Source organism: Mya arenaria, chromosome 13 (assembly GCF_026914265.1).
Source record: "Mya arenaria isolate MELC-2E11 chromosome 13, ASM2691426v1".
In the NCBI taxonomy this organism is placed as follows: domain Eukaryota; kingdom Metazoa; phylum Mollusca; class Bivalvia; order Myida; family Myidae; genus Mya; species Mya arenaria.
The window spans coordinates 56,693,208-56,804,206 of NC_069134.1; the positions used below are offsets into that span (position 1 = coordinate 56,693,208).

General features: G+C 33.8%; 6 protein-coding genes and 1 long non-coding RNA gene across 26 annotated transcripts; 2 read left to right on the forward strand and 5 right to left on the reverse strand.

Moving 5' to 3' along the window:
* Positions 1–221: 221 nt before the first annotated feature.
* LOC128213164 (uncharacterized) lies at positions 222–1,132 on the reverse strand. Its single transcript, XM_052918715.1, has one exon. It carries the CDS (start codon positions 1,118–1,120, stop codon positions 716–718), a length of 405 nt encoding a protein of 134 aa, XP_052774675.1. The 5' UTR covers positions 1,121–1,132; the 3' UTR covers positions 222–715.
* A 313-nt stretch (positions 1,133–1,445) lies between these two features.
* LOC128213165 (proteasome assembly chaperone 3-like) lies at positions 1,446–5,952 on the reverse strand. The gene is made up of 4 exons (XM_052918716.1): positions 5,856–5,952; positions 4,694–4,795; positions 3,555–3,641; positions 1,446–1,583 (listed from the first exon to the last, which is right to left on the reverse strand). Exons 1-4 carry the CDS (start codon positions 5,928–5,930, stop codon positions 1,446–1,448), a joined length of 402 nt encoding a protein of 133 aa, XP_052774676.1. The 5' UTR covers positions 5,931–5,952.
* Positions 5,953–6,743: 791 nt separating this feature from the next.
* LOC128214729 (major facilitator superfamily domain-containing protein 1-like) lies at positions 6,744–24,292 on the reverse strand. Its single transcript, XM_052921353.1, has 13 exons — positions 24,153–24,292; positions 23,392–23,495; positions 22,518–22,645; positions 21,922–21,977; positions 21,030–21,173; positions 18,919–19,077; positions 17,283–17,398; positions 16,317–16,417; positions 15,316–15,424; positions 14,767–14,904; positions 14,049–14,200; positions 12,360–12,474; positions 6,744–10,915 (listed from the first exon to the last, which is right to left on the reverse strand). The coding sequence occupies exons 1-13, from the start codon at positions 24,172–24,174 to the stop codon at positions 10,760–10,762; spliced, it is 1,500 nt and encodes a 499-aa protein (XP_052777313.1). The 5' UTR covers positions 24,175–24,292; the 3' UTR covers positions 6,744–10,759.
* A 407-nt stretch (positions 24,293–24,699) lies between these two features.
* On the reverse strand, positions 24,700–26,117 carry LOC128215409 (GTPase IMAP family member 9-like). The gene is made up of 2 exons (XM_052922094.1): positions 26,093–26,117; positions 24,700–25,653 (listed from the first exon to the last, which is right to left on the reverse strand). Exons 1-2 carry the CDS (start codon positions 26,115–26,117, stop codon positions 24,905–24,907), a joined length of 774 nt encoding a protein of 257 aa, XP_052778054.1. The 3' UTR covers positions 24,700–24,904.
* A 3,613-nt stretch (positions 26,118–29,730) lies between these two features.
* LOC128214681 (protein phosphatase 1 regulatory subunit 42-like) lies at positions 29,731–63,823 on the forward strand. Of its 20 annotated transcripts, none has more exons than XM_052921289.1 (11): positions 29,731–29,964; positions 31,000–31,135; positions 31,501–31,670; positions 32,083–32,221; positions 34,002–34,236; positions 36,676–36,810; positions 37,293–37,370; positions 42,876–42,955; positions 50,027–50,138; positions 56,047–56,070; positions 58,815–58,884. In XM_052921289.1, the coding sequence occupies exons 2-9, from the start codon at positions 31,001–31,003 to the stop codon at positions 50,129–50,131; spliced, it is 1,077 nt and encodes a 358-aa protein (XP_052777249.1). In that variant the 5' UTR covers positions 29,731–29,964; position 31,000; the 3' UTR covers positions 50,132–50,138; positions 56,047–56,070; positions 58,815–58,884. The 20 variants fall into 20 exon arrangements, with proteins under 20 accessions (XP_052777249.1, XP_052777235.1, XP_052777240.1 ...); XM_052921275.1 differs by lacking the exon at positions 42,876–42,955 and adding an exon at positions 45,372–45,386 and having other exon boundaries at positions 29,732–29,964; positions 58,815–63,823; XM_052921280.1 differs by lacking the exons at positions 42,876–42,955; positions 56,047–56,070 and adding exons at positions 45,372–45,386; positions 53,607–53,688 and having other exon boundaries at positions 29,732–29,964; positions 37,290–37,370; positions 58,815–58,883.
* Positions 63,824–66,445: 2,622 nt separating this feature from the next.
* Positions 66,446–68,792, reverse strand: LOC128214946 (uncharacterized). The gene is made up of 3 exons (XR_008258005.1): positions 68,710–68,792; positions 67,801–67,848; positions 66,446–66,538 (listed from the first exon to the last, which is right to left on the reverse strand). It is a non-coding gene; the product is annotated as an uncharacterized LOC128214946 (long non-coding RNA).
* Positions 68,793–71,782: 2,990 nt separating this feature from the next.
* On the forward strand, positions 71,783–101,948 carry LOC128214043 (prolactin regulatory element-binding protein-like). Its single transcript, XM_052920276.1, has 9 exons — positions 71,783–71,914; positions 75,907–76,099; positions 81,491–81,729; positions 82,468–82,551; positions 84,208–84,323; positions 84,507–84,683; positions 86,431–86,503; positions 87,092–87,251; positions 87,745–101,948. Exons 1-9 carry the CDS (start codon positions 71,783–71,785, stop codon positions 87,828–87,830), a joined length of 1,260 nt encoding a protein of 419 aa, XP_052776236.1. The 3' UTR covers positions 87,831–101,948.
* The last annotated feature ends 9,051 nt before the right edge of the window (positions 101,949–110,999 follow it).

Here is a 110,999-nt window from a genome sequence, read left to right on the forward strand (position 1 = left end):
AAATATAGAAGGCGGGGCTCTGTAAGCAGCAGAGACTGCATTTAAGTTTCATTTAAAACGGTGAAGAAATAGTAAAGTTATCTTTGTTATCCATGTGCCAATTTATTTTAAAATCCCTCCTGTGTATGACCAAGTTACAGATGGACAGACTGACGGTGTGATTTAAATAGGCCCTTCTTCTAGAGCATAAACATCAGTATATAGTTGATAAATTTGTGGACTACTGTAAACTCCTTCATAAAGTTGTATTTTATTATGTAAGTGAAGTCACAATATAATCATTGCATTAAAAATCTAGCTATTTCACAATTTTTACAATCCACAGAGCTCTCGCCCAATTCAGAACAAGGTGAACAAAACATGCTTGTTTGTACATATTCACCACACATATATTGTGAGTGTTACAGTTTTTAAGTTTACATGTCTTAATTGAACAAAATGTTTGAAAAATTACATAAAAACAAGATCCCACTGAAGACAAAACCGTGGAGACCTTTTACAACTTTAGCTGATGTCAAGACTGGTAAGACAGAAGTTGAGGAAGTTTTTCAGAAAACAGAGCACAGTAATTATGATTTATTTCATTATCTGGAATATTGGAAGGCTTCATGTACTGTAGTTTTCAAATGTGTGTACAAACTCTCAGATGATTGTTTCATGCAGTACAAACTTTTGATTCATTGTTTGTTATGGATTTGAAAGGCAAAAATGTTGATCAAGTCTTCCTGTTAAGAAAGTCCCTCTGAAGCATGATAGCTTTCCTATACATGGTCATATCTATACCATCGACACAGCGAACAACTCTTGCCTTCAGCACCACAGAGCTACCTCCATTTAATGTTACACCAGAGCTGCCATCCTGTTCCCCAGTAACAAGCTCTCCAATAAACTGGAATAGGGAACCATACCTGGCCCCGAATGGTTCAATGAGGGATGTATCAACCACAAGATCTTGTTTTGAAAGAGGGTCCGTTACTCTTGCAGAGCACGAATCTACGTCATGGTCCGACAGACGGCCTATAACACACACAGAGTGACCCTCTAGGTCAGTGTTCATAGATTCTTCCAGAATCTCTTCTATAAACGTTGGAGCACCACTTTTCACTCCTATTTCATCCATATTGACTTATATACCTTTTGTGCTTTACCACACTTGAAAACAAACATATACAAAACAGTATGCAATTCAAGGTATTGAACAGCACAATTGCATTTCCTTCCTAAGAAATACACAGTAATTCACTTATATATTTTCAGCTGTATCTTTAAATCAATGTTTCAAATATCTTGGCAATAACAAACAATCATGGAGAATGTTGTTGGTGTGACAGTCAATGTTGCCAAATGTTAGTCTCATCAGTGTTGGATGAATCTTTGCAATCTTCGGTCTTTGGGCCGTTAACCTTGTTGACACAGTCAACAGTCTGGGAAATCAGGATCCAATTCTACATCAATGTTGGAAGGATCTTGGCAATAGCCTTCACTGTTTTAGGGCTGTTATCCTTCAGAGCGATAGACAACAGTATGGGCTTGGACAGCGGTATCTGGGTAATTAGATTCCTGGCAACAACATGTGTCATTGGCTGAAAAAAATAAATACAATAATACACTGTCTAACATGATACACACTATGAATACACAATAAATATGGACCATTTATCAATCTTTATTCATATACAGATCACAGACTCAAAAAAGTATGCTGCCAGTGCGGAATTAAACCCAGGCTCTCTTACTCGCAATTCAGATGAGCTAGCTGGCCGGATAACTCACATACTCACAGAACCATGACATACAATGATACAATTAATATTGTTACTAGTACATCGTTCTGTTTTGTATAATGTAACATGTTGAATTTTAAAAAGTTAATGTTTTGAAAAATAAATGCTATGACTTTGTTTTATGTAGATGCGAGTCAAATTAAGTTCTGTTAGTTTTCAGGGGTCGACACTAACCATTTTTCCAAGGGATCCCGAAGGGACACCAACATTTAAAATCAGGTGTCCCTTCCTGAAATTAGGAGTCCCTTCCATTTTTAATTTTTTTTCATTACTTAACCAGTTTTTAATATTAAATTTAACATGCAAATACAGTGTATTTTAAACACCATATTATACATGTGTTCAATGACAAGTTAGTAGCGCAATGTCAGACATATAATCCTCTGGCAATGGCAAGACTGGCAAGAGGAAGATTTGGGTCTCCTAGTCAGTAGATTGGGTTCAAAAGCGGTAGAATGTCTAAGTCCCTTTTGTTTTCAGTCAACAACAAAGATGGATACAATGTAAACAAAAACTTGATGGTTGGTACTATTTTTAGATTTTCGGAAAATGCGCAAAAAATATGTCATGGTTCAGGGTCTTGTCATAAATATGTCAGTGCTTTTGATTAAGAAACAGTTGGAATAATACATTTGGCTTGTGAAAACTCAAGTTTATATTTAGTAGAGCTGCTGATCAATCAATCAGACTGCCCAACAGGTGAAGTGCATACCGGAAGAGCAGACGACCGAAAAATTGTGTATGCTAATTTTTCACGCCAAAATGTCGTAAAATTTTATACATTGATTGCATTAATAAAACTTTTATGAATTTTATTTCTATGTTGTATTGATCAAAGCATAAAACAAAGAACGTAGAATAGTAGGATTCTGGTATTTGTGCCGTAAATGTTATTGTAACAACTTGAAGGTCGCATCATTAATGCATCAACGTCAGTAGTGTTGGCATCATTTTTGGGCATTTCTGACACATAAGCAAACTAATTTAACATAATAATTGTACCAATAATAAAAGTCTGTCACCTCTGACCTTTTTGATAATGTAAACAACAAAATAGAAGTGTTAACCTGCGTGTGCACTGTGAAATGACCTTTGTATTTATAGATTCATGACGTAACTTATAGTAGTAAAAAATTCAGCCATACTTCCGTTTTGTGTTCAACGTATTATTAATAATATCATTTTTACATGCACTTTTAAGAAATTTAGGGGGACCAAAATTAAGGTAATAAATAAATGAAACACAATTTATTTATTGATATTAAGCTTTTATCGGTCAAAATTTAAGTGTCCCGACGGAATACCAGACTTCGAAGTTCAGGTGTCCCTCCCGAAAAATTGGTGTCCTCGGGATCCCGGGACCCCGTTAGTGTCGAACACTGAGTTCTACATAAATTTATTTTTCAACTGATACCATACTATGGATAATAATTTGTCTTCAAATCAATTTAAGCTAACGCTATTCCTATTCTGACACAAAATCTATGCAATTTTTATAATTATGCAATTTTTATAATAACTTAAATCAAAGTATAGCCTGATCATCCTAATAAGTACATCATAATGGCAGATGAACAAAATTTGCACCCAACCAGTTTCTGCATAGGTGGTAAAACCAATTAAATGATATTTAACTTTTCTTGCTATTTTCGAAGATTTTGTACATTTAATGTGGGCATAACAAAATTAAATATAAGTCCCGCTTATAAATGTATAATATAAATATAAAAAATATGTAATGCACAAAAACAATCAATTCCATGTATCAACCTGGTCATTTCCCATGAGAACATCAATGTTAGGCATGGACGCTGTAGCACCGGTGGCATCTGTCACTCGGGCATTAGTGACCGATACCTGCAATTGAAAACAAAGGGTCATAACTCTGTAAAAAATAGCCTGAGCGGCATGCACTACAAGGCTTAATATATTTTTTCCTGCTAAGAATGTCCCTGATACAAGAAGAGAAAAATGCAAACATTTTATTACACTATAGCTGTGCAAAGGATATTAAATCACTCCTATGAAGTTTCATTTTGATCTGGTTCGAGGTTTTGGAGATGAAACATGCACATGTTATATCTACAAACAGATGGACTGAACAAATGAATCTTGTATATATCCCCCATTACAACTTTCAAGTTTTTGCTGTATGAGTTACAGAACCACATTAACAATATTGGTTCACTACAACGTCACACTCATTCGATGCAGGAAATAGTATTTCAATTCTCTGTTTGGGGCTTTCTAACAAATTTGGGGCTGAAATGGGAATTTAATTCCAATGCTAAAACATATTTTCCTAAAAGAAAAAAGAAATTCAAGTTTTACTTTTTGGAAAAAAATAGCGGCCAAAAATATCATCTCAGCGAGAAATAAGACATCCATCCCCTAAAGATTTTATGTTTTCTTTATGGATAAAAGCTTATTAAAAACATACTTTTAATTAATTTAGTAATCATTTTATAATTCAATTGATAATAATTAATAATATGATTTCTTCGATTCCCTGATGATTCATCTTCAAAATATAATCGATTAAACTGCATCCAAGTTCATGTGCATTCGATAAAAAATTATACTGGCCCATCATGACGTCATATTTCCAGTTTCAGTTTGACTGTTTTTACATTCGATTCCACAATAATTTTGTTTTCAAAAAATAAAATGGATGTTTCAATCTGGAGAATATTACTCGCCCGGGATGACGAGTAGTGATTGAATATTTACTTGCCCGACCTCAATATTCACTCGCAAATGCAAGTGAATGTATTTATCAATGCCTGTCAATAATTCTAGGAAGAAGCCTTGAGGTACAATTACTACTCTGATAAGATTAAAATAACATTTGGCATAATATTCGACTAACAGTAAACTAGTAACACTTAATTTAAAGAGACAATACTCACAAGTGTTCCAACTTTGTTGTACTGTGTGACTACAAGGAAAGTCCTGTCCCCGAACTGTGAACACAGCAGCTCTGTTTTATGATTGTTTATCTCTACAGCACACTGAAAAATAAACACCGGTACATGTATTTACTGTTCAATTTTCAAAATAGTAAATGAACATGATGCACATGAACATGTACTTTACATCATTTTAAAGGTAACAAACTCAAGAAACAAAATATACTACACTTGTTTTTTTTTCATGTTCTTCATGATTCCTTTTCTCAGAAAACTTTTAAATCTACAGAATTTTCCTTGTTTTTGAACTTGATAATAATTTTGTCAACAAACTAATTTAAAAAATATAAAAAAAATAAAATTATTTAACAAATCTCAACCATTTAACACTGGGCGAAAGAATATATAGTAGTAGTAGTATGCATCGCTGTTGAATAGTAACAACAAAATTGTTTAAAATATACCTGACAGTGATCTAAACTGGATTTAATTTGTCAATAGAGTCGTTATTTTCACATAAATATATTCTGGGTAACGAATACCGTTGTACATGTACACAACCTGTCAGATTTGTCCCTGATTTACAGATTTCAGAATACTTGATAAACAATAGACACATGTATATATTTTATGATATCTAAACTTCTTTTTTTGACATAATGACATGAATAATTATGTGTTTAATAGCAGGCAATATTATTTTCGTAGAAATTTGAATTTATTTTGATTATTTCAAAATTGTGGCCGCCAGGATTCTCTGCGCAAGGGCAGTTCACTACTTTTTGCTGGGATGGTGGACGTCACGAGTCTGCCATAGTAAAACAAAATCGTTAAAAGACTCGTTGACGGCCAATTAGGTGGACTATGCCTATGGGGTGCAGGTGCATTTGGCAGGGATTTTAATAGTTTAGCAGACAACAGCAAACTTTCTTTTAATATGGCCATGCTTAGACATATTTCTAAAATAGTGTCGACCTATGAAGTTAAATACTGTTCGTTCGATGCCCAAGGAGCAGACGATTGCCTGTGGTTTGAGCAAAACTCGTCTGCAAGTGGCAGTGGAAGCCGAAGGGAAAGGTGTAAAATCACGAAACATTTAGGACAGCAATGTAATATTCGGTGAAAAGACAATCATTCATTTTAAATCCAAAAAGATACACACCTGTTTGGTCCGCACGGGAAATGAATCTGGCGAAGAAACTATGTGTTGATTTTCGTTACTCATGGGCGCCGCCATTGAGAAGGTGCGCTCGATTGGACAAGCCGGTTACACACCACTATAAATTGTTCATGGCTAAACCGATCCAAGGTGTTCTGGCTAGTGGGTAGAGCGTGTGTAGTGGGCTTCGTGGATGTGATTCGTTACAAATGACACGGCTTTTTACCATAACTGGTTTAACAAGTGATTTGTACCAAATGTTCATTGTTTACAAAGGAACCATTTAGGCAATCTTTCAGTCAATGCCCTGGGCTGATATTCAATACAAGTCTTTATAAGTGGATCTAAGAACGATGTAGCTAATTGGTTTCCTTGTTATCAATAACTGATCAATATGATGAATGAAATCAATGACTCATGACCATATGATTAACTTAAGTTGAAAATTGGATACCAATTCAGTTGTAGTGGCGGATCAATGGTCGAGTGGTAACACACTTGTCTGTCAATCCAGGGGACGCAAGTTAGATTCCCCACAGCATCACTTAAGAAACACTAATGGTCTTCCAGGAATGAAGGGGATCCCCTTGTGACAGTGTTATACACTGGTGCATGTTAAAGTCTGTCTGTTCACTGTGCTGCAAAAACCTAATATGACTAACAATCATATTGGAGTACTTGCCAAATTGGCCTTGCCCAGATGCGAGTATAAAGGAATTACACATCCACCCCTGCCCCGTTCTTTCACTAGTACCAGAAGTTAGTGCATAATAAACACATTCACTGCCCATGTAAAGCAAACACATGTCCATACTACAGGATTGTATTCTCATCATTTTCTATCTTTCATAAACATTACCACTAAAAGTAAATGCAATAAAAACTAAATCAAATATTTCATTGGTTTATATAATAGGAATCCCTTTGTAACATAATGACAATACAATCAAAGCATTTCATAGCTTTTATATAAAGACACAAGCATTCTTTTAATCAGCATTGAACTATATATTCAAAAATATCACAGAGCAGTATGCCTTTACACCAGTCACAAATTTGCAATTCCTACATGGAAATATATAAACAGTATAATTATAACCTTCCCAGCACACACATTAACAGAGCCTTTAAATTAGACCTGGGCATACATCTGTATTCAAGGAACTGAATTTGCACTGTATTTTATGGTGTTGAAATTGTTTGAATTCATCAACACTTTCAGGAGTTTAATATCGTCCAGATGCTGGTGTTTATTGTGTGCAAATGCAAAGTCGAAAAGATGACATAACATGAAATATATTGGATTGTAACCAAAGTCAAACCAGACTTGTATTTTATGGGGTTGAAAAAATGTACGAAATATTATTAAAATCTATCAACCCTTTAAAGAGTTATTGTCCTGGACTCCAACGCTGTATTTTTGGCAAGTTCTAAATTAAAATGGATCAAAATTAGTGGTTTGTACCCAAAGTCGATCTTGACCTGCATCTTCAGCTGTTAAACATGTGTAGCACAAATCATTTACTTCCATCAAACCTTTCATGAGTGATTAAAAAGGGGCCATAACTTCATAAAAAATAGACATTTGTAACCATAGTCGAACATTACCTGTATTTCATGGTGTTACACATGTGTACCTAACTACCAATTCATTCAAATCTGTATTCATTTAAATTCATCAACCCTTTCATGAGTTATTGACCTTTGTTTGGTGGGGGTATAATTACAATGACATCTATCAATCACATATATATATAACTGCGCACAATTAATTAATCTCATTTGCTCAACATGCATAGTAAGATTATCAAAGTACAGCAAATAGCATGAGTATATTCACAGGTGCATACACAAATATTCTTAAAACAAAAATATATGACAAAATATATGGCAATATACAATCCACTAAATGTGCAAAAAAATGAAAATTACAACCAGGATTGTTACAACTTCCTTGATTTTAATGTAAATGGTTTGATGAAATACCCAGTTGATACTTAACTGTGTGAAGTCATATCCAGTTGTTAACTGTTGTATATTTATCATTGTGCTGCGATATCCAGTGATAATTCCTTAATCTAATTCTATGGTGTGATATCAAGTTGATAATTCTTATATCTATTTGCATGGTGTGATGTCCAGTTGAAATTTCACATATACTGAACTGTATAATGTGATATCCAATTGATATATCATGTATATTTACCTAGGCAATATGATATCCAGTTGATGAATTGATAATAACTGTATATTTATAAGTGTAATATACAGATATAATTCCTGATTATTCAACCGTGTTATGAAATGTCCAGGTCGAAATTCCTACCAATGGTGTTTTGTGATATGCACACAAAATATCTTGTACTTGTATATATAACTGTGTGATCTTGTTTAAAATCTAATGATAATTCCTGTTGGAATAATGCTTGTATATAACATAACTGAAGATTACCTGAAGTTCTTGTCAGAAAGGTTATGGTCCACTTTAAAACAAGTCATTCGTTCTGCCCTTGGCAATATATATCTAACCTAAGTGAGAAATGATATGATATTTAAACATGTTTGTATACAACACTAGATAATCCCCCCTTGATAATAAAATTGTCATCAAATAAAGTTAAATTGAATTACTTTATTTATACACAAACAAAAGCAATTGGAATGTATAAATAATTGCATAAGCAATAAATGAATGTGGGTTTCAAAAAAATCACACGCTGTAACCTAAATATATTTTTCATACATTCAAAAATATCACACACATAACCTAAATACATATCACACACATTAAAAAATATCACACACATTTTCATAAATATATCACACACATTCAAAAATATAACACACATTTATTTAAATATATCACACACATTCAAAAATATCAACCACATTAACCTACATACGTATTTTATCTATCTAAAATAAAAATACTTTTTGAATTAAAACTCGGAACAGCATGTTATTTAATAAAAACTTTTTAAGTGAAAATAAAATGTTATCAAGTCACAGAAGTTTTTACTTCCATCTTTTTATGATATCATATGCACTATTTTGAGACAACAAAAAAAATCAGCAAAATAATATAATATTTACAGTATTGCACCGACATAAAATATATACAAGCTTTCAGCTACATGTATACACCATCCATCTCAGCATATTTATACCCTACATGATATCCTAGGCAAATCAGCTTAAAAATCTCATACTCATAAATAATAAATGAGATGAAATACAGCCGTTTGATTGGTCACATGAGACACATGTCATGCGGTACAGAAATGGCCGAGAGGTTACGGATGAAATCTCAGTTCCAAATGACCCAATGAGATTATGGGTTTAAAATCATTTAAGGCAGAAAATCAAATATTTTGTCAAGTTTAATAAAAGCTCTTCACAAAGGAGATTCATTATTTCTTTTATCGACTATTTTGTTCGTCGGAAAATGTGTTTCTTGAGCCAATTTGCCCACAGCATCATATGTGGTATGAATACGCTGGGGTGCTGAGAATGTACACCTTCAAACAGATGACAAAATTTAGTATTCAAGAAACAAGAAGCTATTATAACTTAATATGTATTTTGATTGGTTCACTGCGGCAAAGCAGTGGCTATTAAGGAAATATTCGCACAACCTAACCAAAAGCAATCAGTATAAAGTCGAAACCCATTATGTCAAAGTTGTCAGAATATTGGGTAATACTTCGAGATAACGAACCTTCAACACAACCGAAATACTAAAAATGACAACAAACCGTCATAAAAATTTTGCATCTTCAGCTTGACCTGTATTATTATGACATAAAAAATGAAGGAAATGTGTGAAATTCAACAGCAGGGACTAAAGAATGACTTTGATATAGCGAACATTTTTACCAGATAAAATAACAAAAAAGTGGATGTTTTTATATAGAAATAGAATGATTAAATTTTCAACCACAAAAGAGTCGACAATACCAGAAAATAGATATAAAAGAGTTTTACATAACAGCTTTCGACTGTATGCTCTATTATTTTTTATTGCAACAGTTAAAGACTAGAAGAACTAAAAGCATTTTTATACAACAACAACCATATAAATAAGCTCTTTTTTTATAGTAAAATGAAAAAAGAAAGAAAATTAATTCAATAAAGATTAAATATAATGATCATGAATATAACATTATTTTCTATTTTGGCAAATTATTATTTATTATTTACACAAACCTTTTTATATCACTTGGCACAAACTTGGTTTTGGCAAGTCAATCAATGTTAATTATTTACATTAAGAAGTCATCAGAATAATGCAAAAGTATTTTACTGTACAAGGGGTTCTAAAAGCTGATAATTGTTGATACTAGACAATAGCCGGGGCGTTGTCCGAGTATCATACTCAGAGGTTAATGCCAAAAATTATGGTTAAAGGGCTAAGACCCCTTTTGAAATAGTTTCCAAAGTCATGTTTATTAATTTCTAAGTACATCCTGTTTTTGATGCAAATATTCAATAAAAAAATCAATCAATACAACGGTACAATAGTCTGAAATTAAAAGTTTTCAATCCTGATTTCAGCATTACTCCTGAGTATTTACTAATGTCTTAGGTCTGAGTTTCAGAGCCTGGCTCAGAAAACAGAATTTCTTTAATGGTTAAAAAAATTCATAATATGACTAATGTTAACAAAAGATGTATGCCTGATTGTTGATTTTTTTTTATTTGAAACACATACCAGTAGATATATTTTTAATACCTTTTCATGTAGCAGTATTTATCAACAAAATTAAATTTTTGCTTTTCTGAGTCTGAGTCTTAAACTCAGACGAAGGACGTAAGTGAATATGGACCGTCCACTACAGCACCCTAGTTTACTATACAACATTTATTCAAATAAAACATTTTGATATCTGTCCAATAATGCCAGTTAATCAATTAATAGCATTCCTTTTCCTTATCAACGGTTCCCTCTCATCATCGCTGGAGTCTGAAGAGTTATTGCTGGCATCATTACTGGACGCGATTACAGAATTTATTGTGCCAATAGCTGCAGCCTTCTCCCGACGACTAAGGTTCAAAATTCCACCCTAAAAAAAAGAAAAATATGTCTCTCTTCCGTGTGTTTCTATAAATTTATAACTGTAATATAATGTTAGGGGCCGTTCAAAACATACGAGGAATTGTACACAAAATATTTAAAGAGACACTGTTATTGAAAATCAATCCATACACATGTTTAACAAACATAAATCTTGGACTCTTGGTTAAATGTTTTTATATATATATTAATGATAACAAAATTGTTACCATGTATTTGATAGCTGAAAACGCAAAAAAATATTAAATGAGTGGTGAATGCTAAGAGATTTACTGTGATCTACCGGTACTATCGTTTCAAATTAAACTCGGTGTTCTTCATAAGAACCATTGTTTTCGACATGCATTCATCCTTTTTTAGTAAATTAAAACAATTGAATTAATTGTGTTAAATCTTATTTGGGAGTAAGAGTGCATCTTGAGGTTTTAATTATATTGACCATATATGTTACACAAATCAATAAAATATTTTCTCTTAATGTGCTTAATTTTATTTCGCTGCGGTGATTTTTCTTAATAAAGTTTTTTATCTGATGACTTGGAGCATGATGGCTCACCTAATGACATCAAATGATTCTGTTTTCATATGTGCAACAACATTGCCATTGCAAGATTTCATCAAAAGTACAGTTCCTGTTAATATTTTAAAGCATGTTTGCATATCAAGCACATCACCAGAGATATCACAGTTTTAGAATTTGCACTTAGGGGTGTTATTTTGCTTTGTCGTCAGCTTCAAATTTTAACATTAAATGAATATATAATTGGTATTTCTGCACCTGTATGTAATTTTACATAGACTATATATAAAGAAGGACACATTTATTACATATACAATGTATGGTAATATTCTTAAAGATGCCTTTTAGAGTGTAATGTCCAAAAAGAAAAGCCGGGAACTCTCAAAGTTTGGCTCAGAACCCATGGGATATGCTGAAGCAGATTAGAAATATTATATGATATTTGTATTAAATAGTAATAGGAGTGTAATTGTTGAAACTTCTTCAATCTTCTTGTCTAACTTAAAATAAGCTTTTTATTAACCAGAAGAATGTCAATATTTTTAAACATCACTTTATTTTCATACTTCAACTTCTTATGGCCCTCTTCAACAATGTACTGTATTTATGAATTTACCACAGGTCAGATCTACCACAAGCTGTATGAAATGCTTTATGCAAAGACTAAAAATCGCAGGCAACATGATGATGCGTATATATTCTTATAATGATAAATCTTGTAAAATATTGTATGATTGGTTGCAAAGCTCGTATTGACAATTTTAGGCTTGTGTTGAGGAAATAATGTATGTACCGATTTTATAACCATCTGGTGTCTAGCCCCTTTAAATGCTTGATACATTTCTAAAGCCAATTTAAGTGTAAGAATTTTGATGTTTTTAATCCATAAGCCTAATTGAATTTAGGTATGTACCTTTCTCCTGTCGTTGATGTTAAGAAAGAGTGATGTGACGACACAGGCCAGCGTGTTCCCCAGCAGGAAGATCATCACAAACTTCCAGCGATGTAAAGTCTCCGTCTGTTTTACTCTGGTTTAAAAATACAACAACAATATATCAGGATTCATAAGCAATATATTACTTATCCTAATATTACATATCGGCACTACTAAGTGATTGCATTCAGTGTATTGACCAATAAAATACACAGTTCTTTTAAAATACTCAAACTTCGCAAATAACATTGAATTTAATCTTAATGCTGCACTTTCACAGATTGAACCTTTTGACAACTTTTTTATCTTGTCTTGAAATGAGCCATTTTATGCAAAAATGTATGTAAACCAGTCATACAAGACTACTGACAAAAATCTGATATGATCTTTTGTCAGCAGTCTTATATCACTGGTTTGCAGATAGTTACGCAAAAAAATTCTAATTCAAAGACAAAAAATAAAACAAGAGGGCCCTGAAGGCCCTGTATCGCTCACCTGACTGAATTCAAGTGTGTAATAAGTGTTTACAGGGTGAGGGCAATTGTGACAGGGGGAGGGAATAAGTGTTATTCAGGGCGATGGAAAGTGCAACAAGAGGGGACTTAATTAAACAATTTAGGACTAGTTTTCAATGCTACATGTTAAATATTATAGTTGAGGGTATTACAGTTTTAGAGAATTTGAAATGTCCGTCTGGTGGTCTGCTACCTTAGAAAGGATGCATACTTGTCTTTGTTTGTATAAACATTCTGACCAACTTTCATGAAGATACAGTTATAAATGTGACCTCTAGATTGTTAACAAGCTTTTCCTTAAATTTGACCTGATGACCTAGATTTGACCGCACATGACCAAGATTCGAACTTGGCCTAGAGCTAATTAATATATACATTCTGACTAAGTTTCATGAACATACAAAGTTTCATGAACATACAGTCATAAATGTGACCTCTAGAGTACTAACAAGCTTTTTCTATGATTTGACCTGGTTACCTAGTTTTTGACCACACATGACCCAGATTTAAACTTGATTTAAAGATTATTAATATAAACATTCTGACCAACTTTCATGAAGATACAGTCATAAATGTGACCTAGAATGTTAACAAGCTTTTCCTTCAATTTGACCTGGTGACCCTAGTTTTTGACTGCACATGACCCAGATTCGAACTTGACCTACAGATTATAAATATTAACATTCTGACCAAGTTTCCTGCAGATACATTCATAAATGTGACCTCTATAGAGTTAACAAGCTTTTCCTTTAATTTGACCTGGTGACCTAGTTTAACCCCAGATAACCCAATATCGAACTCGTCCAAGATTTTATTGAGGGCAACATTCTAACCAAGTTTCATTCAGATTGTGCCCAAATTGTAACTTCTCGAGTGTTTACAGTCGTATTGTTGACGACGGACGACGACCGACGACTACGACAGACACAGGGCGATCACAATAGCTCAGGTGAGCTAAAAAGTTGTCATAACGGTAAATCTGTGAGAGTGCAGCTTTAAATGGACTTGGAATAAATTGTTTCATTTCATTTTTTTCCCAATGTACTAAACATAGTTCACTTGGGTCAGAGTTTTCATCCCCAATATTTTCACTATCACACTGCATATTATCTGGGCCAGCATGTTATCTATAGTAAAATTCATCATAACATACGGATCATCAGAGTCCTTCTCCTTGCCAAGGATCTGGCCGACGACGAGGTTTGAGATACCTATTCCGATCATCTGGATGGAAGTGGTCAGTCCCATTGCTGTACCGATTGTGGCCTGGCTAACTACCAGGGGGATCGACGGCCACATACTAGCCTACAAAAAGGCAGGTAATATGATCAGCTCATGTTTTATTTCATTGAAAAGAAAGATAGAAAAAGCAAATATGGCACTCAAATTCTTAGAACATGTGATTTTTGTCCTAAATTTCAAACAAGGATTTATTGAACTTAAATTTTACCAGAGAGAGGTGACCTTGACATTTGATGAGAACCACCAACGGTTTTTGTGTCACAAAGCAGAATTTATAATATCGCAAAATGAATATCATAAATTCATACAACTTCAGAATTGTTTTTGTTAAAGTTTCATCTCCTATCACCTGTACTTATGAACATATAATTAAACTAACATCCCCCCTCTCAAAATTGTTATGCATCACATCACATGTTAATTTATTGCTCCCTCCTCTTACAAACTAGTTTAAACATATTTTATACAACATATATATATCAAACATCAGAATCCTAAATTAAGTGTTATACTATAATAATACTATTATATACATGAAATATTGAAATAAATAAAAACAAAGCTGAGCTTATAATTGTTTCTCTCTTACAAACAAAGCAAGATATATTCAAAACAAGGTCATGACTTACTGCAGCAAAGCTGTAGGTGATACCCAGCCAAAGCGTAGCTACCAGTGGATACACATTCGTGAACGCCAGCAGCCCAAACACAGGAATAGTGACCACCGCACAACCCAACGCTAAGTAGCCACGCTTACCAACTACATCCTAAGAACAGAGCATACAAACATAATGTTTCAAGATTTTTGCTTTGATAATAATCCAGCGATAAGCAATTTGAATAAATTCAAAATGATATTTACATCACCTTTAAATAACAGACTTAAATGTGTAAAATGTAAATAATAATGATAATACCAGTAATAAATAATTGTAATTCAGGTGTAATTCAGGTAACATTCTTAACCGTACCCAACTACCCATGCTAATAGAGTGTTTCTGTTATTTGTAAATGGTGAAAGAAATATGCCTTTCATAAAGTTTCCTTACGTAAAAACACAGTCATTAAATTAATCATTAATGTCATTTATAGTTTACTATGATTTTCAGCCAATCCCAATATTCAAAACAACTTCCTAAATTCACTACTTTATACTGCCAGGTATGGACAAAACTCACAATAAGTCCTCCAAGGAAGGGGGAGAGAACCATGGAAACATCGTACACAGCACCAGATATATACGCCGACGTCGTGTCCTTTATATGGTACTTTGTGTGGATAAACTTGCTGAAATGGAATCATTTAAACTTAGGGCTATCCCAGTATAACATATAACCCACAGGGGGAAGGCAATTATTTTCTTAGTATATGGGTGGATGTCTTTTTTCACAAATTTGGACCCCAAAATGGTTTAATTGCTTCTGTAGGGGGCAGGTATTATTCAAAAGTACCTTCCCCCTGGGGGTTATTTGTTTAAATGGAATAGCCCTTAATAGTGATGAACCCCTCTAGAGTCAGTCACAGCCAGTACTGGTGTCCGTGAAAACATTCTCCTGGCCTTAAACCCCGACTTCTTAGTAAAGAGGCTTCCCCATTTAACACTTCACCTTTTGATAAATAATACACTGGCTAATTTGTGGCCGAAATTTGGTCTGATTTCCAATGTAAAAAGGCACTTTTTCCCAAAAATAACTATTATCAATTTCTAAAAAATAAATAAATTCAGGAATAAATTTCGCACACTGCAAGTTATGCAAGTAAAAGAAATCTCTGTAAAGAAGAAATTTTAAGTTATTTGCTTTCATTTTTATAGCATCATTGTTAATTTATAGGAACAAAAGAATTCCAAAATGACTTTAGTATTGCTAGTAAACTGTGTTGTAGCTATGATCGAAGTTTGTTTCAAATGGTTTCAAATTCCAACAGCAAATATTGATTGATTATGCATTATATTAAGGTGTAACTGATACTAGTAGCTAAAAAATGTGAAGATACAAGCCACCTAAGATCTGTAAAGAGCATATTGTTTGAACACTGAATTCTGCTCTAAAATTTATCTGCTTACAATATACTGGTATCTATAACTCCAAAGAGAGTTCACGATGGCACAAAAAATATTTACTTCCCTCTTTTATTTAACCTGTCCATTTACGAATAAATGCATGTAATAATAACATACCTGGAGTCCGCTACGAATGGGAAGACGCCATTGTAGAAGAACATGATTGTCAAAGCCAGCAGCCAGTAGGACAGCGAGAAGTAGCGAATGTCCGTCACTCTCTATAATAACAACAGTAAACAAAACAATCTGGATGTGTCATTAGTTTGTCACTCTCTATAATTACTACAGTACACAAACCAACTGGATGTGTCATTTTTTTGTCAACACAGCGATGTTATGAAAACCATGTGGCAATTATGAATCCAAACATGCATGTGTATTTCATGCTATAGATGAAAGGTCACCAAGAAATATATTGACTGTTTGGACAGTAGTCTAGACAGAATCTTTCTGCTATTTCCCAGGCTACCATTCTTTGAAATATGCCAAAGTCTGGCAGCCACTAAAGAAAAACTAGACACCAAATTGCAACATGACACGCCCATTAGAAGAGCCTTTGACAGAGACATAATGCTCTTCCATGCAATAACATGATGTTGAACAATATGTGGAAACTGTGAGACTACCCCTCAGCATGGTAAACCTCCATGGCAAGTTTTTTGAAAATTTGATGTATATGAATGTGTTGACATTCATGTACCGTCAATAAAAACTGTTTTAATCACTTGAAAAATTTCTTAGGAAAGTGCCATTTTTTCCTTAAGTGGTTTTATTAAGTGAGTTTTTTCGGCAGTTTGTTTCTGCATGCTGGCTCATTTAAAGACATTTTGAAACAAGAATTAGATAATCGGTACCCAGCTAGTGTCGATTTAATGGTTAAGTAAAGCAAAAAAAAATAAGGGGAACTTTTCTACCAAGTTTGAACATCATCTGGACAATACCTATTAAGGAATGGACAGGAATAAATGGTACAGATGTAAGGACAGATGGATTGACAAAGCCAAAACAATATCCCACTCCCAAATCCTTCGGTTTGGCAGGGTATAATAATAACTATAAACAAGACATTAATAACTATCTCACCAGCTTCTTTGATTCAATCTTGAGACTGTCCGCATCTCCGAGCTGTTTCACGCCCCAGATGTCAAGGAAACTGACAATGCAGGCCGATGTAAAACCCAGACCACACAACATTGCACCTGCAAATCCCAATTTTGAATATATTTCAGTTCCAAGAGTCTACATAGGTATTAAAAATTACACACTTACCCAATATGGAAAGTGTTATAAAACATCTTATCAGGGTTGTGAAACCCCCATTTAAAATGAATCATTAATAATTATTATTATAGTTACTTTCTTTTTTACTCAAGATCAATAATTTCAAATTCTTAATATAAAATGAAGTCAAATATAGTTTGCGACTTAGTAATTTGTTAAATATAAAATAAACAAGCAAATTCGTTGAATGATATCCCCCGCCTGATTAGGCAAAGTTCATGGATTGGAAATGAAAAGTGGAATATTACAATATATTCACATGTATTGTAATATGGCTGCAGAGAAATGGACCGTTTTGAACGGTGGATATAAGTTTGAGTTTGTTTGGAATTATTTCAAATAAAAGTTTTGTATTTAGATTTTTGTAAGATTTGACCTAGTGACCTTATTTTTTATCACATGTGACCTAGTTTTCTAAAAAAAAAAAATCACATGTGACCCAGTTTTAAATATGTCAAAGAGTTCATCAAGGAAAACATTCTGATCACGTTTCATGAATATTATAACATACATAATGCCTCTTATGTGTTCAAAAGATTTTTCTAAGATTTGAGCTAGTGACCTAGTTTTTGACCCCATGTGACCCACTTTTACAAGCGGTCCATCTTTCATCAAGGGGTACATCCTGACCAAGTTTAAACATAATCTGACCAATCATTACCATGATATGGTTCCTGACAAGATTTTTCTTAGATTTGACCTAGTGACCTAATTTTTGATCATATGTGACTCAGTTTTATATATGTCCAAGAGTTCATCAAGGAAAACATTTTGATAAAGTTTCATGAATGTTTGACCATGTATAATGCCTCTAGTTTGTTCCAAAGATTTTTCTAAGATTTGACCTAGTGACCTAGTTTTGACCCCATTAAATCCACTTTTACAAGTGGTCAAGATTTGATCAAGGGGAACATTCTGACCAAGTTTGAACATTTTCTGATTATTGCCTACAAAGATATGGTTCCCGACGGATGGAGGGACGGACGGACAGACAACGCCAAAACAATATCCCCCTTCCGAAACCTTCGATTCAGCGGGGGATATTAAATACATTGCTTAAAGTGAAGAAAATATTTTTATTAAATGTAAACAAGTTAAATTATCATTGATTTTAGATTAAAACACTAGCAATTAATATCAAGTCTGGGTTAAAAAAATACTTTGAAAATATGGAGGATTTTCAAGCCATTTTCCTTTACCTTCACCAATTCAGTAATCCAGTAGAATTATTTTACTTAATACTTTGTTTCACTGATTTTGTCAAGATATATAATGTGTCAAGCAGTTCATAAAAATATGTGATCAAATACCAAAAAATGTTTTAATGGTGTCTTTATTTTCTATTTTAATAGGCAATATAAGAGACTGATCGACAAAATATATTACACTAAGGCCTTATAAGAATTTTGTTAGGCCGATTGGTATTAACAACACCCACCTCCCCATAGCGTCCAGTTGAGTCCGTAAGTCGCCTCAAAGTTCTGAGTGAGGAAGAAGTTGAGCACACTGCCGAGACGAGAGAACGCCAGCGTGATACCGAAAGCCAGGGCAAGCTCCTTGTTCCTGAACCAGTACGCTGTCAGTCTGTTCTGTACAACTGGAACACATCATGATATGGTCAAAGGTGAGAGTACTCAAGTAATACATGTATCAAATGGCGTATGAAAAAAAAAGCAGGCTCCAATTTTAATTTTATCCTCAATTGCTGAGGGAGATATTTATATTTTGAATGTCAATTCAATTGTGATAAGTGTTTATGTTCAGCAAAATCATGCCTTGACAAGTATATATATGTTTCAAAACTAGTAATGTTAACAGTGTTCGACACTAACGGGGTCCCGGGATCCCGAGGACACCAATTATTCAGGAGGGACACCTGAACTTCTAAGTCCGGTATTCCGTTACGTCATGAATCTATAAATAAACAGGTCATTTCACAAGGCGCATGCAGGTTAACGCTTCCGTTTAGTTGTTTACATTTTAAACAAGGTCAGAGCTGACAGAGATTAATTATCGGTAAAATACTTATGTGGAATTGTTTTGCTTATGTGTCAGAACCGCCCAAAAAGATGCCAACTCTGGTGATACCTTTTATATAATATGATACGACCTTTGAGTATTTACAGTAACATTTACGACACAAAAGAATAGCAGTCCACATTCAGCATTCTGTGTTTAAATTGGCATTCAACTTATCAATATTCTTTGTTAATTTTAAAGACATATATTTTATGCTTTGATAAAAAAATAATGAAATAAAATTTGCAGGGTTTTATTCATTAATTCAATCAATTTATAAAATTTTATGACTTTTTGGCGCGAAAATTAACATGTATACACAATTTTTGGTCGTCTGCTCTTCCAGTATGCACTACGACTGATGGGCAGTCTGATTGATTTATCAACAGCTCTACTAATATATTGATTGGAGTTTTCACAAGCCAGATGTAATATTCCTACAGTTTCTTAATGAAAAGCACCGACATTTGACAAGACCCTGAACCATGATGTATTTTATGCGTATTTTCCAAAAATCTAAAAATAGTAATAACATCAAGTTTTTGTTTACATTGTATCCATCTCTGTTTTTGACTGAAAACAAAAGGGACTTAGACATTCTCCCGCTTTTGAACTCAATCTACCAACTTAGAGACCAAAATATACCTCACTGCCATTCAGTGCTACTAACCTGTCATTACATGCTGCTGAAAACATGTATAATATGGTGGTGTATACTTGCATTACAAATTGAAAAGTAAAAGGATGTTGAATTTAATATTAAAACAGGCTCAACAATGAAAAAAATGTAAAATGTGGAAGGGACTCCTAATTTCAGGAAGGGACACCTGATTTCAAATGTTGGTGTCCCTTCGGGATCCCTTGGAAAAATGGTTACTGTCGACCCCTGATGTTAAACCAAGGTAATGCACTTTCCAAAAGTGAAAGAAATAAAAGTACGGAGAGATAAAAGAAAAAGCCTCATTATTTTGAAAAGCACCCATATGTTTAAAAACTAATAATGCATGTTAAACCAAGGTAATGATGGAACAATAAATTAATATTTTACCTTGCACTATTACAAACATCAATATTTAAGAATATCTCAAAGTTATTGTCTTCAAAGGGTTTGAAAAGTACAGAAACTTTTATTTTTCAAACTGATCTTTTTATTTTGCATATTTAATACAGAGCATACAAGTGAATGTAGATTGTTATGCTCAAAAAGATTTGTTTCTGATATCATGCCCAAAACAAAATTGTGGGATAGGGTATGTTTAAATTATTGTCAAAAGAGCAGTGTTCGTTGACATATTGAACAAAGAACTAATGCACCATCTGGTGCTGAAAAATTCTAGTGGTGAAGAAAGTAAAATATTTTCGAATAATATGTATCAGATGTCACATTGCTTTTGCAAGTGGTTCATTTTGGTAATATTTAAGTCCATGCTAAAGAAATAGGGCTAGTCAGGTAACCAGAAATAAACCTGTTTTTTTTAGGCCTAACAAGGTCAACAAATCAACGTTACACCAATCAATCAGACAACTCACTTGTTAGGGAGCCATTTCCAGAGCCAAACAACAGTCGACCCAGCAACATGACAGGCAACATTGCTGATGTGCCCTTCAACATCGCCCCAGCCGCAAATGTGGACGAGCCCAACACACATAGGAAGGAGAACAGAAAAAGCCCAACTGTAAAACAAGATGTATGTACACACATTATCCGATCTACACCTTGTGCGGTGCAAAAACTTTAATTGGTTGCAATTCGTGCTTTAAGGTGTTTTAAGGTGACATGCAGTGATAATGGCAATGGCCTTTATATTTGATACTTTTATCCTAAAACAGGCACATATTACTGGATCTTAAAACAGTTCTTGTATGGACACAGTTTTCACAACTCTGTTGACCATTATCTTGACCTTAGACCAAAAAAGGGGGTAAGGTTTTGGCTACCATCTATCTTCAGGAGACTCAGAATAGTTTTAAGGTTGTTTTTCAGGACCAGTGTGAATATGCCGGTCATCAGGGTCTAAATGGGTATCAACATGGGTCAGCAGGATTTATTTTATCCTGCTGCAAAATCACGTTTGTCAAAAGAACAGTGATCCAGCCTTTAAGCAGTACCTGCATTAACACCTTTCATTTCAAAATTAATGGGCAGGGGCCTAAGATGACATGAGCAGATGCACATTTATCAGAACATGTAATGATACAGTCTTTGCAGCGTGTGTGTGTTGACTTGTATCATAGACAGGGTGAACTTCACTGCACAGTCTGCTCATATGTCTGCAAAAACAATGTGCAGTTCTATCTTTGAATATAATCGGGGGGGGGGGGGGGGGGGGGGGGGGGGGTTCTAAGCAGTAATAGTTGTAAGAAGGGTCCTGCACCCTGTCCTTTCATGGCATTACCTCTCTGGTAAGCAGGTGGAACTTACTTCTGTTCCCTAGTTTGTCTATAAGGAACCCAGCGCCAATCACAACAACAGCATTTCTGAAAAAAACGGAGGTAAATTAAACTCTATTTGCATAGTTCTCAAAACTGTAACTGAAGAAATTATTAATATGATCACAGTATTATGTTCCACTGGAGAACATTGGTAGAAGCTTTGTTCTTCCTCACAGTTAAACTTTTATCTGATAAGAGTGTGTGTGTATTGAAACTCAAATTAGCTTTCTGGACAGAAGTTGCTTCATTTGTGTGGTGACATTTGTCAATAAAAAACAGCTACCAGTTTTGTAACTGACAAATTCAGAGAGTTTTCTCTGTTTTAGATAAATCACAAACTCTATTTGTACAAAATGGTGCTCATATCAAGTCATCAAAACATTGAAGCACTGTGCATAGTTTAAACTTAATGAGCTCACTACAATAATAACTAATAGTTAATATATAGCTGTTATTAAGAGAAGGATATTTAAATTCAGTCATAGATTGTGTAAAGCATTTCCTAAAAATGTATTTAAGTGACTACAGAAAATTGCAACAAACAGCACTTTATCTTGAAAATAGCTGTAAGGGAAGGGTATTTACGTCCAGGCATATATGGCATAGAGCAGGTTGTAGTTGTCCGGAGACATCTCAAGACAGTCGTCACACGTCACATTGCAGTGGGGAGTGATGTTCATGGTCTTATTCCCATCTGTGCAGTTCTGGTGAACCTGGAAGCAATAATACAGACATGAGTAACATGGTAATATTTAAGCTAAAAAAGAATATAACATCTTAGATCAATTAAGCAATTTTTACTCCAATCAATATTTGTGAAATATTTGTTTTGGATGCAAAACACTAATGGAATAGGCTATCTTCAGTACAGGCCAGTTCACACACTTACATGTATACTCTCATTTTTTATTTATTGAATGTTCACAATTTTCTTCCCTATTCTCTCCAATCTACATGTACCAGTCAATTACTATTTCTTAAACATTTTATTACTGCCATAAGCTAAAATATTTACCATGAGAATGAAATGAAGCGTAATTCACAATTTCAATTTGATAAATTAGAAGATGTTAATTAACTGTAAATACTATTCATTGCAACATTCAGAAAAGAAGAGAGGTAAATATATTAGCTTTCAGCTATCTCCTGAATCCTTACGATGATATCTGTATAATATTTGTTGCTTAAGACATTTTCATAAAATAAATAGCATTTAAACTAACTCTCAAAACTGTTAATGGGTGAAATCCAAATCATTGAATGATCAAAACTAGTTCCCATGGGTGAAAATCAATTTCTATAATAATGACCTTAGAAATCACTAATTTCATAAAGATATAGTTTTGAGAAAAAATATAAAATACATTATATATGCATATGCAAGAAACAGTCTGTTGAATGATATATTTATGCCTCAAAACTTAATATTTCATAAGACCCTAAAACTATTTGTACATACCGGGTTGGTGAACGTATCCTGGAGTACACTTGGCATATCGAAGCAGAAGTAGGAGCCAAACGTGAGCAGGCAGTTGAAAAACAGGACTATAAACCGGAACACTCCTGAAAACATACTTTAACATTTTTTAACACCTGTTGGATGAACAACCATTTATTTAATGCAGATGAAACTTTTTTATCTGACATGATACAAGTCAAAACTTTGGCAAGTTTCATGGAACTTTGCAATGTATTAAAACTGGGTAATGAGTTCTGTTCAGACAGAAAAACTTAAGTGCTAGAATGTATAACTGTGTTTTGTGTCATTGTAGCGGCAGCAGTCTCATTTTGAGCTAGACCGTGTCCTTAAGAATATTGAGTCCGAGGGTCCATTAGTTTGATTTCCAATGTATAGCATATAAAGCATATTTGTACAGTCTGTTACATATTGCTACCAACACAAATGACTCATGCTGCCTGTTAGCCTTCATTTCAAAGGTCAAGCAAATTGAACTCCGAATTAGTCACCGCTCTTTCTGAAATGTTAATTAGCGGCACACGCACCGATACATTATTTGTCTGACAGTACACTTTAGCACAACGCAGAAGACTGTGCATCTTATTCTCCAAAATCAGCTGCCAATGGTTACATCCCCACCAGATCCGTTACAATCTGCTTTTAAAGATGAATAGTCCGAAAATGTGTATCCGGAAATTAAGTGTAGATATTATTTATGAATTTTTCTTGTGTCTTGTAAATCCAAAAAAAAAAGAACTTACTGTCAGAGGCTTGTAGAGCCATGATTTTTCTTCAATGGCAAAAACTTAATAATAAAGCTAAAGAATCTCGTTAAGTTTAAATATCTTCTGAAGTTTTTGGTCTATGAACTATCGCGCACTTGATTTTTAATCGATCATGGTTACATACTACTATAGAAAAGACTTAATGCCATTCATGCGATTTCACCGTCACAGGGTTGTGAACAATATATAGGAAACGGTACATTGAGATAAAAACCACCCCACTTCAACAAACAGCAGACGACAAGACAACACACACACAAAATAATAAAGCATTATGACTGTTGTTTTTGTCGTGGACCTTGTATTTAAATGGTATCAGGGTGTCCGCCTTTACTACCCGACCCACACAAACATATATGCAATGGAAATCGATGTTTAATCTCAGGTGACGTTATACATACATTTACTGAATATTATTCCATTTATTCACAATTTCATGATACATATTTTATATCATAAAACATTGAAACATTATTCAATATATAATTAATGCTTGACATGTTGCTGTTAGTCCGTAACGTCTATTGATTTGAAAAACGTTCCGAATAGTCTTGAGAAAAACGCCACCAATTTTTCAAAATACGTAGGATTCCTCAGTTCTTCTAATTTATCGTCCGATGGTTTTCCACCAGCCGTCGCTACCGTGTCGTCTAGATTTTCACTGTCGTCTGCTTCGGTCACGTGCAGGTCATTGAACTCGCGGTTCTCCAGAAGCTTCATGGTTACCGTTAACTTCCGGTTCTCAGCACTCTGGGGACCCCAGACGCTCTGTTCTTCGACGCCATACCTGTCCGATATCCGCCGGAAGAGACACTGGCGCGCCTTTTGACATTTTGTTCACCGCGAAGGAGACCCAGTCGCCGGTACAATTTCATTGTTTGAAACTGGAGATTTGTGAAATAGTGACCTCCAGACATCTTCTGGATCTCCGTGATTATCTTAAAAAGTTCAGAAACTTGAAATGCCCTTTCATTTTCCGAGGCTTTGTTGTTTAAAGCAAATATACGACCAACACATTGTTGTAGGAACGCTTGAAATTCTGCGTTTCCACTGGAGACTAAACCTTGCAGTGAGATGTTTTCTGCGTCTGTTTTGTCTTTTCCCGTCAAGACTATAATCGTAAATCGAGCGACACTGGGACCAAACACTTTAAAGAACAAATTTTTCGTTTTAATGCACTCTCTTGTAAATCTTTCAGGCGACATGACGTAAATAAGCGCATGAAAACCGGGAGCAAGCGCCGCGTACATGCGCACAAGCTGCGTCGACAGGAGCTTGTTTCCGCTCCCGGTGTCGAAAAATCCCGGGGTGTCGACCACAACTACTCTACGGCCATCCACTTCCCCCTCTGCTGACGTCACTTTCGCTGTGACCGATCCCAGGCCCGCTGATGAGGCGAAGGCCGTCCATCCGAGGATTGTGTTTCCGGTCGAACTTTTCCCCGCCCCCGTCCTGCCTACCAGAAGCAGCCGATAATCTGTAATATGTGTTATTTTATCATTTATTCACACATTCACTTTTTATTTTGTCACGGTAACATATCGTTATGTACAACAGACGTGTAATAACATATACAGGCAATATGGTAAACAACATGACGGAAATACCAAATTCAGGCAATTTTACCACCGGGTACAGTGACAAAATACCGACAGGCATGATAAAGAAAATCAATGTAATACAAAGTTTTACAGCTTAAGAAGTTTGCATGTACACTACTTGTTGATTTGCTAAAAATTCATATAACATTTTTTTCCGCTGCAAATCATGAAAACCTATCAGACTATCAAATTTATAGCTTAGTACGAAAATGCCTTTAAACTGATAATTGTTTTTTAAACATGTTGTTTAAGACAGTCTGTCTGTTTGCACATTTACTTATAAACAGATACTAATAATAAATAAAAGCTGGTTACTGTTTGGTTTCTTTATTTCCTCCATTTATTTAAATGATTTAGATATCTTGCGAATGATTTAAAGACCCATTATCCGTAATTTTGATTAAATCAAATCTCGACTATATGATTGGGTGTGTGGTGTTTTTTTATAACTTATTAATGTGAAAACTTGTAATATGATGTAAATTTAATTAATCGAAATAGAAATAAAAATTATAAGTTAAAACAAAAACTAACAGTCGGCAACAGGGATCAAAACGAGTAGATAGTGAATCGGAATACATCGGTCATTGCCTTTCTCGAAGCTTGCCGGAGATGGCCGAGTTGTTATGATTGGCTACCAGAAGACGGTTCCGTATCCACTTCAACATGATGACAGTTCATTGCAGAAGCTTTTATGAAATTTGTAAACATTTGAGTGAAAGTTGTGAACATTCAATTTTTGTTCAAGTTTGTAGGTCGTGTAAACAAAGTTTTCCATTTTGTCGGTATGTTTCGTTATAAGTCAGACTTTTAATAAGAAGTGTTCAATAGGTCTAATTCAGCCAGTAATCTATATCTTCTTTTATTCGTAAATACATGTATGAACTAATATAAACATTTGCACTTGATTTTCTGTACGATAAAATTGTCGCTTATTTTGCATGGAGCGGTCGACCTTTCGTGACCCCTGTAGGCGAAGTTTCGCAAGAAACACCTGGGGTGGTGTTCAATATTCAAATTAAGTTAATCTTATGGTCGGTCATACATAATTGACTTCATTCACTCTATTGGTTAGTTTATAATAACAGTTATCCGATTAGCTAAATCGTTCTTAGATCCAATTAAAACCAATATTGAATACTAGCCCAGGGTCATGCATAATCAAATCACGAATATAAAAAAATATCAACAATGTTCTTAATAAACGCGAAAATCATCAAACCAAAATCATTATTACCACACAAAAAAGTAATGAAAATGGGGAAATGTAAAAATAAGGACTGACTCTTATTGTTCGCGCTCATGCAGTATAAACGTTCGGCCGTGATATAAAAAAAAATCAAGAAGCGTTAGTGCGCTTTTGAAGTTGCAAAATCGCAGCCGAGCAAAATAGCAGCCGAGCGTTCATACTGCATTCATGATCGTACGAAAATTAAGAAATCAATTCTTAAATACACAACTCAAAATAGTGTATTTGCCTTTAATATGAAATCTGAGCTAAATAATTCAGACAGGTTTGTATTATGTGCTCGACTCATGGCTTTGTTTTAAAAGCAATGAAGTCATACAAATGAGACGTTATGCAGAAAGCGGAACTTTGATAGTGAAATGTTATTGTTTGAAAGCGGGTTTAGTCTATACTATATACATAATAGATATACATAATGTACTAAAACAGTGTATGTATAGTTTGTTAAATTACATACTGCTAAAATGAGTTTTGGCTTAGCCTGTATTACAGAGTGTGTATACTACGTAATAAATTACGTCATATATGCTACACCGGAAGGCAACATTTTGCTTAAAATGAATAATTTTAACAAACATAACTTTTCTTTACCACACCGTCTTAAATGAAACATAGGGCAGTCTATATGCCGCTTAAAGAGCCCCGCCGTCGTTTTTCTCTGTCGGCGATTGTTTAGGCGATTAGTTTCACCAAACACTTCGACAAATCTTTGTTTCCAAAATAATGTTGTGACAGTGCTGCGCCAGACGGCCGTTTTGTGAAAAGGTTTGTCGAAGTGTTTTAAGAAACTAATGCACCAGTCAATTGTAACCATGCACGGCCCCCAAGGTCCGGGGACTAGCGGGGACGTTGACTTTCGGTCCAGCAAACCCCGACTAAAATCCCCACCCTGCGGGGACGAACAGATGGTAAAATCCCCGCCAAATGCCCCCGCACCCCAGGGACCCTAGGTAAGGCCCATTCCCTGTATTTAAAGCAAAGACAAAACCACCGCATTTGGACGGCACCGCGGGGCAACCTGAAAGGTAAATACACGGCCCATTCCCCCGGCTATCCCCGGTATATCCCCGGACCTGGGGGTCGTGGTTACCATTGACTGGTGCATAAACTCTCAATCAAACTCTGGTTAAAGACCGAAGGCGCGGCTCCGTAAGCGGCTCAGACAGCGCTATGTTTCATTTAAAATGGTGAAGAAATAGTGAAGTTATATTTGTTTAAAGTCTTCGTTCAGTTTACTTTTCTTACAAAGTCACAACATTTTTCATCATCCCTTCACTTTTCCTATCGCATTTCACGAACTTTCATCATTCAATGACAGAGTTTTCAATATACATTCTGATTGGCTGACGTTCGATAGCTCCACCTACTGTCGGTGTTCCAAAAACTGTCTGTTACGCTACCCAATTATCGAATAAGGAGATTTACCGATTATGAAAACAAAAGTCGTCTGCCTATTACATAAATACACAATAAGATGTCAAATGACAAGGCACGTGGGAAGAAGAAAGGGCAGCACGTCATATTTTCAAACCCGGATTAACGAGTTAATTCGCCGAAAGAAAAACTTGTCATCAAAGGGGCAGCATGATGTTGGCACGTGCTCAAAACACCTAGCGGAACCAATTCTATCAGGGGTATTGAGAAGTATGTCTCAAATATGACATTGGATTACAGAGCCGCTGAACTTTGGTGATAAATCCGATAATAAAAAAAGGTATTAACGGGACAGAATGAGATGAACAATTAACACGAATGGTACAATACAAACACCTTTTAAAATGCTCAATTACCAAAAAAAGTTAATTCCCCGTAAGTTTTGCTAAAAGTCTAGATAAATAATTTCTTTCCGCCACTTCGCCTCGTGGCTCACGAAATCGAGTGGTCATGTATCCGAATCATACCATACTATTTGGATTATGTTTTTTTAAACTCGAATTGATCTTAAGGTATGTGCTTAAAAAGAAGAAAGGACAATGTTTCGGCTGTATAGAAGAGTAGTTCTATGAAAAAGGTACGCATCTTCGTAAGCCGAAATCTGACCCATTAGTTTGGCGATACACCGAGTGCGGTAACAAGTATGGTACGCTGGATTAGACAAGAGCAATTATAAATGGCAGTATTAAATAAAACAGACTATCGTTTGACAAATAAATCATCCAACTGGCAAAATGTTCTTCGCCTACATATACATACATTTTCTCGGAGAAGAGACTCGTATTCACGCAAGCACGAATTCCATGCGACCTATGACTGACATTGCTTCAATTTCATAGCCCTTTGGCCAGTGTAGCTTCAAAATTTATCCAACTCATTAAAATGCAATATGTAATCTGAAACTAGATTCGTATTCAATTTAATAACTATCATAACACTTATTTTTATTTTTTATTTCCCATCGGGCAAATAATAAATACGTTGACTATGCAAATTGTATATAACATAATTGGTTTTGTATTAGTGGGACGATGAGACTGACTACTCTAACAGTGTCACCTCTAAATAAATAAATATTGTCATCTGAGCAAAAAATTAAAATAAAATACGCAGCCAACTATTATAATTAGCTACTTTATAAATATAGTCGTCTGTAACCTTTAGGATTGATTTTCCTTGGTTAAATCTTCGGCACACCGTTTTGTTTTCCCTAGCAACTTCGCACGTGTTGCGTGAAAATTAGCATGTATTATTGCACGCTGTGCAAAACTTTGTTTACACCATTTTGTCAGCAAAGGACGTTATAGTTTACTTAATGTATATTAATTGAATGAGTAATATTCAATTACATATTCAGTGTTTTATCATCAAAGTATTCAATCAAAGGAACGATTTGAAGATCTACTTTTTTGGCATCTTTATTTCCGGCAGATGCTAGTCGGTCATGGGTAAACAAGATTTACTCAGAAGTTTGCATTTATTTTGTTGAAAGTGAATGCAATAAGTAAGTGTATTTTCAGTATTTACACATTTATAATAAAAATGAAATGCACATAATGTTTATCTGCAATATCCAAGTTCCAACAAAAACTGGAAGATATTACCTGTCAAAACTGAAATTAATTAGTTTGAAGTGTCTAACGCTGTGGCATTTCTGCCTGTAAAAATAAGGCAATATAGATGCCATAGAGTTAACACTTGTCCAGGTATAAGGCTGGTCTGATTATCTTTGGATATGATTATCATCTTAGTCCAGGCTGTCAGTCTCCTTTGGGGGATCCATGCAACCATAAAGGAAAAAGGGGAAAAACGCTTTGCCATAAACACTATCATGTTGTGCATTTGCGCCATTGGCATTGTTGTCGCACCATTGACATTGTTGTAATGGTGTTTTTAAAATTCTATATCTTGCATTGTTCTTGTGCTTCAAAGTTTAAAAATCTGGTTATGGAACAAGTGTAGTGTGTGTATGGGTAAGAACTAGCCATCTGGTTAGCACAGTTGGTAACAATGCCATTCTAGTTTTCCAGTAGTTGTTGGTTTGAGCCCCACACTGGGTGCACTTTTCCCCCCAGGTTAACTTCATTGATGTCAGAAATGAAACACTAGAGTGCCTGGATCGGCCTAAAAGGTTCAAGGGGTGTGGAAGTATTGTGTGTTGATATGAACCTGGTTAGCTCTGTTGGTTAGAGCCCCATGCTAGTGTTCTAACAATTGTGGGTGGGAGCCCTTCTTGTGGGTTGGAGTGCACTTTTCCTCCCAGGATTTACTTTTCAGGTGATCTGATCATCTCAATCTTTCAATTGGGATCTAATTACCTGATATTGATAGAACACTATGCAAGTGTGCTGGCCAGTCAAATGTGTGAGCTCCTGACAGGGCATATCATTGTAAAATGTACAGGCAAAATGTTGATATCTTAGATTTTCACTTGGAGCAGCATTAAGTTGCTGAGTACAATCTCATTTATATAAGCCTTCTGCTAAGCCAAAAAACCTGCTTCCCATTTTTCTATTTGAACGTGCATTCTTATTTTCAGAATGGTGAAGCTGACAATTGATTTGATAGCGAGGGGAACCTCGGGGTACACAAAGAAAAAGAGAGATGAAACGATGAACCATTACTTGAAGAGGCTTACTCATCTTTATCTAGAGAACAAGTGCATTGACGAAGTTGTGAGTGTTTTTACTGTTTCTTTTATGACATCATATTTTGGCAAAAAGAGATGGTCGAAAAAAAGTATTCATATTATTTCTTATCCCTTGACTTCCATTTTTACAACTGTGCAACAATCTGTTACAATTGAGGATCGAGATCTTTATATTGATCATCAGTCATATTTTATGTGATTTGCTTTATGGAAGGCTTTGAAGTTGTATTTCTGAAGTGTGTATTGATTTGTTAAACTAAATGATAATTTTAAGATTGTAATAAAGTACTAGTAATACATCATTATAATTTTCGGAAATAATTTGAACCATATATATAAGAAACTTTGCTCTTAAGTAATAATTAACTGGTCTGTTTAAAAAAATTACAGGGAGAAGACATGTCAATGTGTAGGAACCTGTCCGTCCTTTATCTGTATGACAACCAGCTGACGTCGATCCCAGCCCTCCACCACAACCAGTTTCTGACAATGCTGTATCTACAGAATAATCATATCAGTCGAGTAGAGGGTCTACAACACCTTCACAGACTTACAAAATTGTGAGTTGTTGCAGTTATATGAAATTAAAATTTAAATAACATGCAAGATTTTGAGCAAAGAGTTTTATTTGTTAGTTTAGTAAATAAGGAAAGAACTTTTATTTCCACCTTTTATTTTTTGTGTATTTGCATGCAAACAACTTAAATTAAAACTTAAGCAGCTATCTTAATGTGTCCCTTTTCTTGAAATTGGCAGATAATTTTGGTGTTTGCCATGTGCTTTTCTCAGCGTTTTAGATGGCACTTATATTTTAAATTACTGGATCATCGTTTTATTGCTATATTTACATTACCTGCCTTTCTAGCAGTACTAGGTATATGGGCAGGAACTGTATAATGGTAGTATCAATTTTCAAATGTTCTTGATCATTGTTTCATTTAATCGCTATATTTACTTAACTTGCTTTTCTAGGTACCTGGGTGGGAACAGTATAACAGTTGTAGAAGGGCTGGAGAAGCTGGAGAAACTACAAGAGCTTCATCTGGAAAACCAGTCCCTACCGCCGGGCGAAAAACTTCTCTTTGACCCACGTTCTTTAAAAGCCATATCTGTGAGTTGTCTGGAATATTTATCAATTTTCTGACCTTCCCAGGTTTTATAAATTAATCATTAGAACACATGTTTTTATTGTGTTTACTCTACTTAATAGTATTACAGTAAAACTGCGATCGCTCGAGGTCGCCAGGGACCGAGCCAATACCTCGAGGGAACCGATGTTTCGAGCGATCCGATTTTCAATTTTCCAGTTTGATATGAAATATCTTTCATTGTATTTTAAGTTTGAAGTCTTCAAACAGACTGTTTACTAAGACACCGATTATGTGTTGCGTTGTGGAAATCGCTAATATGTTCAAAGGCTGTCATAAACTAAATGTAAAACGCAAAAGAAAAAAACAAACAATAATGAATAAATAGAAATGTTTATTTTAACAAAAAAGCACATTTTCGTAACAAGCAACATTTGAATGACAGTACATATTGTGGCATTAGTCAGATTTAAGTTTCGCAAAATCAATGATTGTTGATTGGCGCATCTTGTCAGTTTCGCGGAACTGTTCAATCGTAATGTGACGTGACAGCGTACAGAGCATCTGAAGATCACGGTCAGCATCGGCAGTGAATTCAAAGAACCTAAGTTCTTTATCATTTGCCATATTGCAAAGCAAAGTGACAAGAAGGAATTCTTTTCAGATATGTTGGATCGATATGGTAGTGTTTTAATCATGTTTTTATTACTCATCTAAATTTCTCACAATTAACTTCTCGTCATTAACTTCTCATAATTATCATCTCAAATGCCCATATCAACTAATATCGGTCATGCATTAACAGTGATAAACGGTTTTTCACACCTTATCAAATTGCCTTTCAACTGTCATTGTAAATTTTACAACTTGCGAAAATTTTAACACCTGGCTATTGTTTGTTTATTTCGGAACACGCGTTCAGGAAAAAGTGTGAAATTATGACCTCGAGGGAGCCATAAGGTTTTGTGCACGATTTGGGTACTTGGGACCGAGGATATTGCTCGACTGCTCAACATAATTAGGTTTCGAGGCAGCGTGGGTATATTTTATATGAAAATAGAAGGAAAAAAGTTTGGGACCAAGCTCCGACCTCGAGGGAACGCCGGTTCTCGACCGACCGCTTGTTCGAAGGAACGCAGTTTCACTGTATATTGATTTAAACATGATGAATATCCTGGTTACTGAGGATGATATTCCAGGGTTATTACTTTTTTAAAATCTTGATTCTTGATTGAGCGTTCCATACGTATATCATTCTTTAAGTTACCAAATAGTACAAAGATTCTCTTGAGTTAGTTTTTTGATGATAGCAATATGTATTGATGAAACGATTAGAGAGTGCAATCAATAAATCATAGCTGACAATGTTATGTCGTCAACAATCGATTGTGGTTGTTGAATCGATGTCGCTTATGTTATTTCAGTAATTACGTATCTGCCTGTAATGCCGTTACACTTACATGTACTTGATGTGGTGTGCATCATTTTGCAACTGATGTGCCATTATTATGTTTCTTGTGTTAAGTTGTTATGTTCATTTGTTAAATTTATAAAGACAGTATAAAGTTAAAGAAATTTACTAACTGTTCCAAAGTACATGACTTTAGTATCACACTTACTGATTCCAGATTTAATTGATCATGATAATACTATGTATAAAGAATGTATTCCAAATATATTATTATCTTTGGAATTGTTGTCCAATTGAAAATCGAAATGGTTGGTGCAATTCGATTCGATTATCGCAATATGCATTAAACATCATAGAATGTCAATGATCATACATATATCTCTCTGTTTCAGGGATCACTAAAAATGCTTAATATCAGTGGAAATAACCTAGACAGTATCAGAGACCTAGAGTGTTTAAGACAGCTCTCACATTTTATTGCAATAGACAACAACTTAAACGATATGAAAGAGCTAGCACATGTGTTTGGACAGTGGTATTGGTTAACAAGATTGGATTTAATGGGAAACCCTCTGTGTCACAAGGCCAAGTATCGAGATCGAGTCATAGTGATGGCGAAGCAGCTGGGTATGTTCACCTTATTTTAAAGTGACACTAGTATTTAAAATCAATACATACACAAGTTTAAAAAAAACATAAATTTAGAGTAAGAGACCTTTAACTACTAACTAAATAATACATAAATTTATGGAAAATATTAATTACTGATAACAAGATGGTAATCGTGTATTTACTAGCTGAAAAGGTACAAATATTAAATGACTGGTGAGTCCTTAAAGATTTACAGTGATTAACTATCATCTATTCTGCACCTTTCTTTCATATAAAATATGGTATCCTTCATAAGAATCATTGTTTTTGAAATTGATTCATTCTTGATTCATTCTTTTCGGTAAATTAACACAATTGTTTTAATTTGGGTTTGTCTTTTTGGGAAGAAGAGTGAAACCTTTAAGTAAATCCCCACATTTAAGTGTCTATAAGTCACTGTTTTTAAAGTCTCTTGGTATGATACAGGGGTCAACACAAATTTGGCCTTTGTTTCTTCTAAATTCTAATTCTATTTTTATACAGGCTTTATAAAGCTGCACTCTCACAGATTTATTTTTTTGACATCTTTTTCATTTTTTGTCTTTGAATGAGCCAATTTTGAGTAAATTGCGCATACTAGACTGCTGACAAAATATCATGCTGCAGTGTTTATTATTTACATTGAAAATTGTTGTTTTTATGTTTAAGTAACACTTTTAGAATATATATATCAAAAATTGCCATCTGATATTTTGTCTCCAGTCTGCTATCACTGGTGTCTAGATATTTAGGCAGAAATTGGTTCATGTCAAGATGTTTCAAGACAAAGAAATATAAAAAGTTGTAAAAATGGTAAATCTGTGAGAGTGTAGCTTTAAGAAAAGATGATATTCTATCCATTAATTTATAATATGAAGAAAAAATCAAGGTGTGGTATAGATTTTCAGATGTTTAGATATTACAAATTGTGTTCTGTTTTAATAACTAAAAGATATAATAAAACCAAAGATTAGATCTTTACCCTTTAAAGAAAGTAAAAACAAAGATTTTTAGCTTGACTATTCGAAGAATAGGTGGGCTATACTACTCGCCCCGGCGTCGGCGTCCGGTTAAAGTTTTAGGGCAAGTTGGGATTTTCACTTATAAGTCCAATACCTTTCATTCAATTGAGTTAATACTTCACACAGTTGTTCAGGGCCATCACATGATGAGGTTAGATAACTACAAATTATTCTATACACAGATTATGGCCCCTGATTGACTATGAAACTCAGGTTAAAGTTTTAGGGCAGGTTGGGATATTTATAAATAACTTCTATACCCTTTCTTCAATTGACTTAATACTTCACACAGTTGTTCAGGACCATCACACAATGAGGTTACATAACTCCATATTATCCTTAATACAAGTTATGGCCACTGATTGATAGGTTAAAGTTTTAGAGCAAGTTGGGATTTTCACTTAAAACTTCAATACCATTCATTCAATTGACTTAATACTTCACACAGTTGTTCAGAGCCATCACATAATGAGGTTAGATAACTCCATATTATCTTTTATACAAATTATGGCCCTTGATTGACTGTTATACTAAGGTTAAAGTTTTAGGGCAGGTTGGGATATTTATTAATGACTTCTATACCCTTTATTTAATTGACTTAATACTTCACACAATTGTTCAGGACCATCACCCAATCAAGTTACATAATTCCATATCCTTAATACAAGTTATGACCCCTGATTGACTTAGGTTAAAGTTTTAGGCAAGTAAAAGTTAAGGGCAAGTTGGGATTTTAATAAAAAAAACTTCTATACCTTTCATTCAATGCACTAAATAAAATTCAAAATTATTTACGACCATCTTACAACAAGAAACATAACTCCATTTCAACCCTAAATACAAATTATGTCCCTACAATATGTTGTGTTTTTTTTTTAAATTTCTTTTGACAGGCGCATTTTTACATTCTTAACCCATTTTTACCAAGGGAAAAAAAGGAGGGCTATACTATATGGCCGTTGAATTTATTTTATTATTATTTTTTTTTAATTTTATTTTAATTTCTTTTGAAAGGCATATTTTTATATTCTTTACCACATTTTCATAATGCGAAATCAAGTTATTTGAATGACTTGCGTCATTTTTTGGGTGGTAGCAGGGCAGCATCAAAGTCACCTTATGTATTGAATAATTTTAGTTAGGTTTGACATAAATAGACCAAACTTAGTAATATTTCATTGTTATTGTATTCACTTCTATGTCAAAGCGGCGAAGTCGAGCGCACTGTCTTACGACGGCTCTTGTTTATATAAATTTTTTGTATACAGTACTGTTGTTTTTTTACTTTCTCCTTCATACTGTTTACAGCTTACCTGCTACAGATTCAAAATTATTCATATAATTAGACATTTTCTCATTTAAATTGTACATTAATTTGCAAGTTTATCATGGAATCTATTGAAACATTTTGTAGACACACTTGACGGCAAACAGATTAGCGAGACTGCCAAACAGTTTCTGAAGAATTGGCACGCGAATAAGGAAACACAGAAACAAAAACGAATGGAGGTGCTGAGACGAGGAGAAACATTTCTCGACGATTATCGCGGTAATTATTGCGGAATTTAGATTGTGTGATTTTGTGTTGGTAAAAATATAAAATGTTTTTGTGGAGGAATTCGGTCACAAATTTAAATTTTAGGGAATGCTAGGGATTTTTTTAATTTACCATTGTTTTATGAAAATAGATAATGGCGTCCTAAATTTTAGACCTTGAATTTTACCTCAACAATCGCAAAATAGATCCTTGGTCAATAAAAAGCATTTCAGTAATCAGACTGTATTTGTACTTGTAAACATGTTGACTCACTTGTTCAAAGATCATTTTAGTTTTCATTTAAAACATTTGTCTCTCATTGAAATAAGATGAAGTCAAGGTATAGTGATAGCCTTGGTGTCCATTGGCCACAACTCTTGGCCGTAGCTGAAAAAAAGTTTAAGGTATATATTCAAATGAAATTTAGTTAAGTTTAAGATATTCAAATGAAATTTAAAAGCAACATTGCATAATGTTATGTATTTCTATAGTAGGTGAGGCTGGAGGAGATTTACCGCCAGTTCGGGACCCGAGTGGACGGACAGGGACAATACCCGGCTACATGATGCCAGGTAGGCATTTACCCCACCCACTCGCAAAAAAACATCATTAGCCATCTTTTCTTTACCTGCCTTATTCTACATTACTGTAAATGTCGAGTTAAATCATGGTGCAACGTTAGTTAACATAGAAAGTTATATGATAGTACGTATTTGATTAACATTGAATTTATTTACAAAGGACTTTGCCGAAACAAACTTTATATCATGCTTTCATTTTCATGATCAACTACTCTTATAAAATTGTTGGTTAACCCCAATGCAATATTATGCCCTCCTTCATTGAGTACAGAGAGACATCTTGCTAGGTAATTCTCGTAATTATGAATAATTAGTGAGGTAGTTAACAAAACACATGTATGATGGCGTGGTTAATCTTCTAAGTTGAAGGGTATGAAATTGAAACATGCAAAATCATTTGAAAAGGAGAAAACATGATTGTGTTGGTCAATATTCCCACAGTACGGTACTAATATAGTGTAGATCAAATAAATTAACAGGATTGCTGAAGATGCTGATTCAAATGACGTAACAGAATTATTTCATTTGAATTTGTTATTATTAAAGCTGAATCTTTTTATATCAGTTTACTTGTATAGCAAACACATGCTTCTCCAAGTCTTCTGTATTCTGTAAGTGGACAATGATTGTCAGCTTTGAATAATTGATCTATCAAAATTTCAGACATAAGGCCAAAATTAATAAATGGTTTTCTTGGTCTAAGCTAACCAACACACATAAATAATTGCGACCCAAAATATTTTATAGTTTTTCATTATTGAAGTAAAAGCACACAATATAGGTTGATGTCCCATTTGTTTTTTAATGCATTATCATGTTTAACTCGTGTCTCTGTTAATGATAAAAAAAAGAAAAAGCGTAAGCGTTATTGAGGCTCTTTTTTAACTAGGGAATTTGTGGCAACTTAGCTATTAATTAAAAAAAACCCATAGATAACAGCTTATATTTTTTATTTGTTTTTATCACTAAAGTCAAATGAGTTAGAGGGACCTAAGACACCAGATGGTCCCAAAATTGTTCAAAAATAGAATTTTCTTTAAACAAGCCTTACATCATTTTACATGAAAGACTAAAGACTAAAAGCAACAATCATGAATTGTGAATTTCCGAGTTTTGAATTAGGGCATAATGCTATCCCAGTTTAATGAAGTTCAGAATGTTTTTTCAAACAACTTGAATGTCATGAGATCAGTTCATACACTAAACTGTCAATAAGCGTTTTAGCAAAGTTACGGTCAATTTAATCTATCGACCCATTCCTTCATATGTGGGTCGGATAAGGACTCACAAATTATCTTTTGAATTGTGGCCTTAATTGGATAAGATTTTTTTGACATTCAAGTATAGTGGAATAATGCATTGGGGAGAAAATTTGGCAGAATGAGTGTAGTCTTTGACAATGAACATGTCAAATGTTTGTACATGTTTCGTTTGTTTAAAGTTGTATCAAGTGTGCTTTGCCTCTGGGTTAAAAATATACATGTATATAATTATTATGTGTGTTTGAAAAGGCTGACCAATTAAGCATGACTGTTGCTTCATTATATTTTAATATTTTGGCTGAATAATATATAAAGTCACACAAACACATATTGAGCCGATTGTTCAGAATTTTGTTAAAGTTAACAATGTTTGTAAACGGAATTGTTGTTAACTTTTAAATCTTTATTACTCTTTAGAGTTTCATGCACACTCTTGTTATCTTAAGTACTTGTTACAGAACTGTTTCAGCTATGCTAATTTATTTCAAATAGATCAATAAACAATAACATATTTCACTGCTTAAAGTTAACAACCATATTGTTAAACAATGTTGTTAACATTAACAAAGTTCTGAACTACTTATTGTTTTAATTTTTATCTCTAAATGTTTTGGCGTAATGCATACATTATTTTTTTCTTTATTATTAAAAATTTATTAGATTAACGTAACAGCCTCTAAACAATAATCCACTTAACATTAATTTTTATGGTTTTGTTACAAAATTATATGAAATTACAATTTCAAAACAAACAAAATTATCATTTTTCTTTGTTTTATCTGAAGAAAAAAGTGTCTTACCGAGAGTTTATGGCCATTCGGCGCGGGTATAAGTTTTGGGATTTTTAGTGAACGATATACCCAAAATTTCACTGCCTTTTGGGCATCTGTCTGTGATTTATCAACAATTATTGCTATGGTTAAAAAAAGATTATTGCTTTCAATTTATGTTTTATCTTTTTGATGAATTTTGAAATGAAGCATCTAGATGTATATATGCTACTAAATTCTTTTCTTTTTAACGAAGGATTCTAATTAAATTTACTAACAAAGTTAGCCATAGTCAAGGACGTTCAAATGAGATTTGAAAATTTTCAGTGAGTGAAATTATATTTATTTCATTTTTGACTGAATAATAAGTAACTTCAACTTGTTTTAACTTGACTGTGGCATAGTTGAGTAAATCATAAACAGATGCGCAGTCATTTTTACCAGATTTACAATATCTTATATTGAATATACCAAAATCCGCGATGCTACTTTCATTAATAAAAACAATAGATCAATGAATTTAGCAGAACAGCTCAATTTATGTATTGTTAAAGTCATTTCTATGATTATTGGCGTGACATTACAATGACAATACGAAGATTAGTTGAAAACCCATAATTTTGGCTAAAGAAACAAGAAACGGTCAATGACATCCGCTTCATGTTGTATGAAAAATTTAGTGGTCAGTATAATATTTTGTCCAATGAGAAGGCAGTATTACATTTATTTCAGTAAATCAGCGTCCAGCCTTTATTGATTTTAATCAGGTGAAGCAGTAGATATTAACAGTGGCTGGCCAAGTTAATGGGTAGTTTAGAAAATATAATGTAGACCACTAAAAAACTTAAAGATTGTTTGTACGTTCTTACACAAAATAAATGCTTATGCGACTGTGCATATGTCGAATCAAACCATTTATTTACGTAAATCAATGCTAACAATCTTTAACCATTACTAAATGTCCGTTATTTACAAGACTAAAAATAAACGTCTTTGAAGTTATTTTATTAATAAGCTTATTTGGTACGACTCTTTATCAATATTATATTTTGATTATCGTATATTGAATGTGTAAAACTGGTAAAATTGACACTGTAGGTGCACTTTTAAATCCCGCTGCAACCAAAACTTAATGTCTACAACTTAATAGTGTATTTTGGCTTACGATTTCTGTGTTCAACTTAATAGTATAGTTTCGCTTACAATTTCTGTCCCCAACTTACAATTCCTATATCCAACTTAATAGAATAATTTGGCTTACAATTTTTGTACCCAACTTACAATTTCTGTGTCCAACTTAATAGTGCATTTTTGGCTTACAATTTCTGTCCCCAACTTACAATTTCTGTGTCCAACTTAATAGCGCATTTTTGGCTTACAATTTCTGTGTCGAACTTAATAGTTTACTTTGGCTTACAATTTATTTCCACCATTCTCTTTAAAGGCTAATCATTTGCTTGTGTGCGTTATTTACTACAAACATGTAAAGGCACCATGTAACAAGTACCAAATGTAAATTTGCAGTGAAAAATAACCATTAGTCAGAAAATACTCACAATTTTAAGAAAATGATTATGAAATAACTGTATAGTAGGGTGTTATTGTTATTTGTTATAACATAGATACATGTATAGTATAAACATTTTTTAGTTTGCCTGTTTGTTTTTTCAAGTCTGGTTATTATTACAACCTTGTTGTTGGCACCATTATAGACAATGGGCGGATTATTCAGAACTTTGTGAAAGTTATCAATGTTGTTCACAGCATCGTTGTGAACTTTAAAAGATAAACTTCTTAGAAACATGCTCATATATTTAGATAAATCACGTACATCTAAAGCTGGTGTTTCAAACCTTGTTAAAAATTCTACAAATCGCAAGGTTGTTCAATTTGTTTCAAGAGAAGTAAATATTTGAACAATGATTCTAACATTGTTGCTAATTTTAACAAAGTTATGAGCAATTGGCCCAATGTCTTTACTTTGGTTGCAGAAATATTACATTTGGCCATAACTGACATGATGCCAAAGCTGATATTCATAATTATAACTTTTTAACAAATGGCAAGATTTACTTAACATGATAACCCTGGACAAACAATCACACGTGTCAGGTCTTAGATTCGATATATTCTTCTGTTAGATAAAGAAGGTAATGTATCAAAGGCCGTCATAATCCTATTTACATGTCATGTTGATAAAAAACAACAACGCATTACAGATATTCACATGAAATTTGATACACATGTTGCCAGAGACAATAAGCTCATGTTTAGGAAGGCCCACAAATCTGGCATGAATAATTGTTGAGTTATGCCCCCTTTTTCATCTATTGTAGTCCTATTTACCTCTCATGTAGATAAAAGAACTTCATTGAAAACATTCAAATGAAATTTGTTACACATGTTGCCACAGACAATATAATTTCATGTACAGAAAGACCCATAACTCTGGCTTGAATAATTTTTGAGTTATGCCCCTTTTTCGATTATAATAACATGCAAATGTTGACATTTACTTTGCGGCTCTCTTGTTTCTCTTACTTTAAAGTGGTTTGCATTTTTTGTGTTTGATCGTTTCATTCAGTTATATGCTGTTTACAGGCCTACGAGGTAATATTTTAGATTTGGAGGAATAACCAGCCCGGTTTTATTGTTTTTAATAAGTAATATTTTATTATTTTGATCTGAATGTTTTTTTTTAAGTTTTGAAACAATTTTTGATTCTCACATTATTTATAAACAGCATGTATGATGGTGTGTCATTTTTATTGAACTTGGTGTTATAGTAGATTTAAAAGTTCTGATTTGAGTGATGAATTTACTGAATTAATGCATGGTATAAAATGTGACTTGTTTTATTGTATTAAAAGATAACAGTCCATAAAACTATATAAAGATTTGTTAAAAAAATTGGTTGACAAGATTTTTTTCTATGCATGAATGTGTATATTTATTACATGCTTTGTTATTTTGGTTTTGCATAATAAATATCTGTATTCATGTGTATTTGAAGCACATTGTAAAATGGTAAGGCTGATTAAATAGTTGTAGCCAAGTTCTATGTATAAAAAAGTAACAATTGTGAAATCATGTTATAAATTTTTTAGTTTTAATTATTATATTTTTTTTCAAATTGTAAAATGAGGTTTATTTTAAGTTGGTTTTGTTGAGCTTTAAAAAAACAACAGAAAAACATAAACACAAAAAAACAATTCCGCTTAGTCATATTATAATCATAATTTAAAAATTATCTGCTTACTTTGATTTCACAACTGTTTGACTGTATTATTATTATTATTATACTTTTAGGTAAACTTTATACTATACACTTATAGTATTTCCCAAATTAGCTATGAAATTAGCCTCCCATTATTTTTATTTGTCGATAGATATGCATGAATGTGGTAGATGCGTATATACACACTGTCAGTCATCGTTTTTTCTGTGGTTCTATTTACGTTTAGACCTCTTGATTATACGTCCGTCTCCACTTCTACATCCAAATCGTGCTAAGCGCGCTTGCAGCGCCCCTCCGAGACGTCAGGTGAATTTTCCACGCTTCTAAGCCCTCATATCTGAGGGGTCGTACTCAGTGGAATGCGATATAGTTTAGTAAACTGTATTTTTGTAGATCTTTCGTAACCTTCTATACTGCAAAGAATATTCAAATATCCGTTCAAATTTTTCTTCAAAACTGTAATCATTACTATAAATCAGGGAAAAAGGTTTTGCACAATACCCTCATATGCTTATATCAAATACTATACTTTATATTGATGTATATATAATATTTACTGTTGTGTTATTCTTGTATTTGACTACAAATATTATGGTGAAGGGAGGTTACATATTCTCATATTTTTTGCATGTTTTTAGTAATACTACAACGTAATATTTTGACAATAACATTTTGCAGTATGGAACCATGGTAACGATTTGAAGACCCCTTGTATCAGATTTTTGTACATTACAGATAATATTTTTATATAAATTTGACAAATTCGGGGAAATGGCAGCTTTTATTCTTCACCGCCACCAAGTGTGAAGGTTGGAAATAGGATTGCTATTTGTTGACCATCGCTGACTTCCTGCTTATAACATGTTCATGTCTGCTCAATCATCACATACACCTATTAAACAAATAAACATGGATGTTTTACTCATCTGCCTTTGTGTGAGTTGAGCAAGGTCAAGGTCACAGTATCAAGCCATGGGTACCTGCATTAATTTTGTGTGAAATTAAAAATTATTGAATAAAATTGGGTCACATGTTTTGCTCATCAGGCAATTGATGGAATTGGCATGGTTAAGGTCACTATACAAGGTACATTCATGTACATTCAGGTCTGCCTCATATCTGCTTCATTCATTAAAGGTTTTTGATGAAACATTTGGTCACATGTTTTTTGTTTTGTTTTTTTGCAAGAAATGTGCCAATCCCAAGGTAAGGGTCACAATATTAGGTTGATTGTTTTAATGATCACTGGAGTACGTTTGTGTCTGTATCATACCTGCTACACTCATGAAAGGTTATTGATGAAACTTTGGTCACAAGTTCTATTTATCCTGGCTATTTGCAAACCCATTCTAGAAATGTGCTAATACCAATGCCAAGGTCACAATTCTACCTGGATGGTTTGATTCTTAGTGTACATTTGTGTCTGCGTCTGTTACATCCACTCAAGGTTTTTATAAAACGTTTGGTCATATGTTTTATTTACCCTGGCATTTTGTAAACTCATGCTAGAAATGTGCCAATCCCAAGGTCAAGATCATAATACAAGCTGGATGGTTTTATCCCTGAGGTACTTTAGTGTTTGCATCTGCTACAACTATGAACAGGTTTTTGATGAAAATTGGGTTAAAACAATGACATGACCACTGGAGAGACTTAGCAAAAATTCAGATCAGGGATATGGGGGGGGGGGGGGGTTGTCGGATCATTAATTGTCAAACAAACTATTGATCAGTTATGGCTGGAGAGTAGTTCTTTTCTGCATGAAAGTTTATTCATAAACTCTTAAATTACCTTTGACTTCAGATATTTATTGGCTTTGAATCAGATATTTATTAGTTTTGGATTCAGATATTTTATAGCTTGGATTCAGATATTTTTTGCTTTTGTCCATTTTGCTGCTTTTTATATGGTGGGACCATTATGCCTTTTGTTATACATATTGCCTTGCACAGATAGAAATTGCATGTTAGCATTTTATTTGTTTTAGCTTCTGCCATGATCGCCAAAAGTAATCAGCATGCGTGTTGGCCCCTAGCCCCATCAATTTTTCCTTTCCATTTTGGAACAGAAAAAGGTCTTCTACAATTCAGCACTTTAAGTCGACTGGCATAACTCTTATTTCATTTTTTTTTTATAGTTCAAAATATTGGCATAGCCTCCTTTTGTCATCTTAAGATCTGAGTTATGCAAAAACTTAAACCTTTAGCCATCACTTATATTACAAAGTAATGCCCCTTGATAGCTGAGAAAAATTGACAAGCGATGAAATCTACTGATGGTGCTCTTATCTGATGGATTTAGTCATATGACCAAAGCTTTATTTATACCATTATGCTTCGACTACTGGTAGTGTTTTTATGACAAAACTGTGGAAATTGTAAAAAAGTACCCACAATTTTGCAATAGCAAATTTGTTATTTTACTTTAATTTGGTTAATGTGACAGTTCATGTATAGCTGTTATTGAACCAATTAGCCAGAATAATTAATTAAACAAATAAATCATTTGTGTCAACGAAATGTAGATGACCTTTTTTATTTTCCAATTACTCAACCCTTCATGCATGAAACACATTTCTGGACTTCTGGGCTGCCAACACAATTTTTCAGTGTTCAGAGATTATCCCTAATGATGTTTCATTTGGTTTAGAGAATATTCTAATGCTATTGCAATTTGTTTAGAGATTATCCTAACGATGGTTTTGATTGGTTGTTATTTTCAGAGAATATAATTAAAGGTTGGTGAAAGCAGGTGATATAACTAACACAGGATGGTAGGAAAAGACACTATAATAACCCTGAGTTTCGACATGCCAGTAGCTTTGTGGCAGATTTCAAAACATCAATAGAAAGGCCGATTGTTAAGAACTTTGTGAAAGTTTACAACGTTGTTCAATTTAACAAAGTTAACTTTTAAATATTTTCTGTGCGGAAAGTGTCATGGATACACTTGTCATCACAAGATTCAAGACAACTTTTTCAGCCGTAATTGTTTTATTTACTATATCTCTAATGCTAAAATCATAAGATTTTATTTCAAAATGTTTGTAACTATGTTGTTAATCTGTTGTTAACTTTAACAAAGTTTTGAACAATTGGCCCAATGGTTTTTACCAAAGCAAGGCACATTATGTATTGTGTGACCAATTTTGACATACCATTTGTTGCTGCTTTTCCCTCGTTAGTTTTGTTGATTTGAATTATGTTACAGAATAAGCTTTAAATGACATATAATAAGCATGAATTTAATTTACTTTTATCAGTTTAAAAAAATATTGTACTACAAATTTACTGAGAAATTATAACATACAGTTTTAGGAGCCAAATCGTTTTTAAGCTTTTGATACTGTCAAAGTATGACAGTTTTCACACTGGTTTTGTTTTATGTATGTGCATATGTTAGGTTTTGCTGACACAACATTAATTATTCACAATATTATTATTGCCTGTCACAAACAATTAATAATAAGATATGTTAGATTAGTAAAAAAGATTTTAGAAAAGAATATAGATTTGGATGGAACAGAATAGATATAGCAACCTAAAGGAGGCCAGGTTTGGATTAGTTCTTCAAGCCTCACAAGTTAGAAGAGTTCCAAAACAAGACCCTTAGACTTTTCCTGTATCACATCAATCCTAATATAGAACTGTGCCTGTACATTGGTATCACATCAATCAAAATATATCACTTAACCAGTACCTTGGTATCACATCATTTCAAATATATCACTTAACCAGTACCTTGGTATCACATCAATTCAAATATATCACTTAACCAGTACCTTGGTATCACATCATTTCAAATATATCACTTAAACAGTACCTTGGTATCACATCAATTAAAATATATCACTTAACCAGTACCTTGGTATCACATCATTTCAAATATATCACTTAACCAGTACCTTGGTATCACATCATTTCAAATATATCACTTAACCAGTACCTTGGTATCACATCAATTAAAATATATCACTTAACCAGTACCTTGGTATCACATCATTTCAAATATATCACTTAACCAGTACCTTGGTATCACATCATTTCAAATATATCACTTAACCAGTACCTTGGTATCACATCAATTAAAATATATCACTTAACCAGTACCTTGGTATCACATCAATTAAAACTAATCACTTAACCAGTACCTTGGTATCACATCATTTCAAATATATCACTTAACCAGTACCTTGGTATCACATCATTTCAAATATATCACTTAACCAGTACCTTGGTATCACATCAATTAAAATATATCACTTAACCAGTACCTTGGTATCACATCAATTAAAATATATCACTTAACCAGTACCTTGGTATCACATCATTTCAAATATATCACTTAACCAGTACCTTGGTATCACATCAATTAAAATATATCACTTAACCAGTACCTTGGTATCACATCATTTCAAATATATCACTTAACCAGTACCTTGGTATCACATCAATTCAAATATATTACTTTTCCAGTACCTTGGTATCACATCAATACAAAAATATCACGTTTCTAGTACCTGGGTATCACATCTATACAGATATATCACTTAACAAGTACCTTGGTATCACATCAATTCAAATAAATCACTTAACAAGTACTTTGGTATCACATCAATACAAAATTATTTCTTTCCCAGTACCTGGGTATCACATCAATTAAAATATGTCACTTTACCAATACTTTGGTATCACATCAATTTAAATATATCACTTTACCAGTATCTGGGTATCACATCAATTCAAATATATTACTTTTCCAGTGCCTTGGTATCACATCAATTGAAATCTATTACTTTTCAAGTACCTTGGTATCACATCGATTCAAAAATATTACTTTCCAGAACCTGGGTATCACATCAATACAAAAATATTACTTTTCTAGTACCTGGGTATCACATCTATACACATATAACACTTTACCAGTACCTGGGTATCACATCAATTCAAATACATCACTTAACTAGTACCTAGGTATCACATTAATACAAATGTATCACTTTTCCAGTACATAGGTATCACATCTATACAAATACATAACTTCTCCAATACCTGGGTATCACATCAATTCAAATATATCACTTACCCAGTACCTGGGTATCATATCAATACAAATATATACAAATATATCACTTTTCCAGTACCTGGGTATCACATCAATTCAAATAGATCACTTACTCAGTACCTGGGTATCACATCAATTCAAATATATCACTTTACCAGTACCTTGGTATCACATCATTTTAAATATATCACTTTACCAGTACCTTGGTATCACATCAATACAAAAATATCACTTTTCTAGTACCTGGGTATCACATCTATACAGATATATCAATTAACAAGTACCGTGGTATCACATCAATTCAAATAAATCACTTAACGAGTACTTTGGTATCACATCAATACAAAAATATTTCTTTCCCAGTACCTGGGTATCACATCAATTCAAATTTGTCACTTTACCAATACCTTGGTATCACATCAATTTAAATATATCACTTTACCATTATCTGGGTATCACATCAATTCAAATATATTACTTTTCCAGTACCTTGGTATCACATCAATTGAAATCTATCACTTTTCAAGTACCTTGGTATCACATTGATTTAAAAATAATACTTTCCACATCAATACAAAAATATTACTTTTCTAGTACCTGGGTATCACATCTATACACATATAACACTTAACCAGTACATGGGTACCCCATCTATACAAATACATAACTTCTCCAATACCTGGGTATCACATCAATACAAATAAATCACTTCTCCAGTACCTAGGTATAACATCAATTCAAATATATCACTTACACAGTTTTGGGTATCGCATCAATTCAAATATATCACTTTACCAGTACCTTGGTATCACATCAATTTAAAATGTATCACTTTACCAGTACCTGGGTATCACATCAATTCAAATATATTTCTTTACCAGTACCTTGGTATCACATCAATTTAAATATATCACTTTTCCAGTACCTGGGTATCCTATCAATACAAGGATATCACTTTACCAGTACCTGGGTATCACATCTATACAGATATATCACTTAACCAGTACCTGGGTATCACATCTATACAGATATATCACTTAACCAGTACCTGAGTATCACATTACTACAAAAATATCACTTGACCAGTACCTTGATATCACATCAATACAAAAATATTTCTTTCCCAGTACCTGGGTATCACATCAATTCAAATATATCACTTTACCAGTACCTGGGTAGTACCTGGGTATCACATCAATTCAAATATATCACTTTACCAGTACCTGGGTAGTACCTGGGTATCACATCAATTCAAATATATCACTTTACCAGTACCTGGGTAGTATCTGGGTATCACATCAAAACAAATATAACACTTTACCCATCCTTAATACAGCCCTTTAACATTTATAAATAAATGCACACATTTATATATACCCATTTTTAGCATTGAATGAAGTGCATGTGTTTTTTTTTCGTTAGCATTGCAATGGTACACAAATGTCACCTATATTTATAATGCATCTCTTAGGAAAACTTATCTTTTTCTACCATCTTGTGTTGGTCACTTTTATCAATGGAAATACATTGATCTTACAAAAATATCATGCCTTTTATATTAAAAATGGAATCTTCAGTTTAAAACTTTCAAAAAAAAAATCATACTCAAATATTCACACAATGTAATAAACTATTTAATAAAAAAAGGTTTCCATTGATGGCAGTTGTTTTTAATGAAAATTTATAATTGTTGTTTCTTTTTTTCATCATAAAACATGCATGCTTGCCTTTCAGTCCTTTGATTTTGGTTAAACAACAGTTTTTTGTCGGTATATTTGAAAGTTTCTGATGCGTTTCTTTTTTATTCAAGTTTTAGAATGTTCAGGTAAACTATGTGTGTTTTAGAATTACCAAACATGTAGTGTAATTAGAATGATCAAAATATATCTGTTTAAAATTTCAAATATTATTTTAATTTAATCGGCACACTAGTTTTTTTGCTAAAGTAGAAACATATAATAACTATTTCCCTAGCTTTAGAAGTGTTAAATGTAATATATCATATATTTTTTAAAAATGTATAATTTTATTATGTAGATTTCATAAAATATAATGTAAGATTATTAATATTAATAACATTTAGAATTTATTTGATAAAGTAGTTATTTTTAAGCTATGAATATTTACAGCAATAACTACATATTCATTTAAACTAATAATAGAGACTTTATTATAAGCGAGAGTTTAATCATAAATCATAATTACAGCCACTTTTCTTATATTAGATAGAACAACACAACGTGACTAATATTCTTTTCTATAAACTCTTGTTTAATTAAAATTAATAACAATCATGTTTCTTGTGTATTTTAGGCCTACCGAGAAAGCAATTTGACGAATTGCTGGCCAGAACGGCCACGCTTGCCGATCAGGGTTTCCAGCGCTCAGCCCCGGTCAAAGCCCGCAGCGGGCTCCTAAGGTCAAAGTAAGTACTATTTTGCATCTGCTATGCTTTCAAGACATGTCTTCATCATTATCTTAGTCTAGTTTAAGGCTGCAGTTAATAAATAGTATGTCTGGCCTTACCAGACCGCCTCAAATAAATACCCTCCACCTGAAAGCTTATTTGACCTCATTGGTGGTCATATGTATTTTTTGTTTTTCATTAGGAATTATTGGGTTTGGAATTAAAAAAACAACAACAAAAAAACATATCTACCTCCCTAAGTACATGTGTCTGGAAAGACCAAACAAAGTATTTTTAATTGTGGCCTAATTCACTCTCATTATGGGTAACTCTTATCAAGGAGAGTGCAGTATTTCTGTTTTATGATGTTTTCATGTACACAAGATCTTGTATAGTAAATCTCTATCAAATGGGATCCAGATAAATAAAGAAGCAAAATATTTTTTCATACTATTAAAGCAAAATTGTCTGTCATTTACTTGTTAACAGAAGCAAAATTTCTTCAGCTTCATTAATTTTATGACCAAACATCATAAAAGAGGTCATTTGATGCACAATCGTTGATGAGATGGGCCCATAATCATTATGAACAACTCTGTCTTGCTTCATCAAAGAGCGCAATGTTTTCCTGTCAATGCCAATGTTTTCCTGTCAATGCGAATGTTTTTCAAGTTGTCGAAATTACCCCATTTAGCCTGCAAGCCCTACAACTGTTAAATCCTATCTAGGCTTGCTGAAATTCTGGATGTTATAAAGCAAGGCTTGTTTTTCTTTTGATACCAAGCTCTATTGTAAGAATGTAGGCTTTTTCATTTCAAAGACAAATTTTGATGACTTTTTTTCATTTATTATTATACATAAATTTGAAATGATTTGGTTCAATCCTCAGATATTGGAGAGAAAAAAATGTGCAAACGGGCATGAAATATATTTTCAATTAGCAAATTTTTGCAGTGACATTAAACATCATACAATTTGCATCAAGCAAGGCAGAGTAAATGGATATATTAGAGCATAGACTCATAGTTATTATAACATAGTTAGATCATAGTTAGGATAAAATGGCCGTATTCAGTATATTCTAATTCTTTTCATGCATCAAAGCTTTCATTCCATGTGATGGTCAAGTATTTTTATTGTCCAATGAAAACACTCAGATTTAATTCATCAAATTAAGATCAATCCAAGAGGTTTATTGAATACGGCCGCTGACAGTTTTGTATTAGCATGCAATATTTGATGCTAAGATTTACTCCATATTCAATAGAATCACTCAAGAAACAAATCTGAGCCTCGGGCGGTATTCATAAAAACATAAAACATAAGTCATTTCCTAACTTAAGTCAATTTCTTAAAATTTTCATAGTCAAATTAAAAGAAAGGTTCAAGTGTTTTTAACATCGAAGTATGTTTTTTTTCAATAAGGTCAATGAAAATAATGAATTTTGGAAATTCTTTATTTTTTTATTTCATATGACTAAAGAGATACTAAAATTACGAAAGGGACTTAAGTTAAGAAATGACTTAAGAAGTTTTATGAATACTGCTCCTGATGTATATCAGTTTCACAAGCTTATATAATTACTATATGGTGTAGGAATACACACAGACTAGTTTTTCATTCACAGTGTAGTTATTAGGTCAAATGTGTTTAGACGAAAAAAGTTATAGCCTTGGTGTTATCGTTTTGCAAAGGTTTAAGGTTTTAACCTCAGCCACAAGTAAAAAAAAAATATATATATATTTGAATGAAACTTGGGATACAGGTTGCCAGAGACAATAAGCTCACATACATAAGGTAAATAACTCTTCCTTTAATAACTTTTGAGTTGAGTATCTTGGTCAACTGAAAAATGATGAGCGTTAGCGTTTGCTCTGTGGCTCTCTTGTTTGTTTTGCAGTCCTTACGGATCAGTGAATATGTGTTCATGAATCTTGAAAATGGAATCCTTCTTAAGCAAATGCCAGGGGCGTTTCACTTCTCATAAAATACTGTCAATGACTGTCTCGATCAAACAGAGACAGCTGATTTCATACTTTGGGTTCATTTTTTACTTCCAAAGGATCTCATTCCAGAATGTGTTTAGTGTAAACTTTTATAATCCCAACTAAGACATACATGATATTCTCAGAACTTGTCATATCGCACCAAGTCGTGACCAGGCGACATCGCCACGATTTCAACAGTTTCCCTACAGGTAGTTAGGTGAGCACCGTGTTGCCATGGAGAGATGCATATCGGTAAATCATCACATCTCAGTCACCTTTTCTTTCTTGATTTGCTTTTCTGATTTCTTTCGTAAATGAAGTTTGAAATGTCATGACTCTTCTTGGTATAATAGGTGAGGATGGGTTGAAATTGCAGCTAAGTTCTGGGCCAGTATAAAATATATTTATTCTTATCCACAGATATGCCTCAGTGAACATGCCAACTAGTTTTACAGTCCAATCAAAACAAAATTCTTCTCTTAAACTAATGTAAAATCTAAGTTGGTTATCAAATCCAGCTTCTTGCCCTGCATAATAAGTAAATAACTTGTTAACACCTAATAAAGCTGTGGAATCAGTTTTTTTATCATTCTTTACTAGGTCATATTTAATTGTTTATTATAGGGGTTAGTAACATAATATTCATTAATTAACTTGCCTGTTTGTCCCAGAAAAAAGCTGAGGTATATGTATATGTATGTGATAGCTCTGGTGTGGTCGTCACTAGTGCAAGAAGTTCAACTTTGGGCATTACTCAAAAACATGACAAGTTATCCATATGAAACATAGTACACATGTTGCCAGCATCCATATGCTTATGTGTACCAAGGTCTTTCACTCTGGCTATGATAACTGTTGGGTAATGCCGCGTTTTTATGAACAAATCACAATAGATGAGTTATGACGTCTGCTTTATTTATTGCAAACCTATAACATTTGACACTGGCAATGTTCTCTTCGTAATCACAGTTTAGTTCTTTAGCAAGCACTGAACACAATGTATATGGCTTGGTTTACAATTAATTTGCATCATACTTTGTTTTATTTGCTTTTATGGATATGACAATTATATTTTGACATTAACAAATATATATTTTTTTAACATACTCCTAGGAAAATTCTCTTTTGATTAATAAGTAAGTTAAAAAAATAAAATAATCAATGTCATGATACATGTATTGAGAATAACAAACATGAGAAGGGTAGTCTAGTTAAATTTATCTTGATTGTTGTATATGAAACTTTATTTAATTTTGGAACATTTTTATGAATTTGCTTGGTGATGATGTGTCTTTATGTCCCCATATTTCTGCACCACAAAGTGAATATACTGTTTGTGCATACTTTTAGTCATGAAACTTATCCATTATGATGATATAACAATATTAAGAACTAGACTAGAATTTATGACCATTTTAAGACCCTTTTTTCAGTATTAGCTCAATCAGAACCTGTGATTTTCTTTCTTCGATTAATGCTGGTTTTGCTTTCTTACAGTTGGACCTTACCTGCTCGAGAATTAAATCCTTATCCATGTCTAGTCATTTCTTCCCCAAGATTGTCAATGGAGTGAATATAGGTAGTAAAGCATGAAATATTACCCAAAGAGTTTGAGCCCCATATGTGGAACCTTTTTTGAAAATGCATGGAGCCATAACCAGTTTGACAACGCATGCCTTCTACCCATCATTACCATGGATTAAACTTGAACAGACTTTTCATTGATTAAAGTTTAATTAAATTTAGTTATTTAAAGCAATTAAAAATGCTGTCAACAACATCAACAACAATAAACAAATTATGTTTAATCATCTCTTTTTTCAGTCATTTGATCTTAATTCATTGTCATGTTATTCCTTTCAGCAGATACATGGAACCGTCAGCAATAGAGTTCACGTTTAAATCAAAATATTTTTATTCAGTACTGACAAAAAAGGCTGGGAATATATTGTTTGATACCTAATGGCGTTATATTGTTTTCAGTACAATAGTTCTGGGCGAGTTCAAGTGAGCGTAGGTAACAGTGGCTGATTTCCTGTCCGATTTGTCACAACCTATAAACAAGCCACACTAATATAATTATAACAATATTCATTGTCAGATACCCCCGGTACACTTTTGTGCATTGCTTCATTGGGTACTGAACGACATTTCAATTGGAAAATCTCATTTATCATGAATAATTTATGAGGTAGTTTCATTGGTCCTAAATTAAGTTTAAGAGTATTAAATTGTAACATGCAATTTCATGACAGGAAGAGTTTTCTTCCCTACCTCATAAATATTCATGAAACGAAATTGTCAGTCAGTTTTCCCACTGTATCATTGTAGTGTAAACCGAATAACGTAACGGGATTGACAATGATGAAAAATTTTGTACTTCAATAACTTGCCGTAAATGTCTTATTAAACGCACATGCCAAAATAAATGCGCCAGGGGTCTTTTTCTAGGTTTATTTTCTGATTCTGTGACATGGCTAACCTCAGATGTAAACTAAAACAAAAATGTTCCATTGAACACTTTTCGTTTATTGTGACAAACGTCATCGGTATTTTATATTTTTGACTCTAAAAATGACTGATCATGGTGATTGACTAGTATTTAGCCGATTTTAAATAGTTTTATGAATGGGAAAAAAGCTTTTTATTTAGCATGCATGGTTCTCACAAAAAAAAAGATACATACCTGCACTTTTTATAGGACATTTACGTTTATGATGAAGGTTTTTAACATGGTGGGAGTTGGGTTTGTTATGTTAACGATATGTTTCATCATATATTATTGTGGCTTGTGTTATGTCACGTCTGTAACTAGACTGTACAGACTTTCCTTGCATGTTGGTAGGATCAAGTTAGCTCTAAATGAGGAGAACAGATTAGAACGAAGTAGCTGAGATTGTTCTGCAAGAAATATGAGAGTTTATCAGATAAGAAGAATTATAGATTTTCTTAACTGTTAGTTTTGGCATGAGAGAGTTAGAAAAAAACAACATCCGAACTTGGGCGATATTTTACAATAAATCTGATGTTTATCTTCGGTTGGAAAAATGAACTGTTTTCTAATACGTTGTTATACATTTGATTGAAAATTTCTGTTCATTTATTGATGATAAGCCAAGTTTAAGTCTGTTGCCAGCTTTGCATGCGATTTTATGATTGAAGCAAGGGGAGTCTATGTCTGTGTTTTTTACTTCCTGTGATACAATGTACTTGAATGCAGACATTGTTTATGTGCTCTTGGGTCTTAAATTACAGAAGCAAAAGTTCTTAAAATTGGACCATTTTTTAACTGTGTAATTTGAAAGAAGAATTTATGCCAAGTTTGTATTTTTTTCAAATAAAATTCAGAAACTTATTTATTTGTTAAATAATAAAAATAATTTATAGACTTAAAATTTGACCATATCTTTTATATATTTTTCAATAATTTCAAGATATATAATATTATAAAGATTACCGATCAGATAAAGTGCAAATTTTCCCTGCCCTACTGGCTGGGCAGCTCTTTGAGGTACAGCCAAAAGGACCGGGAAACGCAGGCATGTTTTATCTCTGCTTGCAAAGGAGACCAGGCAGGAGCAGAGGAAATCTAAAAGTTGTTTGATCTTGGTGATAAATGTACCATTGGCCCGCCTGCCACAGAAGTCACTTTCAGTGCGTGCACTGTGTTGGCCAAAATGGGCGATTTTCTCCGATTTTCTACATGCCCAACTAAAATATCAGAAAAAATTTTCTTCTGTAATACAGCCCACTGAAATCAGTTTCTGTCCCCCATCACACTTGTATACCATATAAAATAAGCAATTTATGTTCGAGTTTCGCTTATGCATTGTAATATTTGCAAATGCTTTTCCCATACATCTTAATAACTTGTTTGTGTGTGTTTAACATTTGAAGTTTTTTACTAAAACGTGTGTAACCCAATTTAAATTTTCAGACATGAAATTGTGAAAGCGACACGGTAGAACAAGCAAGATGCTGTTTAATATAATATAGCTTAGACTTTATGCTCATGTCTCTGCCATTGGGATTGCTGGATGGATTTTGATCCAGCCAATTAAAAAGCTTCTTACAAAAATGATTGCCAATTATAATTAAGTTCCATTTATTTATTAATTGTATCTAGAAAGTAGTATATTCAGTGGTTTGTGCTTGTGTGCTGGCTAGTAAAGGGACATTTACCCCAACTCTTTAAGTAATTATGTTTGGTTAATTAAACAATTAAATTGGCAGCCAGGTTGTGCTGGCTAATGCTGAGTTAATGCTTTAAAGCTTACTTTTACAGACTGACCATTTTGACAACTATTTTTTTTGTCTTGGAATACACTTTTTGCGCAAATGTCTCGAAACCAAGTGATGAGAAAGATCAGATTGCTATTGTTCATATCTATGTTCGAAAATGGATGTTTTATGGCAAAAAGTGTGACTTACACTTTAAGATCTGTTCTTATGTGTTCGAATTAAATATGAAGGTATTGGTACCAAAATCAGCTGATTCTGACACAAAAAAAAGAAAAGTTAAAACAGTCATTTTGTGAGAGTGCGATTTTAATAGCACAAAACAAAGCTAATAACTGTTATAAAAGTGTTTGTTCTTGAGGCAGGAGTTTCTGAAGCAGTAAAAATGTAACAAAGTATTAATCTCAATGACATTCAAAGGTATGTGTAGAGTAGAATTAGATGCAATGCATATTATTGATGGTAATACATTAAAAGGTCCTGATTTAACTTTTCCAAACATGTATCTATTGACATATATGCCGAAACTTCTCGAAAAATAGTAAAGATTTGCTTGCATTTTGCAGCCCCAAAAATATCTTCACAACATTTTAGTGTAAGTTGAACAGTAGAATAGACTTTGTATTAAAGGGCATAAATTAAAAAAGGACACAATTTTGTTTATTTGCATACATAATTTGATACTCACATAAAGTTTCTTTAATCGCGTAGATCTATTCTTAGATATTTGCGTAGAAAATATTAGATATAATATTATATTTTTTGGACATAATTTACACCTTATCTAGATGATTCTCAGTTGCTTTGTCTTTGTAATGCACCAAATGAAATGATAAAAAGTACATGAATCTGAAATGTTTTATAGGAACTAGACACCAGATGATACAATTGCAAGAAAAAAAAATCACTTACCATAATACGACTCATGCATCTTTCGCATTTATGGCACATTTTTCCAATTAGAAATATACTGGGGTCACTATCATGTAAATCGCAGTAGGTTGCATCATGTTGCGTTAATTATTTTGTTCAAGTAAAATGATGTATGATCGGCCTCCTACTAACTCACATTGACAATTCCAGGCTTGTTTTGAGGAAATACTGAATTTGCCAATTTTTGGACCATCTGGTGTCTAGCCCTTTAAACTCAAAAACTGAACAATCATTCTCATTAATTTGCAGTTTTGCAAAAATAGCACCTCCTGGCTGCAACTTTTAATTTATGATAAGTTATGTGACTATCACTAGTCATAAAAAGGGTTCTAAAGTTAGTAAGCTTTGAATGGCATATATTTTTGAATATCTGGTAGTAGTAACCTCGTATTTTTGAATTTTTGTAGACCTGAGAAATTAGATCTTCATGTTTGGATTATCAGATAGTGAGGCAAAATTTCTTAGTTCTTTTGTTACCTTGCCATTTTGCATTAATTTTTTATTCTAGTTAATGTTTATCATTGAGAAAAATGTTGGAAAAAGTTAATTAATAATAAGTCATTTATTTAAATTTTATTAAATAAAAAATCACAAACATTTTCATTTGTTAAATATTGAAGCGGTTGAAAGTTAAGCACTTAAGTGAAATGAGCAAAGAACAAATTAGTTCGGAAGATTTGCTATCAATTTTGAAAATTTATAACTTAATCAGGTCAATACCTGAAAAAAACACTTTTGTGCAATTTTGCAGTGCATGCTGATTGTCACTATTTTTTTCATGCTTTTCGGTGATATATGGAGTTTTATCTGTGAAATAACTGCAGTGAAAATTTCAAGTTACTGCAAACAATGGAGAATACTTTAAGAACTACATTTAAAATCAATTTAAGTAAGTTACCGTGGATTAAAACTTAGTACCTCACTTTCAAATCTGTCAATTTTGTCAACATTTGCTTTTGAAAAATGTTTTTCTATGACACTTGTAAAATAAAATATGATCTTACAACTCTGAAATCAACAAAATCTTTTTAACAATTGTTATAATATACATGAAAATATAAGAGATTGCCAAGAGTTCAAGAGAATATGTGTGGACTACTTTTTGTGAACTATGTCATCCAAGTATGTGTTCATTGTACAAGTTTAGAATGGTCTGTTTGATAAGACATTTTAGGACAGTTATTTTCTAGTGTACCCTGATTTACAAAAAAAAGTTTATAGTAAGATTTTACAAACCATTTTTAAACTTGACCACAGAGTGCCTTTTGATCCTTCTTTGCTGTAGCTGAAACATAAATATGACTTCTTTCCAAAGGCCAGACCCTGTTTTTCCCCCCAAAATAGCCTCTGAAATTCTCCATTTTCAAAAAAGAAATAAACATTTATTATTTTATATTTTTTATATAAATGTATTTTTATATATAATGAGAATCTCACATTTGAATGATGTTTCTGAGTGATATATTGACAGTGTTATCAATATTGATATTTTACTCGATAAGTGCATCTTTCACATCTTCCGTTACATTTCAGAAATCCAGCAGACATAACGTCCACCAGTCACACTGACGTTTACTCTGGGTCAGCTCCGCCTCGGCGCCGCCCGCTGATGAGTGTCTCCTTCTCAGTTTCCGGGAATTTCAACCCAACCAAGCACATACAGTCTGACCTCCTCGGGAACGTAGGCTGAAAGCCACAAACTTTGATTTCATCATTTCGTCTCCGCTTGTATAGTGAAAATTCTCTTCATTGTAAAACTATTGTGAGCTGTTTTCATCACTCGTTTGATGTCTTGTGTGATGGAAGATTATCTTCATGTTAAACATGTGTGGTTGTCCAGATGTAAGCTATTTCACAAAGACCTACATGTAAATCGGACAACCAGCCTGCACCTAGGGCAGTGCTTCTGTATGTCTATGCTGTTTGTGTAACAAGATACAGTATTTGAGGGAAATTATATGAAACAATTTAAGTTTGTGCTAAACTGTCTTATATATCATGTTGTTATTTTTCTGTAGTTTTGATGCAAGGGAGGTAACTTTGCATTTATCTTCCTTTCTTTACCAGTCAAGTATTATATAATATTTATTTCAAATTACCAATTTTGAGTTACAATAAAAATATAAGAATTTCATAACATACATGTACATCTTTGAATTATGTGTTCTAATACTTAATCAGTGTTTTGTTACTCTGCATTGAAATAAATATTCTTGTAATTTTAACAATGACATTTTCATTGCATCTTGCCTGGTGTAAAAAACACGATGGAAGTCTATTATGCAATAGAAACCATAGGTGTTGGTATCGGACTGGGATAGGTATCACAGATTTTGAAAAATATATTTTTTTGGCGCTTTTTGTAATAGGAATTTATGACCCACTTAATTGAAAACACCAAATTATACAGGCTAATTATTGCTTCATCAGTAAACAGTTTTGTTTTGTTTGTTTTAGTCATAAAAGTCAAATGAATTTATCATTATAATGCATTAAAATAAATGTTTTTTTCTTTTGTTTTTTACTGCAAATGTCATACAAACAAAGAACCTCTGCATAATTATAAGCTATTTAAAGTTTAAACTCCCATCCTAAGCGATCTTGTACCTGTGTATAATAATATTCCTAATAATAATATATAGTTGTTATATCATTATTTTTTGCAATCCCTGTCTGATTCTGCCACCTATGGTATAATCCACAGTGAGTCTGCAGTTTCAATGTTCAAGAACTGTCACAAATTTGACCTTAAGTCATTAGGTTTGAAATACAAAGTCTAGAAATTTAAAAAAAAATTCTTGTAACACACTTTTACAAGATTTGTGTTATTAACGATTGAAATTAACACGACTGACATTGGAGCCTCCCTCTTCCAGTGGTGATTTGCTTAAACTTAAGAGCGTACACAATCCCAGACAGTACTTTGTCAGAGCCCTAATCTTTCTTAAGCAATGACCCGAAGCAAGATGAAGAGCCAGCGCTCTTACCAAACATTGTTTCATACAGTTTTGTTGTAGAACTGTTCAGCAACCCACCACCTAGTCACTGGAAGTCTGTTTGTCAGAGTTTGTCAAAGTCATCCTTAAACCATGTGCTAAAATCTTTTTGTGGGTCAAATGATGCTTGAAAGAAAATTAGCGTCTTTTTGACACAATTCTCAGCTAGAAGGATATTAATAATAAAATTCAGTGTTCCAAGTCTAATAACTTTTAGATTTGTAATAGTTCACGAGCATTGGCTGACAGAAGCTGCAGTTCTGTGAACCCTGTTTTAAATTGTATAGACACTGAAATGATTATATATATTGTGATATCATGTTTGTCTGTGATAATATTTATAATACAATTTAATATACTTAAAAAATATTGAAGTAATTAATTTATTGTTTGTGGTTTTGTCAAAATTTTGTTTATTTCTTTTTAACCCAGACAATATTGGTGTCTAGACACATAGTTGAAACATAAAGACATTCGACTGTATGTGACGTCGTCTGCAGAAACGATTTCTGTTGAGGTTTTTCACCTTAGCAACGAAAACAATATGTTAACCAACAAATTGGCAAAACAAACAATTGTATAGCAATGTGTAAAATCAAGCAGCTTATATGGAAATTTGTAGAAATAATTATGATTGCCTGCTTATAAGGTGCAAGATCCTAAAAATTGAAATCATCACTTTGACCTCCGCAGGATTTATCTATGCCGACATCACACAGATTGAATATATATTTTTTTTTATATCAATATAATCAATATACAGTAGTTGATTTTTATGTTCTAGTGCTTTATGTAACGTGTTTAAAAGAATACACAATTGTATCTAAACTTGTTCATGTAAATTGAGTCCACCATATTTATACAGATAAAGAATCTCATTATTTTATTCAGTGCATGATATTACACGCATGGTCATTCAATACGGAAGTTTTTAGAAGAGTTTTCTAAAACTGATAAAAACGAGCCTGGCATTTTGTTATCAATTTTGGTCAACTAGTAAACATGGAATCATATTGAAAGATCATGGATGTGTTATTCTGTTAATACAGTCGAACCTTGTTTGCTCAAACTCAGTTGGCTCGAAGTTCTCGTTGGCTCGAACTGGATGTAAAGGACTGATTTGTTTATATTGAATGTAAGCATTCCCGCTTGACTCAAATTTTCCGAGGCTCGAGGTATATTCGCTGAGCCAACTGGGTTCCACTGTACCATAAATACTTATGATAGTTTAAAGCGCCAAATACTACATCAACAGTTTCTTACAATTATCTTGTTATATGTAATGAGTTGTATAATTATAAATATGCAAAAATTATATAATTACAAATATAATAATGATAATAATTAAAAACTTACTTATAATAATTACTGCATCTTTAATGTTATATAATTAATTACAGTATTAAATGTTTACAATTATCGCATCTGCTGAAAATAAGTATTGCTATAGTTTCATTTAAAAGACAATAAATTTGTCATGCAAATAAAATATGCACATTCCTTAAATATGCACTTGTTAAACTATGTATAAAATTGAACTGGTTTGCCATTTATGAATTTCTATGTCAACATTTTGACTGGTTTGCAATTTTTTTTTCAAGTTAGAAGTAGTATTTTGTTGTATTTCTCAAGATTTATAGATGTGTTCATATTTATTTTAAATGCAAAGTTGTATATGCTTCGCCTTCAAACTTTATGCTTGTGACATCCAACTGCATTATAATTGATGTCATTTGCGCAACTATTTCTCCACCCATATTTACAAACTTATTGAGTTTGAGACACGGGCTCAGAAACTGTTTTTTTTTATGCTTCAAAATATTCACAATGTGATTATTATGACAAAAGAAGTGTGCTTGATCATAGAAAAGATTATTTGTAACAGATACAGCAATTTTGACCATATTTTCTCCTGTAAAAGCATTCTTACAACCAAATTCAAATTCTGCTTTTTCTGACTCAAAATATTTGAATATGGACACCGGGGGTATTTACATTTAATTATTGTCAATCCTGAAAAATAGACGGGGGACTGCGAGTATGAGGGTTCATGCTGAAAGCAAAGTCGAGGGGCTAAGATTGTTTTGAAATTATTTAAAATTCAGGTCCAGTCGAAACCCCTTGGCTCCAATTCCTCTTTGGCTTGATCTTGTTTTTAAGGACTGATGTTTTTAACTTTATGTAATATTGCCCGCTTTGCTCGATTTTTGCGAGGCTTGAAGTATTTTATTCAGTCTATGGTGTATCAAGGCAACAGGTTTCAATTGTATATTCATTTTTAAGTACTTCCTACAGTTTTTGATATAAAAATGTCCAAGCAAAAATAATGATTACAATTGGTTAAAAACTCTTTATCCCAATTTCAAGATTGATCTAGAACTTAAGAACTCCTAATATGTTCACACCCCTGGGGGTGCCAAAGAAAATTTGTATAAAAAAGAGGAAACCATTGCATAACAGGATTTTCCCTTTGGCATTAAATACGAAAAGAATTTGAATTTTATAGATTTGTGGTCAAAAGAGGAAATATGCTGAAGAGGAAAATAAGCATCCCTTCATCTATTGTTCCTTCATAGCAATATTATTTTTAACCAGACTCTAGTATAGCGACTTACATCCAGGGTAAAATTATAGGTTCTAGCATGTAGATTTTTATAGCCAACGATTGAAAACCAAATTTGAATGGCTAAAGGTGGGATTTCTTGCTTAACTTTTTTTGATATAAAGATGACACAGCTTATGTTTAACGATTCTCGCTCTCACATTTGATGCTTAAAACAATTATATTTAAACTTTTTTTTAAATTTGAGCTATTTTTACTTACTTTTATAAACAGCAACTGGTCGATTCTTTTTTACACTTTTTTGTTAATCCAATTTTGAAATAAATCAATTTGTAACAACCTTATTACCTAATGCTTTTGGCAAAATAGAAAAAGTAAAACCATAATTTTTTAATATTTTGTCTTGCACTTAAAACTGTGATTAAGTCCCTTCAAAAGTTTAAATATATGTTAGAAAAATATAGGGCTTTGACAAATTGGTGAGAAATATAAATCTAAAATAATGATGTTTTACAAGAAGTCAAAATTAATGAAAAAATGAAATTTTAAGAGATTAATCACCGAGTAATACAAAACAAATTAATGGTTAACAAGCTTTGCTGTAAAATGATTTTTGCTCAACTAGTTAGATGACATGCATGTGAAGATAATTTAGTACAAGAGTTTAATTAGATCAATTTTTCTTTTCTATTCTTGTAAAATTGATTCAATTGTTATATTTGAATATGCAATGGAAGTTTTAATTTCAGATGGTCAAATATGAATTATTTGATGTTGTGTTATTTTTTAATATTTTGTGATCTAATGGTGATATTTGCATGTTCTAGTATTAGAAAAATATGAGATGTCAAAATTTAGATGTTCAGGCTTTGTATATTGGCAGTCTTCACTGATGTGCAAATTCATTCGCACATTCGGTGTTGAAACTTGCCGCCATTTAATTAACATGAAATGCTTGTTAGAATGTTCTCAGAATAAACTGATGAAATATACTTTTCTTTTGTTATTCTTTCCTCGTCAATTATCAGTGCTATCACTTGATGTGATTAATACCCACAAAACCATCTTCTTGTAAAAGAAGTATCGCTGGGAGTGATGTATGCTCCTTTAATGCCCTATTTTGGAGAGAAGACTTCAAATAAGGACTTTAACATAAATCTGTGAATTGAGGCATGAACTTTTCATTTAATTTTTAGCTAGTCTGATTTTGAAAAAAAATGACGAGCTATTGTCATCACTTACATGGAAACTATCAAAGCTATCACTTGAAAACTTGTGGAATTTGTTCATCTAATACCTTTCTTCACATTGATCAAGTCTCACTTGGTTTTTTGGGTAAAAAACATGAACTTTGATGGATTTTGAGAATTAGACATAGGTTCTTCAATTTTTGTTGGATTGATTTCAAATTTGTTCACAGGCAATAATTGGATAACCAAATTCAATATATCAAACAGGTTTTTGAGCCACACATTTGAAAGGGTAGGGGGAGGGTTGGGGATATTTGAGTATTTTTGGACTTTGTAATTTTTAGCTAGTCTGATTTTGTAAGTTTTGTTCTTGGGTCACTTACATGCAAACTATCAAAGCTCTCACTTTCAAACTTCGGAATACCTGTTCACTATCAAATGTACAATATGAAATAAATAAACCGTGAACTGATAAAATCAGACGAGCTTTCAGCACCAACACTGAACAGGCGTTGCTCTTGTTTAGAAGCATATCAGTTTTAAGGTCGCCTCCTCGAAGATGAGGAGGGCTATACCATTCACCTAAGCATCTGGTTCAAGTTTTAGGGGAAGTGGGCTTTCTCATAAAATTTGGTAACTCCAAAAACTTTTTATACAATTCACCTCAAACTCCAGTTTTTCAGGACATTACACATTTAGGTTCCATAATTCCGTATCATCATGAATACAGGTGATGCCCCCCCCCCCCCCCCCATCCCCCGTTTGATTTGAGAACTTATGTTAAAATTTAATTGCATCTTTTGACGGGTTAAATTTTTAAGGCAAGTTGGACAACTTCACACAGATGTCCAAGGCCATCTCACAATTAGGTCATATTGTCCTAAAAACTAACTATGGCATTTGATAGATGTAGAAAGTTTAAAGTTTTAGTACAAATTGGGATTATTATATCTTACTCCTCTACCCTTTATTCAGTTCACTTCAAACTACACAATTATTGACAGAAATCATACAATTATGTAACGTAACTCTATGTTATCTTTAATGCAAAACACAGTCCTTGATCGACTTTTAGGGCAAGTTTGGGTTTTAACTCAAGCTCTCTAATAACCTCTGTGTAATGAACACCATACTTAACAGTTGTTCATGGCCATCATACCATTAAGGTACACAACTAAAATATATTATCCTCAATACAAATCATGGCCCTTGATCGACTTTTGTTAGTTTGAGGGCACTTAAGTATCAGAAAAAGTTGTTCATTGCCATCACACAATTAAGTTTCATAACTCCATATCTACCTAAAATACAAATTATGGCCCTTAATTGACTTTTTCCTTTGATTGCTTCTGAGGAGCATAACATCAATAGTGCATTCATTTCTAAGACAAGGCTGTGTATGGCTAGCAAGTCCTACAACAGACCAATACACAAAATAATGATTTTTTTTTCACAGCACTTCTCAACCTAGTCAATTTGTATGATATTGTCAATACCCCAAAAGTATGGAGGCATCGAGAGAAGAAAACCAAGTATTAAATTAATATATGTGCATAACAATCTTCTATTGCACAGCACTTTGCAACAGTAGAATTGTCCCAAGATGATATTGCAATTCCTATATACTTTGTGGTCGGGGTATATTGGTGTGGTTCTAGATAAACCCTTCTCTAATTATTTGCCAAAAAAGGGTTATGAGACAAGAGTATAGATACAGAGAATAGATTTTATGTGTGACACATTTGTACTTCTTTAAAGATTTGATTGAAAATAGATTAAATTCCCATGAATATTAACAGTTATGGCCCAGACACAAAGTTGATCCCTGAAAATTCACAGGAAGCCATTTTGAAAACTAAAAATAATTCCATATTTTAAATTGTGAGATTCAGTTTGACACTGCCTGCTAAATTTGATGTACACTGACACCAAGGCAATCACAATACCTTGACTAATTGACTTCAAAAAACCAACTCGAGCTTCAAATGGAAATAATAGCACTAATCAAGTCAAAGTGAAAAACAAAATTAAAAGGTTGACAGCTATTTATTGGCCTTGATACAAGTCATTTCAAGCTTCCATTGCCGCCCAACAAACAGCCAGCAACCTGCAATTAAACACATACACATATTTTTGTAACTATCAACATGTCATTAAATATTTATTATTAAATCGTTTAAGCAGTGAAAGGATTTAGATAAAATATTAGCAATTAAATTCAGTAATTCTATCTTCAGTATCACAATTGCAAAATTAACAATTAAATATTTAAATTAACTATTAATAAATATTTGAACCACATAAATAATAAGTGATCATTTGTAAATAACAAAACTTTTAATCATTATTGAATTATCTGTGATATGACATACCTGCACAAGCCTGCTAGCGTAACCTGCGGGCTTCTCTCTCAGACTCGAGCAGTGTGAGGATATCTCCCTCTCTTACGGGGCCCTTCACGTTTCGGATGATGGAGCGGTTGCTGTCATCGAGGAACTCCACACGCACCTAAGACAATGTTAACATTAATTTAACAACAAATTTATAGCTTGACAATTAAGAAACTTTAACATTTTATCATTATTGGAGAATGTTGAACACATCTTCAAGAGGGTAATGGTACTCTTGTTTTGATCTGTTGACAGGTTGGTGACACCATTATTAGGTTCAGTAGTTGACCATTCCCAAAATGTCATAATGCACCCACAAATCTTTTCGTGTGTCGTGCACCAAGAGTATAGATATATGGAGATTAGTATATTCTACAATATACCAGGTATAAAAAATTGGTGGTTGTTTTTTATAGATAGCATCACCAACCGTCGTTTGCATGTGAGTCCATCAATATCAAACCTTTCATTAATTAATACACCAAAAATAGCCCGATTTCGCTCTTTTTTTAGCCACATAAACTTGCCGTTATGTTTTCATTTCTTGTGAATGGGGCTGGAGTCCATAGAATTGTGAAAATGGGAAAGAATGGTTCATTTGTAAAGAAATCATATATATTGCAAGATTGGAATGCCCATGTTGATTGTTATTTAGGATCCTGGGTTTGAAAAATTACAAGAGCCTAAGATTGATTTCAAACTCATCTAAATTAAAATATCCTGATTTTATTAGAAATGTATTTGAAAGTTTGAGTCTTATGTTTTATAGAAAAAAGTATACATGTTTGGTTTGTGAATTTGGCTGAACACAAAATGCACAAATCTGACTTGATAGTGAAAATTGCCCACTGAATCTTCTAAACTGTTAAGTAAATAGAAATATTAAACAAGAGTGACGCAGACACTCAGCTGTTGTTCCTCAGTCTCAAGGGGCAAAAATCAATGATTATTAAAATGTACCTTGCTGTACATCTGCATTATGTCCCTGGCAACATGTGAACCAAGTTTCATTTGAATATCTTCTTCAAAGATTTAAACTAATGGCCAAGGTTAAATGCAGGGTGGTGGATCGACTCAAAGTTTTAAGAAAAAGGTATACATTTTTGGATAGTGATTTGGGCAGAAATCAAAACTCAATGCCCAAACTTTACTCATCAATTGTTATCAAGAACACATTAGACAGCAAACACTCAGCTATTGGATCACGGTCGGAAATAGGCATTACAGTGTTAACTCAACTTGTAAGTAGTAAAATGGGCCTTGCTATTCATCTGCATATTGACCCTGGCTGTGTAATTCATGTTTCATTTGACTATCTTGTATTTTTTGGCTAAAATGGCCAAATATTTCATTGTTCCTGTTGGCGCTTAATGAAATTACCTGTGTACACTGTCCCTGTGACCCTGTTCTGCCAAGAACCTTCACAACCTGAAAAAGATTAGGTAAGTTTTATTTGAGGCAAGTTTTATTTTAAGTACCAGCTTTCAAAGCTCCTCTGCTTAGATGAAATGCTCCCAGCTGTGCATTCAGCAAGGGGAGCGTTAACTTTTACAGACTGTTTTGTTTTAAATACCTGTTGCAAGGCACTGCAAACATGGCCAAACATCAAGCATTTGCAGCCAATGCGATAACTGAACACATGGCAGGGATGTATAGGCTGCTAAATAAAGTGTCTCAGGATATAACAGCAGTCAAAGGGAAGCCACAATTTTTTAGTTTTGTTTCTTAGTGTGTGTGGGTAAAAACCAACTGCCTGGTTAGCTAAGTTGGTAAGGGCACCATGCTAATGTGACGGCAGTCATGCATTAGACTTTACAGCCGCACATGGTGTCAGAAGTAAGGCATGAGTGCATGGATCAGCCTGAAAAGCTGCCCAGTGAGCTTAGTTGGTAAGAGCACTGAGCTTCTGTTCAGGCAAAGTTCTAGACCCACACCAGGCCCACTGATCCTCCAAGGTTTACTTTATTCACACAAAAACATATCATTGCACAATTTCCAATGTATGAATAAAAACGCATTCAGATACCATGTCTTTTTCAGACTGTCACGTACTCGACTCATACGTTAACATATCAATTATTGTGGGAGGGTTGTTGATTCAACGATGGTAACTTTAATTCTCTAAAAACCGTTTTCATACAATTTGACAGGTCGCGAATTCTTATTACAAACCTTGAATAGCACATAACTATTAACACAAGTATGAAATCAATGTAAACGATAGTTAGAAAAACATTTTTCTATCATGCTTAATTGATTTATTTCACGAATATCAAATAATTATATTACTTTTGCAAGTTTGATAGGCTGTAATTTGTCCATGGCTAATGTCTACCGGAAAAGGAAATTGCAAGGGGTTTACACGATGAATTTATTTTTAATCGATTAAAAGTTACACACTACCTAACTATTATTGTCACTCTTTACGCAGCGATTACCCCACTTTTAAAGGTTAACAAGTTTTAGAATTTTTTTATCAAACATGTAAAAGGATTCTAGGCTTGTTAATATTCCTTCCATGATTTAACATGGTGGCAGTATACTTTACTTTGAGGTACTTCCTTAAGTTGTACATACTTATGCGACATATAGAAATGAAATTAGTTATATCAATAAAAAATATCACAAAGAAAAGATATGAGAAAAAAATCATTTATCAAAATAAACTTTAAGCTGCACACAGGTTATCATTATCCTATTGTACATTTAAATACTTTGATTGGTAAACAGCGTCGTCAGATTGATAAATGAAGAGTAACAGAAGAGGTCAGCCTCGGGTATCCAAAGATGGGTTAAAAGTATACAAATACATACAAATACATTTGTATCGCGCAAAAAGTATTGTTCAATATTCGATTGCACTTCACACAGTTCATGCGCTATTTCACACAAGGGTATATACAGTCATTTACACATAAAATCTGGTAGACTCTTAATTATAAAACAGTCCAAACAAATAAGTTTTCAATTCCATTCTAAAAGTAGGTTCACTTTTAATGTGTTTTATGTCTCTAGGAAGAGCATTCCACCATTTTGGCCCAACCACAACAAGTGATCTGTCAGAAATTCTGGTTCTGGTTCTTGGAACAATAAATTGAATGTCATCAGAAGATCTTAGTCTGTATTTTCCCTGAACACGGTTTAACAAAGACCTCAAATAAGATTGAGCTGTTCCCTGCACAATACGGAACACAATGACAAGAATTTTAAACATAATTCTTGCCCTCACCAAGTAGCCAGTGAAGGGATTTGAGGACTTCGGTAGTTGGATGACCGTATGGTGTGTTGGTCACAACTCTTGCTGCTTGGTTCTGAACTTTCTGAAGTCTGTTAATCTGATAGGCAGGGATTTCCGTAAATAATCCATTGCAAAAGTCAATATGAGAATGAATAAGCCCGTTCACCATTATCTCTGTTGATTTTTGTGAAAGCTGAGCATGCGCAATCTGACATTCTTTTTTCTGATATGCATGTCAAAATTAAGAGTACTTTCCATATGTACACCCAAATCTCTGACATTATTAACACATTTTATTGATGATCCACCAACACTCACACTTGAAATGTTAAGTTTTGCTAGCTGATGTTTAGTGCCATACATGAAAACTTCTGTTTTTAGTTATTCATTTTCAACTTAAAATTTGTCATCCACACAATTATATCATTGAGACAATCATTTAGCATTTCAAGCACATTCGACTCATTTTGTGCATTTCCAGCTTGAATTCTGAAAGCAATTTTATGATCATCAGCATACCCATAAAGTCCAGCTGGGTATTTTTATACAACTTTGTTCAGAGCAGCAATATATATGGTAAAAATAACTGGGCCTGCACAGGACCCCTGTGGTACACCGAACTGCAGCTGTCCTGTGTTGGAAGATGCGTTCTCAACAATAACTTTCATTGTCCTTTCAGTTAAATAGGAATTTATCCAGTTCAAAGGAATACCTTTAATACCAAAGTCTTCCTGAAGAATTCGAAGTACAATTGAAATATCCACTGTATCAACAGCTGCAATGAAGTCAATCATGACAACGATAGTAACTTTATTGTTGTCAAACGCATCCAATAAATCGCAATACATCATCATTGCAGATTCTACACCATGACCCTTTCTGTAAGCGCTTTGATATGACGGAAGAAGTCTGTTTACTTCGATGTGATGAGTAATTTGTTGTAAGGCAGATTTCTCAAGGATCTTTGATAAAAACGACAAGTTTGACACAGGCCGATAATTTTGAAGTTCTAGAGGGAGACCTTTTTTCTTCAGTAGAGGCTTTATCACAGCACGTTTCCACTCTGTTGGAAACACCCCAGATGATAATGATCTTTTTACAATTTCTGTCACAACTGGTATAAAAATATTAAGATTGTCTTTCAACTTTGGTGTTGGAATAACATCTAGCTCACAAGTTGTTGATTTTGATTCTTGGATAAGTTTCATGACATCATTTTCTGAGAGTGGTGTGAACTCAGTCAAAATTGTGCCACCCAGAGGCTCGTTTAATGATACAGACCCGATATGTGCCGATTCAATGGTTATATTATCTAAGTCATTTCTCAACCTGGCAATTTTGTCAACAAAGAATTGCAAAAATTCGTTGGCTAGAGATACATCATCAGTATGCGGTGGAAGTTGATTGTCCTTTGTACGACCGAGCAGACAGGCAGTCACCCCATATAACTTTTTCACATCGCCCTCTGCCCCACTGATTTTAGACTGATAATATCTATTTTTTGATGTTGTCACTGCAGTAGTGTAGCTGTTTCTAACCTTTTTGTAAATATTTTCCATCAAATTTGATTTGTCAGACTGGTAAATACTTTCTATTGACCTTTTATTAAGTAGTTATTGAAGTAATCAATATTGATCAATCAATCAATAGAAATTGGTAAAAGAATCTTTACTCTAAGTAGAGTATATGAAACAAAAATAACTTTAGCTCAATGACCTAGTTTCCGACATAATTGCAATTAAAATTATTCAATTAATTTTTGCCATGCAAAATTGTTAGTTAAAGGGAGGATTCAAACTCGGTACCTATTGCTCTGTAGACACTGACTTCATCAAATATACCTCTGTTGTTATAAAATTTAAGCATATTTTTCATTCTTGAATATAAACAAAGAAACTCACCAAAACCTGGGAGTAGGATCGGTCCCGGCCAAACCTTAAAGCTTTTACAGTAGCTTTTTACAGTTCCATATTTTTGGGATAAATGATTATACTATTATAAAGCATTTTGTATTTGTTTTGGAAGCACACAGTTTATTGCAACAACAGTTTAATATGGATGTCTTTAAATCAAACCGGTTCAACTGGCCTTTTGTCAACAATCAAGCATCTATAAATTGCCAACATGGCTCCAGAACGGGGTTCAGTTATCGCGAAGTCGAATTTTCCTATGTATTCCGTTAAATCTTTGGACGAACGCCATTTTTTAGTTGCTGGCGGAGGAGGGCAGGCAAAAACTGGTGTTTCCAATGCTATAGTACGTATCATTTTCTCGAATATTTTCTATATAACAGCAGTTTTGAAGAGGCAATCTGACATATTTTTGCGGTGCTCGATTTTATTTTGACGTATTGAGATAGTTTTCCCTCATCTTCTCGTGAAGGGGTCAGGCCCTTGAGAATTGGGGGAAAGGGCTACAAAATGCCTAAAATTTTGAGTTTATCACAGTAAATTTCAAATAAAGAATCAAAGCAAAAAAATCTTAATGATAAGATGTTTCAAGGGAATCGCTTGATAAGGCTGCATTTGACACTGTTTAAACATATATAAACTAGTTATACTTGTAAAGTTTTGATTTTATTGTTATTTAATAAGGGTTGTTTATTTGGGGCCCAATATGGTGAAAACGGTAGAGTCATTTAGATTGTGAATGGGTCTCAAATTGACCAAAGTATGTTTGGCTTACTAATTCACCTAACTGAGCTGTAAGTTACTGTACACTCAACCAGTAAGACCCACTTTCCTCGATCACTCCGAGGGATAAAGGCTATGATCGTGGATTTTCTCCGGGGGTAAAACTTTTCCTTGCTAAAATCCTCCCAACAGCCGACATTTGAACTATGACCTCATAACCCCTCTGAGGAACGTCACATTCATAATTCTTCGGTCGACTGATCACCCTCCAAGGGCCTTAAATTCAAACTCCAAGGAATGCGGACAATTGATAAATTCATTTTGTTGGCCGCGATAGCTAAAATCCGCGGAGGGGAACAAAAAGTGGGTCTAACTCGTTGAGTGTACTGTACAGCAGTCTTTGCCATATTGTATGTGTTTATAAATTTCCACTTGAGGCACCTTTTCAGTAGAAACACACTGCCCTTTTGGAGTCTTCGAAAGGGCCAGTGTTTCTCCTGAAAAGGTATATTTGATTGCAATGGAAAAATGAAATGGGACAAATCAAGATAATGTCACAGGGGTCTGTTTTGTCTTGAAAACATTTAATTGTTATTATCATTCTGGAAAAATCTTAAGGAAATCAGAAGACTATATAAGTTAATACCTTCTTGTATTTTACCTTCGTAATATTGCATGGTGAAATAAACAGGAAAATACCTGGAAAATTACATTTCAATCATTCATTCTAATTCGGCCAACATATTTTTGATTTTTTTTTTACAGTTTAGGTTAAACAGATATTCTCTGTATCCTAGTACTATTTGTTTTGGAACTCAAAGCAACCGTGTCAAAATCCAACAACAGCAAATGTACAATGACATAAAACAATGTTCTTTTCTATTAACTTCTTCCCTAGAATATGCCCATGAATATATAGCAGTTATGGCAATGTTGACTCTTAATGACTGTTGGAGATCAAAAAAATTATTTCAAGATATTGAATTGATGAAAAATCAGTCTATTTTAAGATACAAAATCCCACTTTCATTTATTGATATTTCAAAATGAATGAGCATCTTGAATGCAGGTTACAGGTTATCCAGAGCAATTTTAACATTTCTAAAATGAGCTTTCAAATCATTGGGAGTAAAGCTGTTTTAATTTTTGTTTAAACCATTTCAAGCTTTAAAAAATTAGATCGCAGATTTTAGTAACAGTTTAAGCCATAAAACATTAATTTTCGAATGGAAATATGAAAATCTATGATGTGTTTTTTTGTCAGCAGTCTTATATCATTGGTTTGCAGATATTCACGCAAAAATTTGCTCTTTCCAAAACAAAAATTTAAAAATTTGTCAAAATGTTCAGCTGAGAGAGTCCACTTTTTAGCAGTTTAGCATACCAATAGTACACACTGTTCAGACAACGCGAAAACTTTTTCTCCTTCACAGGACATTGCGACAGGTAAACACTTAAAGTTTACCTGTCGCAACAAATTTTTACCTGTCGCAATGTTACAAACAGTATTCGGTTACATCAGCCTAAACCTTGATTTTAAGCCTCTTTTTTAAATAAGTTTTCAAATTCCCCATTATAACAGGTTTAGATCATTTTGGTTAGATTTGTCCTACAGTACTATAATAAATTACAAAAAAGCTAATCATCATGTAAAAAAATCAATATTCGAATCTTATGTCATAATTTTTTCTTCCCTTGCCTCCCAAAAAAACCCCTCATATCTGGTTCGCCTACCCATGGAACAGCTAGATCTTACTCTTTTAATTCATCTTTAAATTAAAGATACAGTACAGTTATAAAATGTAACGAATTGTACTACAAGTCAAACTCAGGCACAACATTTACGCAAAAACGAAAGTAGATTTCTTGTTATTGGCAATGTTAAACAGAGCGGAAAGAAAGTCAGCTCGGTATATTTATCATCATATTTAAATTGCCGGGAACCACTTCGCCGAAAATAAATGCATTTTGTAATTTCCGAACATTTCCGTAAAATAAAAGTATTATAGTACGAGCTGAGATCGAAACCTTACGCGTTTTATCGGCTTTTACGGAAACATGTCGAAACGGGGTTTACAAATAGTGATACACGGATTAACACGCTGAATAATCATGATATAATAGTTAAAAATAACTCTGAACATTTATTTAGAAACTGAAAGTAAATTTTCCGAAAATTCAACGGTGCTGACTGTAATTTTTCTCCGGACATTGTGACCGACCAAAACAAAAGTTTCGTCGGTCAAAATGGAAATATACCGGACATGTCCGACGGACATTCGCATTGTCTGACTGTTGTGATAATAGTCGTGGTTTTTGCCACATTCTTTATACTTTCCTGTAGGTGTTGACATTTTGAGAACAAACACGTACAATATAAGGTTTTTGCTTTACAAAATTTTCATTCTCGACAGGTTATTGTTTACGATTCAACTTCAGGAAGAATATTTTGCTTTGTATTAGTATTGTATGGTTTTAAAAATAACCAAGGCCAAAAAACAGAAATTTCGTCACTGTCAACCAACATGGTGGCCAATATTGGCAGTCAATTTTAATATTTTTTCTATGCATCCTAAAACCAAAAACATATTATGAAGTAATTTTGTCTCAAATTGTCTTCATAATATTTATCTTTTATTTAATATTTCTTAATGTTTCTGTCCTAGAAGTCAGATGTACATATTGTCTCTTCTGCTGTTCAGATTTAAATCTTTTATTCTTATGAAATATATGATATTTGGAATGAAAATTATTGTTATTTTATGAGGAATACATTTATATCCTGTATATAGAACCCCTAAATCATATGCAATATTTCATACATTTCATTTATTTCCTTTTACATCTTAAAGGTTTCATAATGGTTCCTTATTCTTAAACAAACTGTTTTGTTTGTGGCTACATGTTGTCTATGATTTTAGCACCTTTATTATATGATGCTCTAGATAATCTTTATGCAACAGGCATAGCTAGACAAGTTTTGATAGCTAAGCCTGAGTGAGACATTTCAAAGATTCCTGTTATTTCTTAACCCTTTAAAACAACAATACATGTATGTTGGATATAGAAGCCTAAGGGTCACTTATAAATGCTTTATACTCTCTTTGTTACCAAAGTCAGGACATTTTGTTACAAATATATATTTCTTGGAACAGTTTAGTGTGTTTAATAATTTGTGTTACAAATTTATAATGCTTATACACTTGTGTTACAAGACAATTTTGATAACTTTGAATGATTTATTTCTTCTGGTGTTCCATAGAACTGTATACATGTGTTAATATCATGGAGATTATCAAAACTTTAAAAACATTCATTGTGAGTTGCGTCAGGATTTGAATCCACACATTCACATCAGTATACATAGATTAAAAGTTTTTTGCCTGCGTCTTATAACCCCTATCGTCTTATAACCAGTCATTTACGGTACCTACTGTACCTGTTAATGAACTGATATAACCCTAACCAAACTATTTCTTGGGGGTGGGGGGGGGGGAGGCTTTATTGTTTCCTGACTTGCAAAATTCCTAAAAATGTAATCTTTTTCTATTCTGCCCTGTATGATATTGGTTTTGAAATTAACAGTTTTGAAAAATTCCTATGATCTCTTTTTAGGAGATCTATGAGTTACGTGGGACTGAAACTGGTTACCAGGCGAGCAGTGTGTGTGCACATGATGTGGGCTCCCAGGCTCCAATGAATGGGGCTACAGTCTATGATGGCAGAAACCACTTGTTCGCTGCTGGCATGGACGACGAGTGTCATCTCTTCTCAATGAAATATAAGGTTGTCTCCCCTGCTAAAACAGGTAATTCACCAGGTTATTTTTCCTACCAGGTTGGAATAGTGGTCAGGGCATTTCTAATTGGGAAATATTTCTACTTCAAGGTGCACATTATAGGTTGATGCATTATTAAAAAAAAAAATTAATGCGTTATATGTTTATCTTATTTGACTTGAATGATCAAAACAAATAAAAAACAATAAAATATTATAATTTATAGGTTGATGCTTATTTTTGTATTTTTTAATGCATTATAATGTTTAACTCCTTCAGGGTTTCCGCCAGGAATTGCATAAGGCATGTCGGAAGGGGAGGGTTGGAGAGGGTTCGGGAGGGGTGTCTTCTCCCTACGTCGATTTTTTTTTCGTATCCAAAATGGTGCAATTTCCTGCATTTTAAACAAGTTTACAGTTATGTTCCTATGATTTAGAATTACCAACTCGAGTCCGATTACCATTCAAAATATTTGTGAAAAGGTTTAATGGTTTCTCTTCATTAATTATTGGTATTTCTCAAGTTTTCCGACAATACAATATAGACGATATCGATCGACTCGTGTTTCGTTTAGTGCGGGTATTATTAATATTGACACCATTGACGTCACAGCAAAACGTGTAAAGCACGCTGCATGCTGGAACACAAAAGAGCCCGGAGCAAAGCGACTGCTCGTGGGTGTATTCGTATTTAAAGCTGCAACAGCTAATATTTTCAAAGCCGGGTCGGCTAAATAATAACTTAATGGGAATGTAATGTGTATTTTCAGATTTATTTATCTTTTTTCTAAATAAATTAAAAGAACGATAAAATAATAAAAGTTTAATAATAAGCAACACAAAACATAACTTTACACTTTTAAACTAAAGACGGGAACGCGACTCAATTACATACGACGACATAGCATAATCCTTGTTTATAATAACACAGATATCTTAACACGGTTCTCAATTATAATTTAATAATTGGTTAACAAACAGACTCTGGATTAAGAAACAAAATAAAATGACACATGATTTATATTACCGAAATCAATTAACACTTATTGTTTACTTTGCGTTCATAGATGATTATAGGGATGAAGGTCGCAATTACGACAGTGGTGTTTTTCACACATTCCCATTTTGATTAAGAATAGGAGGAGTTTGATTAATTGCACTGTTGAACCTCACCGACACGCCTTCATGCTGTCGTCGATCCTGAATGGCTGATACAAATGCCGTAATAGTCCTGACACGCCTTCTGGCTGTCAGTCAACCGTTGCATGTTGGCATAATTAACGCGTGTCGGTAATTAGCCTTGCCAGTGGAAGGCATGTCGGGCCCGTCAAGCCATAAAGGGCTGGCGGAAACCCTGCTCCTTTGACTTTAGTGATAAAAAATTTAAAAAATGAACATCAATACCTTTTTTCATCAATGTATATTGTGCCCCTTAAAGTTTAAAGGCAAGTTCTTGTTATACCCGCGATATGTTTCTAATCTGTTTGATTCATTAATATCTGTATTGCACGACTGTTTATAAATGTCAATCATTCTTTGTCATATTTTTTCAATCAAAATCGGTTGTATATCTTGATTTAACATTTCTTAAACTAGGCCAAATTCCAATTTGTCATAGAATTTTATTAAACCAAACATTAAATGTTTCACAAAGTTATTTTTATTTTTATTGTGTTAATGATTATCATCATTATTTCATTATATTCATATTCAATCTCATCATTTCATCATTTTATATTCAGCAGCCTCATGTTTTTAGGATTTTGTGTTGTTTCACATTTTTAGATTTTTGTTTAACAGTATTTTCATGTCCAATCTTATAGTTAGATAAGTACTGTCTGGGTTTAACCAATATTTCAATACTCTTAATCTCAAAGCAAATTGATTTTACAACTGAAAGGTCTAACTGACCATCTGGCCTTGATAAAATTACTTATGTACAAATATTTCATTACCGGTCCAGAATTATTATTGTATTAAACTGTTTAACATTTAGTGACAAGTTACAACCTTATTATGCAACAACGTCTGGCTTTAAATATACTTGGTTTTAATACAAGCCATCAGACTTGAAATATCAACTGATTGGCTCTCTTTGAACCAGCTACCCTCAAAAACAAAGCACAAGTGGTCTTAAACAAGATACTTCACAAGGTTTGCACAGATCTGGAAAAGTCATTGAAAACGAATATTGTCTGGAAAAATCATGGAATCTTGATTATTTGGATATTATCCGGGAGAAATCATGGAATATTAAAAAATCGTCATGGAAAGTTGAAAAGTATTCTGGAACAAGTCTGTAAGTGCGTAAAACAATTAATCTGTTAAAATTTAATCTTAATAATCCAAACTTAAATGACAAATTGCAATATTACATCACTAGGAACTATTCTATTCTATATCGAGTGTGAATCTGCTTGGGTACAATTCGAACATTAAAACTTTACTACTGCACAGGTTCCGTTTTCTTTTGGTGTGCTTTTGCGAGTTTTTATAGCGTAAAAAAAGCGTCCTAGAAAAGTACTTTGTCAATACAGCTCTCAGTGGGACACAAATGAACATAACAAGGACTGGTTGAAGCCATTTAAGCTCGAAAAACATTGTGTAACGTGTGTGACAAAGTTATTGATCTGTCAAATATGGGTGAAGGTGCTATTAAATCGCACATGAAGGGTGGAGAACATGTTGGAAGTATTTCACTCCATAATAAAACACTGTCACAAAAACATGTGCCCCTCTTAAATCTTATTTCAAACCTGTTGTAATGAAAAGGGAGGAAACTGTCCAGTCGGATATGTGTATTCCCTCACCCACTTGTCCCAAACATAAAAAAACAGCACTTATTTTACAATAAATAACTTTTGCAAATTAAATGTCAGTATACCAGTAAACTTTGTATTTCATTGTCCTAATTTTGAGTTTCGTGTGTTTAGATGGTATCATGGAAAACTAAGCAATATCTTTGAAAAGTCTTGGAAAAATCATGGAATTCTGGTACCTAGGATCTGTATGAACCCTGCTTCAATAATCAGCCATGCCTTGAGACGTATATATTGACATCAAATATACAGTAAATCATCACGACCAAATACAGTCTAAGCAGCTGAAAACTGTATTAAGAACAGTCATCAAAATTATTCTTTTTGGATGAACATTTCGGAATCCCTTTTCTACACAGCTTGGCATTATGTTTTTTAACAAGCCCTGCTATATATAAACAAGAATTTAAGCAAACCAGGAATGTATTTTACTAGTGTTGCCGGCTTGTGCTTATTTCGACCATGACATTAACAGAGAATTATAATATAATAAAGATTGGTTTCTTAGAAAACATCCATTTTCTGTACAAACATTTTTGGGGTTCAATTTATGGCTTAGATATTTTTCAACTTGTTTTGAAGGTGCAATTTTCTTGTAACATTTTGGAAAAAGAATATTTTGACTTTGGAAGTGGGGTAAAATTTTGGCACTCTTTCAAGATGCACTTACTCTCAAATAAGATATACCACAATTAATACAAATGTTTTAATTTACCAAAACAGATGAAGAAACATTAAAAAAATGGTTGTTTAAACTGTTTAATTTGAAAGGAAGGTGAAAAAAAACAGTATTTCTATCTTTATATGAGATGTTAGTTTATCTCTGTAAATCTTTAAGCACTCACCAATCATTAAATATTTGAGCGTTTTCAGCTATTAAATACACAGATACAATCTTATTATCAAAAATTAATAGTTTCAATAAAGACGTTATTAGGTAAGAGATTAAGGTTTATTGATACAAAAAATTTATGTTTGTTATACATGTGTATTGTTTTGATTTTGAATACGAGTGTCAATATAATGATCAGATTAAAACATTCTAATTCACTAATTCTATGTAATAATAGGTGAGCATTGGCACTTGCTCCACAACTCATATTTATTTTTTAAAGGGACTGCATCATGTTTTTGCACTAATAACAATTTTCCCGGTTTTGCATCTGAAAACACTTACAATATAATTATTTTCATTCTTTGGTTAGCGAAATTATACAAAAAGTACAAATTAAGTATATTAAAAAAAAAACACCTTGTTTTAGTGGGGAGCGAACTAGGCTATAGTCAAGAAAAAAACTGAAAACTGATATTTAACAACTGTTCCACAGGGACACATACTAAACTGACAGAAATTTAAACCTTCAGTAAAAACAATGCAAGCATCACACGATAATGCCAATCAACCAATCATGATTCAGTCTTTTGTTAAATAGCGATAGTAATGCATATATAAAATTGTGGATTTCAAATATAATATTTGAGCATATAAATGTTAACATTTGCTGAAGGGTTCAAGCTGTCAGTATCTTAGTTTTAACACACCTAATTATTTGCCACTCATGATAACATTATACAAAAAAAAATCCATAAAAAGTGCATTTTACAAACCATGAACAGATCCCTTTTAAAACAAATAAATAGCCCAAGGATTCTTGTTTGTAAATTCCTTAGTCTATTTTTGATGACCATGATCTATTATTTGTAGACAGGTCAACTCCACCCCAGCAGTCCATTTTGTTTTGTCACTTGTGCTGTCCATGTAATTGTCATTTGTTCAGTCCATGTAATCTTCATGTATGTACAATGTTCTGTATGGGGTGATGTCTTAAACAGGTTTTATATATTTAATTTACAATTTCATTGGTCAGTATTTATATCTTCACTGCACCAGACTAATTTCATTGGTCGATATTTATATCTTCACTGCACCAGACAAACGTGCTATATTTTCCTCCAACCATTCAAGACTTGAACATCAAACTGCCAAGTTTGACAGAATTTTCTATATGCTAAATATTATAACACGGCTTATCACCAAACTGTTATATAATTTATTATATTGTCTCATATCCTGGTGAGTTGTTTTATGTCATTACATACAGAAGTTAAAGATAAGTAGTTTGTATTAAAATAATATTTAAATAATTAAACACATTTGTATTTCTATATATGTCCCATTACACGGGCGTGGTTATTGTATTGTAACCTGTATTATGTCTTTTTAACATTTGTCTTTTGTTGTATTTAAATATATGTTTATAGCTTTCTATGATATATGTTAAGTTCATAGGTTTTATTCACCACAATATAAATTCCTGAACCCGGTCATTGAAATTAGACTTGTGGATGAACAAGCCCGAATTCTTATACTATTGCTTGGCATCAAATTTTTGAACAAGCCCTGCTATTTAAAATTCAGAATTTGAGCAAGCCCGAAAGACATTTTACCAGTGCAGGGCTTGTGCTAATTTCGACCACTGTGAACCCCGAGAAGTGTTGTTGTAAAACTCACACCATCCACATATTTTTTGTTGGATTTTTTTTTCAATGAGAAATGATATATGTACACATATTTTTATCCAAAAATGTTCTCTATCTTTCAGTGCAAAATATTGGAAGTTCCACAGAAGCTGTTAAAAGAAAATCCACAAAGGAAGAAACAAACGGTGGTGCCTACATTGACTCTAATCAAACAAAACGTGTAACATTCGATGTAGGTTGTTTACGAACTGTGAAAACAGACTTCTTAAGTGATGGAGGATTTCAAAAGTGTGTTCAGTTTAGTCCAGACCGAAGCATAATAGCAACGGGTGGAGGTGATGGTCATCTTAGAATATGGAAGGTATTATTAACTTCAGTTTTACATTATATTCAAAGAACATTTAAGTTCATCTGCCTTGATAGGGTAAGCAGGCTCTCCCACCGTTCCTAGTTTTTTCGTAGTATTTTTTAAAGCTGCATGCACTCTCACAGATTGAACGTTTTGACAACTTTTTTATTATTTGTCTTGGAACGAGCCAATTTTTGCGAATATGCATGTAAAGCAGTAAAAAATGACTGCTGACAAAAAATAATATCGCAGAATTTTATATTTCAGTTCAAAAATTGATCTTTTATGCATTTTTCTTAAACTGTTACAAATGGTTCAGGCCATTAAACATTAATTTTCAAATGGAAATATGAAATTCTTTGATCTGATTATTTGTCAGCAATCTTAAATTAATGGCTTGCATATATTTGCGCAAAAATTTGCTCTTTTTAAGACAAAAAATAAAAAAGTTGTAAAATTGGTAAATCTGTGAGAGTGCAGTTTTAAGTGCTCCTGGCAGCAGTGGTTTCGTGTCACTGATACATAATTTTGCCTTCACCCTTGGTTATGGTTTGCTTAATTTCTGAAATTTATAAATCGGGGCTTGTTTAAAAATTTGATGCCAGGCAATAATACAAGAATATAGGCTTATTCATACAATGGTCTAACTTCTATGACTGCCAGGTGGAAATCTGTTGGACTCCTGTATTAATTTTGCTAGAACATTTTCATATGAATATTGATATGAATGAAATTTGTGTTTTATTTCAGACTGAGGACTTGAGTAAACTACATGATATAGCAGCTCACAAATCTGAAATAGATGACCTTGACTTCTCACCAAGGGGAGATAAGGTAATATGATGAGGGTTTTAAAGTAGCCTAGCGTTTGAAGGTAATGAAGTAAGTGTGTTAAGGTCTTCAAGAGCATTTAGGTAATTGTGCAGGAAATGTAGAAAGCTAGAGTTATAAGGTAATATGGCGTGAGTTTTAAGGTTATAAGGTATGAGTTTTAAAGTAATAAGAAGAGAGTTTTAAGGCAATAAGGCGAGAATTTCAAGGTAATAAGGGCAGCGTTTTAAGGTTATAAGGCGAGAATTTTAAGGTTGTTAGGCAGGATATTTAAGGTTAATATAAGGTGAGAGTATTAAGGTTAATGAGATAAGAATTTTAAGGTTAGAAGGCTAGAGTTTTAAGGTAATAAAAGGAGAGTTGTAAGTTGAGTTTTTGGAGGTTATTTCAGGCGACAATTTAAGGTCATGACATGAGAATTTTAATGCAGGAGATTTTGTTGTTGCTTGGTTCTCAGAGTTAAAAATTGTCCAGTAGGAAGAGAGAATATAGTAATGCATTATAACATTGAGCTTTGACTCGAATGATCAAAACAAAAAGGTGAATGATTTGTGTACACATAAAAAATATAAGCAATATTTTGTGCTTATTCATCTGGGGAAATAAGGCCATTATTTTTTTTAACTGTACACATGTCATATGTTTTTGTTGTGATCATTAAAAGTCAATAAAGCAAAACATAATACAGTAAAACCTCTCTATTCAGACCACCCAGGGGACTTTGAGAAAATGGTCTATAAAGTTGGCCCCAAGGATATCACTTGTATTTCATTTTCAATATATTATCTATCTTGTAATCTGTGTCTACAAAGACCTAAAAATCTGTTCATTGAAACAGCTTGTTTATTATTTGTGAATTATGGCCTGTACAATGTTGTGTAACATAGCTTAGGGCAATAGAATTTTGAAGTGCAGCATTAATGGATTGATGATGTGTCACCCACACCTGTCATTGTCATTTGTGTCTGAATTGGATAACATTGATGACTCTGGGTAACATTCATACTTCTCAAAACATATGGTGTGATAGGATGTAAGAAAAAGGACGGTCGTGGTGAAATGGAGGCTCTTTATAAGTAAATTTAGACAAAATTATAACATTTATTTTTAGCGCTATTGAAATGTAAAAATATAAGATATATATAAAAATTATATTTATTTATATTTTGAGTGACTTTTGCAAAATGAATGGTAATATAATTTTCAATGATCATAATTTAAATAGATTTAATCTTAAACCAAAATTCAACATTTATTTTGTCTTTTAATGCCTAATTTTATTAATTTAAATTGATATTAGAAGGATGAAATTGATATACTGGGTATTATAAATGAATATAAATTAAATGCTGAAACTTGTACCAACCATGTTGAGAAAAAATTCTATATAGCGTGTTAATGCCACCAGTGATTTTTCACCCACTCAGGCTGGTACAAGATTTAGCTTATCCATTCTATCTCGGTTTCATTATTAAAATATTTATATATATATATATATATACCCTGAGTGGGTGAAAAATCACTGGTGGCATTTTTTTCCATCTGGAAACTCAAATAAATGGTTACTTGTATCTATCAGATTTCAAAAAAGGTATACATCACATCTTGCAATTTTTCCATCTGGAACCTTTTTTATATGCTGAAACTTGTTTCTATCAGGTTGTGACCATATCTCGAGGCAGCAGTTTCTCTGTGTGGAACGTGAAAGATGGCAAGCGCCACCTTGACATGGAGTGGCCTGGCAAGACGGGCGAACACAGGTTCCGGGCATGCAGGTACAGTGATTTGGTATCAAATATTAGTATTTTTAGCATTTATATTATTCGTAAAAAAGAATGAAGGTGGATTTTCCATACATTCTTTACTAGTATATTGGGGGAGGCAATTTGCCGACTCCCTATGAATTCAGTTAAAAGGATATTGCTGGACGAAATATAGATCTGTTATATTGTTTCCAGGTTTGGAGTTAAAGCGGGCAGCACAGAAAAAGGTCATACTCTCTACACAATCAACATTCCAGTAAAACGTTCATCAAAGCCTGATCCCTGTTTCATTGCTCAGTGGGATGGCGAGACTTATAAGCCACGATTGGTTGTGAATGCTGGAACAGAGGTGCTGTCTTCCATGGCTGTCAGGTAGGAATAAAACGATCGAGTTCTCATTACAAGATTACAAAACAACCTTGATTAAATGGTGAGATCCCCCTCCCCCCCCAAAAAAAAATGCTCTTTGATTTGTAGCTTTTTTTCACTTATGTAGTTCATAAAAGTGGTCACAATAAGGCAATAAGGGATCTTGTCAATGGTGTTAAAGGATTAAATTTCCTTAGGAACTGTAAGTATGTTTCCAAAATTTAACAGATTTTGGGTATTCTAAGTAATATCAAATAGAATTTCATTTCAAATAAGTTGGTTAAATAGCTAATAGTAAAAGAAAGACAAGAAGGACCAATTAAAACAACATATTAAAAGCATTTATTTTGTCACACAATGTTTTTGTTTGACTTTTCCAAAAGTCTTTCAACTGGTTGTCAATATTTCCCAAAATAGAAAAAAAATCCTTCTTGTGGCCCATTTGGTTAGATCATAAGAGCTCGGTTCCTTTCTTTAACCAGCTAAATATGCCTGTGCATGACTGGATTGTGGCCCTTCAAAAGCCCAATATAGTTTTAAAGAAGACGACTTTGTATTGAGAGTGATTTATTATTGGGAGTACATGTAGTTATTTCTCTGCTTGAAATGCTTATTTTGTAAGGGAGCTAACTTTGTGTTTGTGTTGTACTTATTTCTCTTTGCTTGAAATACTACATAGTATTAGTACTTTATAAGGGAGACAACTTTATACTGAGAGCTGTGTATCATTGAAGTTTAGTTCTTTCTTTTTGTGAAACATAAGTTATACTGATTCTTTCCCTTAAAATGTGATCACCAATAGAGCACAGGCCCTTGTAGGTCTCAGATTATTGTTTTGATAAATATGTGCAAATTCATAGCTCACCTGTATTAATTAAATTGATATATTACAGCACATTCAGTTATTTTTAATGAAGATAGATATACATGTATACCACCATATTTTTATGTTATGGTTAGTGTACCAAAAGTCTGAAGGGAAGTCAGCATTCACACTAAAGCATTATTAGGGTGTGATTTACCTTAAACTTCAATCTGACCTCTTAATCAAGATAAGACAGACACCATCTTGTTTAACAAAAGATATTTCTCAAGGGAAGTCAGTATTCACACTGTTACACCCTTAGGGTGTGAATTACTAGTACCTTAAAGCACAATTTGATCTCTTAATCAAGATAAGACATACATAACATTGTTTAACAAAAGATATTATCTCTAAAAGGAAGTCAGCATTCACACTAAAACACCTTTAGGGTGTAAATTACCTGATAGCATGATCTGATCTTTTAATCAAGATAAGACATAAACCATATTGTTTAACAAAAGATAAAAGTCTTAAGGGAAGTAAGGTTTCACACTGAAACCCCCCAAGGGTGTGAATTACTACAATACCAAACTTAATGCATACAATTCTTATGATATAAATTCTTGTCAAGACATAAAAAAGCCACTTCATATCAGGACTTAAACATGGTAAGATGTGCCTGATGTTTTGCCTCTGCTTGTGTTGCAATTCACTACCTTTATTTGTGTTAGACCTCTTGGGTATAAAGTGCTCTATTTCTGGTGTACTGTGGCAAATTGTGTCATGCAGGTTGAAGAGAGAATTATATTTTTTTATTAGAATTCTGTGATGAGTTGAGTCACTATTTGTAACTTATGAATCAAAGATGTTATGAACATTGAATCAACATTTCAAGTTTTTTGTTTTGCGATCTGACATCTAATTATTTTATTTTTTTGTTTCCAGTCGAGATGGTATCTATGTTGGTGTTGGTATGATAACTGGCAGTGTCGCTGTGTACATAGCATTCAGTCTTCAGGTAAGACCAAGGAAACATCGCCTAGCATTTTTTTTTTTTTTTACGAAACTGATTTTATTTCAAAATCTTTTTTTTTTAATATTTGTGAAAATAAGTTTTAACAATGTAGGAAGGTGTTTAATTGATACATAATGTTTTACCTTATGATTTACCTTAAACATTTTTTGGAGAATATTACTATTACAAAATGTTCCTGTTTTGACTTGCAAAAAGGATTTAAAAGAATCATTTTGCAGAATAAAAAGGGGGGAATGATGTGGCACAGGGCTTTAAATAATCTTCTTTTCAACAGAATTTTAATTCTTAAAAGGATATATAATAAAAAAAATAGAAATAAATGAGATTATTCATATGGATTATTTCAGAACTACCAATGTGGATTTGTTATAAAAAATTGATCTTAAAAAACATTATTTAGATTATTTGAATTTAAAGGGTTCTGATCTGTTTAAAGCTTATCTATAGAGCATAGGGTTTTATAGATCATAGGGTTATGTGTTCTTATGTCAGTTATTAATGTATGCTTGTCATTGTTTCTTATAGATGTGAGTTAATAATACTATAAAAGACATCAAATTTTGATTGCAGAAGCTGTATTATGTAAAGGAGGCCCACAGTATATTTGTGACAGGGCTAGACTTCATGCCAACATCGGAAAATGCCAGAGAAGTAACAGGAACCCAAGATTTCCATTTGCTTAGTATTTCTGCTGACAACACCATCAGGTTGCACCAAGAACCCACCAGAGGTTAGTGACTCTTAATTGAGCCTTTATTGTATACAAATATATTTGAACAACAAAATTATTCAATCAATATTACTGTATGGTTGTGAGTGTTAGGGTTTGGGTAAAAACTACATACTCGAAAAGGTTCATAGAATTCTTTTTATTTTGACTGTGTATTATAAATAAAGAAAGAAAGGTATAGTTATAGCCCTTGTGTCATTGACGTCATAAGTAACCATTGTTGTAGAACAATCCACAACCTAATGGCTCAGACATGTGACATGTGACAATGTGCTCATGTGTATCGAGACTTGTGTTGTATTACACTTTGGTGCCTTTGTTAATAAAACACAATATTGCAAAATACACAATATTCAAAAATGAACATCATTTATTTTCTGCTCAAAAATTCATGACTTCACAAATATGAATGACAATTTTGGTGAAGACTGATGTTTTATCATTGGGCAAATTTAGATCACTGAAAAATAACAAAAGATTAATTCAATTTCAGCTTCATACAGTGCATTTATTCTCATCATTGGCTTGATGATGGCCATTGCCTTCCTTTTCTGGACGATGGCTCAGCTTGGCTTGTGATCCTGGTAACTAGATGTAGTTTACCTGACCCTATTCTACGACCGGCTCACAAAAACCTATTCTACGACTGGCTCATCAAAAACTTATTCTGCGACCGGCTCAACCATTCCTATTCTGAGACCAGTCTACAAGATCCTATTCAGCAAAACTTAAAACTTTCGACTTCCCTAGAACCACAACTCCCCTAGAACCACGGTATCACTTACTTAATACCAAGCACACCAGCGTCAAGTAAGGTATTTGTGAATAGAGCTTAAGTTGCCAAAACCGTAATAGAAGGTCCTCAAGAAACCATGATATATTATTGTATATGTTAAATACCTAACATGTGTTAGTAAAGGCAGAATTGCAATGTAAGATATAATAGAAAATCATTTCCCCCCTGAACTGTGATAATTGGAAGCTTTTTGGTGTAGGGGCCATTTTGCCAATGATTGTGCAGCACATCGTTTTAAAAAAATCTTTTTATTAGTTGATTTTTTTTTTTTAAATAACAAAAGACCTATTTTTTTACTCCAAATCAAACAAAATCTTTCATTTCAGTAGTGGTCAGTCTTAACAAAATATTGATTATAAAAATAAAAATGGTAAATGATGGTGCATTCCTTGGCAAGACAGGCCCATAGTTAAGTAGGATGTATATTATAAGTGTCTTCCCTTACCATATTTTAAAAATCATGCCAGATTTCAGGTCAGTTTAAAAAATTACTGTAGTTTCCATCAGGTGTTTTAGTTTAAGCCCGTCTGTTTTTCAAAGAAAGAAAGACTGGGTATTGTGATGGGGTTGGCGTTGTTTTGGGCTGTGTCGTCATCGTCCTCATTGTGCATAAACATTTACCTTGATCATAACCGAAATGTCCGGCAAGGTCCATAACTGGGATAATTTCCTTTTTAAAATGAAGCAAATTAGAGATTTTGTGCTCCTTTGCAAAAGCAAACAGGCTTTGTTATGTAAAAGCACTGCGGTTATCCTTTTTTGAATGGTTAACTGGTATTAAACAAAATGATTACAGTGATTTCAGTCTGGCTATTTAAGGGAAGACATTGTTTATTTTCTTGCAAATTATTTATATACAATGTGTTGACTGATATTATGTATTAAGGTATACATTTATAAGCAGCTAAAAGTTAAATAATATAATGATTAATTTATTGTTGGAAAGGGTTTTAACAATTTGAAAGTAATTGGTGTATTTTTCAAATTATTTGAATTATGATAGTTTAATAGCTTTTACTTTTGCTCTTCCTATTTATATATCATTGAAAACTTTATCTTTGAGACATGACAGGATCATAAGCCAATATTTTATTTGAAATGAGACAGGTTATTGCAATACTTATTCAAATTATGATACCGGTACATTCTTAATCAAGCAGAACATATTTTGTTCTTATGTGTTCTAACAAATGTGTTCTAACTCTCTTTACATAGGATATTTAAGTTAGAATCCACCTTGCAGTTATTAACCAACAATTTTTCAATGTTCATTCTTAATTTAAAATTTTCCTTCTAAATATAATAGTATAGTTCTAAGTGCAATGTAATGTTTTTATCTCATTCTCAAACTGTATGCTAAAAACACTCACCGCATACATGTACGTTGCTATAAGCTAAAGGTGCGCGATCATTGTCCTCTCCTTTACTTAGACTAATGCGGACTCCTCGCCTTGGCAATGGTGGCATGAACAATCCAATTTAAATGTTAGTTTTTGTTGTTTTTTCTTGTAGAATCATATCAAATGTGAAGAAAGAAATACAAAATTTAATACAACTATATTGAGTTATCTGGCAGAGTTTCACTTCGTCTAAAATTTAAGGAATTTTTGTCAGAGTTTAGGCCAAAATCCTCTGTTTCAATATGTAAAATTAAGTTGTTTTTATTCTTAGCTATCCTAAGCCTATTTCCTTCTACTAAATATCAAAGGCCAAAAGTTGTCGACAATGTTATGGACTGTCCGTCTTCCGGATATGCTAAGTGACAATTTAACAGTCCATTCTAACACCCATAAGCGTGAACAATAAAAATGTGTATAAATTTCAGATGAAATGTATATTTGATGGTAATGTAATATCTTCGTATATATAAACTAACGTTATAACTTCTGTTATAACTATTTTTTAGTTTGAAATTACAAAAAATGGGGGAAAAAGTGTAACACCTTGTCTTTCTGCAGTTCTGCGTCACAACAGCCACTGCATAAATAAGAACATAATTTGATCAAATATAATTTTAAATTTATACCAAGAAAAAATACAAATACAGTCTATGTTTCCTTAGTTCCTCGTAGTCTTCTTTCGTTTCTGTGTTGTTGTTCACACTAGCTCCTGCGTTCCTTTTTGTTGTTGATTTTCTACAAACTTGTGAAAAAAGGTTCGTTGTAGATCCAGGCTCTCTCATTTGTGTCTCAGCTTTTACGATCAATACTTAATGTTGGTTTTTGTTGTTGTCTTTTCACAAATCTTGTTTCCATAAAAAACACAATCCTTTGTCACTGACACCAATTAACCTTATGTTACCCTACAGCTTTGTATAACCTTAATTTTTTTTATGAAACCCAGATTTTTTTTAGCTTGTTCGAGGTTCGAGCTTGTGTTTTTCTTTAAGTTCTTACTACTCAAAAAGAAAATGTAAGAATACAAACTGGTACCTGAAATAAATAGTTTATATATCAGTTCCGTAATATTTTTAAACTTGGACACTGATATTGTAAGGGTTTTATTGTTTTACGAATTATCAGCTCCTTTGTCTTTTTTGGGCGTGTGGTAGAGTCGAATTTGAGCTATTATGATGGGCTTTATATCCTTGTTGTCAGCATCGGTGTCTTTTGCTCTTGAAAAGTTGAACCTTGGGCATAGCTGAAATACACTACCATGACTAAAATGGGCACCAGTTGTCATAGGCAAAAGGCATATTTTAGGAAGGTCATTAACTCTTGGCATTGACTGTCTGACACTATTGATAAGCCTGACAACTTAGGTTTGATATCATAAACATAAATTGTTGGTATTTATGTCGATTGGTGTTCAAAACCAACATAACTTAAAAGGAAAAAAATAGATAAATAAAAAAATAAATATCTATACAATTATGGAATAATCATAAGCATCAAGACATGCTCAGAATTTAATTAATGTGTCTTGTTTTTATAGTAGAATGATGAGGCCCTCTCATTTCTCCGACCACATAATTTACCAAGTCTTTACGCTCATGATTGTATTGTAATAGAAAGTTTATCCAGTTATTCTATATATATATATATAAACTCAACGAATAGATCTTTGTATTTTGACACTATATTTATTCATTGTTGAAAACATTTGCATCAATTACAAAAGTATAAATTAGTTCTTAGAGAATTCATAATAATGATACCACGAATACAATTCCGTATTTCAGTATCCCGAACCCCATGCCGTTCAGTTAAATGGTTCTTTGTATCTAGCGGGTTATCCAAACATTATATACTACAGCTCAGCTAAACGAGCACAATTTTCTTATGGTCAGTCGTGACACTTTTTTATCTTGCAAGGAACATGAATTTGTCTGGCTTGACTAATTTTGTGATTTTATCGCTTCAGCCAATTCATGCAAAAACGCTTGTATGTTTACAAGTACTTACCGAGTTTAGTATGACTCTACATAAGTGCATTTGTTAGAAATTGTAAACACTGAATAGTGAGCATATGACATATTTTTTCTGGATGGATTGACCTATACTTAGTGTGCACACAAAATTGTTTTGAAGCACAAACCATGCAGGTCTTTTCTATAAATCTGGTGTTGAGAAATAGGCATACTTGTAGTATAATGCAGATTTTTACCATCTCACCAAACCGGTTCTGTACAGCTCAAGATCCTCTCCTTGTAGCGTAATGCTACTGTTCACTTAACTTTTGTGGTAGTTCTTTAAGTTAACAACTATCAATTGTTCCAGTGTTTAAGTCTTTATTTTATTATGTTCTTTCTTAAAGTGTTTGTGACATTTGTCCGATTTTTCTTAAGACATATTTCATCATGGGAATTATTTCATGGTACTTAATATAATTTTAATTCAAGTTCACTTTGAGATCTGAAACCCTAGGAAATATTTTCTTTTTATACTTTTAATCACAATTTACTTTTTAATCACCATTTAATTTAAGAAGCGTTTGTTCCGCCCTTATCTTATTCGAGGAAGTGTCATAAATAGGTGAGAATTATTTGTTGGTGAAGATCGGAGAAACTATCATTATTTAAACCTGCAGGGTTAATTGGTGTCAAAGTGAATTGCTCGTGAGGATGATAATACTTGCTTATGATTAGGTGTCAACAGGAATGTTGTTAATGGAGACTTTTGATCAGAGAGAAATACTCTTCGGTGTTTTAACTTGATAAAAACCCGTCAACTATAATTGGTTAATGATAAAGTAGATGATTGGAAACAAAAATTAAAAAGAATTAGTGAATATGGAGGTACGGTTTTTGTTTTGTTTTTTATATGAACAATGAAGAAAACAAGAATACATGGAAATAAGTTATACCCGAAACCAAATTTGAAAAATAATCAATAGAAACAAACACAATACACTAAAACAGAAATAAAAACCATAAATGAAGCCAACACTTTTAGTCCCTAGTCAACACTGTTGATGGATGGTGACCGGGGGCGGTCACTCGAGCATCCGGTACACGTCCATGTTAGCGGCAATACTGGAAGGATGGGCGAAGCTGCTGGTCCTTGAGGCGGTAGGTCGAGATTTGCAGTGGCGCGTGTCCAAACGCTTTGGAACACGGCCCGTTTCTTGGTGAGGGCTCTCACCGATCTTCGAGAAACTGTGGCATCACAGCAGCAAACGCAGACATGGACCTGGCGTTGTGTCGCTACCCGGTGAATTTCTTCATGTACTGCGGTGAAGAAGTCCATCCGTGCATGATGGGAGCCGAGTAAGTGTCGGACGGCTGTCCGATAAATGTCGGCAAACTTCAGGTTCAGTGGTGTGCATCCAGGCAGGAGGTGGCCTTCTGTATCCAGGTGGGTGGCCCGGAGAGCCGCGCCCACGAAGGCCGTCAGCCATCTGACAAGAAGCTCACGTACGACAAAGTGAAGGGTAAATCGAGGAAGTGCAGAGTTCATGATGTTGAAGGTTTGTGGAAGCGTAAAGTACAGCAAGAGAGTGTGGGCAGAATCATCGTCTTGTTTTGGTTTTTATATGATCTATGAAGAAACAATAATACATGCAAAATAAGTAACACCCGAAACCAAATATGAAAAGTAATCAATATAAACAAACACAATACACTGAAACAGGAATAATAATAATAATGAATGAAGTCCAGACTTTATAAAAAACACCGAATTAGTTTCTAATCGACACTGTTGACGTCTATATTGTTCGTGGAAGGTGACCGGGGTCGGTCACTTGAGCATCCGGTACACGTCCATGTTAGCGGCAATACTGGAAGGATGGGCGAAGCTGCTGGTCCTTGAGGCGGTAGGTCGAGATTTGCAGTGGCGCGTGTCCAAACGCTTTGGAACACGGCCCGTTTCCTGGTGAGGGCTCTCACCGATCTTCGAGAAACTGTGGCATCACAGCAGCAAACGCAGACATGGACCTGGCGTTGTGTCGCTACCCGGTGAATTTCTTCATGTACTGCGGTGAAGAAGTCCATCCGTGCATGATGGGAGCCGAGTAAGTGTCGGACGGCTGTCCGATAAATGTCGGCAAACTTCAGGTTCAGTGGTGTGCATCCAGGCAGGAGGTGGCCTTCTGTATCCAAGTGGGTGGCCCGGAGAGCCGCGCCCACGAAGGCCGTCAGCCATCTGACAAGAAGCTCACGTACGACGAAGTGAAGGGTAAATCGAGGAAGTGCAGAGTTCATGATGTTGAAGGTTTGTGGAAGCGTAAAGTACAGCAAGAGAGTGTGGGCAGAATCATCGTCTGCGTGTGTTTATATTGGGCACCGTGTTCTTGTGTTTGTCAGTTATTGATGATAATAGGTTCACAATTCTTATGTACAAGTCCATCATTAACATCAATGATGTCAATCACGATTGCAGTATCGGGGTTGTCGATCTCGTTATTGACAGTTCAAAAACAGAAAAGTCCCGGTGGCTGTCAACAATTTTAATTGTGGCCCTCATGGTTTAAATCCATCCGATCCGAGCAGGGATAAAGTCTTTTGATGGCTTCGGACATCGGGTTCGCAGCCGACGTTGATTGGTTGCAGATACCCAGTTTTTCAGGCCTCGCCTCTGATTGGGCGAGAGTAGATTCCTCACTGGCCTTGTAGACCACCTGACTGTATTGTGGGTGTGGTTTGGGACGCGATCGGTCAGGAATACATTTGAGAAAGGCAGAATGATATTTACAAAGAATGAGAACGGTCACACTGACAAGCAGAACACCAGCTGCTATGATTGTAATTAATTTCCATAGTGGCCACCCAGAGGATACGTCAAGGACAGAATTAGGTAATTAAATTTATTCATTAAAGCTCTTAAGGGAAGTTCGTGTATCTGTTTCAATTCATCAGGCATTTCAATTTTGAGACATTAGTAAGAATTTTATGGAGAGGATCCCAGATTTGAACATCGGAATCGTCTCCTACCCCGAATAGAAATTTGAATATGCCTCCCAAAGGTAATAAAGACCGTTCAGATCGTTGTCCTAAAGTTTGTAAATCTGTATAGCTATTTAATACTTCCGTGTAAGTGTCCTGTACATTTCCCAAATCTAATTGAATGTGCCTAATTGTTTCAATAAATGCGTCTTTATCAGTATACTTATCATTTTTCTTAAAATGCATAATAACCTGATTAGCCATTTCGGTAGAATTTATTAATCTCTGATCAACTTGATCAAGAAAGTTTGCAAACACCTTAGTGTCAATTACCAGTGCTAATTGCCAGTGTGACTTAGTAATTGAAATATCTTTAAGTTTTTGAAATATGACATTATCGTATATCTCAAAAGTTTCACTCATGCCAATCGCGTACCAGAGTACAAGGTAATTCATCCTTGTTTCTGAAAAGAGATGATTAATATAATTGATAACAACATCCTGGTCACGGCACCAAACTTTTACGTGTCGCGTAATGCCAACGCTCACTTAACTTTCGTGATAGTTCGTTCAGTAAACAACCAACAACTGTTCAAATGTTCTAAGTCTTTATTTTGTTATGTACCTTCTTAAGTATCATACGGGCTATAAGTTCTAGTTAACTTTCGTGATAGTTTGTTCAGTAAACAACCAACAACTGTTCAAATGTTCTAAGTCTTTATTTTGTTATGTACCTTCTTAAGTATCATACGGGCTATAAGTTCTAGTTAACTTTCGTGATAGTTCGTTCAGTAAACAACCAACAACTGTTCAAATGTTCTAAGTCTTTATTTTGTTATGTACCTTCTTAAGTATCATACGGGCTATAAGTTCTAGTTAACTTTCGTGATAGTTCGTTCAGTAAACAACCAACAACTGTTCAAATGTTCTAAGTCTTTATTTTGTTATGTACCTTCTTAAGTATCATACGGGCTATAAGTCTAGTTCATGCCCAAAACCTAACCTAAACTAACTGTGTAACATGCTTTCATATATACTGCTGATTTCGTCTAGTTTGTGACAGGTGTGCATATTTAATTTCTTGTTATATACAAAAAGATGTATTCTACAGTCATGAACTGTCAAGCTAATTGGTCAAATAGCCAGCGGCTATCACGAACTGTCAGCATCTAAGTAAATCTACATTTGATCACCATGATGAAGTATTTGCTTTTTGTTACAAATAAACTTTGAATTTGAATTTGAAAACTATTGATTTTTGTTATTACTTTAAGTGTTTCATACGTAACTTTTATGTTATGTGACACTTTAAAGTGTTTATACGTAACTACGTTACGTGACAACTATAAGATAGGACATAAAATACTGTTAAATATAAATCTAAAAATGTGAACAACATAAAAATCCTAAAAAAATGAGAAAACATGAAACAATATAGAATGATGAAATGATGAGATTGAATATGAATATAATGAAATAATGATGATAATCATTAACACAATAAAAATGAAAAATAACCTTGTGAAAACATCCTCCAGCCGAGTAAAACAATGCTCCTGCATTGAACACAGTTCACAATGCATGTGTAATAGTAACATGAATTACAAGGCAGGGGAGTTAATGCAAAAGAATAACAATATAAGAATTGTGTACATATTTACATATGTGGCCCTCTCTCGTTCTATGACCACATTAAAAGAATATCCCCAAGTTCTTAGAATCGTGATCACAATTATTTATGTCAGTCGTTCCAGTTATTCTATTATGAATACAATAACTCGACAAGTCCGTGTTCGTTTAACACTTATTTATTCTATGTTGATATATATTCTCCTCAGTTATTTAAGTAAAGTTTTACTTCGATTACATGTGATATAAAAATATAATACGAATATAGTTTCCGTATTTCTGGTATCAAGAACGCCCGTGACGCGAATTGAGCGGTTCTCCCGGTCTGGCGCCCTGATCAAAAGTGGCCAGGTCTTTTATACTAAGGCTCAGCCAAATGAGCACAATTTCCTTATGGTCAATCGTGACACTAGGCACAATAAATATGCCCGGCATTACTATTTCGTGAATTCTTTCTGTCTCAATCAGACAGTTATAGCCAAAGAAGTAAATATTTTATTAAGGAAACTTTGTATCAGCAAATATAGCAAAATGTGGATTCAGCAAATTCATGCAGAAACCTTGTATGTTTACACATATCAAGAAATAAACATATTTCCATCTGAAAATATCAACAATAAACATGTTGAATAGTAATTAATACAATGTCACAAAAATATGACTAAGAAACTATGTCCTTATACCGTTAGCACTAAGCACATTTCCTATAACAATGTTAAATGAAATGCAATGTCTTTCAAAGACATGAATAATAAAAGTAAAATGTTGTGTAGCCTAGGCCTCCTTGTTCGTGTGGAGAACATTATAAATGGCTTGATGCTAAAACTGGCTGTGATGAAAAAAAAATAAAAATAATAATATGAAAAATAAAATGACACTGATTAATAAAAGAAAATGTAATCGGTTAGAAAATTGTCTGATGTTAAAATGAATGCACAAAATTATACAGATGGTAGATGGATAAGGCTTGGTTCTTTTTAATCGCTGATTTTTGGGTATAGCAATGGTTTTGCCTCATTTGACTCCATCGGAGCAGATGGGACCTGACTCGCTCCTATTTCTATTGGGATACAAAACTGATTGTGTGTTACCCATAAATACAGTGAATAAGGGTCTGTAATAAAACCTAAATCTTGATAGTTATTCCTGATAAAGTTATAGTTGTAAGATTGGTCAATGACTTTTGCAAAAAGCCAAGACTGTCTTTCTTCAAAATTATCTGAAAATGACTCAAAAGAGTTTTCCATTTGAACAATCATGTCATGATTATTTTTCAAACCAGTAATAGCATTATTGAAGCTTTCATTAGATGTAGCCATAAATAAACTCATTATATCAATTTGATGTTTAAAAGATGCATCTAATTTATCATTATTTTTATGCAAAGCGTTTAAATTGTTTGCAATTTTCTGAACATCTGATGATGTTGACAGACCAAAAAGACCTGATGCAATTTTTCCTACAAAAGGTAATAAACTGCGTCTACGACGAGAGGGTAGTTTATCACTAACATGAACCATATCCAAAATATTGTTGGTAACCGTATCAACGTATAACATTGTATCATTATGAACTGAACTTAAATGCTTTGATACAGCAGCAATTTCAGGACATTTACATTTTGGTTGATCATCATGTTGAAAGTTTGGTATTTTTAAATCAATGACAAAAGTGTGTTGCCAATGTTCTGAAGAACTAAACAAATCAGGCATGGGTTTAAAAATAGTCCCATAATTTAGTCTGGTCTCAATCATCAGCCCATGTGAATTTGGCCACAGCAGACATAAGGTCAGGAAAAACAGGATATAGCCTGCAAGTAGAAAATACCCATATTCAAAATAATTATGAGCTTACATATCATTATTTGACGTCATATAGCACTATATTTCATGAGCCTGCTCAATACTTAAAATATAAACAATGAAAAGTTTGGTCAATAAATTTTTTAAACCTGGTATTAACTACACAATATGACATTTTTATGTCTGCCTAATCACAGTTATTCTGGGAGTTGATTACTAAATAATTAATACCATGCTTAATGTAGTGAACTTACATCATAATTATGTGTAAAAAATTATATGATATAAACAAACCAAAGGCAAATGGTTTGAAAAATAAAATAACTGTTTAAAATAAAACAGTTCACTTTCTTTATTTAAATACTTCCGTTTTACGTCTTTTATTTTTAGACGTATATGTTAAATGAAAGTTATTGCGCATCTCTTCTGGGACTAAATCCGCAAGAAGCCATTTGTTGTGCGAATTATCAAGGTTTTCAAACTTAAACCTATACCATTTCTTTCCATTTTGATGAGAATATCTTCGTATTCTTTCTACTTTGTTTGTAGAAACATTATCATCTGGACTATCACCACTGACATCAATTTCAGGGTCTCCAGTCTGACCTATAATATTTTCCCTAACATTTTGAATGTTTTCATCTGCATACCGATCAAATGGGATGTGGTATTTCTTCAGACGAGAAGCATTGACCAATGATTTCACAATTTTTCCCGTGTGTACTAGTTTCAGTTTGTATGTGTAATTGGGTCCTAACTCAATAATTTCATATGGACCTACATATTTTGGTGCCAATTTCCTACATTGCCCTACTTTGACATTTTCCTTGTTTAACATGATCTGTTGACCTTTGACATAAGATGGTTCTTTTGCTTTCCTATCATGGTATTATTTTTGTTTTATTTGCTGGCCAGATCTGTTTGCATTTATGATAGAGTTCATAAGTTTCAGCTGTTCATTCAAGTTGTCTACAAATTCCTTGACGTTTACAGGCAAGTCTTCCTTAGGAATAAGAGCTATATCAATAGGCAAATTCATATGCCTACCAAACAAAACTTGATAAGGTGTAAACCCAGTTGATGATGAAACAGCGTTCCTGAAATTTAGCATAATTGCTGGTATAAGTTCTGCCCAATTGTTTTGGTTATCCATACACAGAGTTCTAAGATCTTGTCCTAAGAATCCATTAACCCTTGTTACATCTGAGTTACTCTGAGGATGAAATGAAGATGTATGGTGCCTAGTTATTTGAAATCTTTATTTGTTGAGCATATTTCTGCTTGATTTGCCGCCAAAATATCAACTTGTTCTTTCTGTTCTGCCATATTGACATTACCTTATGCGTTTTTGACTACTTCTGCAAGACTTTGTTCAGAGAAATTTATTTGTGGTGGATTAATTGCATATGCCTTTTCAGACAATTCTGCTGTTTCAATTAATCCCTCAAGTGTTCGTGGAGGATTACGCTTTAAATCGGCCCTAATATGTGGTAGTAATCCACCACTCGCTGCACTTAAAATGTTTTCTTGAGAAATGTCGGCAGTGTGTGCTTTTGTATGCACCTCATAAATAAAATCCCTAACTGTTTGTTTTGACCTTTGTCTCATGTGGAATAAATCAGCTAATGTTTGAACTTTGTCTATTTTTTTACCAAAACGTTGTATAAATTTTGTTTTTAATAGATTGAAATCATTTTTTATGTCATCGGAAAATGTCGTAAACCAATCAAAGGAGTACCTATTGCAAGATACATGCCGAAAAATTTAGCGAGAGATGCCAGATCGGTTTGAGAAACACTGCCAAAATACTTGAACCTTTCCACCCAAGTTTTAGCATCAATAGTGGGATCATATTTCCCAACTAACTCCACTTTAAAAGGAGGCCTACCTTGTGTTCTGGCAGGTCCTTAGGGTCCGGCTTGCAGTCCAGGGTCTGCCTCTTCTTGCCTGGCTACTTCTTGTCCCCTTTCCGCCATTGTAGTTTCTTTCTTGGGTGGGAGAGCTTGAATTTGTTCGTCAGGTACCAACGGACGGCTTGGGTCTTCAACTTGTCCTTGTGATCTAGTATGTGGCACCCTCAGCATGTGCGACAAGTGGTCAATTTTATGATTTTGGATTCTTCACCAGTTTTCAGCCGTTCATACTTTATTTGTTGTTGATTAACTAAATATTTGATGTCAATATTTATATGTCAAAGTCCTGGTTGATTATTATATTATTGTCGTTAAGACCACTTGTGCCTTGGTTTGGAGGGTACCTGGTTTGAAGAGAGCCAAACAGTTGATATTTCAAGTCAAGGTAAAGTGTCTTTCTTAGAAATTGTAAACACTGAATTGTGAGCATATGAAATACATTTTTAGCGTAACACTATGATAACTTTCTAAATGTCCAACTTAATTAGATTACCGAAACACCAGTTGCACCGCTCCGGACACCCAGCCTCCAAGGTATCCATGAAAAAAATGGACAAATAATGTACCATGTATAGCGTAATGCAATCGAGAACATTCTTTATTTTAAAACGATCTTTCTAGGTATAATTATATAGTTCGAAATACAGTGTAGCATGTCAGGTAATACTGCTGTTCACTTAATTTGTTGGAAGTCTTTTGGTTATTAAACAACAATTGTTTGAATGTTAGTTCCTTCTTTATTGTTCAACGTTCTTTCTAAGTATAATAATCAGTTCTAAATACACGCTTTACATTTAAGCTCTCCCCACAACCTAACTCCTGTCCATTAAGGACCACAGGGCTCTTCCTAGCCCTCTCTGTCTTTACGTCCAAAATGATTCACTTTAAATAGTATGACTATGACAGCTTAACAACCCAAAGCGTACCCGTTTTAGTAATTAACATGACTATTTATGAAAAACTGTACATTTGTATCAGGTCGGCTTTCAACCACTTCCTCATTTATTGACAAATCAAATATGCCCTACAATAATTACTAAACATTTATAATGAAGACAAATATCCATCTAATTCAAAGCTTATTTTACCGTAAATAACATCATTACGTTACAAACATTCAAAGCTCATCCCCATATCGCTAACTATATGTTAAACACTCGCTTTATATACTCATATCGGAGGTCAAAATTTGTTATATGGCCGCAACACATATCTTGACAGGCTTGTCCACCAAACGCCCATGTGTTTTTGGTGTACATATGGAAATATCTTATTTACTTCGTATTCACACTCTTGAACTTCCAAGCTAATTGGCTGGGAAGGTGGAAAACGTCCAATCTCTGGTATCTCTGGGTCAATAAGTTACTCAAGATATATTTTTATGACAAATATATGTGCACTATGCTGTGTGGAAGGTCAATTATAGATTATGGCTAAGTTTAATTAGCAATCGCAAAATATTCACAATAAAGCACAATGATGAAATATATTGCTTGTAAGTAGGCAGTAATTGTAGGTAATCCCTAAATAAATGATCTTATATGGTAAGTATATCCTTATATGGTAAGGATATCCTTATATGGTAAGGATATCCTTATATGGTAAGTATATCCTTATATGGTAAGTATATCCTTAAATCATTAAACGGTAATTTAGTAGATCAATTATCGGAAATGTCAAAAAGTAGGAGTATCGGAACTTATTGACACATTGAAGTTGTCATAACGGAGACAACCAAACCAAACCAAGATTTATTTCTTTTTAATCGAGATCCGGTACTTTGAATCGATAATCTATTTTAACAAGGATGATGATCAATTGCCAATACCGAAGCCTAACCCTGAACGGGCGTTTTGTACCTTAAATCACAAAGAATTAAAAAACTTCATGGCACTGATAGTGAAATTCCCCATGCGGAACTTAAGATTTTAAGAAATAAACAAAACAAAAAACGCAAATGATTCACAATCTGATGAAAGATATCATGATAACTCAAGTTCAGATACATTTGTTATATAGTATGAATAACTGTGCATACATTTTCTTTATTAAGTGTTTAGTATTGCAATAACCTGTTCTCATATAATATTGCGTATATATGTTTTACGCAAATCATGTTAAATAAGTAGATTATGTGTATATTATGTATGTCATGATTGTTTTGTAAATTGCCTTATGTTATATTATTTATTTGTTTGTTTGATCATTGAAATAAAAAGAATCAAATTTGCAGGTTTGTTTTATGCTTCTCAACGAGTCATCATTTTTATGAAGACATGAATATTACCTTTGGTGTCCGTGACAGCAGCACAAGAAATACCCATTTTTATCCGCCTTGGTTAGTTTCAAATGTATTGTGAATCGGAGCATTAATTCCAGAGTTCTGGCCCTTTTTTAAATTATAAATAGAGGGGTTATTTTTGTTTAGGCCAAAACTTAAGTACTGATTATCTAATTATAAGTATTCATTATACAAGGATAATGGCATTTTTTGGAAATGGGTGTTGCAATCTTGGCATATCTTGGCATAACAGTAAACTCCAGAATTATGCACCTTTACCAAAACATGCATGCACAGATGAAAACAACAACATAGCTTTATTATCCAGTCATGCCGAAAACTGTGACAGTGTTGTGTACATGGTCAAGTTTGAAAGTTTGGTGAATCGCCTCAGCAATTTCAAAGTTATGACCCTTTTACAATTAAAAAGTGTAGATTTATGACTTCTGCAGACAATTACTGACTTGGCAGGCAGCCTGGCTAATGCCAGTAACAATGCTTTCTTAGTCCATGTTTTACATTCTTTAATTGGGATACATCTTAAGTGGTATGGCCAAAATACTTGACTCTATGTTGTTTTCAACAAATCAGTAAAATGGGGTCACCTCAGGTCAAAAATGACGACACCAAGTCAAATATGAGAAAAAAATAGATCCCGGCTTTATATTCAATAGTTTTCTATTAAAACACTTGCCTTAATGTTGTCTTGAAAAATATGAGCATGGACTACCTAAGGTCATACACAATTCCACTAGGTGAAACCTTTAAGGGACTGTACACCAGATTGGCACCAAAAATGTTTTTTCTGTATTGAATCTCAGGACAATTATATAATAGAATGTGTTATGCTTTGATATCATAATTGTTAAAAAAAATTACAAAAATGTAAAAAAAATAAGTTGTGTCAGAGACCGGGTTCGAACCCGTGCAGTCCAGCGTCGTATCCACTTAGCCACAACGGCTTACTCTAAATGGGTGACAAAATGAAGTTATACACCTACCTCGGTAATAGCACGTGATAACACCGACTAGCCAATCACGCATAAGGAATGAATACTACCTGGTAGACATACCCAGTCATCTTTTTTAATGGAAAAAATACGAAATAACTGCTAAACTTAAATAAATTGTAAACTATGAGGTACTTCAGTTGGTAAGTTCCAATGCATTGTACACATCAATGCCAAGTTTATGTCAGTTTTCGACAATTTTCTTCTTTTTTTCGCTATTTTATCATACGTTGTACAGCCCCTTTAAAACAAATAAAATATCCCCACAATAAATCAAAGTAATTTTTATCCTATGGCTATAAAACTAATCAGAAATAAATGTCTGCTCGTTGTCTTTGGCGTTTACCCTGTGCCATTAAACGAGTTTATGTTTAAACTTTTGGCTACTGAGCTTGTCTCTGTAGCTTTTTACATACATATTCAACATTGATTAATATGGGTTACCTCAGGTCAAAAGTTAGATCATTAGGTAGGCCAAGTCTTATTATAGAAACTCCTGCCGGTTTTATCAAATTGTTATGAAACTTGTTATGAAGAATAAAGAGGGCTATACTACTCGCCCAAGCGTCGGCGTCCGGTTAATGTTGTATTGGCAAGTTTGGATTGCCGCTTATAAGTCCATTATCCTTCATTCAATCGACTTTGAAATACTTCACACAGTTGTTCATGGCCATCACATAATGAGGTTAGATAACTCTATATTATCCTTTGTACAAAATATGGCCCCTGATTGACTATGGAACTTAATTTAGTTTTAGGGCAGGTTGGGATATTTATTAATTACTTCTATACCCCTTATTCAATTTGCTTAATACACAATTGTTCAGGACCATCACACAATTAGGTTACATAACACCATATTATCCTTAATACAAGTTATGGCCTCTGATTTACTTAGGTTAAAGTTTTAGGGCAGGATAAAGTTTTAGGGCAAGTTGGGATTTTCAGTAATAAGTCCCAATACCCTTCCTTCAATTGACTTTATACTTCACACAGTTGTTCAGGGCCATCACATAATGAGGTTAGATAACCCCATATTATCCTTTATACAGATTATGGGCCCCTGATCGACTATGGAACTTAGGTTAAAGTGTTAGGGCAGGTTGGGATATTTATTATGCCCCCCTTCGAAGAAGAGGGGTATATTGCTTTGCACAGGCATGTCGGTCGGTCCGTCGGTAGACCAAAACTTGTCCAAGTGATAACTCAACAATTCCTGGATGTATGGTCATCAAACTTCACATGAAGGTTGGGCCTGACCAGTAGATAACCCCTATTGATTTTGGGGGTCATTGGGTCAAAGGTCAAGGTCACAGTGACCTTTAATAATAAAATAATTTTAAAGCTTGTCCGAGTGATAACTCTACAATGCCTGCACCCATGGCCCTCAAACTTGACATGGAGGTTGGGCCTGACCAGTAGATGACCCCTATTGTTTTGGGGGGTCATCAGGCCAAAGGTCAAGGTCACAGTGACCTTGAATGGTAAAAGGTTGTCCGAGTGATAACTTGACAATGCCTGCACCCATGGCCCTCAAACTTGACTTGGAGGTTGGGCCTGACCAGTAGCTGACCCCTACTGTTTTTGGGGCTCATCGGATCAAAGGTCAAGTTCACAGTGACCTTGAATGGTAAAAGGTTGACCGAGTGATAACTCAACAATGCCGGCACTCATGGCCCTCATAATTGAATTGGAGGTTGGGCCTGACCAGTAGATGACCCCTATTGTTTTGGGGGGTCATCGGGCCAAAGGTCAAGGTCACAGTGACCTTGAATGGTAAAAGGTTGTCAAAGTGATAATTCGACAATGCCTGTACCCATGGCCCTCATAATTGAATTGGAGGTTGGGCCTGACCAGTAGAAGACTCCTATTGTTTTTGGGGGTCATCAAGCCAAAGGTCAAGGTCACAGTCACCTTGAATGGTTAAAGGTTTTCATTGTGATAACTTGACAATGCCTGCACCCATGCCCCTCAAACTTGACTTGGAATTGGGCCTGACCAGTACATGACCCCTTTTGTTTTTGGGGGTCATCTGGCCAGAGGTCAAGGTCACAGTCACCTTGAATGGTAAAAGTTTGTCCGAGTGATAACTCAACAATGCCTGCACCCATTGCCCTCAAACTTGACTTGGAGAATTGGCCTGACCAGGAGATGACCCCTATGTTTTTGGGGGTCATCCAGCCAAAGGTCAAGGTCACAGTGACCTGGAATGGTAAAAGGTTGTCTGAGTGATAACTCGACAATGCCTGCACCCATGGCCCTAAAACTTGACTTGGAGGTTGGGCCTGGCCAGTAGATGGTCCCTATTGATTTTAGGGGTCATTGGGCTAAAGGTCAAGGTCACAGTGACCTGGAATGGTAAAAGGTTATCCGAGTGATAACTCGACAATGCCTGCACCCATGGCCCTAAAACTTGACTTGGAGGTTGGGCCTGGCCAGAAGATGGTCCCTATTGATTTTAGGGGTCATTGGGCCAAAGGTCAAGGTCACAGTGACCTTGAATGATAAAAGGTTGTCCGAGTGATAACTCAACAATGCCTGCACCCATGGCCCTCAAACTTGACATGGAGGTTGGGCCTGACCAGTAGATGACCCCTATTGATTTTTAGGGGTCAAAGGTCAAGGTCACAGTGACCTTGAAAGCGAACTCGACAATTTCTGGACCTATGGTCATCAAACTTGACATGAAGGTTGGGCCTGCCCAGTAGATGATCCCTATCGACTTTGGGGGTCATCAGGCCAAGATCAATGTCACAGTAACCTTTAACGCAAAAAAGTTAACAAATCTTCTCCTCCTGAACCTATGATCATTAAACTTGACATGGATGTTAAGCCTGACCAGTAGATCACCCTTATTGATTTTAGGATTCATAGAGCCAAAGGTCAAGGTCACAGTGATCTTGAATGGTAAAAGGTTGTCCGAGTGATAACTCAACAATGCCTGAACCCATGGCCTTCAAACTTGACTTGGAGTTGCATCTGACTTATAGATGACCCCTATGATTTAAGGGGTCATTGGATCAAAGGTCAAGGTCACAGTGACCTTGAACGAAAAAAACTTGTCTGTGTGATAACTTGACAATGCCTGCACCCATGGCCCTCGAACTTGACATTTAGGTTTCTGGTGACCAGCTGATGACTCTGGATTTTGAGTTCATAGAGTCAAAGGTCATGGTCATAATACACTCTATCCTCACACTTTAATGGTCATAATCTTAAAACTGCCTTAACGGCAACAAATCAGCTGTCATTTCGGTCCATGCATATTTCATTCAATTGTCCATATAATCCTGACAACATGGCGCTCAGGGGGGGTGGGGGGGGGGGGGGGGGGCATAATGTTTGACAAACATCTCTTGTTTATAACTTCTATACCCTTCGTTCAATTGACTTAATACTTCACACAACTGTTCAGGACCATCACACTATGAGGTTACTTGACTCCATAGTTTCATTAATACAAGTTATGGCCTCTGATTTACTTCGGTTAAAGTTTTAGGGCAGGTTAAAGTTTTAGTGCAAGTTGGGAATTTAATAAACAAAACTTCTATGTATATACCCTTCATTCAATGTAATTTCTTTTGACAGGCATAGTTTTATATATTAACCACATTTTCACAAAAAAGAAAACCTGTTATTTGAATGACTTGCGTCATTGTGGGGCTGGTGTAAGGGCAGCAACAGTTACCTTATGTATTGAATAACTTTAGCAAGCTTTGAAATAAGAGACCAAACTTGGTTTATACTAAGAGTTTATGGAAATGTGTTTACGGCCCCTAGGATCAATGTCAAGGTTACTATTTATAGGAAAAGGGTCGGTATTGAATAACTAAAGTAAGGGTCTTAATATTGGTACCAAATTTGGTATATAAGAAGAGTTAATAGAGACCTTCCTGAGATTGTGTTTTGGGCCCCGAGAGTTATGATCTAGGTCAAGGTCAAAATAGAAATATGGTTAGAACTGAATAACTCCAGTAAGGGTTGACATAGTGTGACCCAACTTGGTATATTGGACAAGTTTATGCAGAGCTTTCATTGGATTGCACTTTTGCGGCCTAGGGTCAAGATCAATGTTACTAAAATAGATTACTGTTTCAGTTATGGTTGACAAACTGTGACCAAACTTGATATGTAGGAAGAGTAGGAAGAGATTGTTTAATTGCTGTTTACAGACACATATTAAATCGTTATTGTTATCACTTATAAGTCAAAGCGGCGTGGTCAAGCGCGCTGTCTTACGAGAGCTCTTGTTATCAAATGTTTTATATCGGTTAGAGTACTTGCCTGCATGGTGTCTTGATTAATATAGGTCATCTTTGGTAATAAAAAACAAGGTTACTACGTCAATAATTTATATATATTCTAGAATATGGGTCACCCAAGCTTATAAACTAGGTCACTGGATCAAATCATAGAAAAAAAGATTATGTAACTTTGTCTGAATACTTCAGTGCTTGTTGTCTAAAGAAATTATGAATATTGGTCGCTTAAGGTAGAAGACTATGTCACTACATGAAGATTAATTATTGGAATAATATATTCTGATTTGTTCTTTATGCCGTAAAATCATTTAATAGTGACATTGTTTGTGAATGCACCTTTCAAACCGCACTTGAAGAAGAACTCTATAAGCTTTGCTTTCGTTCCAATCCATTTCAATATTATAGACAACTTGTGTGTGTGTATATTCTGTGTAGTTTGTTTGTATATGTTGAATAAAATATGTTTAAATCAAAACGCACTTGGCTTACACATTCACTGGGTAAAACAAATAAAGCCTCTTAAGTTTTGCTCCGTTCTATTAAAACTGGTATTACACTTGGTTTGGTGCTTATTACATTCGACACATTCACGTAAGGAAATTATCTTGTTATAACGGGACGTATTATGGTTTCACCTGCAGAGTACGGGCAGGCGGGTGGCATCCTGTAATTGTCTGATCAATAGCCTTGTAGGCATTTGTCAAATCGTCACAATATTTTGCCAGATTGTGTATGGGTAAATATATATCGGTTAATAACATTAGAAGCATTTGTCTCAATATCACTTAATTTGGTATGCGTATGAGGGGAATATATCGATCAGTTTCAATAACCAGACATAGCGCCTTCTCTAACAAAACGTGTATTTACAGTGTCTGCATTCTAAATATGGCTAACATACAATTAGTCATTGACATTGGTGTCCTTAATATAGGACGAACATATTTTGCAATAAACAACCATGGAAAATATAAAGTAACAAGGTATGTTGACTTAATCCAGTTTAAGACTTAAATGATCAAAGCTGAAAGGACCATAACGAGAGACATGCATCGTCACAAAACAACAAACACATTAACCAAATTTTGAAGTATTGCTATTGAAAATGTTGAGGTAAATCGCCTTGGTATAAGTCGAATTCATTGGAAGCTTTATGTGGTGTGCGGCTGCTAAACCGATTCGCACTCATTACCAATGATTGGTAAAATCCTCAAACGAACCATCATTAAACGACTGTGCACCAGATGATCAATTTGCAAGAAAAAAAGAAAATTGTCGTAAACTGACATAAACTTGGTATTAATGTGTACAATGCATTGAAACTTACTAACTGAAGTTTACAATTTTTTTAATTTAGCAGTTATTTCGTATTTTCCATTAAAAATGATTACTGTTTATGTCTACCTAGTAGAATTCATTCCTCATGCGTGATTGGCTAGTCGATGTTATCACGTGATATTACCAAGTTAGGTATATAGCTTAAATATACAACTTGTTTGGTGTAAGCCTTCGTAGCATAGTGGATACAACACTGGACTGCAATGTTGGCGACACGGGTTCGAACCCGGTCTCCGACACATTCATTTTTTACCTCTTGGTACTTTTTTTTACAATTATGATATCAAAGCGTAACACATTCTATTAAATAATTGTCCTGAGATTCGTTACAGAAATAAACTTATTTTGGTGCCAATCTGGTGTACAGTCCCTTTAAAACGAAGCCTACAAAATATCCCATCGAATAAATATATTTCGGTACAGGCGCTACATACAAATAAATACATCTAGTCAAAACAAACTTACAAAAAAGTCGCAATAGGGTAATAAAGCTCACTACAATAAGGTCCATATGATCTAAAATATACATTCGGAACTCCTCGGCCATTTTTATAGAAAACAACTTCGGATGTATGCCGGTATATCAGTAGAAGAGGTTAGTAAAATTTTAAATTAAATAATTAATCAAATGTAGTAGTTATAGTCTATTAAGCTTTTATTTGTTGATCTAATTTCAAATCGATTGCCAGTGGAGTGAATTATTGGAAACAGAATTAAGATTACCAAGAGTTAAGTCGTTAACTTTAACTGCAAAATTGAATTACTACGCGAACTACTTGCAGCGGACTTAAACATACCAATTTCTGAGTATGTAAACCGTTCAAATACATCCGAGGTTGTTTTTGATAAGTTCCGAATGCTAAAATACAATGGGATGTAGCCTAAAGTTTGCATATTAGCACCGAACGATTTCATCACTCTTCAGAGAAAAACATTAAGTTCCCTTATGGACCACACCTCTGATAGCCCAAGGACGAACCAGCTGCGGTAAATGTCACAACACTATAAGTGTAAGCCATTGCAACATTTACCGCCACCGTCCAATGTCCTCAAAACAAAAACAAAACAAAAAAGTATATATTTTTTTATATTAGCCTAGTGGGTGCCAACAGACCGGCTATTTATTTATTAACAATAACATACATGTATATTCTGTCAAGTTCATGAACATTGCAAACACGTAAAATGAACTTACTATAGTCCATGAACAACAGCTTATCTTAAGCAAACATGACACAACATGTTTAATAAACTTGATATATACATGGTATACAAACATGAATACCAGCTAGTATGTTGAACATATATGAAATATAACTTTGTACAACAAAAAGAAGTGAATGTAGTATGCCAAATTACATATATTAAAATGCGAATCATATTCTCAAATCTCTCACTCGTCATTAGCAACTACAGGACTACTAATGACAAATATCTATTAAATTTATAAAGGTAACAACATTTTCTTTACTTCAAGATACATCTTCAATATAAGATTTTACATTTATAATGTGAAAATACACAATATAGGTGAAACCACTCGTCTTTTAACTTAGAATTTTAGAAAATACAAAATTAACGTCTGTATACGGCTGTACCCAAAGGCTGAATGGAGATAACACGCTACAAATGCACGAAATCCTCGTGCTTTTCCTGTACAAAACTAGCGACACCTATCAGAGGCATACACACAAGGGAAATAAATTTTTGTCTAATTCGTAAACTTAAACGACAAAAATTACATTTATCGTCATACAGTTTGTGTATATCTTATGATATTTACTCTAGGTGAACATATCTGTTTTACAACGGAAAACGTCTTAAAACAAAGGTGATGTTTATGTTCTCGCCCAGTCTGTGGTATATAGCGATGCCAGAGCCGCTAAGAGAGTTTTCACTTTTACTGGCTCTGAACATGAGAATGATTCGGGCCAAAAAGAAAATACCACTTCCACAGGTCAAGAAACGGATACAAAGAAACATTTTATAACTTATTGGTGAATCAGCTGAAGTTCAAATTAAGTTAAATGGTAAAGCTGGTTCAGCCCTTTATGATAAAGGCTCTTGTGTTTCCACATGCTCAAAAAATAATACAACTAACATCTTTCAAATCTTGATTAAAAAAACCCAACTTGTGTGGAATGTGCGGACTGAAATGAATTATCCACGATAGGCTACGTGTAGTAAACATCCAGCCAAATGGTATACCAGGTACAGAAGAACACGCGTCTTTGTTAGTAGTAGTTCCATATACAGAATACAACACCACAACACCAATATTATTTGGGACCAATGTACTCTCAGACGTTCTAAAGATATGCAAAGAACAAAATGGAGAACAATTTCTACAGAACCCTAGTTTACACGTTCTTTGTTTTTAGCATTCCGTTGC

What these genes read in the sequence shown, in the direction of transcription:
- LOC128214681 (XM_052921274.1), top strand. Translation starts at nt 31,001, where the DNA reads ATGGTGAAGCTGACAATTGATTTGATAGCGAGGGGAACCTCGGGGTAC. An exon ending in CTTCACAGACTTACAAAATT is followed by an intron (nt 31,671 to 32,082) that starts GTGAGTTGTTGC and finishes TTGCTTTTCTAG; the next exon opens with GTACCTGGGTGGGAACAGTA. An exon ending in AGCGGGCTCCTAAGGTCAAA is followed by an intron (nt 50,139 to 56,046) that starts GTAAGTACTATT and finishes TTAAATTTTCAG; the next exon opens with ACATGAAATTGTGAAAGCGA.
- LOC128214043 (XM_052920276.1), top strand. Translation starts at nt 71,783, where the DNA reads ATGGCTCCAGAACGGGGTTCAGTTATCGCGAAGTCGAATTTTCCTATG. An exon ending in ACATAGCATTCAGTCTTCAG is followed by an intron (nt 86,504 to 87,091) that starts GTAAGACCAAGG and finishes TTTTGATTGCAG; the next exon opens with AAGCTGTATTATGTAAAGGA. An exon ending in GCACCAAGAACCCACCAGAG is followed by an intron (nt 87,252 to 87,744) that starts GTTAGTGACTCT and finishes ATTCAATTTCAG; the next exon opens with CTTCATACAGTGCATTTATT.
- LOC128213165 (XM_052918716.1), bottom strand. Translation starts at nt 5,930, where the DNA reads ATGGCGGCGCCCATGAGTAACGAAAATCAACACATAGTTTCTTCGCCA. An exon ending in TTCCCGTGCGGACCAAACAG is followed by an intron (nt 4,796 to 5,855) that starts GTGTGTATCTTT and finishes TTTATTTTTCAG; the next exon opens with TGTGCTGTAGAGATAAACAA. An exon ending in ACAACAAAGTTGGAACACTT is followed by an intron (nt 3,642 to 4,693) that starts GTGAGTATTGTC and finishes TTTCAATTGCAG; the next exon opens with GTATCGGTCACTAATGCCCG.
- LOC128215409 (XM_052922094.1), bottom strand. Translation starts at nt 26,117, where the DNA reads ATGGAGGAAATAAAGAAACCAAACA. An exon ending in GGAAATAAAGAAACCAAACA is followed by an intron (nt 25,654 to 26,092) that starts GTAACCAGCTTT and finishes CACATATTACAG; the next exon opens with ATTATCGGCTGCTTCTGGTA.
- LOC128213164 (XM_052918715.1), bottom strand. Translation starts at nt 1,120, where the DNA reads ATGGATGAAATAGGAGTGAAAAGTGGTGCTCCAACGTTTATAGAAGAG.
- LOC128214729 (XM_052921353.1), bottom strand. Translation starts at nt 24,174, where the DNA reads ATGGCTCTACAAGCCTCTGACA. An exon ending in AGGATACGTTCACCAACCCG is followed by an intron (nt 22,646 to 23,391) that starts GTATGTACAAAT and finishes TATTGCTTCCAG; the next exon opens with GTTCACCAGAACTGCACAGA. An exon ending in TCACCTACAGCTTTGCTGCA is followed by an intron (nt 14,201 to 14,766) that starts GTAAGTCATGAC and finishes GCCTTTTTGTAG; the next exon opens with GCTAGTATGTGGCCGTCGAT.